At 39.1% G+C, this 109,092-nt stretch overlaps 4 protein-coding genes across 6 annotated transcripts; 2 read left to right on the forward strand and 2 right to left on the reverse strand.

Moving 5' to 3' along the window:
* The first annotated feature begins 233 nt into the window (after positions 1 to 233).
* On the forward strand, positions 234 to 6,826 carry gnat2 (guanine nucleotide binding protein (G protein), alpha transducing activity polypeptide 2). Its single transcript, XM_036579756.1, has 9 exons — positions 234 to 351; positions 3,205 to 3,247; positions 3,935 to 4,076; positions 4,259 to 4,416; positions 4,944 to 5,072; positions 5,453 to 5,582; positions 5,949 to 6,102; positions 6,360 to 6,569; positions 6,720 to 6,826. Exons 1-8 carry the CDS (start codon positions 234 to 236, stop codon positions 6,548 to 6,550), a joined length of 1,065 nt encoding a protein of 354 aa, XP_036435649.1. The 3' UTR covers positions 6,551 to 6,569; positions 6,720 to 6,826.
* Positions 6,827 to 10,639: 3,813 nt separating this feature from the next.
* On the reverse strand, positions 10,640 to 29,674 carry gnai3 (guanine nucleotide binding protein (G protein), alpha inhibiting activity polypeptide 3). Of its 2 annotated transcripts, XM_036579305.1 has the most exons (9): positions 28,987 to 29,674; positions 22,471 to 22,513; positions 22,087 to 22,228; positions 21,814 to 21,971; positions 19,285 to 19,413; positions 19,044 to 19,173; positions 16,377 to 16,530; positions 14,520 to 14,732; positions 10,640 to 11,353 (listed from the first exon to the last, which is right to left on the reverse strand). In XM_036579305.1, the coding sequence occupies exons 1-8, from the start codon at positions 29,102 to 29,104 to the stop codon at positions 14,542 to 14,544; spliced, it is 1,065 nt and encodes a 354-aa protein (XP_036435198.1). In that variant the 5' UTR covers positions 29,105 to 29,674; the 3' UTR covers positions 10,640 to 11,353; positions 14,520 to 14,541. The 2 variants fall into 2 exon arrangements, with proteins under 2 accessions (XP_036435198.1, XP_036435197.1); XM_036579304.1 differs by having other exon boundaries at positions 19,044 to 19,413.
* Positions 29,675 to 31,230: 1,556 nt separating this feature from the next.
* Positions 31,231 to 105,309, forward strand: amigo1 (adhesion molecule with Ig-like domain 1). Of its 2 annotated transcripts, XM_036579307.1 has the most exons (3): positions 31,231 to 31,310; positions 33,991 to 34,092; positions 101,405 to 105,309. In XM_036579307.1, the coding sequence occupies exon 3, from the start codon at positions 101,494 to 101,496 to the stop codon at positions 102,970 to 102,972; it is 1,479 nt and encodes a 492-aa protein (XP_036435200.1). In that variant the 5' UTR covers positions 31,231 to 31,310; positions 33,991 to 34,092; positions 101,405 to 101,493; the 3' UTR covers positions 102,973 to 105,309. The 2 variants fall into 2 exon arrangements, with proteins under 2 accessions (XP_036435200.1, XP_036435199.1); XM_036579306.1 differs by lacking the exons at positions 31,231 to 31,310; positions 33,991 to 34,092 and adding an exon at positions 100,548 to 100,985.
* On the reverse strand, positions 37,322 to 40,524 carry gpr61 (G protein-coupled receptor 61). The gene has a single exon (XM_036579308.1). The coding sequence runs from the start codon at positions 40,518 to 40,520 to the stop codon at positions 39,141 to 39,143; it is 1,380 nt and encodes a 459-aa protein (XP_036435201.1). The 5' UTR covers positions 40,521 to 40,524; the 3' UTR covers positions 37,322 to 39,140.
* Positions 105,310 to 109,092: the final 3,783 nt, after the last annotated feature.

The raw sequence follows: 109,092 nt of genomic DNA on the forward strand, positions 1-109,092 counted from the left end.
GCAGTTCGCTTTTGGCGTTTCAGCACTCTCCATCTGATTGTTCGCCTTGAGGAGAGTCGGGGCACATCAGCCTCACCTAAAGCAAGTTTACGGACACTCTGCAGAACCCTCCCTAGACCAGGTGATCAGGAGCACCGTATTCATTTCCATTTTGCCGCCCGCAAAAGCGCAGGGGAAGCCGGCAAAATTTCTAACCTTCAGGAGTTTGACAGGGAAGGGGAAGAGGAAGAAACATGGGTAGCGGAGCAAGTGCTGAGGATAAAGAAATGGCCAAGAGGTCCAAAGAGCTGGAAAAGCAGCTCCAGGAAGATGCAGATAAGGAAGCAAAGACAGTCAAGCTCCTGCTGCTGGGTAAGCGCTCCAGTCATTAGCAAGACTCTTGTCACTTTGATGTCCATTAGGACTGTGATTAGAGATTCTCTCGTGAAGTCGGAGCTGCAAGAGATCAGAAACAGTCTGAACTTCAGTAGCCGACAGATCTTCTAAAGATCTGCATACCATCTGAACACTTGCAGAAAGGAAAATTAGGCTTTGCAGTCTTTTACACATCTGCTTGATGTTATCTTCTCAGTGAAACATCCTCATCAGCGTGAGCAATGCTTAGATAGATGAACAAAGAACAAAGAGTTTTTGGCTGTTTGGCTTGTGTTCTCTAAACTGATTTTATGAAATGCTAATGGAGGAGAAGTTCTGTAACAATTTGGTCTAGTCTGATTAAGTAAGTTGTACTGAGTTCACTGATACAACACAAATTGAATGGAGATATTTCACTTTAACAAGTATCCATTTTGCACGCACAAAGCCACTAATCTTAGTCCTGGACCTTGTATAATTTTCACTGGACATCCCCCAGGAACAAGCATACTTTACTCTTGGCTTAATCAGTATCTTGAAGCTTCAGCTAAAGATGCACTAGTGGCACAGACTGGGGCTTAAACAATTCGTAAGCAGTGCAATCTGCTTTCAGTAAGGATTTAAAACAACCAGATGTCACCTAATTTTCACATATTATTACTCACATTTGGCATTTTGAGAGAGGATCTGTTACTAGCACGGTTATCTCATGAGTATAACAATGCATAACATTAATTACCATAATGATTCTGTTCCTCCAGCACATGGTGCTACAGATATTGCTGTGAGGAAAAAAAATCACTACAATTAAAAGAGGGCAGGCAGAGGTTTTACTTGCCTGGAATATTTCATAATTCTACCAGAGGATTAGAAGCTTTCAGGGTTTTACAGGAGATAAATATTGTGTAACCAAAGAGGTGCATAGTGGCTCATAAAAAAAAGCTCTTATGGCTCACTATGCATCAACACAATAGTTAAGGTAATTATAGTTGAGCTAATTACCCAAACATATTTTTACACTAAATTATTAAAAAAATGTTTATATCAATTAATATACACTGATTGTATTCACGTAAATGGCAGTGTACTACTTAAGTTTACCAGTGTTCATTATTCATTACTGATTCATTCAACTTAATGTTGTGATTTGTGGATTCACATATGCTTGATAGTTCGACTGAATTGAGGGTCCTGTGCTGTAGTTTTTTTCATTCGTCTTTACAAACACTCCACACTGATGTCTGCTTAAAAGATCGCAACCTGAAGGCCCATGACATTTTGTCAGTGAGAACAGAATCCGATTACTCTGATGATTTAAGCCAAGATCCTCTTAAGCTTCTGTTCAGCCGGTCTCACAGAAGTCCAGTGTTAAACATGGGACCAGTGACCGTTATTACTCCTGTTGTTCATAATTATAACTCGGCCAGTTTATCAACTTATTGGTCAGTTTGCCAACTACAAATGTCTGAAAATACAAAAAGGATGATGCATGTAGAAAGCTGGCCTGAAAAAAGGTGCCTAAAGGGTTCTTTGTGCGATGGCATAGAAGAATCACTTTGGGTTCCCTGAAAAATCTTTCAATAGGTGGTTCATTAGAGAGCCATATTTGTAAAGGAGATGTGGGAGGGGGAATAACCTTTTTAAAGTTAAAGGTTCTAGAAAGAACATTTATATTATGCATATAAAAAGGTTCACAAATCTCTTTTTCAAACATGGTTCTTCAGGAAACTGAAAGTGGTTGTTCTTTGGCAGAATCCCTTCTGGCACCCTTTTATTATTTAGATATTGGTCTACATTAAAATGGCAAAACATTAATTAATGGTCAGTACATAGACTCTTATAAAAGGAAGAGCGTATGCTGGGAAGATAGCCATAAGGTCAGGCTTTACCTGTTTTTCCCTATACGTCCTCTTGCCCTTATAATCCCCTTTGAGCTCCATTTCACTGGCACTGTGCAAATGTGTATAGCGTACCTTATAACTGTGAAAGCCCTTATTGTATAAAAAGTTAAAAAATCTTACAAAGTCTTACAAAAAAGAGGGGGATGGTGCTTGGAATAAATTGGAGAAAAAACATTGTCCAGTAGTTGTACACGTCAATATATGTTCACTAATTAGAAGATGAAATTAAGCCTTGCAGACTAAACACACAACAAAGCTCACATGGGATTTGTGTGGCTGTCTTTGGTTTCAAACTAAGTCTTTCCAATATATGTCGACTTCATAGCACCAATTTCTTTCTCTACTAAGAATCTGTAAAGAGCAGCAGTAACTGGTCTTTGAGTGTGAAAGTCAGGTAGTATGAAGCCGTTCCCCAGCTAATCTGGACAATGAACTAAGCCGATGAGCAATCAGAATGGCACCAGCGATGACGCAGGTCCACTTAGCATATCACCAAGGCTGCCGTTCACTCAAGAAGTCATTTTAGAATGACTGATGCCCGGGAGACGCTGCAGTCCCGCCCCTGACCTGGCCTGACAGCGACACCCAAAAGAATCAGAAAGTCAGTGATCTCTTGAGATGCTTTCAGTACCACAAATCCAATTAGGTCATTTAATAAGCAGGTTACGAGTCTTCCTCCTGACCTAAACATCACTGGCAATCCAAAGGTGCTTCCTTTAAAGGCTTACCGACCAATTAATGCTGACCTTAAAATGGTCATTGTTGTGAACTGAATGTTCATGACGATGGAAGTAAAAGACTGTACATTTAGGTGTACAATCATTTACGCAAAACAGTTCAGACTACATATTAAGAGGTCAGAGGTCAGCCATGACTTGGAAAAAAGAAGATTATTCTGACCTTACACTGTGGTTTGATTCTTCTTCATTATCTGATTTTCTGTACGCAGGTGCTGGTGAGTCAGGGAAGAGCACCATTGTAAAGCAGATGAAGTGAGTACATTTACTGAAGTAGTGCTGAAACGAAAAGATAATAGTATAGACTTGTAAAATAAAATACACTTCTTATATACTTTTATAGGTACATTTATAAGCAAATTCTATTTATTGTATAGTACAGTCCATGCTTTCACATTCTGTTCTGATTTACTATTATTATATCAAAAAACATAACAAAAGCTGAAGCTTTGTAATATTTATCTGCCGCCACCAGACGGCAGTAAATAAGTTTACGCTATGTGATGTGATAAGAAGAATTATTCACACAAGGGAAGTGACAAATATATATATATATAATCAATAATTAGCTTAGAAACATACAGTATACAGATTGTTAAAAAAAAAAAAAGTTACCTGCATTTTTAAAAATGCATTATTTACAGATTTGTCTTCAAACCTTGCTGTGTTGTGGTAATAGAAATGTGGTCACAAAAATTGAAAGATGTTATAAATTAAATCATTCAGGTTTATTTTTTAACTTTTCAACCAGACATCACTGTTTTCATTTCCGAAAAAAGAAAACATTACATTTTAGTCATTTAAATTTTTCCAAGTTGGGTCCCAGTATTTGTCATGTTCACAAGAGTAACCCGTTCATCCATTTTTCTTGTTAATGACTTTTTTGGAGATACAAGGTTTTGTTCCAAGAACACCTTTACACTCTTGTTTGCTCTTCTACAGAATTCTGCATCAAGGTGGTTATACGAAAGAAGAACAAATAGCGTTTAAAGCTATCATCTATGGTAACATCCTGCAGTCAGCTCTGGCCCTCATTAGAGGCATGGAGATGCTGGGCATCAACTACGGATTACCATCAGCACAGGTTTGCATCTCCAGACATTTACAAGCAAACAGCACAATATCACAGCAAGCACAGGGCGCAAAATAGTGCAACACTGACAAAGAGATAAACACATATTGCTAGCACGGCCATAGAATAACATAAAAAATAACAACCTTGCATGCAATGGTTTCATGTCTCCCCCTTTCCCTTTCATTGTGTAGGAAGATGGTCAGAAGCTGCAGAACCTGGCGGACTCCACCGAGGACGGCGCCATGCCCCCTGAACTGGCAGACGTTATCAAGAGGCTGTGGAAGGACTCAGGGGTGCAGGCTGCCTTTGAAAGAGCATCTGAGTACCAGCTTAATGACTCTGCTGGCTAGTGAGTCCAATATGATATTGACTTATACATCCCATTTTTATTCTGTCCTCATTTCAGTCCATTGCTCATACAATTGAAACTTGCCAAATGACCTGTAAAGGGGAAAAATTATTTCTGTGTTTAAAATAACTAGTCTCCTACATCTTAAACAAACACAATCCTACTGGATCGTAGAGCTTTACTCAATATACTACAATGGTTCCCAACCCAGACCTCATGGCCCAGACATACATAATCGCGTCAACCCAACTAACAACATAGAGGAATGAGGAAAAATGAGGGGGGCCCTGAGGACCAGGTTGGGGAACCACTACATTAACATCAGATAATGATGCTTATGCATTTGTCTGCCTCATTGCATATTGCTGGCTAATTGCTAGTCACTTCTAAAGATATCTAAACTGGACATATGAAGCCTGTCATCCTGACCACTGCAGAAAAGAAGCAGCTCATGGACCAATATAATCCTTGAAATAGTGACATCAGTTTAAAGGTTATGTCAGTTAACCCAGATGTATATTTTACAGCTACCTGAGCGACATGGACAGAATCTGCAAACCTGACTACCTCCCCACGGAGCAGGACGTGCTAAGGTCTCGAGTCAAGACCACTGGTATCATTGAGGAGCAGTTCGGCTGCAAAGAGCTGCACTTCAGGTGGGCCACATAAGAATAACTATTGAGGGCACAGATTTCTTGGTGTGACAGCATTTAAAGGGATGTTTCCTAAAAGAATAAAAATGGTAGCGTTGCAAGTATCAAATCAACGCATGAAGGTTTACCACAGTGGTTCCGAAACTTGGTCTTCGAGTAGCCCCTGCCAACACATTTTAGTGTTTCCTTGCTCAGACACAAGCACATTCTTTTAAGAGGGGTTTGTTAATTACCCCATATGTCAGATCTGGTGTGTTAGAGCAAGGAAAGTACCTAAATGTTAAGAAAAGGGGAGTATTCCAACCAGGACTGGGAACCACTGGTTTAACTGGTTCCCATCTCCTTCCAGAAGCAATATTATACTGACCATGCTCTCTTTTCAGGATGTTCGATGTGGGTGGTCAGAGGTCTGAGAGAAAGAAATGGATTCACTGTTTTGAGGGTGTGACCTGCATTATCTTCTGTGGAGCTCTGAGCGCTTATGACATGGTGTTGGTAGAAGACGACGAAGTGGTGAGTACCTTCACTTGCCCCAGAAATTGAGTCCGAGTTCGAGGTTGTAATGAACCGTTTAAAAAAAGCCCGTGCCTCAAATACTGCACACTCTGAACCAAAGAAAGAATAGCTCGGGACCAGCCCAAAGTGGCCTCTTTCTGAGAGATGATTAAGCAGGGCCTGTACAGTCCCTCAACGTAGTTCAAGTAGTTATCACTGTCGCTTCTGTGAAAAATCAATGTTCTCGCGCAGAGGACAATCTATGCCGTTGAAAATGGCTTGAGTCAGAGCCAAAGCCACCTGAACCTGTTTTGACATGTTGTGTCTTTGAGGGTGAAAGGAGGGATTCGCCAACTCATTTCTGTTTCGTCATTCAATTTGCAGAACCGCATGCACGAGAGCCTCCACCTATTCAACAGTATCTGCAACCACAGGTTCTTCGCAACAACCTCCATTGTGCTTTTTCTCAACAAGAAAGATCTCTTTGAGGAAAAGATTAAGAAAGTCCACCTCAGCATCTGCTTCCCTGAATATGATGGCAAGTACAGACTTCTCTTTCTACAACGTTCAGCAGGACTTGGATCCCTGTCTTGTTGAGTTTTATCTGCTTTTTTGTTTTTGAACCATGTGCATTTTAGCTAGCAGGGAATTTCCATCATTGCTGACACTTTTAAAGGAACTTAATATTAGTCAAGTATAAGGACAGTTCCGCAGGGGCAGAAGTATTAGGGTCAAACACATGATCTTTTGAGTCACAGCCAGTAGTTTTTGAAATGACCGTGTCTTCCCACACAGGTCCAAACACGTATGAAGACGCCAGCAACTACATCAAGACCCAGTTTCAGGACCTAAACATGAAGAAAGGCGTAAAAGAAATCTATGCGCACATGACCTGTGCCACCGACACAAAGAATGTTGAAATCGTGTTCAATGCTGTGACAGACATTATCATCAAAGAGAACCTTAAGGACTGCGGTCTGTTCTAAAGGATACCCACTTTTTAAGGCAAGTGGATATAATTAAGAATAAAACTAGCTTCTTGAACAGTTCTGCTTATTTGAAGCAAGAATCTCAATAAACGTACAACAAATGTACAAAAATTTAAATAAATGCACTAAAATTAACTTCTCTCCCATTTCCGACCTATTCTTCTAGAATCCCCCCCACCCTTCCACCCTTGACCTGAATGACTGGTATCGCTCTGGTGATTCTGCCAAGGCGATGACAGAGGACTCACAGATGGCATGACAGTGACCTGTACATTAAGGGGCTCACGGAGGTCAGATGTCCCTCCCAGCTAAATGATATTCTCAGTCTTCCTCCTTCCATTCACCATCATACTGAACCAGCAAGTCATCCTCAATCCAAACAGTCAAGGATCTATCCGGTGTAGAGCTAAATAAATCATCTGTATATGTTTGAACTGCTTTTAAAGTCATTAGGAGGGGCATTTGAAAAGAAAAAGAAGAAAATGACGTTTTGAAGCTGAAGCTGCTGGTACAGACTCCAAGTAGATGCTTTCCTCTGTAATAGTGTCAAACCTGCCAGATATTTTCATTTGTGTGTCAAGGACATAAAATGCTAATTTAACCCCAGTCTAACTGCAGCCATATGGTTGTGAGACATCATTGCATGACAACACTACTTGGACTAGCAATACAGCTTTTTTGTTTTATGTAATGTACAGTTTAGGATTTCAGTTTCTTTTGAGAAAGGTGACAAGTAACTTGCATGTGTGATAACTCAGATTACAAAACCACCCTTGTTTTCAGTGTAATCAGCATGCTAAAGAATGTGAAATATTTTTTTTTCCCAGAATAAAATTACTAGGGGAGTGTATTTTGTAAATAAGAATAGCAGAGTGAATCTCTATTTCAAAGAAGATACCATATAAATATATATGAAGAAACTATGTATTTATGAAAGTCAGTAAGGACAAATACTCTAGTGGCCTGTTACGTTGTTTTGAATCTGAGGAGATGTTCTGGACTATAAATGTAGGAACACGAAATAAAGACTTGCATCCATCCCATGGGCTGTTGGTGTCATCTTATTAAATGAAACAGATTGCACAGATTATTTTTAGTTGACTACTGATACATACATGTAAATAATCAGGAAAAAAATGCATTTTACAAAAACAAAATTCCAACACAAAATATTATCGGTAATTATTATTAACCACCCAAGGTTTTAAAGACCTTCAAAAACGGAGATAGATGCTATTAAATATTTACAGCTGTTTAAATGCTACTGATAATTACAGGTTCAAAGCCATTTTGTTTCTGCCTAATCACCACAAAATGTGAAGTATTTCAAGTTTTTTTTATTATTACATATCAAGTTATTTTTACTGATATGTAAATAATCAGAAAAAAATGCACCAAAGTCACAAAAAAGCACTTTACAAATACAAATTCAATTCAAACACAAAATATTATCAGTAATTATTTTTTACCGCACACGGTTTAAAAGACCTTCAAAACTGAGCAAGATGCTATTAAATATTAACAACTGTGTTAAATGCTACTGATAATACTGGTCTAGTTGTATTTTTTATTGTGTTTGTATTTGTACTTGTATTTTAGATATTATTAATATATCCCCTTTTCTGCTATTGTGTTTATTTGTTGCATTTTTATTATTTGCTTATTTTCTACTGTGAAGCACTTTGAGCTGCATTTTTAATGTATGAAAGGTACTATATAAATGAAGATTACTATTATTATTATTATTATTATTAACAGCAAAATTAAAACATACATGGGTTGAGGTGTATTTCTACCTAGTCTATAGTGTCACCAGTTTTTGCACATGAAGCCCTTTTTTAAACCTAATTTAAATTACTATAAATCATGTTTTGGTTGGCATACAAGGGCACCAAAACATCTTTGAAAATACTTCCGAATTCTCTGTCCAGATACTTACATGTTACAGGTATAACAATAACACAACAACAACATTACCATAGACCAAGCACAATGTAATACCCCATTTTGATGATACCACATCACAGAATGTGTGAACTACAAGTACATGTCTGGTTAGCTCTGACAAGAATCCGACAGAATCTTTCCTAAAACCCCTGTTCATCTAAACGTAACACTCTCAATCATTACCTGCCAAAAAAGCTTGTGACAAACTTTGGATTTTCTAATTCAGTGTTTTAATAGATATTAGTGGCCCATTATAGAAAAAGAAGACAAAAAGCACTGTGTTTAAAACTGTCTTCAAGCAGTACAAAGAAGAACATAAGCACCTGCAGTGTGAAGGAAAATAACTCAAAATCCACCTGTGAAAATGTGACTCATATTTCCAAAGATGGATAATAACACTATTTTATGCACTGCATTATACTAAGTATGTGACTTTGGACAAAAGTAAACCTGTGCGAAGCAGACGGCAAGCTACAGGCTTAATCAAATAACATGATGGAACATGTTCCCCAGTTTAAACACTTACACGTTACAAAACACTCAATCATGTTCAGTCAGTATGTTTTACAGGACAAAAATCCACAGGATTAAACAAAGCACATACAATAAAAGACTTTAAAGGTGAAGTGCACCTTTTCATTTCTGGGCCATTTATAACACTAATCCCATAGAAGTTGGTTCACTTCTCAAATAGTTAATAAAAAACTTCAATGTTTTAAAATTACAGTTTCCAAATATATATTCTAAGCTTTAGCTTTTGCTGTGAAATTCTAGTGTGGCATTGTGCAAGTGTAACTTATTAAGTATTTAGTTTTTGTATTTTATATTTAATATTACTGGTAATAGCACAGAAAACCAGTACAACTGAGTCACTTTAGACCATTTTGCAAAATGAGTATTTCTATAAAAAAAACGATTTATACAAGTTAAACACATCTGAGATACTGACAAACGCTCAGGTAGGTTATAAAGGGCCCAGCAGTTTAAAAAGAGAAGAAATAGAATAAATTACCTTATAAATTTCTCCCTCCATGCAAGTGTCACAATTACTTTCTACAATAATTATTACAATGGTCTCGGTCTGCGCATTAAAGTCCCAGTACCATGCAGTCTTGGATTGATTTAACAATTATCCATACATAATTATTGTGAACACACACCAAATAATAAAATATGCTTGTCATAAAGTGGTCCATTTCTAGCTTGTCAAAGAGAAACAGAACAAAAGTCAAAAATAAGCAAAAGTACTTAGCTACAACTTTCTTTCTAGTGATGAAGCAAATAAGAGTGATCATTAAATCTACGCCAAACTTCAAACCTGAAATACTGAAGCTACAGTCATTAAGAATCAAATGCTCAGCTAAAGTACACAGCTTAATGTGTTTTGGTTCCACTGAAACCTGGTTCGAAAAGATGAAAGGATTAAAAGCTGAATCTTAATATCAATAACTTACATATACAACTGTTGAGAAAAAATAAGACGTGCTCTAGAGCAGGGGTCCCAACCTTTTCACTGACCGAACTGCTGCCCACACCACTTCTGACATACCATTGAGGGTGGGGGGTGGGGGTGTATCTGAGTGCACAGGGGGGATGTTTTGTTTACAAATGATGACGTAAACAATTAGCTCAATAGCCTCATTCAATATATTGAAAAATGTATTATTACTTAAAGGGCCGGTATTACGCAAACTCACTTTTCCTCACTTCACTGAAATGAAACTGGTGTAACATAAAAACAATGTTACTGTTTCAAAATGTACTGTTCACTCCCTCAGTCTATACAGACAATATATAAGAACTAACCTGCAAAATCAGCCTATTTTCAATTAACAGTGTTTGTGATGTTACAGAAAGCAAAACATTTACATAAAATTATCTGTTCTGTCCACAGTGGTTTAGCCTGGCCATTCACACTGAATTTAAAAAGACTGTTTCAGGGAGGACAGCTATTTGAACGAAGCATAACACAGGACAGTCAATCAGAACAGAGATCATTTACACAGATCAGTGTTAAAGGCACAGTAATGAAAACAACCTGCTGTCCAAGGGATAAACAGGTTGGAAAATTGTCATGTAAATTGAATGTCTTGTACTGGTACAAATGTTACAAGTGGACATCAATAGAAAATAAGGAAATACATGTAATAGGTAGGATTTAGGCCCTTAAAAGTTAATTTATGGACATTTTTAATATCAAGACTTAACCATAAATAAAAATACTAACATTAATTACATTAACAATAATGATAATAAATGGTGGAGTTTATCAGTCAGGCTACTAACCTCCCCAGTGCTCACCACGGTACTAAAACAACCCACGGCCCGTTGGTTGGGAACCTCTGCTCTAAAGCTGTGAAATCACAGTTATGTAGCGGATGATACTTAGATATTCCTCTTTTAGAAAAAGAGCTGATGCATCTCAAGGAAAACAAATTTCCAAGGTGGTAACAGTCTAACAGATGTGAACATGTTGTATGTTGATGCCATCTATTGTTTTTGGGATTTTTAATCAATGCGTGCATAGAACTACTTCATTTACCTTGTATACTGTAATACCCAATGGCTGGAGTGAACCTGGTAATTAAAACATGAACAGAAAACACTCACCCATCTTGACCTCACTACGTTGCAACAGGAATTAAAGAAAGACAAATGTAAGGACTGCCGACAGATGTGGGGTTTTAAGAGAGTCTCTCCAAAATGCACAGTAAGAACTACGGTGTATATGCAGCATGGTAGCAGCAGTCTGTATCTAGTCATCGTCCCCCACTGACTGGAGTCCGCTACAGGCAGCACCAGTGATATCCATCCAATCAGGCATGCTTCCATTAGTCCCACTACGTTCAGTGACTATAATGATAAAAGGAAAAGAGAGGCAGTAATTTAAATTCTTTGATTAGGAGCCCTTACATAAGAGGAATATACTACAGCACCTACAACACTGTTACAGTTATCCAACTGTTAACTGGTTTCTAAGACCTCACAGATAAAGCCTCATCTACAGCACTAAACAACTGGGGTGTAATTCATTGTCCTCTAAACATGTGTTGGTATTTGGTCATTTAGTATGCTGAGATATTGAACATGCACAGTAATGTTATTGAGGACAAATGTCATTGTAATATCATGAAACGAGTTGCAGCTTCACCCCGCTGTCACGATCTGATCACATAATAAGGCAGATCAGAGCAGGTAAACATGCATAGCTCGTGCAACCACAGCATGGCAGAGAGAGAAGAGGTCCCAGAACCTTTTTTCCCAGACCCAGAACCTCATTCAAAAAAGATGAACATTCAAGTCAGTCTGGAATGGAGGAGGAAAAATGCAGGATTTTACAAAAACATGTATGTTTGCAGTCACAGATTCTGTGTATATGAAGTAAGATGTCCAAAACCACAGTAAACATACCCTACATAAGTACACGGTTTTGTTTACCAAGCAGCTCGGCAGACAGCTAATCTAGTAATATTCAAAGTGAAGCTTAAAAAAATGTTAACTGAAAGATTCACAGATAGTACAAATACGTTACCTAAATATCTGTTAAAAGCTGTACACGTCCGTGCAAAGGCTGGATCTGTGTTGCATTAAACCATTAGCTTGATGCTAATTTAACATGGGAAATGCCACTAAGACTCTAGTAGAAATCAGCATTATTGCAGCGGTGGCTTATTATCATAACAGTACTTAAAAAGTACAGACTTCCACATTAAGCACTGTCACAACTAAACGCACATTTATGATTATATAATTAAAATTTTTAGAATTATTTTGTGGAACACTTCACAGTTCTCCAAAAGGGCTGCAGTGCAGAGGTTTACAGCACCAGTCCGAATTGTAAAAATCTTGATAATCTGTGATAATTATACTCGCTGTGAGCATCATTATGTGGGAGTTTTTAGTTCATAATTTTTTATTAATGATACTTTGTTGCACATATAATACATGTTAACCACCTACACAGAAAATGAGACTAAGAATGTAATGAATTTAATGTTATTAAGCTTTAAACATGTAGCTTTTTAAATGAATACAACATCACAATAATGTTATAAACTGTGATAAAAGGAAAGGTATTACATGCCTAGTGTCCTCATAACAATTAAATTCGATTACAATGCTTTAGAAAAAGAAAATTCTATTTGATTTGATTATTTTGGTATGATTCCGAATGAATGACGGCTTTTAACTTAGCAAATTAAGCCTTGTGAGCAGCAAAGTTAGTTTTGTTTTTTCACTTGTATGGTTTCTTTCTTCAGTAGTTTTGCAATGATGTATGCAAAATGTTAATATGTGTAAGTTATCATTAGTTCTAATTAAGACGATCAGCTCCCACTTAATTTTTGTGTGAAATTAATGCCTTTTGAACTCAGAAAACATGTTGATTTGTGTAAGCTGCTGAAATTGCTGAGAGCTGATTAGGGAGCGTCTACAAATTACCATCATCACAGTCCGAACACGATGCACCAACATAAAAACCTTATGAACTAATACAGCCTTTTAGCAGATAAAACACACAATGGCCAGTCAGCTGTTTTAAAATGACCTCTATTTATTATTACATTGTTGATGAGGAGTCTCAAAAGAAGATTTCTACCAGATTGATCTTTTCACTCTGGCTTGATAAACATACATACATACATACATACACCATCTAAACCGCTTATCCTTCTGGGTCGCGGTGGGGTGCTGGAGCCTATCCCAGCTGTCATTGGGCGGAAGGCAGGATACACCCTGGACAGGTCGCCAGTCAACCGCAGGGCAGACAGACATACACATTCACACACACACACACCTAGGGGTAATTTTAGCATGTCCAATCAGCCTGACTGCATGTTTTTGGACTGTGGGAGGAAACCCACGCAGACACGGGGAGAACATGCAAACTCCACACAGAAAAGAATCGAACCCAGGCCATTCTTGCTGTGAGGCGACAGCGCTACCCACTGCGCCACTGTGCTGCCCCGCTTGATAAACAACAGATCTTTAATAAAAAAGGGCAAAAATAAGGAAAGGTTCCTCAATAGGACTACAGTTTTTAACTATACTGCCTTTGATTTGTTCCCCTATTTTTACTCTAGGAACTTTTAGTATTAGACTGAAGTTTAGACATGTATATTCAAAGCTTGATTTCTAAACTTCAACAACAAACAAATTGTACTGTTCCACAAATTCATCATCTCTATGTTTTAAATATTTCCATATATTGCTCCACTTAGATCTGGGCGATTGCCTAAATGTGAGACCACTGACTGTTTCTGTGAGGCACAATATTTAAGTCACCTATAATCTATCATTCTCTTTCATAAGACAGTATGTTTTTTTCTGTTTGGTGTGTGTTAAGTTAAAATCTCGTTAAAAAGACTTGCTGAAATAATTTTTCCTCTTTTCTTTATTGAATTATACGTCTTTAATTAAAGACAAATAATCCAAAAGTAACAGAAAGTAATCAGATTACATTAATAACCTAATCCACATTTTTGAGGGGTAGTCAATAATCTGTAACAGAATATATTTTTGAAGTAATCCTTCCAACCCTGTCCATGACATTAGATATCACAGCAGCCTTTGTGTGTTTGACCATACACTGTTGTGTTACTCACAGCAGTGCATTCCAAAACACACAGAGTTCTAACAAATGATTGCAATTACACAGTATCTATGTAGATTTTCAAACTGTAGTTCAATTTAAATGAATATTTAACATTATTTACCCCCTAGGCTTGTTATTCATAAACTACTATTACTTATTCGGTAACTGCCATAAAACAAACAGGTAAGTTATGCAATTATAAGTGTGAGGAAGTGACTTGTGGACCCATTGTCTGTTTTTTTGGTATTTAAGGGGTTGAACATTTAAATATTTAAAAAAGTGCATAACTGTATTAAAGTCTAAGTAGGTGCAAGCTTCCTCTGCTTTTTGGCCGACTGAATGTCTAACACTACTTCTCTCATATTAGTCACTAACCTGCTATAGCTACAACAACAACACTGGGCTACTATGAGCTGTTGAGCATACCTTGGCACTAAAACATGATGCTTCAGTAGAGTCCACACTCGATTAAGTTGTTTTTGATGATGACGTCAGTGACTGCATCAAAGACAAACTGCACATTCTTGGTGTCCGTGGCACAGGTAAAGTGGGTGTAGATCTCCTTGGTGTCCTTCCGCCTGTTCAGATCCTCAAACTGGCACTGAATGTAGGCTGCTGCCTCCTCGTACGTGTTGGAACCTGACCAGAGAAACCCAGGAGATTCGTCATAATCAGAGAAGCGAAGCATGAAGAAAATATAAAGCACCAAAGTATTGCTGGTCCTGGAAAACAATGAGTAATGACAGGGTTAAAACATAGAAAGACAGCTATTTCAGTCTTGGCAAAGAGCCAAAGGAAAGAAACACCTGAAATATCTGCTCCAAGGCATTTCCCACAGCTGAACTGTCATAACATTCATCTAATTACTATTCCGACCATAGCTCCACTGATGAACTAAACATCCAAGTAACCACACAAGAAAGCGGTAGACATCCCTTGCCTGAATTATCTGTGGTTCTTCCTTGTCTTGACAGTGTATTTAAAAGTACACTCAAGACAGGTAAACTGCAATAAATCTTTGATGTTTACAAAGATGGAGTGAAATACTAAACCATCCCCAAGGAGAAACACTGCAAGTACGAGCTTCCATTCTAGGATGAAGGATGATGACTAGCAGACACAAACAGACATTTTTCCACAGCATGAAGCAGCCCCAGGATATGCCTTTTACCGCTACACTGTAAAAACACGACCACGGATATTTATCCCCTATTTTATTAGTTCTAACAAGCAATAATTCTTCATTTTTTCAGGCCTAACAGGCAGGGAATGAGTGGGTCTAAACTGGCTCATAACAGAAACTTATTTGTGACTGAAAGAAGAGGAATTCGGACTGAGGCCAAAGTGTGCTGTCTGAGGTTTGAGTGCATGTCAGAGCTAAACAAGCAGGTTCCAGCACAAACCGTGGGATTTTAATACCATATTTAATCTTTTTATCTAACATTTACTTCTATTACGTTTTTGTTGGAGTTCAGATAGAAAATGGTCTGCTTTCACACTGGCAATAGCAGCCTTGGATTTAAAACAGGAAAACTTTCATTTGAGAGTTACTACTAACCCTGGCTTAGAGAAATAATTCATGTATAAAACGCAAATTGGAACTTGCAAAAAATGTAACATACTGAAACTATATACTTTATGAAAAAATATATTCAGACACTTCTTCTAATTAGTAAATTCACCCACTTTAAGGTTCACCCACTGCTGACAAGGGTAGTTCAATAAGCGCACACACAGCTTGTTCAGTCCCCAAATAAAAGCTTTGCCAATAGATGTGGCCAATGGATCTGGTGTAGCTTCACATGAGCATAAGGTCATCATGCATGATGCTAAGTGTCGGCTAGCTCCTCAGCACTGGACTGTGCAGCAGTGGTACTGCGTTCTCTGGAGTGATGGAGCACCTCTGGAGTGATGGGGAGCAGGGCAAACCCCCTTGTTTTCAGAAGAAACGTTGGATGAGCAGAGGTCTACAAAATCTGGACATACAATGTATTACAGTATATTCTATTTTGAATTCACCGCAATGCATTACAACATAATTTTCATATGCTGAATAAGTAAAAAAAAAAACTTCAGAATTCTACTTATTGACTTCTTAGTTATTTGAAAATTACGCCTGTTCATGTCAGTGTAATTTTCTTTGCAATTCACTGCTCCTTAAATTCTGAGCAAAGCATCGAATCAGAACAAGTAAAACTGGCTGTAACTAGCCAAGGCTTGCCATCATTTTAATTATAGTACTTTCAAAATGGTAATCAAAATGGTAACAAACCCAATACTCACCACAGTACTCAGGGTAGCAGATAGTAAGAGGACTCCTCCTGATCTTCTCTTCAAACAGGTCCTTCTTGTTGAGGAAGAGGATGATGGAAGTGTCAGTAAACCACTTGTTGTTGCAGATGCTGTCGAACAGCTTCATGCTCTCATGCATTCGGTTCTACAGACAGACAAAGACATTTTCATAGAGAAAGGCTGAGTAACGTCTCTAAATTATTCCTGATTGCAAGGGCAATTCACAACAGAGTAACATCACATGTTAACAATGCTTCCTGGTTTTTCTGGCTCTTCGTGGAACATATGTTTTGTTTTTTTTTACATGGAAATAACAAAGTAATTACTAAAAAATACCCAGAAAAGGTGTTTATTAACAGATGGACATGTTTGTTTACACATTTCTTTCTTGAATTTCTGCAGTACCACATCATAGATTCCCAAAAAAAACAGCAAATGTCAGATAGCAATACACAAAATACATGCTTAGCACACATGCACATGTGCATACACGCAGACACATGATGCATACAAACAAATCTATGGTCCATAAATACATTTATGTGCTTACATATGACATCATTTGTATGAAACGCTCTGTAGCTAAATATGTAATGCTTTAAAACGTCACTTTTTTGATTTATCATCATTTATGGTTACCTTCAGAATAAGAATAAAGCAAGATCACACTTTTGTGCCCTGGAATATAATTTGGGTCTGAAAAGGTTAAATTACAAGATTTTACTATATACAAGAAGTACTCAACTGCAGTCTGTAAATAGTACAACCATATTCAACTAGACTTCAGAGAGACTGTAAAACTCCAACAAAGCGAAAAATGTCACTTGAATGTCCATGTTTAATGTTCATTAGCTTGATGCTAATATTACATAGGAATTCCCACTAACGGGCTAATGGAAATTTACTGAAGAAATGTTACTTATTAAGCAAATTAAAATAGTTTTTGGATTAAATATTGGTATTGTATATTAAATTTAGCAAGTTAATAACCCGTGCAGCATCCCATGGTTGCAGCATGGTTTAAACAACATCCCTGGGATGACGGGATACCATTCGTCATAAGCCTTGCAATATGTATGAGTGCGTCTTAGATATACACTGTACTATAGGTGCACTGTAGTTTTAATTCCCACATTTTATCAGGCGTTTGTCAGCTGGTCCACATTCCATTCAGCTACTAAGGCTGCAAACTAACAGACTAAGAACTCTAGATGTGAGTTTGAGCCAAGTGTAGCTGTATGAGGTGTAGGGGTGCGGGAAAAAATCGATTCTTAGATGCATCGCGATGCGGACGTGCACGATTCTGAATCGATTCACAAATGTCAAAAATTGATTTTCTAAATATTTAATTTATAACGTAATGTTGACGGAACACAAAAGGCGGAACTTGGAAGTGCGGAAGTGCAGCGCCCGGACAGTCGCGCTGCAACAGGAGCCGCAACATTTAATGTCCAGTATGTCTCAGTATGTTATAATGTCCTAGTATAGAGTAAACAATATAAACGAAAACGCAGATTTACTTTGCTGTGCTTCAAGCTTCAGCTACAGCCGCTTTCCTCCCATCTCCGCCAGAAAACCTTTCCTAAGAAGTTGATCAGTTAAATGTCTCAAAGTTCAACCGTTTTACGAGGCTGAAGTTGCGTCTTATTCTCCAGCTTCTTGTTCGAATTTACCCGTTCCACCTTAAATTCTGACTGAGGCACCGAATGTGACTGTGGCACCATTTAAGGTGAATTCGAAAGAGATGCTGTCTTCAGCTTCGCCACTTTCTAGTGTGTGACAGTCTCTCGTTGCAGATTTAATGTACCAGGAAACCAACTGCAGTGCTTATAAATGCGAATAACGCATCGCTGCTATGTGACCTGTAGTCTGCACGGCAATTCTCAGTCGTTGTGAAACAGGGCTTTCGCGCTATGTTGCACATGACCCGTCTCAAAGATACTTTACTGACACAGCGACCCCCCCCGTCTCTACAACGAGACCAAAACCGAAGTTATAAAATCACTAAAGAAAACGGGTAGAATAGCTGTAACATGTGCTGCGTGGACATCCATCACCACTGGACCTTATTTCACCATAACTGCACATTTTATCACAGATGAGTAGCAGCAACTTCTCATGCTCCAAACAGGAGCACTGAATGAGAGCCTTCTAGTTCACTTACCACATCACTTCCATTTGTTTCATTAAAAAAGATATTGGAAGTAAATGCATTATGGATCATTACAAATACTTTGCTTTAAAAGTACCAAGTCATTTTAAATAACAATAACACCGAGTCACTTAGTCACTTTAAAATGTATATTATTTCTATATTCTGTGTATATTTTGTGTATATTTAATATTTCAGTTGTTTTTTCTTGTTTTTATTTTTACTTATTTACTTTCTATAGAGTGATTAGCTGAGCCTCACCACAAGCATTTCAATGCATAGATGTCCTGACATGTTGTGCAAGTGACAAATAAACTTGAAACTTGAACTCGAAACCTGAGCTCGCACAGTGAGAAAATATAAATGCTATATAGAAAAAAAAGATGCATCGATAATCGTTTTATAATCGCATCGCAGCCCTCTGAATCGTAATCGAATCGAATCGTGAGGTGCCTAGAGATTCCCACCCCTAATGAGGTGTAACAGTTAGAGGAAGGAGTCAGTACCATCTCCTCATCCTCGGCCAGCACCAGGTCATAATCACTTAGTGCCACGCAGAAGATGATAGCTGTAACACCCTCAAAGCAGTGAATCCACTTCTTTCTCTCAGAGCGCTGGCCACCTACGTCAAACATCCTGTTAACACACACACAGATACACACACGCATATTTATATATAAACATGAGTTCACATTCACAAGCTGCAAAAGGTAAGGCAAAGTTAGGAACAAAGAAGGATTAACTAACTTGAAATAGAGCTCTTTGAAGGTAAAGTGCGTCTCTACGATGCCAGTGGTTTTGACTCGAGTCCTCAGTACATCTTGCTGCGTGGGCATGTAGCCGTGCTGGGATATCCTCTCCAGATCATTTAGATAACTGAGAGATGGGAAATCATTTTTAGTACATTGATCACACTTAGAAACCTTATTAATATACATATTATATAATGTTTTAAAAGGCAAATGATTCAAGTCATTGAAGATGATTAAAATAATTAAAGTTAAGACATCACAATAAGTAATTTGTAACTACTACTCAAAAAGAAATAAATTGTTGCTATCAAAACACTGTTGGCAGAACAGACAGCCAATATGATCCTATGGAAACACTCATTTAACCTTCTCATGGCAAAGGCAGCTTGCTCAGAAGCAAAATAAACATCACATCCCTCACAAATCAAAAAATACACATTAACTACTAAATAAGGGCTGACATTTTGGTGAGATATGAAGAGATCAGGACCAATGGCTTGATATGAGAGAGAGGGAAGAAGGGAAGAGGAGAAAGAGAGACAGAAGAATGAAAGAGTTGTAATTTGTAAGGGTAGTAAATTGAAAAATTAGCTTGGCATAAACCAAGTTAACATATTTTTTCCATTACTGCAAATGTCATCTGTCAACCAAGACATGTTCGGGGTTTAAAGTGTGCTTTTTTGGCACTAGAACTATGAGGTAAAGGTAGCTACCAAGCGGAAGCTTATACCCACCACCAATTAGTATTGTGTAAACATGCCTAAATCAGCACACACTTAGCTCAAAGCATGTTGCCTTGTTAAGTACTTTCAAACACACTTACTTATGTGGTTTCTGACACTGACAAACTATTATCCACAAAATTAGATACAAGTTTTCCACAAGAGGATAGATAAAATTCCAGCTTCAAAATGGCGGCTGATCTAGATCTGATGTGGACTTTTATGAGATAATCGATTTTCATAGAAAACAGTCTGTGATAGTCAGAAACCACAAAAGCGAGTCTACTGCATGTGATGATTTAGTCATGCACAGTACTAACTGGTGGGGTATAAATTTCCATTACATGCTAACCACAACAGCCCCGTTGCTACAGTAAAAAACTGCAGAACCACACTTCAGACATCAAATATATCTTGGATGATTACATTTTGGTCAAGGAGAAAAAATGATATTTTTGCCAAACAATATTTTGTTCTTGAAATATGCACATTACTGCAAATGATCGCACAGGTTAAAACTCCAGCTAGTTCTCTAGTAACTGCAAATACATAAATAAGGGAAAAAAGGAACACAAAGTGAGGAAAAAAGGAAACAGTGAGAGCAAAGGAAGAGGTTAGGCTACTTGTCTTCTCAGCCGATGACATGACTGCTAAACACCTAATCTCACCATTCACCACAGACCAATGCTCTGCTGGAATGCTGCCAAAATAAAGACCTGCTATTCACAATAGGAAAGTTCCTAGCTCCTGCTTCTGCAGCACATCATCTCTCTGAGATGAACTTGGCATGTAAATGTAAAAGAATGTATGAATTCACCCAGTGGTTAGAGCTGTTCTCTCCTGATTATTATTACTGGAAACATTGCCGGCCATTCCAAAGCCAAAAACAGGGCAAGAAGAAACCAAACCAAAGTTGAACTGGAACTTTGGGGAATGAATAGGAAAAGAGAAGAGGTCTGGAATGTAGCTCTGAAAGCTCACTTCCCCTTCTAAAGCAGCTAGCTGGAGACTCCCAAACTGAAATTCTAAAATGCTGCACTTGAGAACAAGACCGATCTTGTCTCAGTCGATCTGAGCAACTCCTTATCATCTGCGGAGATGTCTCAACTTGACGAAAAAAAAATGAAAAATAGAAAAAGATCCCAGCTCTTGTTCAATATTTCAATGCATTTCAATTAACTTTCAAATCTAAACTGTTGTTGTAAGGACGCAGTTAATCAAGACTGTTCAAGACTGGTTAAGCTGCATCACATCAACCAAACTAACCCAAACCACACCATATAGTGTAAGGTTATTTTTTCTCTTACACAGACTTCATATATATCTGTCATCTATTGTTATTGAACAATAAGTAATTCTCAGTTTTATATATAATATTAATATATTCTAACATATTCTCTATTAATAATACTAATGTTAATGCTCAATCAGAATGGTATATTGAACCTAAAGAAATCATAGGTTTATTTCAGTTAAAAAAAAACAAACCCAACCCATTCCACACTACAGATAGCATGTGACTTTTTTTGCCACAACACCCTTTTGTTCTGAGATGTTTTCCTCAAACTCACAGCCTTTTTAATCTCCATAATTTAACACTGAAAATAGCTAGCTAACTCTCCTGTCATGCTGGTTTGTGCCACTACAAGCGAACAGCTAGACTTCAACCTCCCTATCTGGCAAATAAAAAAGGTGCACATCACAACCTGATGTACCAAAATAGCAACCTAGTAAACCACACTATAGCTATTGTTTGACATGAAACCATGCTGGATGTCTTCTGTTTTGGAGCGCGCCCTTACTAGGAGGCCGAGTCATTGAGCTGGTATTCTCTGGACCTGGCAAAGCAGCTCTGGACTCCCCCGTCCTTCCACAGTCTGCGGATGACTCCGGCCAGCTCAGAAGTCATGACCCCTTCCTCTGCTGTACCGGCCAGCACGAATAACTGACGAGCATCATCCTGGAGAACAAATGGAAAGTGTCAGAAAGCAGCATTGTAGCTTGGCTTGCACTAATGGACCACATATACTGAGGAACAACATGGCAGGCTCCTGTTTCAAGGCAAGAAAACTCACTGCTCTCGCAGGGTCGCCAAAGTCAATCTTTAAACGGCCCATGGCCCTGATGATGGCAATGATGGACTGGATTGTATTGCTGTACACCACCACTTTGTACTGCTTACACTCTTCATCTGAATAGCCATCTTCATGGATGATCCTGAGACAAAACCAATTATGTTATGGTTATACGAATATTACCCTTCATGGACGTCCACATCTTATGACTTTTTATTCAATAATTACAAGGAGAACAATGGAAAATGGTTGAAGTATCATTACAGAAATGAGTGATATAGGTCTGGTCTGTCTATGAAGTTTAAAGTATTGGAACCAGTGATGGCAGGTAATATGATTTAAGCCTTATTCTTAGATTCGTCATTAATCGTTTGACAGACTCACTTCATCTGCTTAACTATTGTGCTTTTCCCTGATTCACCAGCACCTGGGGAAAAGAAAACCCAAAAAGAAGCAGTTCATCACACAAAGGATTGGCAATCTAGTTTGATAAATACAATATATCCCTCCGGCCCTGGATCACATGCTCAGGGTAAGGTCTGCCGAGAATGAATAGGATCTTTCAACTCGAGTCTCCGACATCACAAGCCCAGCGTGAGCAGGAGAATGAGGTGGTCTATTTTGGGTTGTGATTGCCATTCGCAGAGATTAAATGCCAGGCAGATGAAAGGTTTGTCTGATGTTGGTATCCTGAACCCCACTGCTCCTGAGGATATGACAGAGATAGGGCACACTGTACATAGATCTTTTATAACCAAGTCTAATGACTGACTCTGAAAGCTAATTTCACATTTAGTCTGGAGGAAAAAAGAGATATTTGACATAAACAAGCTTTTAGTGAATTGGGTGCATAATGCACAGAGATTTTCAACTTCATGCCCTCTCATTCTGTATGCATCTATGATATGGGCAAGTTTACGAAGTAATTATGTGGGAAAACACTGAGGTTTAACAAAAGAAATGGAACATCTAGTGTGACACGGAACTACAAATACTGACGTTTGATTTCATACTGGTTGAGACATATTAAATCAACTTAAAATTATTGTTTATGTTATGTTATGGACCAAACTTCAACTGCCTCTTATGCAAAGTACATGATGGCATGAACCCATTCTGTAATAAAAGTTAATGTACTCACAGCATACTGTACTGAAGTATAAACTAATGTGTATTGAGAATTACACCGCAACATAAAGCCTGTGCGTTTCAGGATGGCCATACAAGGCTACCAGAAAGCATGAATAAATCATATATACAGAGTGACTCTCTTTGCCCCCTCCCACCCCCTTAAAAACCATATGGCATAATTTATTCATAGCAGCATGTGGTCTTACTTGACACATAGCACTTGGTTAACAGGGTAACACATCAGTATACTTCTGCATTGGTGCTAAAACTAAACTGTGTCACAACTTTGCAATGTGGCTGTTTTGTTGCACTATACTTTGTAAAGAATGAGAGATGAACTCTGGATTGAGGAATCATGTGGAAAATTCCTCTGTAAGAGCCCACACCACAAACATGCTGTCCTCTAAGTAAAGCAGCCCGACTCACCGCCATATCTGATGAAGGCTTGGCACAATTCAAAGGCCATGGGTTATTCAGAGCAAAATTAAAACAGAGTACGGGAGGTATGTTACTTCCATTAAAAGAGACATCAATACGAAATAGTAAGAAAAAGAAATGGGACATTGTACGTTCATGAATATTAACTGCTCTGCCACATTAATGAAGTAAGGCATTATGAAGTGAGGCATAACTTTAGCATAACTGATGGAAAATCAGATTTTTTTCTCTCAGCACCACAGTAAAATTGTTCCAAACTTAGGATAAACAGATTATGATAACATACAGTGCTGTGCAAAAGTCAGAGACTACCCTTCTTTTATTTTTCAAAACATACAACATTCATGAGTTCAATTTTGGTGAAAAAAAAAGCATAAAACACATATTTAAATGAAAATTAAACAGAAGCTTTAACGACTAAATTCAATATAAAAACATCAGTAAGTCTGCACTTTGCCTTTATTACAGCTGCCATTCTTTTCAGAAGACTTGCCTTCAGTTTTTCAAAGAAATCTGCAGAGATTTTTTCCACAAGTTCTGTCTTAGACATTGGATGCATAAACAAAAACACCTTTGGATTTTTTCTGATCTGAAGCAAGAGTGGAACTTGATTTTCTCTTTTATCTCAAAGATGAAACCTTCAATACTGTTTATGATGGTGACAGTTATGGTGGTCTACTAGTTCTTGCATGGTTGTTAGGAGTTTGATTTTCTCTGTATCTTTTAGGACTTTGTTGGATCTTCGCTGAAAAAATAAATATTTTGTACTTAATGGCCACTGGAAATTAAATAAATGAAGGGTGGTCTCTGAATTTCACACAGTACTTTATTTTTCCAACAAAAATCTACTGACATATAAATCAATGAAAATGTCAATAAACACACTGTAATATCACTGCAGTATCAATATCTGCTTTGAGATTTACCTTCAAGCCCTAACTCAGACACGACCTTTCTTTAAAACTAAAGATATATAATAGAGCCTTGTAGTCCATGTGTTTTCTCCATTGAGGAACATCCTAAATCCTGCTCAAGTGAGGTCACAATGACAAGTACAGTACACTGCAAAAGTTTTCCATCCCTACTTTATGATGGAATAAGACCTGGGCCTAGAGAATAAGCAAATCATTAGGCACTCCACCTACATTTTTCAGCCACATGAGGATATAACCTGAATCAGAAATAAAATATTATAATATGAACTATATATAGAGTCTTCCCAAGACTCTGATGCGCCACTGCACATACAGTTTCTTTACATATCTGTGGGTCAAAAACGCAATTCCAAGTTCTATTATAGAGTTCTTTTTCGTGTAGCATAAACTTGTGGGAGGAAAATTCCCTTACTGATGACAGAGTGTTTGTGGGACGGTTTAAGAAAACCTCTTTTGTGAATTCCACATCCAAGCTTAACGTTAGTATGTGGGATATGGAGGAAAGTACAGGGACAACAAGCATCTATTCTACAGTAGTAACAGCATCAGAGAGCATCAGGTAAAGTTAGCCATTTTTTTGTAACTGATAGCCAGCATAAATCCTGCTTGAAGCACACAGACACCCATCGGAGGTCCCTTACTGTGAGTGAGCGCAGTGGTCACAGTACATTAATTTCCATAAACATCTGTGAATGGTTTGAATGGGCGTGTGAATAGCCTCATAGCCCCTGTAATTACATGGTGAGTGCCAGTGGCATTTGCATTGTGGTTTAGGCCCCTGTTATTATAGAGATCAGCTGAGGAATTCGGCTCAGTTTGATTTACATTGCGCTATTACAGTGGACAGTTCTACACGGCAGCCCAGAAGTCCCCTAGGGCTGGAGAGAGGTAAGCCTAATATCCTCCTATGAACCATGAGAGAGCAATATCCTCCTACGAACCATGCAGGAAGAGACTTGTCAAAACGTTGATGTTAAATTTATTTTTGTTTGGTTTATAGCACTGCTGACAAAAGCAGACACTGGCTATTTATCAGAGCACAAAGATTTAACATGTTTGTAAGAACATACAGCATTTTTATAAGAACAGGCTACGAGCATCACCAAAGCATGATCTGAAGTCTGTTAAACACCAAAGTCTGAAAGACTTGCTGTGCCACAAAATGAAAGAAAATGAAAATCCAATGCAAAAAAACATACACCCCTGCCCCCCCCCCTATTTTTTGTATAAAATGGCATATATGCACCTCTGTATCTTCTGGTTTAGTAATTAAACACACCTTAAACCAAAGAACATTTCCTAAATCTAGCATCTAAATCTAGCTTGGACATAATGAATTAGCTAAGCAGAATTAGTGGGTTATACTGGGGGAGAAAAAATGATTTGAATTCTTTCGAAAAGCTGGATGGAGCTGCAAACCGCCCCACAAACTGAGCACGGCACATTAATTCCAGTCCAGCGGTAAGACTTCAGCGGCAGCAATGGGCCCGAAACTGCTGATGTCAGGAGAGCGGTGGGGCGCACAAAAGAGGGAAGCACTCCCCAAGAGTTGTGAGAATGAACCCATTCCCACAACCCTGTACTGAAGGCTAGTGAAATCAAATCCTAAACTGATTCATAACAAAGACATAAATCAGTGTCTGTTACAACACAGACATGGTCTTTGCTGCTTTGATTTGTATTACCTTGCTGATGTCAATAGAGATTAACGAGTGCTAACAGTGTTTAAACAACACACCAGAGTTAAACAAAGAATTAGTGTGTAATTGTGATGGCACCCAAAGCCCATTCCTCAGGAGAGCTGATCTCAGGCCAGCTAAACCTCAGTCCTTCAGGATAAACGTTTGGACAGTGCTTTTCGCAAAGGCCTTTATTTACGAATTGCATTCTGGGCTAAACGGAGCGTGCAATATTGGGCTCATTGAAAAGCTCGCCCTGCTTCCAGCACACAGTGGTCTCATGTATTCAGAGCATAAGCCAAGCGCCCTTACATGCTCCAATAAGCTGCACAGTTTAAACAAGAGCCAAGGAGCTGGAAAAAAAGCTCACAATGTTCCTGTTTTTTTGACCAGTGGGTGAATCTGGATCTCTTCAGTGTTACAGGACTGTTCAACTTTGATCCAGAAATGATAACTCTGTATCTAGGGTATTACTGAACAAGTTACAAACATCAAAAGGCACCACAGCAGAGAACGGGACAACGTAGTACTGAGAACAGCTAACACTGTGACAAATACACAGTATCATAAACACAGAGTAGCTCCTGCAGGTTAGGTAATCTTTACATAGTCTGCATACCACAGGAAAGAAGAATGCAGTTCCATGCTGCTCACAACTTGTCTCAGCTGAAGATAAATTTCTGGGGAAAAAAGGGCTGTCCAACAATGAAATGCCACATGAGCACAGACAACAAAATCGCTATGAACATGGTTAACACAGCAGGGGATGCAGCTACCAAACATAACTACCAGATAAGCAGCGTCTATTTTCGAACCTTGTTGCTTGTACTTGTATGTGGGCCTAGTATGCGCTTTCTGCACACTGTTAGAAATAAAGGTTCTGTTCAGGTACATTTTTTGTTCAAGGCACAAACAATGTATATGTACCCTCAAAGGTACAACAGTGTGTACCTTAAGTAGGTTTTTCCCAGTGGAAATGTACATATTTGTATCTTTTCATAACCTAATGTTTTAAAACAGAACAATAAAATAAAAAGCCTGGAGACGAGACGGGCTGTGTGGAGTCAGTAAAAGTTAGAAAATATACTTTCAATGGATTATGGGACAATTATGTTCCCTGACTAAAGGTACTAAGATGTACCCTTGAGGGTACCACCCCAGTGACAAGAGGGGTACTGCCCCAGAGACAGGTTTGTACCTTTTTTCTGAGAGTGCCGTGTTGCAAAAAAGCACTCGAGGTCATTAAAACTTACAAAATCTTCTGTGTGAAATTATTGTTTGCTGAAAAAGTTACCTAGAAAAAAGCAACATATGCTGTCCCAGTCAGGACTTCTAGTTGATCAAAATCATACAATCCTACTGGAAAATGCTGTGAGTCAAGAACAAGCTATCCAAACTCAGGTGATCAGTTTTTAGGTTTTCATGCACTGACTAATGTACATTTTCCCATGCAATACTACACAACATAATACAACTGCAGTATATTTAGGCCTTTTTTGCAGCCCTAGTGCATCAACGTGTACACTATACTTGCCTCTTGGTCAACCTATTGTTCAAAATGTAAGCAGAAATAGAACATTATGAATATTCTCACAGAAAACTGGCCTTGCACCAAAACCTCAAATAAAGAGAGAGAAGTGATTCTAGTCCTGCCCATCTTGTAACCGTCCAGTTAACCAAGCATACAAAGGACTGCTACTTTGTGGTTCTCCAAATTATGGCGTGTGGCCTCACAAGCAGCGCTTTATTGTAATTTAGGCAGAGAAGGCTACTGCTATCGTTGAGAACACTACAGCTATGTTATTTGTGAGCGTTATATATAGCTGAGGTCTGACACTAAAGAAAAACAACAACAGTGATTTATATCAACTCGCCCTGTTCATCACATACACTGCTTGCTCTTGGTCAATGCTGATAGACTGTTAAATTAACAACGGTCCAGTTAACTCCTCTAATAGGTTACTGACCTAGCAGCTTGCCTTTCCCCCATATAGTGGGCCTATTCCACCATCCTCATCTGTAACCACTGAGTCAAATGTATGGCAGAAGTTCAGCAGCCTGCTGTCCAAGAAAGACGAGGTGCTGAGGACATGGTTTGAAACCCCACCAAGATGTGCTCTTTTAAAATGGCCAACTCACTGTGACCTGCGATGAGTTTCCAGGCTTCAAAGATTTCCCCTAAGATTTGCTTTATACAAACAGTAGTCACAATCAGTGGCTTTGTTGATTTGACTTAGAGGTGTACTATATACACAATACGCATCATTATATTTAGTTTTGTTAAGATGTAATAAGTTGGAACAGACAAAATAGACCCTGTAGTGCTACATATAAAAATACTATAATGACAAAAATAAATCTATAACTACAATTATTTTTATTTAGTGTTTTACAAACTACATTGCACTTAATCCAATTAAACAGGCCTAATTCTACTTACTCTGTATGAAACGTATTCAGTCAGTGTTTGCAAGACTGACGATATCCACCATATGCTCAGAAAGGCATACTGTCACATCATTTATCACGATATCGATAAAATATCGTTATATTGCCCACCCCATAATTCGACTCACTGACTGCCAATATGTCTGAACTAAACAGATTCAAGCCACATTTCAGCAGTTTATACCTGACTAGAGCTAACGGTCATTTGGTCGGCATGGCATCCGGCCTCACTGAACCGAAGCACACGAGCATGTTAGCGTCTCACTCACCGAGCAACAGTAGTTTGACTTCTCTGGATGCCTTCTCTCCATCTTCCCTCAGGTTGCGATCAATCTCTTTACTCCTCTCCACCGCCGCTTTGTCCTCTGCGCTTAATGTGCAGCCCATGTTTCGCCGCCAGCCGCCTGCTCGCTGCTCCAACGTAGACGCGAAACGAGAGAGTGAAAAGTGGCCGCAGCACCAACGTTGCCTGCCGTTTTCGCAGAACAGCGAAGCGTGTCACAGTGAAAAAAGGCGTTGGCACGGCTCCTCACATGGGAAGGAGAGCAAGGCGACGAGCTGCCGTGCAGCTGCAGCAGCAGCGAAACACACCAGCAGCTGCCGTTTAAGTGCACCTCAGAACAGAGGCTGAGGAAACACGGAGCTCAGATGTTCACGAAGACGGGCAGCTCCGGGGAAACCGCATGCGTTTGCTCGTTGGAGAAGATCCAGCAGCCCAGCTGGGTGTTCTGCTGAGTGAAAAAAGTGACCAATGATACGGCTCTGCACTTTACAAGCAGCGCGGGGGTCGACAAAAGAGCTGAAAGCCCAACTGAGAACAGTTTAATTCAGTCCAAATAACAGCACGTATATATAAACAAGTTTTGACTGGATGGGTTAAATTGTCAAAGAAAGTTGGCCGTTCGCTTCAGCTCGCCTTCAGATCGCGCGCTCCGTCCACACTCGGCGGCCGCTCGGAAAAATGCAGAAAAGCGTGAGGAAAGGCTTTTTACCGAATGCTGGGAAATGTAGTTTCCTCTGAGATCGAGCGCCACATTTCTACCTGTCTTTTAAGACGATTATATACATATTTATATTTTTATATATAAAATCTAAAATGGCAGAACATTGTTTTAATGTCTTAACCACAAATCAGTAGTCAGTAAATTAGTAAATTAGCAAGAATTAAACAAATAGATTAAACAACTTGGTATGTGATAGATTTTCCCTTTGATTTCTTTAAATGTTTAAGTCTTACAGACAGCGTTTTACAGAAAGAAGAGTCAAAATTTGAATGTTGTACCACTCAACATTGATGGCTTTAAACAGTTGAAAAACACTGCCAAGCTAGTTTGTGGTTAATGTAAGGCCAAATATTCTAATGTTCTCTATAGGGTTTAAATCTGGATTGGATAATAAAAGGCTAAACTTTACGTTTTGAACACTGGATGTTTCTACCTTGACACATTTGCCATGTTTTTTACATTTCACTCTTTTGTGCAACAATTCAAGCTGCTGGTTTTGCTGGGCTTGTAGCTACTGGCAGCCTAATTTCAAAGAAATCACTTGTGGAACTCACAAACAGCAGGTGCTATAAGCATAAAAAGTCCCTTGTTACTGATGCTGGCCTAGTTTCCAACTGTAGTTGGCCAAATGTGCATACAATTTTCTTTGCGCACTTGAAACTATTTCAATGTCAATCTAAGATGGACTTCCTTGTTAGTTCAAGTAACTGGTCATATGAACCACAGTTCAACAAATCATATTAAAACCCTTTATTTCCTGTAATCTTCTCTCAAAATGTGATGACTTTTGCCAAGCTCTGAAATATCTTCTGATTTTTGGTTACATCATCATGCACCAGTGGGCAGGCAAAAATCACATTAACCAATAATATCATGTTTCACCTCCCCTCACTTCCACTTATCATCCAGCAAATTGCTCAGCTAGCTCAGAGACCCACGGCACAGAGGGAATGTGTTATGATTTCGGATTCACATTGACTTCAAACTACTGTAAAAATGTCAGATTGGCACTATACTAAGCAGTACAATTCTGCCCCCCTGTGTTCTGATTGGCTAGTTGAAGTGTTATTCCTGTAATAACATTGTTTTTCTTCTCACAATCTAATAGGCTAGTTCAACGTCCAATCTTGCAATCTGATTGATCAAATGCATGTTCAATAGCGCAATCTAATGGCTAGTTGATTTATAGAGCCGGGAGTCATAGTTGCTATTTGAAGTTTTCTTCCTGCAGTCTAACTGGCTACATGAATACAAATCCTGTTTGAATTATTAATCTTATTGTCTAGTTGAATTTTTTACCCTGTGATCTTATTTACTAGTTGAGTTTTCCATCCTGCATTCGGATTAACGTTCAATTATCCTTCCTGGGGTCTGACTGGCTGGTCAAATTTCGTGGAATTGACTGGGTGATTAAACTTTGCTTCTTTACTCACCTTCCTTCACTAGCCGCTTATCCTGGAGTGGTCAGGTTCAGCTGAAGCTTCGGTTGAACTCACACACTGGGACAGTTTACCACATATGATCAGACTGTGGGAGCTTGGGCGTCACTTTGTGTTTAAAAGTGCTGGGGACAAAAACGGAGTGAGAAGGTAGGAACTGTTGCATGATCAGTGGGAAATAAGCTCACGATGACAACCCTGTCACATACACCGACAGTTCAATTACAGTACTTCATCTCTTTTTAGGTGCTGCGCTGATCACACGTCCAAGAAGCGTCGCGTCCTCTATTAAACTAGCATGTCGTTAGCTCACCAAAGCAAGTGTTTTTGCTCTGTGATTAAAGAAAGGAGACGCGTCATTCATGACTGAAGAGGCTTTAAGATACGGCTGTAATGGTGGATAAACCCACTGGGAGAGGCAAAGTAAACTAGCTGATTTACCTACTGCTGCAAACATCGGGCACAAGCTAACGCTAACGCTAGCATACAACTTTGAGTTAATTGTTAGAGTGACGTTAGGCTAACAGCTAATTTACTAACGTACTAACTTTAGACTAGATTCTTTTGCTTGTACACCACTGTCTTTCAAACACCCAAACGGAGAAAAATAACAATTTACCGTCAGTTTTAATCTACCTCGATAGGGAAGTCTCCTAGGATAACCTTAGCTTAGCTAGGTTAGCTCGCTAACGGTACCTTGGCTGGCTAATGTTACGAGAAACTACCTGTTAACGACAATTTAACGTTAGCTGAAGCTGACTGTCACCTTAATTAATCATAAATAGAATTACTAATTGTTAAGTTAGAGTGTTAATACATCTCTGGACTGTAACTGTGAGAATAACAACTCGAAAAAATAATTTCTTTAGTTGGAAACAGCAGCAGATCCGTTTTTAAATTTTTGAATCCAAAATGAGCGGGTGATCATGGAAATCCGTTCCCGCCACTGGAAAAAAAAAATAGCCATTCAGTAAGTCATTATAATGAGAAACCTTTCCGTAATTATGACTTTGTATCTCATAAATATGACATAGCATCTAATAATAATAATGACTGTATCTCATAATTATGACTTAGGCCTAGTATTTCATATTTTGGACCTAGCATCTCGTAATTATGATCTAATATCTCATAATTATGACTTAGCATGTCATCGTAATGACGGTACCTCATAATTATGGCTTAGTACCTCCTATTTTTGACTTATCATCTCATAATTCTGACTTAACATCTCATAATTATGACTTACTTTCTCATAATAATGGCTTACTATGTGATAATTATGGCTTACATTCTCATAATTGTGAGAAAATATGATTGAGATATTAAGTCATAATTCAGAGAAACTTTCTCATTATTTTGAGATGCTACGTTATTGTTATGAGATACTAACCCTGCTGAAAAAAATCATAGAAACCTTCAAAAGTTTCTGTTGGTTCCTGGTGGTATTTTGTGTTTTCCTGTTGGCTTGACATCACAGTGTAAAGAATCCTAATGGTTTAACATGAGTGTTCTGAGACTGATTCCAGATGCATTTGATGGTTTTCTAATGGGATCTAAAAGTGCCCTACAGGAAACTCTAATGGTAACCATTAAGCCAATTCCCATTAAAAAGCAAAATCATCAAGTTTTAATCCGAATGGTCTATTTTCAGTAGGAAAGTCATTATTATAAGATATAATCTCATTATTATGAGGCAGCAAGTCTTAATTATGAGATACTGAGTCATTATTATGGAAAACTTTCCCATTATTAAGACTTACCAAATGGCTGTATATTTTTCTCCAGTGGTGGACATGGGAAAGGGAAACAGGTGATTATGTGTGCATTCCGTGACACTTAATCACTACTTCACAAACTCATTCAACCACATGAACTTCCCATAAAGGTGCATTTTACCCATGGCAGTCATTTAAAGTGGTTTGGTGTGATATTGGATTTCTTTGGATTTCTTTACAATAGTGTTGATAGGAACCAGGTGTTGCGATGTCAGCAACACAAATATAGCCCTTTTATGTACTGTCAGTGTCAGAAATAATCAGTGAACACATTTTTTCAGTTTTATGTCCCAGTTAATGTTTATAATAGTAAAATAGTGGTAAATAAAGTTTTCTCTGGGAACTATTTTGTGTTAAAACACCCTGCACCTCTACTAAATTTGAATTTGAATTTTGAAAAATGTTTCAGACCAGAAGCTCATTTTAAAGCTGTTGTGATAGAGTGTTTCAGACATCAGTGTTCAGTTATTTAATGAGCTGAGGGCAAGAATGCAAATAAAGAAGGAAATTAGGTTTTGAATAGAATTTTTAAAAATGTATTTTATATCATTGTGCTTTATTTTGTTACTAAAATACTTAAATGTGATTTTAAATGGAAAGTAAGAATTTAATAAGTTATATATAGTATAATATATTTGTTCTCTCACTGAGTGACAAGGTGTGGTTGGCGAGCCAAATAATACATTCTTAGGGGCCAGCTTTAAAGGCTTCGAACGTCTGGTTCATATCACCACCATCGTGAGGAATTCTGTTTCTGTAGTTTTTCTAGTATAGTGTATTTCACCTCTAACCACTCTGAATGACTTTGTTTACATTTTAACCACTTATTTATGCAGGAATTGTGAAAAAATATGTAATTTCGTTTTTTTTAAACAACATTAGGTTAAAACTACCAACTCAAAAAGAATAAAATAGGGCCAGCACTGTAGTAAATGTAGACTATGGATGAATAAGTGAACTATACTTTTCCATGAAACATTACTTTTAGACAGATTTCAAATAAAACAAAGTTTTACCACATTTCATTCATATGTAACATTACTTTCATGCAGAAAGGCCCAGTCAGTGCCTGACTTGTTTCTGCTGGAGGCCTGGCAGACTAGACTGCAGTTGCCAGTAAAACTGTCTGACAAAAGGACTCCACGTCAATCCAGGTAGGCTGAGATTATGTTTTCTATTTTAAGATATTTATACTTGTTTTGAAATAGTATGTTTCTTCAGTGTAGGCCACTGAGATAGACATGTGTATGCTGTAGACCAGGAGTGCACATCTCCTGTCCTGGAGGGCCAGTGTCCAGCATGGTTTGGTGATTTTCCTGCTCAAACTGATTCAGCTCATTTGTTATTTGTCAGGATTAATTGGTTTGAGTAGGGGAGCTACAAAACTGTGCAGGACACCGGCCCTCCAGGACCGGAGTTGTGCACCCCTTGCTGTAGACAATAACATTAAAAATACATGTACCATGATGTACAGTTGAAAGCACAGTGCACATATTTCATTACGTTCATCAAGATGAACTGTACTGGAAGGAGCCTATTGGAAAAGATCTCTACATATACCCTACATGCAAACAGTCCCTCCGCCAGAGAAATGTCGCTGAGGATAAGTTACCATGGAAACACCAAGTTCCTCTATGGTTGGAAATAAATCCATGCTCCACAGCTCAGCTGAGGCTGCATGTGTCTGGCCTGCCTGTACGGCTTGTAGAATGGGATTAAATTTTCAAAAACCTTGAGATTGTTAATATTGAAAAAGGTTTTTCAAAGTTAAGGCAGAGTGAAGGCTTTATCCAAATGCATTATAACCTCAACTAACAAGGCAAACAGGCATTAGACTTGCTATTAGGCCAGAGTAGTTGAACACTTGCATTACAGAGCCAGTATTTTATTGTATTGAATGTAAGCAAACCATATGGAAATATAATGAAGAAAAAAAACCTAAGATTATTTTTAGTGTGTGGATCAGCCTATCAAACTTACATCCAATATAGACATTTCTTAAAATTCGTAATTTGTTAATAGACAGGCTTCAGCTTTTTGAGAGAGACAGCTGTTCTTGCATGTTCTTTCCAGATGTTGTCAAATCAGTAGCGAGGAACAGTTTTAACCAATACTGAAAATGAGTCACAAAGCTTGCCGAACACCTTTATCCCGTCTCAGCTAAAAGGTCAGAGTGTTTGAACTTCACCACTAGGGGCCTCCCTCTCACCTACTCACCTACCAAACATCAAAGCACAGAAATGTGAGTCAGTCTTTGCCAGTATGTGTGTGGAGTGGCAGTCGGGGGATAATAAGAGGAGGCTTACAAACACCACACTCACACTTAACCCCCTGAGTTGTAATCCTAATAATGATCTTAATTTGAACTTTTTAGGTGAAGTCTAAGGCTTTGTTAACCATTGCAGCACTACACTTTAACTGCTTGGGACATAACAATGACACCAAATGGCCTCAATAGCTTTATTGCAATAAAAACATTCAGTAATCAGCATGTAGAAATTGTGCGTCTAGTATAATACAGTAAAAGACTTGCAGAAGGATGCACACGATAACATGACTTGCAGCAGGACAAAATAAATGTTGGCTACTTACTTAGCATAGCATGATTAACTTTGCATTTTCATTGTTATTTTGTTGATGTTTTCCATTGGGCAGATTTATTTTATATTAAAGTATGTTTTCTGTTGTTAGCACCCAAACATAATTGTGTGATAGTATCTTAAAAGCCTGGGTGAGCATTTGAACGCGTTTATTGGAAATGAATAGCCTGCAGTTCAAATTTTGACACGTCCAGTATGTTATCATGGTGGGTGCTTTTCAAGCATTTTTACAAATCATTGACCATATGTTTTTAGTAAATTAAAAATATGTTTATGTTACAGGTTGCTCATACAATACCTTGGTATATTGTAGGCTAAGTTTGCACTGACAGTTAGTGCTATTATGTTTGAAGGGTTGTAAATATTGTCACTTTCTTTCTAGGTTGAATTGATTTGTTAGCCTGTCTACTGACGCTATAGTCCTGCCTTTTTCCAGTGAATAAGACCGTAAAAACAGCCCACCTGCAAAATAACAGAGAGCACTGCTGGCACATCACAGGAAAATTAGGAACCTCATACCTCAAAATGACTTCTCTGAAACCTTCCAATGTGTTTGTATTATCAAAGGGCCCATATTTTGGGGGAAAAGTTAGTTTTCACTTTTTTGAAATAATAGTTTAGAATGTAAACATTGTCAGAATTTCACTGTTCGCTATCAGAACAGAGGTCATTTACATATATCAGTCTTAAAGACAGTAACAGAAACAGTGTGGAGAATTTTATGTTTTTTTTTTTGTTTGTTTTTTTTAAATTCAGCATAATTAAATCATTATGATGTAAACAAGCTCGCTATGTCTGAATTGTTCACAGTGGTGGTGACAGGAACCAGATGTCCAAAGTGTTTAATGCCTCTTCAGGCTCCCTCACAGAAACTACACACTTAAAACTGATGGTTCTTTAAGGGCTTTTTAGTAAAGAAAATTGTTCTATATAGAACTATGAATACTCAGAAAACCCTTTGCATGATTAAAGTGTTCTTAGCATCGTGAAAGGGTTCTTTGATGGAGAATGTGTTGAAAAGGGTCCTATATAGCATAAATTCTTCTGTTATTACAAGCTTGACAATAAAACAATAGAACAATAGAAACAATAGAAAAACCCTTTTTGGTTCTATATAGACCCATTTTCTTTCCTAAAGAACCCTTGAAGAACCAACATTTTCAAGTGTGTATTACACAAAGTGGTTATGAATATATTACCTGGTGCCAGAATCATTGTTTTATGATAGTTTTGGCCTAACATGTATTTTTAAAAAAATATATTAATTAAGGCCATTGTAAGGAAAAGGAGATGCACTTATAAAAACTTATAAACAAACATGGGCTCACTGATCAGTTTGGATGGTAAAAAATGTCTATATTTGTGTTGTGTTCCTGTCACCACCACTGTTGGGAAATCCATGTTGGTAAGTTTCTCAAAAATAAACCATCTCACATCAAACCACTCAGATTTTTTACACTTTAATGACTGAATTAAGTATAAAATTTAGATGATGTATAAAATCAGTGCCAATCCCCTTTAATCGTGAGAAGTAGAGAGACTGAATATGGTCGTGTAAAATTGAGTTACAACTTTTTTTTATTACATAAAACCACACAGATGTCATGTGTGGACCTCAAGGGGAAAAAAAGAAATATGTAGGAAATGGGCCCTTTAAAGAGAAAAGAAAGAAACATATTCTGACTTCTAAGTAGTTTTTCTGTCACTCTTTGAGGTGGTAGAGAGAGGTATAGGTGAGATAGTTTAGTCCGGTTAGCAGTAAAGGAGGGCAAAAGAAACTATGAACATGTATAAGTATTGCTTTTATTGCGTGCTGTAGCCACAACAAGTTGAGACTGCTTATGGCAAAACACAACAGTTCTGTACTGCAGGGAGCAGAGTCAGGTTTACCCCTAAACAACGGCACATTCATGTTGGGCAGTGTCTATTCGCAATCACAAGAACCGCTACCTCTCTAGTGCAAACCAAGCTACAATACTGCTCACCTTATGAGACCATTGGCATTTGATTATCCAGTAGCAGAATTTCTCCAAAGCAAGCTGACGGCAGCCCAGTAAAATATTTATTTGATCTTTTATTTGATTTTTCTTCATGGCACAATACTCTTTAAAAAGGCTAACCACTCAGGAAATAGTACCATACAGTTAGGTTCAGTTAAAATGCTCTTCTTTATTCTTTAGGAGCTGTAATTTGTTTGGAAATTCCCTCCTTTCCTCTCAACAGACATAAACAAACAAATAGTTGTACAAACTTAATTTTAGAGACAGTTAATTTAGGTCTAGAGAGTAAAAATCCTCCGTAAGATTTTGTCCCAACTGCCGGGCTTTTAGTAAACGACGGTGTTGGAACAAAATTTGGGGAAGGATTTTAACTTTCTGGACCTGAACGACCCACCTCAGCTTAATTTTATTAGGCCTCACGTTTCCATTTAATCAAATAAAGTCAGCATACACTGCCTTTGCTACCTCAAATGCATTCAACATATTTTCAGTTTGTTATTTTAGTGTAGTGCCTGCTGAGCACTAGAGAACTCTGTGAATGAACTTTTCCAGAGATTAGGGTAGCGAAGTGACTGGATAATGAATGGAAAAGAAAATGTTTTGGTGCACATTCTATGCTATAAACTCACCCATTCAGATGCGGTAGGAGATCTGGCTAAATACTGCAACTGGTATAAAAGAGATGGCAAGATAATCTTTTTTGCCTATGGGGTAAATCGGCAGCTGCATTGTGTTGTGAGCGTGGGTGGAGAGCCAAAATGAACTGACTCTTTCAGCTCAGTAGTTTGTAAAGCTAAATAAGATCTTAGAGCACATCTGTAGTGACCCATGCTCACAGCTGACCCAACGTGACCCTTTTATCTGATTGTTCTACCATTCTGATCATCAGGTGCTTCATGAAGCTTAAAGCCTGGGGGAGTAAACTGTGCTAACCATGTCACAAGGTGTGGAAAGCGTGACTTAATATGCTGAAGCGATGTTTATTTTTTCTGTTACAAAGTGTGTCCCTCTCTAAATGGCCCAAGATATAAACTCCTTAGATGTTTATCCATCAGAACATTTTGAATTATCCTGCATCCAGTGTTTCTCTAAGAATCAATTTCTGGTTCTTTCTATACATCACACAATCTCTTCTATCCTCTTACCATTCAGTAAAGCCCAGATATTTATTCCTGCACATATTTAGTGCTTCTTTCATTCATACTCCTGTATTAAAATGCAACAGACAAGGATACATCTGGTTACAAGCCTCCTTTGATAGTCACATAGGTCGGCCTACACTCCTAATGCCACAGTTTAATTAAGCTACCAACGGCTGAATCATGTAACAGGCAACCCCTCACACTCTCATAATTGGTGGGCCAATAAATAAAGGATTAGTAACTAGGTGCAAAGATGAGATCATTTGCTGTCAGCCTCACTTGGAACAACTGTTGTTTATCAACTCAGTTCTTCCAGAGAAAATGCTTTCCACAAAATTCTACAAACCGAATAATAGCCTCTTTGACTTACAAATTGTTGGGCAGAGTATCAAAAAGAATTAACAACAAACATGGTAACAATAAAAAGATAAATAAAATATATATTACACATCTTTAAATATTAACCCTGCAGCTCAGGTCTCGTTTTGATACAGTTGTCTGATATTTTGAGATCATTCAGCTGTTGCTGCTCAATGAACTCCGAAGTCTCTTCCATGATCTGTCCGGGGATGTGGAAGTCACCGGAAGGCCTGCGATGAGTCATGAGAGCGTCGTCATCTTCCTGGTGGGGGACTGAGGTGCTGTGCGAGTTCCTGGGCCCAAGGTTGCAGCCAGTGCCCTGGAGGAACTGCAGGAAGTTCTCTTCGATAGAAGCCTCCCTACTGGGCAGCTGTTCCTCTTCGTGTGGCCGCCCCCACTTGAAAACCAGGGCCATGTTCCTCGCCAGTTCCTCCCTGATCTGCCGGTTCAAACAGCCATAAAAAATGGGATTGGAGGTGAAGCAGAAATAGCCAATCCAGGTGACCACATCTTCCAGCTGAGCCAGGGATGCGGGTGAGGAGGATATGATGGCAGAGTAGAGGTGGAAAGAGAAGTAGGGGAGCCAACAGCCTAAGAATTGACCCCCGACGGCCACTAGCACGACTGCAGCCTTGCCTCCACCAAAAGTCCTCTGTGGCGTGTTGCGGGTCCCTCCGAGGCTGGCCGCTGTGCTGGAACGGCTGCTTAGGGATTCGGAGCGTGGCCGTGGAGTTTCAACCCATGTAGGTACGGGACCTTGCTGCATCGCTGCCACCCTGGCCACCTTGAACATGTTACAGTACACCACCAAAATGATAAGGACTGGACACAGGAAGTATATGAGCGTGAAGAAGATCATAAACACTAAGCGGTGGGAACCCCGGTTCATCAAATGCAAAGAGCAGCATCTTGGTTCCAAAACAAGGTTCATTCGGGCTTCGTCCCTCTGCAGCGTCCATCCCAGCAAGGGAAGTGCAGACATGAGCATAGCTTTGATCCATATGCCGACAAGAACTGAAACCACCAGCCCCATGGTCATTTTAACCTCGTAGCGCATTGGATGGACGACATAGTAGTAACGTTCCACGTTGATGGCTGAGATGGTGAGGATAGCAGCGCTAATTAGCCCAACACTCAGACAGAGGTATGCCTGGCAGACGGCTTCATTAAAGAAAGCCTTCTCTGTGAGCATCCCTAGAGGCATCAGCACTAGAGCAGCCAGGAGATCCACCAGGCACAGGTGGAAGACGAAGACAAATTTGTGCAGGCGCGGTGCCCTGGCGATGACTGTCATAATAGCCAAGTTGCCCACCACAGCCAGTATGTCCATCAGGACCATAGAACAGAGGGCCAGCATCTGGAGCAGAGCACCATCACTGGGTAGGATCACTCCTGAGCCATTGGACTGGGTGATGTTGGGCTGCCATTGGCTGGCGTGGGACAGGTTCCACAGAGTGCGGGTGGAAGCAGTGGGATCCATGAGAGGATAGGATAAGGATAATGGGCAGAAATTACATTCATGGGCTTATCACCCATCCTCTCTTACCAACTAGCAGCCCAGCTACAGGGCTTAGTGGGGTCTGTATTATTAGTCTAATGGCGCAGTTACGTAGATACAAGTGTATAGCTTAAACAGTGCCATACACCCAGTCACCTCCTTTCCACACATCCTTCTACTCATCTCCATGCTTGTAGAGGCTCCATCCTACTCAGTGTATTCTGATCAGACAAATGCGAGAAGATGTTTATGTCAGTGTCCAGGACCTGCAACAAAAACAGAGGAAACTTACATGAGCAGTTTACTGTATGTGCATATCATCACTGTCACGACAAAACCTTGTATCTCCAAAATGGCAACGGAAAGAACATTCTTAGCTTTTAAAGTAAAGCTGGGCATTCGCTACATGACTTTTAGCCTGATTTCAACAATCAGAAATGAAGTTTTCTCCAGTTCTGTAGTGTAAGATGGTCAGCGATGTAATTGAATAATAATCAGTTCAGGCAACAGCCAATGATAGAGCTTCAAGAAAAATGACTAAGAGATGTGTATGCACACCACAAGATAGAGGAGCTGCTTGTTGAACACAGGCAATTATAAGCCTTTACAGTGTTCGTAATGTATGGACTCAGATGTCATGTCATCCTCTTTACAATTTCAAAGTCAACTGCCAGTTTTAGTGAAATATTTCTCCAGCTCTCACTGTGACATCTGTGTTTCTCAACCCCATATTCATCACCGGTTTGCATTTTTGCTATGCTTTTTGTGTGTACCGTAAAAGCACAAACAGGTCCTGTCCAGTTTAGCTTTGTTTCTATCACATGATGACAGCAAGAGCTGGATATTTGAGTGCTTTTTTGTTGCTGCACTTTGTTGTAGATGCAATAACCTGTGTTTGCCCCTTGATAAAAATACAAGAAATTCTGTAAAAGACTGTAAAAAGTGAGTAGAGCTGTCTGTTATTGAAACCTGTTAGGATTTTAATAGTCGTGTAGTGTAATTCCATCGTAAGTTATTGTACCAAGATATTATTAGATGCAAAGCACCTTATTTACCCATCATCTACTCACTAACTCATGTTTAGCAGGCAAAAAAAATTCCACAAGGGGGAGCCATAAGCAGTCAAGTAGATATTGTTTTCATAAGTGCATTGGGCCTGATTCACCAACCATTCTGAATAAGAAATTTCCACTTAAAACACACACAGTTTTTTTTTTTACGAAGATTCTGACATTCACCAATGTTTTCTTATTTGGGATTTGTTCATAGGTAAGAACAGTCTATGCACACTCAAGAGCACAAAGGTGTGAACAGTTCTGCAGTTTCAGAACACGTCATGAATCTGACGTAGACTTTTTCTTAGGACCTTTCTCAAGAGCAAGTTTAGTGACTGAGGCCCATTGCTCTTAAGTGACACTTTGTGTCCTTGGTTAGTAATAAGTAATTTTGGATCATTTCTTTTGGTCTGTTTGCCATGAAATTTTAATACAATGTTAAAAAATAGAAAAAAGAAAAAAAGGGATTACAAGGTTTTGATCTGACAGTGATGATGTACACCTTTGCAGTGTGTTCTTACATGAAAACGGATTAAACAATTTGGGATCATTTTTAAAATCCCTCGTTTTTAAATGCGCACAAAATCCCTGAAGATCACAGCTGAAAACCTAAGAACCAAAAAGAACACTAGCATTAATTTAACTGTAAGAAAGCACGCAGTTCAACTCACCGTATTAAACTGATACATGAGCACATGTGACCGACTATTTCAAATGTGTTTATGCTGCAGCTTTTGAACTGGATATTCTGCTGGGAGCTGACAAACTTGCTTCAACTCCCGATACTTCACTGTAGATCTGATTACATCATTACCTGTTGCCTGCATTCTGTCCTGATGTTTACAGTCTCAGACTCTCCATGTGTAACCTTTCAGTACCCTACTGAAATGAGATGAGAGGAAAAAACAACACTTCTCCACTCATTCCCTGTTCACCCACCAAAACTGCCAGTCTCATGGGCAATGTGGTCAACGGCGTGACTAGAGCTCAGGGAGATTTCTAGACTAATCTGGATGTGTTAGGCTTTCTTTGTTTGTAGATATAGGAACTGTATTGCAGCCTGAGGCCAAAGGGCACAATGATCTGGAGATTAATTGATATGACTGTGTGCGTGTGCTCCTTGGAGGTCTTAATAAAAGAGAACCTACTGCAAGAGGAAGAGGATTGTTCTGCTATGGAAAGCTACACGTGCTATTCTGTGCTGTAGACAATTTGCACAAACAATAATATTGATAACTCTGCTTTTCTCTTTGTTTTTGTTTATGAATTATACTTGCACCTTAAATAGAGCTTGGTGATATTTTGTCTGTACTGGTTTAATGGCTATTGGTGCTACACACTGATTTTTAGTTTTAGAGGTACTGATAGATAAAAACTTACTTATCTGCAATTGTCATTGGCTTGGTGTTTCAGATTGCTGTACAAGACCACTTCCAAATACATAAGAACTAAATAAACATTAGTTTCCTGTTATTTGCCTGTCTGGAAATGAGGTATCTGTCTGGTTAACATTTATGATAAATTGTACAGTTTTTTTTGGTGTCATTTAAAGAGAAGTGGACCAGAACAAAAGCAGAGTGATTCACAGTGATGTGAAAATCAGTTTCTCTAGAATGGTGGTGATGGGAACTGGACATCCAAAGCATTTAATACCTCTAAAAGCTATGTCACAGAAAGTTATCACATGAAATTGTTGCAAATACGCTGCCTGATGCCCAAGATGATGTTTTTGAGAAAAGGTTTTGGCTTCAAATGTATTTTTAAAATCCACTCACGGTGGTGAGGTATATGCAGGGTGCTGTAAGGCAAAATAGTAACCAAAGAAAACAGATTTACCACTGTTTTACCATTAACAACATTACATATCAACTCCCAGAAGACGTGTAGTTTTATTGGTCATTTTTGATAGCAGATAAAGTGACTATATTTGTGTTGAAGACCAGGAGTTGCATAGACTAATCGGCTAGTCCACTAATAAATCCTCTAGTCGGCGCTGTAGGCAGAAGTTGACTAGTTGAGGATAGTGCTTGAAATACAGTGGTGCTAAAAATGCAGTGAAGAGGCAGGAGGAGAGAATAGAAATCAGTTTTTCTACTCAAAGTACTTTATTAGTGTGGAAATACTACACAGAATCAAACCTATTCTACTGCAAGCTGCATAAGACTGTTCTGAAATGGGCTTACAAGTCAGGCCTGGTAGGCTTTGAGAACTGTGATAGGAAAGGGCCATTTGACTGACATGTGAAACATCTGGTCACATTTGGGGGGTGTGTGTGTGTATACACACTCTATATGGTCCTATATGGAACCTTTTTTGAAAAGGGTTCTATATAGCGTCAAAAAGCATTCTTCTGTTGTAACAAGTTTGTATAGTAACAATAGCAGAATGCTTTCTGTTGCTATAAAGAGCCGTTTTCAAAAAGGCTCTATATAGATCCATCTACAACACATTCTCTATCAATTTGAAGAACCATTTCACAATGCGAAGAACCCTTTAATTATGCGAAGGGTTGTTTGAGTGTTCACAGTTCTATGGAGAACCATTTTCTGTACTAAAGAATCCTTGAAGAACCTTCATTTTTAAGTGTATATACTTGTATATATTATTACTGCACATTTTATATTATATATACATATATATTTATATTTATATACATATATAATATAGCTGTTGGAAGAAAACCTCGTAACCTCGTTTTCCAGTTTTTGACATAATTTGAAAATACCTGTTGCCCTTTATATTGTGCATATTAAATTACTTGGAAAAAAGTCTGGTTCCTTTGACTTACATTAAAAGTAGAGAATTTTTTTTCCTTCTCTTGTAAAATTCATCATTTTGGAGATACAAGGTTTTCTTCCGACAACAGCAACGTATATTTATATATATATTGTTTATCTGTTTATTTGTCAATAAACAGTTATTTGTTTCCCATTGAACAGTGTACGGACCACAGCCAGTTTATATTCTCTGGGAGAAGTGAGTGAGAGGTGGTGAATGTAGCGTGCTGTTTACATCAGACCATCTGTGCTTTTGTGGTCGACTAGTGAAAATAAGTAGTTTGCAGCCCCTTTTGTAGACATTGTGACCCCTGGTTCCTATCACCACTGCAAAGAAATCTGTCTCCAACAGTTAAATTTTGCAGAACATTAGAAGAACCAATGTAACTCTCTTTTATCTTACTTAATGCTAATTTAATATCCTCATTATAGCTTTTCATCATTAAATATCCATTGTTATGTTGAATTTTATCAATACCACCCAGCAACAGCCTGAAATGTGTGCGAGAAAAGTGGGAGAGCGTTTGCAGCGAAGTGGAGCACCATCTGTAGTTAAGTGGACAACTATTTGAGAAAACTCTGTAGTTCAATCATAGGCTAATGGCAAAAGCACTACACAGTAAGACTGCCATCTTGACCCACTTTGGGCTTGAAAAGATGGGCACTAACCCATTACGTTCACATTTACTGCACAACGACTGGCACTGCACACTCAGACTGTGAGCCCTCAAAGCACTGATTCCTAAAAGGTGATTAAAGTGGACCAGTCTTCCTCGGCTCGAGTCAACCTGCCATAGTGTGTCTTGTGTGACAGAGACGGCACACAGCAGTACATCACAGTTATATAAAATCACTGTTTCGTCTAAATCAAAATAAAAAAGGAACCTCCGTCACTCTCTTTTACCTGAGGCTTTAGTTTTAGAGGCATCATAAAGCAAGAAAGCATGTGCACCACAGCCCGAAGGAAAAAAGCTCGTCACAAGAGTCCCCCGATAATTGGTGCGTAATTGCAGACAATTCTGGAGGCCCTCTTGAGTTAGATTTCTTCAGCCGACTGTAGAGCTCCACACAAAATGCACTCCCACTTATTCACTCATTGTCATCATAGATGTCTTAAATACAGTCTATAAAGCTAACTTTGGAGCTGAACAGACATATTCAGGTAAATCTTGGAATTAGACATTTTGGAAGAATTAGATAATATCAGTGTTCAATGTTAGCATATCAATCAATAACATAATATAATATATAGTTATTTACACAGTACTGTACATAAGACAACCATTTTATTTATTGAATATCCAGTCAAAATGGCCATTAAGTAAAAGATATTCATTTTTCAGCGTCAGAAAAAGCAGAAAACATATTTAACAGAAAATTACACCGATGGCTCAACAACTAAATAGAATTTCCAACTTTTCAGCATTTAGTGTGTCTACCGTTTAACTTTATTCTAGCTTTCATTCTTTTCAGGAGACTTGTTTTCACATTTTTTGACACCTCCAAAGTCTTAGAAGTTGGTTGCAGTCCAAAAAACCTTACTCCATATCTCCACATCCTATTTTCAGTGTTTTTATGCAAATGTTCCTTTTTTTTGTCTATTTCTCCTTTTCTCAGCATTGACTTCTTGACAGCTACACATCCCTTCAGACTCATAGTGTTGAGTTGTCTTCTCACAGTGGAAGGATAGACAGAAACACCTGTGGATTTTTTCAGATCTAAAGTAAGAGTGGAGCTCGATTTTCCTCTCTCTCTCAAAGACGAAAGCTTTAATGACTGTTTATCTGATGGTGGCAGTTTTGGTGGTCTACTAGGTCTTGTGCGATTATTAGGAGTCCCATTTTGAGCTCCAGTTTTGGTAATTTAAAATTTTTCCTTTGACTTTCCCTTCCTTATATGCAAGTGGATTATCTTCCTCGCATGCACAAGAAAGAATTTTGTCAGGCTGCTACGGTGTGTTTGGGTGTAGTTGCTGGTGCGAATGTTAGTGTCTCTTTGAAGGAGGAACAGAATGTCACTGGCTCCTTTGGGAACAGTGTTTTGGGAGGACACTGCTGTAAGTTGTTGGTTTTAAGGTAGGAAGGATGGAAGAGTTAAAGTGGTAGTATGGTGCACGGAATTAAAGATCGGACAAATGAAATGCTGATACATTTGATATTATGCTTAGTGTTGGAGGTGTTTGTGTTGTTTTCTGTTAAAAATATGTTTTCTGCCTTTTTTGACACTAAAGGCCATTTTGAAAGGAAAGTACATAAATGGAAAGTTGGTCTCTGACTCTTGCACAGTACTATATATGTCTTCATATATCATTCTGGCATTTCTGCTTTCAAATGAAAATAATATATGCAAATGCACAATTGATTTGCATCTGTTGGGAAATTAGGAAATAGGATATTTAAGATCACTGTTCGGGTCACAACAGGTAAAATTGCATAAATTTAAGTTATTCTGCTGTAAGGAACACAAATATGTTCCACATGTGTATATATATGCGGAATCAGTTTAGTGAAACAAAATGCTGCTTCAAAACAAAGCTGTGTTTTTCTGAGCTCTGTCTCTCTGAGCGAGTAAGAATGTCCCCGCCTGCCAACTGAGAAACATATGACTCTATAATATGCACATGACTCAGTAGTTACTGCAATGAAAACCGGCCCTGTTGTTCGACAGCTTCTTTACTCCTTTCTTCTTCCTCATTCTCCCCCTAGGAGAGCTGCACAGATCACTGTCAATACAGTACTGTATATATTTTTTGTGGGGCTACAGTCATTATGAACTGGCTGTCATCTATACAGTGGTCACGAGGATCTGAGGCCTGCATTCTTTAATTCACATTGAAATATATTGTTTTGCATCCACTAAGCCAGTGTTCTCTGTCCCTGATCCTGGAGAACCTCCATCCTGCATGTTATATTGTTTTCCTGCTCTGACTGACCCACTTTTACTCAGAATGGCCTTAATAACTTGCTGGTTACTTTAAAAATCAAGGTTCTGAAATGGTTCTTGGCTTGGACGTTCAGTTCTAAGAACTTACTGGCGTAGAACCTTCATTACTTTTAAAAATAGTGCTTCACACTTTCATTTACAATCTCTAAAGAAATAAGCATCTGAGGAATCGTAGAGAGAAAGGTTCTGTCCGGAACCACAAACAGTTCTTCTATGGCATTACTGCAAAAAATGCTTTTCAGCACCTTTATTTATGAAAAAAGTAATTGGATCAGGTGTGCTAGAGCCGAGGGAACACTGAAATGTGCGAGGCTGCTGCTCTAAATGCTTCTGCTGTCCTAACCGCGGCTAAACGGCAAGACAGTTCACTGGAGACTTCCAATAATGATCTACAGACAAGTCATTAAACTCACAAGCCTTGACGGTTTTGTCTGTTTTACTGCACATCCAGACTCGTAGTACTTCAATGCAAATGTGGAACTTAACATGTTTACGTAAATGTGGTCACATGAAGCCTGTTCCACAACTAGACTACGCAAATCTCCCTCCATGACACGCAACTACTGAAAGTATTCCAAAGCAAGTTCAGAGGAGTTTCAGATTACCTTGCTATGACTGTGCAAAAGCTGCCGGAGCGTTCTAGAACAGGTGAGTTTGGGATGACGGTAGTCTGTCCTCGTCGAGCAGAGCAGAGCCACGGCACGTTGATCAAAGAGCGAGGGGAGGGGTGGAGGTGTACCTCCTCAGCCTCCAGAAGGTTGCTATGGTGTAGCGGTCCAAGAGGCAGGATCTCCTTCAAAAGCTCCTAATGCTAGTGGCGCACAACAATGAGAGAGAGAGAGACATAGAGAGAGAATGAGAGAGACAGAGAGAGCGAGAGAGAGTGAGCCCGACTCCTCTTCTCACCTGGCTCTTTCATCTCTCTGCCCTCCCCCTTTCGCTCGCCCGCCCCCACACGCGTGTGCACACACACACACACACACAGGCACACATACACGCGCGCTCACCCTTACATTCCGCCGATCCTCTGCTCTTAGCTGTGCTACAGGCAGGTCCAGGTGGTCAGGTTGCTGCTTGAGCGGATGGAAAGGAACAAGCAGAATGCTCTCTAGCACACACACACTCTCACACACACATGCACACACACATGCACACGCTCGCTCGCTCTCCCTCTCTCTCTCTCTCTCACACACACACACACACACACACACACACATCCACACATAAACATGTGCTCTCACTCACACGCACACAGGGCAACTGCAGTGTGGAGTGGAGACAGGGATGCAGGGAGGCAGGCAGGCGGCTTTTCGCTCAACGCAGGGTCCTAGTGGCCCTTGCTGGTATGCACACAGACCCTGTTCACACTTGGTATTAACATCTCTCTCGAGTGATAGGATCATTGGTGGAGATGCACAGCCATTTATACCTGGCAATTCCATATATCTTGAATGCTATATATATAGCATAGACTGTATATGTGCTATATAGTCTCTATATGATCTATATATGATGATTTTGTGACAGGAGGAAAAGTACTGCACACTAGTGTTGTAGTACTAGTGTCGAGTTCACTCTTTTAAATTAAAAGTCTCAGTCTTATCTCAGTCTCGACATCATTTATGCTGCGTACACATGCTTGCAGTGAACAATGTTGTTCCACGCCTCAAAGTGGTACGTGACCGAGGGCAGCATAAAGCAACACAAATGTTGGCAGCATTTCCGGCTTTAGTGGTGTACATTGTTAATTTAAGGTGGATAAAGGCAGAAGAAAGCTCTGTACCCTTATTTTATGTTGTGTAATGCTAGGTTTGTCAAGAATTCAACAGCGAGGCATTTGGCATCCATGGCTTTATGCTGGTAACTTTTATTACTTGCCCAGTGGTATCTTATTAAGCATTCTCCACACACGTGACACACATCCACATGCCTTTACAAGGCATTGGATTAGTTTAGATATTTCACTCTCAGTTTTTCCCATGCTAGAAAGTCTACGTTCCCATCCACAGTTAGCCCCAGGTTTCTCATGGTTGTCCCCAGATGTTCTTAATATGGGTTCACACTAGGGCTGGGCGATAAAACGATAACGATAATTATCGCGATATAAACTTTTCCTCGATAGAGCGATAAGCCATGTCCGATAAATGTTCGATATAATACACCAGTCTTACACTTCCATGTTCAGCGAAAGCCGTGGTGGCGTTTTCTACTGCAAGGAAAGCAACACTACTCTGCTGTCACCAGGAGAGGGCGTACTTCCGAGTTTTTCGACATGATTAGAGAGGGAGGGGGCCACGAGTAAGAGGAGTCTTTAGCAACGGCCAAAACGCGGAGTTATACATTCTCTGTTTGAGCGGAGCGACCGGCGATTTGCTCTCCTGTCAGTGGTGTAACTATACTGTCCTGCAGTGAACTCACCTCTTTCCGGACATCATAACCAGCTTTAGTAGCGTTAAATCACGTCTGATACTCTCAACTAAGCTGTTACAGCGCTCGGACAGTCATATTTAGTATTAGTGGATTCCCAACAACGAAAGTGAACGAAAGTTCATGTAAATTACAGCCCTGATTTAAACGAAAGTAAACTGAGGAAGCTGTGAGGCAGTGGAGAGCGGGAGAGCGCTAGCTTTCCAGGCTAGCTGTTTTTAGCAGCTGGCTAACTTGAAGCAGCGCTCTGTCACTCCAAAACACGGAGAATTGTTGATACTGTAGATCAAACACGACACAAAAGCACTATTTTCAGTTTAAATGTACCTAAAAGGAGGACTCCGTTTGTCTGGTGTGAGATATACTGCGGTAAACTACTACAATAGTAACCTATAGAGAAATCCAGTCGTCGCTAGGTGGGGTCTGAATACTGTGATGTCATTTGTAACGGGTAGCCGAGCGCTCGTCACCAGACAGATAAAATAATCTGTTTCTTTCTTAAATTATGACTATTACAAAAACTGCTGCTGTGCTTTTCCAGGTGATAAAAACAGCTCACTAGACACTTTCTCCCACTGTCCCATGACAGATTTGTGAAATGTTCCACTGTTTGGTGAGTGTTTGTCATGATCCGACCATAAATGATAGTTTAAAACCACAATTAACCACCCAGGAGCAAAAATCAGCCTTCAAACGTGAAAGAAATAATGATTGACATTTATTGCGATATGTATCGATATTGAACGATATGAATTTTGTTTATCGTGATAACGTTTTTGGCCATATCGCCCAGCTCTAGTTCACACCTGGCTCTGCGAAACTGGATAATAATTTAATAATTTTGACTCAGTCTTGTCTCTGTCTCACGGTAATGTGGAAGTTGTTCTCGAGAGCATCCTAGTGCACTGCCTCCATCTGAGGTAATTGGAAACTGAACCTTTCCGTGATGGCTTAACTGGGTATTATTTCTTCCCCTGAGAGCACATTAGAATGTTTTCGTCTAATAATATTATTTTAGACTATATATTATTTAATGTTACATTTTACAAAATATGTTGTAAAATATAATGTTTATCTTTTAATATACACTAATAAGCCAAAACATTGTGATCATTCACAGATGAAGTGAATAACATAGATTATCTGGTAACAATGGCGCAAGTCAAGTTCTGGTATATATTACGGTAAGCAAACAGTCGGTTCTCATAGTTGAGTAGAAATAGATAGAAATGAGCAGGTATGAAAACCTGAGCAGCTTTGACAAGGGCCAGATATTTATGGCCAGATGACTGGATTAGAGCATTTCAGAAATGGCAAGGCTTGTGGGGTGCTTCTGGTCAGCAGTGGTGAGTATCTGCCGACAGGGACAAACCATGGACCGGCGACATAGTGTTTGGTGCCCAAGTCCCATTGATGTGCAAGGGCAACAAAGGCTATAGGGTCTGCTCCAAACTAACAGGAGGGTTACTGTGGCACAAGTGGGAGGAATGGAGGAATGTGTCACAACACACAGTGCATCATGTGTGGCTGCTTTGCTGGTCAGAGTGCTCATGCTAAACCCTGTCCACCGTCAAAAGCACCCTACAATGGGCATGGGAGTGTCAGAACTGGACCTTGGAGCAATGGAAGAAGGTTGCCTGGTTCAATGAGTCCTGTTTTCTTTTATGTCACATGGATGGCTAGGTACATGTATGCTGTTTCCCTGGGGAAATGATGGCCCCTGGATGCACTTTGAGAAGAAGACAAGCTTATGGAAGGAGTTTGATGCTCTGGCCAATTGTTCTGCTGGGAAATTCTGGGCATTCATTATACATGATATAAATTGGACTAGGTACACCCATTCCTGGCAATGGTATTCACCGATGGCATTGGCCTCTTTCAGCAGGACATTGCACCCTGCCTTACCGCGCACATTGTTCAAGAATGGTTTGAGGAACATGATGTAGAGCTCAAGGTGTTGCCCTGGCCTCTCAATTCTCCAGATATCAGTCTGTTCAAGCATCTCTTTTCCAACTAGAAAATATTTAACTCCCCAAGGTGCTTCCCCCAGATTTGTTTCAGACCTGCACCTGTACTTATTATGGTCCACCTATGATTGAATCACTCAGAACACATTAATGCCAGGACTAAATGGGCCCACATCCTCAAAGGGTCAGTTAGACTCCTCAGAGAAGGGTGCAAAAAGACCAACAGTGGAAATAAACCCACGTTCTTTACAATACGCCACAACACTGAATCAGTCTTTACCCCTATAAATAAGGCCTTGGTAGCTAGGCATCGTCAAATCCTTCAAAAGCCTGTTCACAAGGACTGGCTTATGTGCAGTTCTCTGGACTCTGCCAGAAAAAGGGAGAGAAAAAAGGATATGCTAATAAAGGACATTATTAAACATGAATAGCGAATCAGGCCCTGAACAGCCTTGCAGAGCTGAACAGACGAGCGGCCCTTGTATTTATCCGTATCAATCTGCATTACAGATTTATGAGGCCGTTCAACAGATTTTGTCATGAATGAATGGACACTTATTTCTTGGCTGTAGCTGATATCTGGAATGATAATTATGTTGTGGGATTTGGTGTTAGTAAGGTTAGATTTCCAGATAAAGAAGTCTTTTGATGAAATCGGGTCAGCAGACACAAATCTGACCCTGACGCCAGTGCAGAAAGTAATTAGAGTAATAACTAAACTTACATAAGTACAGTTTGTATGACCTGTCATACGTATCATCTGTATCAGAATCAAAGCAATAATAATCCTTACTTGATATCTGCTTCATTATGAGTCCTTTACCTATTTAAATTTGACCAATCAGGTTGCTCATGTTTGAACAAAAATGCGCTCTCATCCATGTGCCGAAATCAATCTTTTGCAAATTGCCATTTTTTTCATTGCTCTGCCGATATTATCAGCAGCTCATTCTGCAGGAATGATGTGAGCATAAAATGTTAAAACAGGCTGGTTATACAGACAGTACAGCTCTGATCTGAGAAAAGCAAACTCTGAATTCCTTCATTTGATTCACACCGTCATAAAATTGTGTTCCCACCAGCAGCGAACTGAAGCAGGGTTCAAGCAGGCCAAGATTCACGATTTTTGGTGGAATTTGATTCATTTGTTTAGTACGGACCTGAATATGGATGGAGTGTTCACACGTCAAAACAAACCGAACTAAAGGAAAAGTTTGATAGGTCCTTACCAAACAAGGTTGGTGTGAAAGAGCCCTTAGCCAGGAATTGATCAGACAGACATTTAGTTCATTCACACAGTGTAGTAACACAAACTGTGCTCCAGTGCATTAGTTTGTGTATCACAGCTCCTCTCACTACAACTAACAATCTCATCAAGCATTGGTGTTATACGGCACTCTTGGGGATTGTGGAAGCAGCAGTGGACTGATGCAGGCAATTAGAGAGAAAAATTTTAGAGAATTTAGAACTTCAATTAAACGATAAGCGAATTTTCCATGAAATATATTAACAGAAGACATACATGAAGAAAACTGCCAACCTGTAACAATGAGGCACAGTGTGAATTAAGTAAAACAAAAAGTTTTTGCTCTGTGCCATATCAATATTTATTCTAAATATATTCTAAATGTATAACACTATTTGGAGGGGTCCTTTGTAGTTGATTAATAAACTCTTAACAGATTATCAGTAACACATCAACAGCATATCAGTGAGGTAACAGTAGTGAAGCCTCTGAATACATTGAGGTAAATATCTTGTAGATGTTCTGTTGATACATTACTTACATTAAGTAAATGTATTGTTAATGTGTTAAATCCATTACGCAAAACCTAACCTCACCCAACCTTACCCAAAACCTAACCCTAACCCTGGCCCTAATCCTAACTCTAACCTTAACCTTAACCCAGAACCTAATCCTAACCCTCATATGTTTTTGACATGGTACCGAGAGTCCATTGAGTGTTTGTTTCATCTTAAAGGGACTACTCAAAATAAAGTGTCACCTCTAAATATATTCTGAACTTTTTTATATATTTTAATGGAATGCATTACTCAATATATTTATGATGGTGTATTCAACCATCCCTACTTTCTTTTGCCCAGCTCTGCATCTATGTATGTATGTCTATGTATATCTATGGCCTGTGACAAATAAACCAAATCAAATTGCCATTAGAACAGTCATATAAGACATTGTTTTTTCTATTTTCATCATAATAGTTAAAATGTTCCACTGTTGTAAGAGTATTAGTATATGTTAATAGCAAACTGGCCTTGCTGAAAAATCAGTATGATCTTATGAATAATTGATTGATAGTGGTCTAGGATTTCAGGACCTGGTTATATGTGTATTTACTGTACAGTATTTCAATTACATCAAAGCCATTTTAAGCAGGCTGTGTGTTTATCTGTATCAGTCTGCATCACTGATTTATGAGGCAGTATAAAAGATTTTGTCATGGCTGTAGCTGATATCTGGGATGTTTACAGACAATAATTTTGTGGGATTTGGAGCTAGTACGGTCAATTGTCTAGATAAAGAAATCTTTTGAAGAATCAGTGGTCAGCAGACTCAAATCTGACCCTGAAGCCACCAGAGAAAGACAGTAATAACTAAACTTGCATAACTTTAGTACAATAAATGACTTGTCATACTTTGTTCCATTGTTTATATGTATGTTAAAATAAATATGCCTCTTGATTTAATGTTCAGAATCACTTTTATAAAAGCCCTAGATACATCGGCAAGGTGAGGAGAATAACTTGTTAACTACGTTTAACTATTTTCATCACAGTAATTAGCATAAGTCACAATGTTATTTACACTCAGCTAGAAACTGATGGCTTTAACTGTTAATTATGGAAGTGAGAGGCTGTTTGTTTTATTTGAAGGCCGGCTAAATGCTGTGTAAGTGCAGCTTGGTAGTGCTCCTGTGTAAGAGTGGCCAGTTGGAGTGGTTGACATTTGCTCATGAGTGAGTCGTGCCATTGGGCAGAGTAATGTTGCACGCTCCAGCCGGAGGGCGTGAAGAGTGGATCATCTGGCAGTGATACATCTCCTCTCTTCCTCACCACTGCTCTGCTCCTCCAGGGAGAAATTCATTAGCGCTGATCCTCCTCCGCCACGGACAACAAGGACACCATGATGAAGGCCTGCTTACATACGAGGGCAGCATTGATTTATCAGCGGATCGATGCAGAGCTCCATCTAAAGGACCTTGGAACTTTGTGGAGTGACTGTCTTTAAAGGAGTTGTTCAATGGAAATTCTGATTTACGCGTAGTTATCCTTACCTCACACGCAGCTAATCAGACAAAACACATTTGGTGTCTGAAGTTTGCTTTTTTAGTTTTGCACTGGAGCTAGCAGGCTAATGTAGCTAACAAGTAATGGAAGTCTGTGTCACCCGAAGTCGTCTTCTGTTATATTAGCTTTATAGCTTTGGTGAAAAGTGAAAGAAGCAAATTTCAGACACCAGACTTGTCTTTGTAGGGTTGACTATGTTTGGGGTAAGCTAGAAATTTAACAAGTTTGATTAAATCACTCTTTTAAGAGTATTTCAGAGTTTTATGGTAGGAGAAAATGACAGTTGACACAAAATTATAACACCAACACCCGCCACTCCTCCTTGAGTGTGTGTGTGTGTGTGTGCGCTGAAGGTGTTGAATAAAGACAGAAATAGCACATACTTGCTCACCCCAGCAGCGCCAATCATAGAAGAGGCAAAATACAATGGTCTCCATGACAACCCTGGAGACCATAGACTCTAAGCTGCCTCTGAGAAATAACAGTTCAACCATCTCCCCGCGCGACAGCCGCTTATAAACGACTATAAATGTAGCAAGACAAACCCAAAAATAAACACAAACACACATAGACACTGTCAGAGAAATATGACTCATACAGCATGATCCAACTACATCACCGGCTCAGTGCGATAAGCTGTTGCTCCAATAAAGATCTCTATCAGTTTAGCCAGTTTTGATAATTGTCTTTTTTCCTAACAGCTGGTCCGATCTTGATAATGTTGGTCTAACGGATGCACCTGAATTTGCATGCAAATATCATATTACTGTTACTCAGACATCCTTTTAGCCTCGGCCGTTTTGAGAAAAAATAGATAATAAGGAAAATATGTCCTTTTTTAACTTGTTAGTGCGTAACGGTAAATTACATTTACCAGGCTAAGCCACTTAGGTGAAGTGTCTGAATTGCACTTGCCCTTCATCCACTTTTTCTCATTGCATTTCTCTGATTTTATTTGTCAGCTCACTGTCCATATCTTAGCACACCAGACGGGGGCACTCTTACATCAGTACTTAAAGGTGCTAAAGGGAATGACTCCCTTGAGAGCACAGCACAATGACTATGCTTTGGCTAAATGTGATCGTTATGGGCCAGAACACATATCACAGCATGTGTTTTAGAATGTGTAAATGAATCCATTTGAAAGCCCCACGCAAGCATCATGGCTGTTGTGTTATTCTTTATAAGCTCCTCTACTACAGTATTGAAAAGTTGCAACAGTCTCTGTTTGGGCCTTTAATAAAGCAGAGCTAATTAGAGAGATCTGAACTGTGAAAATGTACATGGGTGGGCATTCCCCCTAGCTCATCAAATGACAGACAGAAGGAGGGTCGTAAACTACGGTATTTATTAATTAGCAGATGAGAAGTATCCATAGTTCTAGAGCTGGTCAAAATCTAAAGCTGGCCATTCTTAATATCGGAACATACGTGATAATTATATTATACTATAATACTTTACTATGTGAAAACATAACAGTGAAGACCATTCTCTTATAGGAAACAATCAGAAAGGAGATAAGGCTTAAATTTGTGGGCCTTGACTCTTTGTTCATGTTCATGTCAATAAAAGGGTTACCCATCTTACCCATGAGCCTTTGCTTCTCATAGTGATACCTAGCTCAGTAAAGAGGAGTAGGCCAGGTTAGTGTTGCATGGATGAGTCATTTCTTTGCGTGTATTGGATGTGTAGACAGTTGTGTTGAATTGAAATTTTCTAAAAGGTCAGTCAGTGTTTCCCGAGAAGCAGTAAGGTTGTCCCAATCGATTACATACTAGCAATCAAGTAAACTTCCAGTTATATGGAACTATTAATCAAGTAAATCAAGTATATTTTTCTGGATGTTTATTCGTAATTGACTTTTTGCGATTACCCTTTGTGTTGAAGTCAATAAATAGATTTTGGTCATCATCAGGTCATCAGGTAATTGAGTTTAAGTGTGATTATTTGAGTAATCAGGGTTAACTAAACAAAAACAAATTATACAGTTGTATGCAAAAGTTTAAACATCCCTGGACAAATGACATATTCTGTTGATTTTCTGAGTTGAAAAAAGTTAACACATCCTCTACAGAGAACAAATTTAAACAGGGCATTTTTTTGCACATTTTTGTGCACAATTTCTATTTATTTGCTGAATTTAACATGCTGGACAAGCAATTAAAAGTCACCTGTTATGTTTTTTTTTGTTTGTCCCCCTCCCCCCACCAATATATTAAATCCTGCAAACAAACAGTAATCATGCATTAAATATGCAGAAGTGTGTTTTCTGTAGAGGATGTGTAACTTATTTTCACTTAGAAAATCAACAAAACACCCAAACCTTTGCATGTAGTTTCTGCATATGCTTTCAAAGATTCCAAAATACTTTACTGGGAAAATATGAACCAGAAAGCACTTTCAAAAGACTGCATTAACACTGCAGATAAATGGGTGTGTCCATGGTCCTCTGTCCATCAGAGAGGCAGTAGGCACATAGAATGTATCATCATCCCATGAAGTTCCATATAATAATCACTGCTGATTCATTGTGAAAGAAGATATCATTTTTTTTTTTATTCAGAGAATCAGTAGTTCCTGTCTTACATAAGGGTGTCTTCACGCAGTCTGTTACAAGGCCGCAGGAATCTCTGTTTCCGACATTTTGAGTGCACGACTGTAGGGTTTCTGCGGCTGATGCTAAAGGCTGTTTTCTCCTCTGTAACAGTGAGGAGAGCGGCTCCAGTCTCTGACCCACTTACAGCTTCTGCAGTAGAGAGAGAAGTGACTGAGTCAGTGAACAGCATTTCAACACATACACACACACACACACACACACAGATAGAGCACTCAGCCTGATACTTCTCCCCAGGGCATAAAATCTTGTAAGCTTGTTAGCTGATTACTTGTTATCTTAACTTTTCTCGTATCCTTCTTTCTCCAGCCTCTGGTGTGTGACAATACAAAATTTCATTATCATTTTTATTGTCATATGTCCACCACGATACAATACATAATAATAATAATAATAATAATAATAAAAGTAAGAAGAATATCAGTAAAACAGTGCAAAGATAAAAACATGTCTGTTTAGGTTTATGTACTAAAAGTTATAATTCACATTTACATGACCATTTTTCATTTTCTGTTTATCCCTTAGAATTAAACAGGCTGATTTGTTATTGTGCCTTTAAGATATGTAAATGACCTCTGTTTTGATCAGATATATTCAGTTGTCCACAGTGAAACACTCCTTATAACTTCTATGATGGGGCAAAACTTCTGTAGGGCTGAAGGGGTGTTTATGTAAATATGCTGGTTTTGTGATCTCACGTAACAAATTCATTCAAAACACTGTTTTTATAGTTTGGTGTCCATATAATGGACCATATGGCCTGGATAGTGAATAGGACATTTTAGTTACAAAATCACAGGAATAAAAGTTAAACATTAGAAAGACTTATTACACTTGAACTGAACTACACAATTACAAATAACAAGCAACAATGCCTGATATTCTCTGGAATGCTGTTTCAGAGTTTAAGAGTGATATGAGAACAGGATCTTTCACCAACTGAGCTGTTAGAGATCCTGTGAGTTTGCAGTACACCTGCCTCAGCTGAGTGACGTGATCTGGATGATCTGGATCTATAATGCTTCAGCAGATCAGGAAGATATGCCAGGGCTGGGCCATTAAGAGCTTTAAATGTAAATGGGAAGCCAGCATAAGACCTGCATAATATCCTCAAACTTGCTTTTCCCTGTAAGGACACTCTCCTTTTTTGTTAAAAAAAAACTTTTGACAAGCAAGACCACAGCACCTAGTGCGGGGGTCGGCAACACAAATGTTAAGAAGAGCCGTTTTGTCCTTTCAACAAAGTCAAACCACCTTGGGAGCCACAACATGTCAGTTTTTCCATCTTGGCTGTAAATATGTCTCAGTATGTGCTACTAACATAGGCTAAAAAATATAAACGAGTAAGCAGACTTACTTTACTCTGCTTTAACCTTTAGGTCAGCTATATTTTCTCGCATCGCCGGCAGGAAACTTTTTCGCAAAACTAGAATGGTTTCTTGTAAAATGTCCCTCAACAATCGACCTTTTATGAGGCTGAAGTCGCTTCTCATTCTCCAGCTTCTCGTTAGAATTTTCCCGTTCCACCTTAAATGGTGCTTCAGGTGGCAGAATGTAACTGCTGCACCATTTAAGATGGAACGGGACAATTCCAACTAGAATTCAGCCTCATGACTTTTTAGTGTTTGACAGTTTCTTATTACAGATTAAATGTATCAGGAAACCAGCTGGAGCGCTTACAAATGCAAGTCCATTCGTGTCCAAATTATGTTTGTCTTAAATCTTTCTCTTTACCCTGTCATTAGCTGCTAGCTAAGTGAGATTGTAATCTGCATTGCTGTGGTGATCAGCAGTCTGCGTGCCAACCTTCAGGGTCAAATGTTGGTGAATAGCAGTTATGAGCTACATAAATTCCAGCGTTTAAGACCATTTATTGTTAAAACTCTGTTAGAACAATCAACAGAACTTTATTTTAATGCAAAGAAGGATTATGTTATTTTTGCCTAAAAACTCTAATTCTGCTGTGGAGCCGCAACAGGGCATTAAAAGAGTCGCATGTTGCTGAGCCCTGACCTAGTGAAAGCATAATTAACACAAACAAGCAATATTTTAGAAGAAAAATAAATGTAAATGCAATGTGGTAAATATTTTGGGATGCAGTGCTGGAGAAAAACACAAAACTGAACTGTGTTTAACCCCTTAACAAGTTTTATTACACATTTCTATAACCTATAATAGCTCCTTTAGTTTGCATAGAAGTCCCTGTGGTCCCTGAATAATAAGCCTTTGTATGAAATAAAAATGGAATGTTGAGGGTTCACAGTGTGTATCTCCATAGAAAAAAAGGAATATTAATATGCGAAACACTCAACTTTGTGATTCATCACCTCTTCAAAACAGAAACAATGATATTCTCTTACAAGCCAATAGCACAGCAAAGCCTTTCTTTAAGAAGTCTTTAAAAAGTGAGCATTTATCTCAGCACAGATTTTCTCTTTATAGAATTAGTGTGAGATTGCAGACTAGCAATTAAAAAAAACTGCAGTAACTCATCATGTAAGAATTAATAGTTGCTTTTAGTAAACTTCGTCTCATCTAGCCTGGGTGAAGTATTCTACAAACAGCCAGGCAAAGAAATGGGAAGAAGAGGGTGTAAATAGGTCCATTCCCACAGAGGAGAAAGCTCAAAACTATAGGATTCAGCAACTTGTAGATGAAGAGCATCCAGAGGCCCTAATAGATCTGATCAAAATATAAGTATGTACTGACTCCAGACACTATTCAATCCCATAATTCCAGGAGGGCAGGGTTTCTGACGCAGGCTGTCAACTATGAGTTAAGAACTAAGATGCTGAATACTCTTAAAGGGTATTCCAGCCTAAAACTAGCATTTAATATCTTATTTGCCATGTAATATTCTGTACTACAGCTTCGGATCCCTCAGCCTCACGGGTTTAAAAGTGTTCACTATTTTGTACCATTTTCATGTTTTTCGTCCATCAGTGTTCTTTCAGTACACACTTAAAAAGATGGTTCTTTAATGGTTCTTTAGTAAAGGCAGTCGTTCTATTGCATGCTTAAATGGTTCTTTGCATGGTGGAATTGTTCTTTAGATTGATGAAGAATGTGTTGCATATTGTTTTAAAAAGGTTCTATATAGCACCAGAAAGGGTTCTTCTATTGTTAAGCTTGACATTGTAACAATAGAAGAACCATTTTTGGTGCTATACATTTCCAAAAGGCTTCTATATAGAACCATATAAAACACAATCTGAAGAACCATTTCACCATGCAAAGAACCAATTAAGCATGTAAATGGTTCTATATAGATCTGTATTACTAAAGAACCCTTGAAGAACCATCTTTATTAAGCATTTTACCCAGCATGTATTTTACCCAACACGGATTACTCAGATACGTCACACAATCTTTATCAATCCCTGCAGCACAACAGATCCTGACAGGTGGCCACTGATCTAAAGGCTAATAAATACATATATGGTGTTAGCTAGGCTTAATGATATAGCACTAACCTCACGTGGCCCTCAAGCTCTTCAGCCTCCCCATACGTACCCATGCCAAAGCACTTCCACCTTCAAGATACATCACTACAGTCTTACTCTAGAGACTACTGAAGTGCAGATGGGTTGGCACCTTTACAACAGTTTTTCATTTTGGCTGTAGTGTCCCGTTAATAACAAAGCGGACATGATTATTATTTCATTTAACTCAAAAATGTATCAAAAATGTAATAATGTTTTTGCATGATATGACAAAATACGAGACAGCACAACAACAGCAAAAGTTCACACTTTAGAGGAACTGTGGGGCAAATAATATGACATTGCAGGCCCTCTACCAGTACTCTCCGAGCCCTAAGGTCTGCCTTCAGAGCCACGCTTTGAGGACATGACAACTTAAGGTATGAAGGTGTGCAAAGGTATGTGGGTTTAAAAGGAAAGAACTGAGACACACAGCATGACATCACTGGTTTTAGCTCCAAACGCGGTCAGGTGATCTGCTGTTTTTTCCGTGCTGCTGTTTAAATGGCTAAGTGCTTTGCTCTCTGCTCCCAGCTTGATGAAACTGGACGTCGTTTTGTCCGCCCACAGAGATAATGATCTCAGATTAGTGACAAAGGAGCAAACATAAACCTAATGTGAAGCCTATGATGCTTCTGCTTTCTGCTTAAAGCTAGCTAGCTTCCTAGTGAACTATATACTTCTGCTGTCTGACGACGGGCACATAGCAACTAGTTAAAATATTGGGATAGAGAGATTGATAGATATACAAACCTGCCAAAGCTTTCTTCTTCTCTTTGAAAAATTACAGCAACAATTTCAGTTCTCTGTCATCGGTCAGCTTTTTAAATGGCATGATTGGGTCTTCAGGGGTCCTCCCAAAAGGTCTGCTCTGATACAGATTTGCTGTGGCATGGCATGCTAATGGACACAGTCTCCATAATGGCTCGCGAGCATCATTACACAATGAAAAACTTAATCAGTGGCAAAAGAGCATCTTGACAAAAAGGAAAAGAGAAATAGGACACCCCCAACCTATGGGGCCCTGCTGCTGGCATCCCGTATAAAAAATAATGCGTGGCTACGACATATTAACACATGGGAACGAGATACTAATGCCACAACTTAGTAAGGCATGGCAAGATCATGACTTTGATTAAGCTGTGGTCAAGGCTTAATCATCTCATTCCCATGCCTTACTAAGTCATGGCCACGACTTAATTATCTCATTTTTCACACATTATCTTTATTTATACGGGATGTCACCGGCAGGGCGCTGCAAAACTGGACAAGATTTGATGTTTAGTGTCCAAAGTTGGGACACTAGGCTAATGTAGCTGGTGTTTTGTTTCATTTATTCTATTTTGTCTCAGTCTATTTAGTGTCATAGCTGTGTATTTAGTCTCATTCTATGTCTCATAGATTCACCATAAACCTAAAGAAGTAAAGTTTGGAGACCAATTTGAGGGATTGATTTAGCGTAGGAATTGGGACAGGGCCGTAGAATGTCCAAAAAGTCTCACATTCCAAAAAAAGTTGGGACACTGTGTAAAATGTAAATAAATGTAATAAAACAGAATAAAAAAACAGAATACAATGATTTGCAAATCTCATAGACCCATATTTTCTTCACAATAGAACATAGAACACATTTTGAAAGTGAGACATTTTACCATTTCATGAAAACATGAATTCGTTTAAAACCTGATGGCAGCAACACATCTCAAAAAATTTGGGACAGGCAAAATAGGCTGGAAAAGTAAGTGGTACTAAAAAAAAAAACAGCTGAAGAAGCAATTTGCAACTGACTCACATGACTGGGTATAAAAAGAGCATTTTAGAGAGGCAGAGTCTCTCAGAAGCAAAGATGGGCAGAGCTTCACCAATCAGCGAAAAACTGCGTCTAAAAATTGTGGAACAATTTCAGAAAAATATTCAACGTAAAATTGTGAAGACTTTGGATATCCCACCATCTACAGTACATAATATCATCAAAAGATTCAGAGAACCTGGAGAAATCCATGTACGCAAGGGACAAGGCCGATGGTCACTACTGGACGCTCATTATCTTTGGGCCCTCAGGCGGCACTGCTTTGAAAACATGATTTTGTATGATTCTGTATTGGAAATCACTGCATGCGCTCAGAAACACTTCCAGAAATCACTGGCTGTGAACACAGATCGCTGTGCAATCCACAAATGCAAGTTAAAGCTGTATCATGCAAAGAAGAAGCCATATATAAACAGAATCCAGAAACTTCTCTGGGCCCAAGCTCATTTAAGATGGACTGAGGTGAAGTGGAAAAGTGTCCTGTGGTCCAATGAATCAAAATTTGACATTCTTTTTGGAAATAATGGACACTGCATCCTCCAGACTAAAGACCTCCCAGCTTGTTATTAGCATACAGTTCAAAAGCCAGCTTTCATGATGGTATGGAGGAGCATTGGTGCACATGGCATAGGTGTCTTGCACATCTGTGAAGGCACCATTAATGCTGAACAAAATATACAGGTTTCGGCAACATATGCTCCCATCCAGACAGCATCTCTTTCAGGGAAGGCTTTGCATATTTCAGCAAGACAATGCTAAACCACATACTGCATACATCACAACAGCATGGCTTTGCAGGAGAAGAGTCCAGGTGCTGAAGTGACCAGCCTGCAGTCCAGAACTTTCACCAATAGAAAACATTTGGTGCATCATGAAACGAAAAATCCAGCAAAGAAGACCCAGGACTGTTGAGCAGCTAGAATCCTACATCAGACAAGAATGGGACAAGATTCCTCTTCCCAGATGTTTTCAGACTGTTGTTAAAAGAAGAGGGGGTGCTACACAATGGTAGACATGGCCCTGTCCCAACTTTTGTGACATGTGTTGCTGCCATCGAGTTGTAAATGAGTTAATATTTGTCATGTCATCTAATATGTGTTCTAGGTTCTATTGTGAATAAAATATGGGTCTATGAGATTTGCAAATCATTGCATTCTGTTTTTATTACATTTATTTACATTTTACACAGCCTCCCAACTTTTTTGGAATTGGGGTTGTATATGCTGTAATATGTATAATAAGTATGCAGAACAGTTGTATGGTCTAGCATTGTATATAGTAAGTATCTAGTACTGGATTTGGCAGTGTGAGTGGTTGAAGCATCTGGGTTTTGATTACAAGTACAGACAGAATATGAACAACACGGTTGTTCTCGTCATTCTTTTACACGTTTACTTGGCTGTGGAAAGAGAGCGAAAAAAAGACAGGCAGAATGAGCAAAACACTTTAAATAGAGCACCAGTCCAAAACAAGGGGGTGGGTGGATTTACACTCGAAAACCACGGCAGATTCCACCATTCAAATGGAAAATCCGACAGTTATCAATGAAAGCGCAGGCGAAGCGCGTGCGCGGGAGAGCAGCGGGCGCGCGCGAGTGGGCGTGCTGTGTATGTGGTTTGTTTACTGGCCTCGAGCTCTCCGAGACCGCGTACCTCTCAGGAGAGTTAAAATGGCGCCATTCGGCGAAAAAAAAAAGATGTTAGTAGTCCGTGTTTGAGAGCACGGCAGTGAGAAAACGAGCTCATCTCTCTTTTTACCCGATGACAGTAATGGAGAGAAAATAAGAGGCTCGGCCATTAGTCCTCCCGGGCGCCGGGCCTGCGTTTCTGCGGCTCCAATCCAAAACCAAAAGCCTTGAAAGCATGATGAGAACATTTGCTGTGATCCACAGGAGAGATGACAGACGGCCTGTGCCGGACAAAGACGCTTCCCAGCTCATGTTGTCTCTGCTGAGGTGTGATGCTGCACCGGGTGCTTTTCGTTTGGAATGAAACGAATGAACCCGTAGAAAAAACGTACTTAGGACCTGGCAGTACAAAAAGTGATTTTCAAGCGGCATATGTGAAAACACTGACAGCACAGTTTCGTTCTGAGAGAAAATGTGTTTATAACTCCAGCTCTTCCGACATTACAGCAAGCACTTCCACCCAGGGGGCGCCAGTGTTCACAGCTTGCTAATAGACACAGCTACTGCAGCCAGAATTTTAAAAATGCTCCCCTTTTAGTTTGATAGAAAGTTATCTGTTAGAAAAGTCGCCTCTGTTTGAGGTCCCTTAGTGCAATTGTCCATTAGTAACATACTATAATGCCAAAATAGTATATTACTAATGTGCAATCCCCACTAATTAATGAGTTCAGATGTTTCAGCTGCACCCATTGCTAACAGGTGTATAAAATCAAGCACATAGCTATGCACTCCTCATAGACAAACACTAGCAGTAGAATGGTTTGTACTGAAGAGCTAAGTGACTTTAAATGTGACACTGTTATGGGATGCCTCTTTTGCCACAAATTATTTTGTAAATTGTTATTTTTGTGCCCTGCTAGATCTGCCCCGGTCAACTGTAAGTGCTATTGTTGTGAAATTGAAGCTTCTAGGAGCAACACAGTGGTCAACACAGACCACGCAAACTCACAGAGCGGGGCTGCTGAGTGCTGAAGCTCATAAAAATCATGTAATCTCTGTTACATCACTCACTACACAGTTCCAACTTGCCTCTGGAAGTATCATCAGCCCAGGAAGTGTGCATTGTGTGCTTTATGAAATGGTTTTCCATGGCTGGGCAGCTGCACATGACTTAAGATTACAATTTGAATGGCAAGCATTAGTTGGAGTGGTGTAAAGCACCAAGCCATATAGTGTATAGGCCAGGGGTCAGCAACCCAAATGAAAATAAGAGCCATTTTGTCCTTTCAAAAAAAATCAACCACCTTGGAAATCACAACATTATATGTTAATTTTATTGAAGGTACATTTTACCTTCTTGGCTCAGTATGTGCTAATGTCCTAGTCTAGTATAGGCTAAAAAAATATAAACGAAAACACAGACTTACTTTGCTCTGCTTTAAGCTTTAGCTCAGCTATAGCCGTTTTTCTCACATCTCCAGCACAAAAGTAGAATAGTTTCTTGTAAAAGGTCTCAACATTCAACTTTTTTCAAGGCTGAAGTCATCTTCTCATTTGCCAGCTTCTTGTTCAGATTTTCCTGTTCCATCTTAAAAGATGCCAAAATATAACTGCTGCACCATTTAAGGTGGAACGGGAAAATTTGAGCAAGAAGCTGACAAATGAGAAGATGATTTCAGCTTTCCGACGTCTTAGTGTTTCACAGTTAGTCACTACAGATTATAAACGTGTCAGGAAACTAGCTGAGTGCTTATAAATTCCAATAAGTTCATTCATCTCCATATTATGTTTATCTTAAATCTTTCTCTTTGTCTTTTGTTAGCTACTAGCTAGGCGAGACTGTTGTCTGTGTTGCTATATGACCAGCAGTCTGCGCACCAACCTTCAGGGTTAAAGGGTGAATTAACATACACCAACATATTAATAAACATAGATAAATATACAGTTCTATGTACCTGTTTCTGTTAAATAACCTAAAGAAGCAATATGTAAGATGATGCAAACCAGTGGTGGCACCACACCTCCAAAAGTAATGGGGCAAAACTTGTTGTTTCCAAAAGAAAACAATAAACAAACAAACCAAAAACCTCTGACTGGCTGAGTGACAAAATCCAAGTAGGCCACTGGCTAAAACTACCTTTCATGTCATCATAGTTGCATGTCTCCATAAATCTACTCATGAATAGAGTCAGTGTTTGTTTTGTCCCTGCACTTCACTGTGTTCAGCCTCAGGTAGTAAACTGTGCTAGCTGACATCTCTGTAGGACATCAGGCTGTTTTCTTACCCAGTTCATTTTCTAAAGTATGCACCAATTTAGCAGGGAAGCAAGCACACTGTTACTCTATTTGCCACCATAAAAATAGAAAAAATACAAAAAAGTGTACCCCAGCCATAGGAATAGTAATAAATCATACTTGATATCTTCTGCTTAATGATTAGTTTGTAAATTTAAATGTGGCCTATCAGGTCACTGATGAAATATACTCTGATATCCATGCGCCAAATTCAAACATATATCTCTGCTATTGTTTTATTGCTCTTCTGATATCATTAACAACAGCTCGAACTGTAGGATTGATATGAACATCTGTAAAGAGTAAACTGTTAAAGCGGACAGATTGTGCAGACCGTACAGCGCCGATGTACACTGAAGAAAACGTGCTCTGGTGTTGAATTGCCTTGTGAATTAGTTCTTCAGTGCAGAACTGAATACAGGTGGAGTGTTTACTGAACTAAAGAAAAAGTTCAGTAGGTCCACAACAACCATGTTAGACCTGAAAGCAATCTTAGTTTAGCAATGTAGCAGTAAAAAAAAACAAAAACTGACATTTAATAAATTCACATAGTGTAGTAACATAAACTGTGACTGTGCATTAGTTTGTGTATCACAGTAATAATAATAAAAATAACATTTCATAAAATTTATATAGCACTTTTCAAAGACCCTAAGATGCTTACAGATTACAATTTGGATGAATATCAAACTAACCATACAGATGACGAAACAAATAACAGAAATACATAAATCTCAACACAGAGGAAGAAATGATGAGTTATAATAGATTGAAGACAGAGGAGGTTAGTATGCATGAGAAAATAGATGTGTTTTAAGGTTAGATTTAAACAAATACAGAGAGACTGTTGAATATGTGAAGGGAGAGAGTTTGAATCATGAGAGAGGAATGAATCAAGTCTGGAAAAAACTCAGTCACCAAAGCTTTGAAGGTAAAAACACTTTTACCATCAGTGAGCTGCTCCTCTTGCTGAACACAAACTCACGAAGGCTTTACTGTTGAAGAAATGTTCCGGCCCCCGGCTGAAATGGAGATTGGTTCTGATTGGTTCTGCCAAACAGTTGACTCTCTCTCTGTTTGTGTTTGTTGGTCAGGGATCTGTGTAGTTTAATTTCTTGATGATGTAGGCAATCTGAACTCAATCAGAATGTGGTGGGTTAAATGCCCTCTAATCCCTGTGGTTCCAGCAGCCCTCATGCAACCTGTCGAATTCATATTCCCTCAGTCCCTCCCCCTCCCTCTTCACTTTCCCCCCTTGTTTACTTACCAGTCTAGAAGACGTGTTGCGAGTTCAGCATCAAACTTCATCCCTTTACTCTCCAAAAGCTAACTCTTGTTTTGGTTCTATTTATGTCACTTTATTTCTTTGTGTTTTCTTGCTGGGAGCAGGCATGCTACTTATTCATCCTCTCATGTTGGACTGATGGTAGACAGGACACTATGGCAGACCCAGTGCTGCCATCATGAGACAGGACAGGCCAGGCTAGCCGGTAAGCATGCTAACTTCAGTAGATGTCTCTGCAACATGGTACATAGAAGTCTTTAACATAACATCGAAACTGTTTCTTCATATTCTGTTCATGATACACACACACACACACACACACACAAATTATCTAAGCCCCTTATCCATCTGGGTCGCAGGGGGTGCTGGAGCCTATCTCAGCAGTCATTGGGCAGAAGTCAGGAAACACCCTGGACAGGTTCTCTTGATGATAATTTTAGTTAATTTTTTAATGTTTTAAACAAAAATCTTAAATGTTGCTCCTTTAAAACATTAATAAAATCTATATAAAGCATTTGAGACATTTGTTATACGTTATGAAATGTGTACGTTTTAGTTGTGGCTCTCAACATTGACTCAACTCTGCCTGAACACATTCACCCCTGTGAAAGATCTGGAATATCTGAAGGTTTCACTTTAAATGGGAATTAGTTTCACCTTGTGTCATGGGAACGTCCTATATATTCAATGATATTGGCTCACATCAAGACACCACCCAATGCCTCTGTTACCAAAGCGAGGAGAAAACATGAGTCAAGGCGGCTACTTCTCCACACAGGATTCAAGCAGCTGCAAGGGCCAATTTTGAACAGGTGAAAACAAAAGACTCAGCAGGGATGCTTATAGCTTCTGATTTGCACCTCTAATTGGTTGTAGAGAGTCCTGGATTGCCCAGTTTGCTGGGAGTGAGTGACCCATGTTAGAAAATCTCCTCTTGCACTCATTTCAGCCAGAAGGTAAGAGCCAAACTTTATATAGTAACAGTCCAAATGTACTCTGAATGCTCAGAGCTGTAATAACACACATGTGCAACTTGTAATATCTATCCTGTACTTTTGTTAATACTATTTTTATTTATGTATTCTCAGAAAATGACTTGTATCAGTTAGCCCTTCACCAAGCACTGTTGTTTTATTGTGAAAGCAAAATACCAAGGAAGAAATCAATCTGTAAATGAATGAATGAGTGTTAAAGACAATATCAAATAATGATAAAAATCCTTTGCCTGCCAGATGGAGATGAGGTAGAGGTTGTGCCTGCTGTGAAAATGTTGTGAGAACCACTGGTGTTGAGCACAGCTAATCGAGGTCAGAGGTTCAGGTACTTGTGTCTTTTCTCAGAGTCATTGCAGCCTTGCAGTTGCTGTGTCCTTCTGTGATGAAGATCTGCATGAGATGTGACATTGCACTGCGGCAAAGCATCGCCCTTCAGATGGGACAGCATAGTACATGGGCTTTTATTCACTAGAGTCGCTGTGACTAATGAGCAGGTGAGGAGAGGCAAAAACATGCCCTCTGGCCACTGGAGCATCAATAGCCAGTCACAGCAGCTCCACAAAGCAGAAACACAGCACATTCACCTGACAGAAGGCAGCAGCTAGACTGTTAAGTGTCACCCTAAAGAGATCATTTAAAAAGCAGTAAGGTAGTGAGGAAAGTCACCATTTTTACAAGCATTTAAAACATGCATTCCATTATAATATAGTAACATAAGCGGTATATAAGGAACCTCCATAGGGCACAGATGTATAAACTGAAGTCAGAAGACTATAATCTAACACAATCGTCACAAATAAGCTCAGACTGAGGTTAGACAAGAGGGCATATTTCAAAGGGAGCGAAACAGCATATGGATGTTCCCTGGATCGAAGCATAAATCTGGAAAATGAACGAGGGCAAAGCTTGGCTGCAGACCTGATAAACTGAGCCCTCATCACAAAGACTCAAGGCCACTGGCAGCCTTTGAAAGGTCTGGAACATGTCATCACCTGAACGGTGGAGCTGCTTTATTGTACAGCAGAAACTGAAGTTGCCTCATGCATGTAGGTTTTAAAAGACGTAGGCAGTCATGTATGAAGTTGGACATAACAAAATACAAGATAAATGTGAAGTATGTTACGTAGGTAATATCGATGCAGTTTTAATATTTAGTCAGTTTGTTTTAGTGAAACATGTAGTGACTGTTTATTTTGGTTATTCAAGCAATAGAACATGAGAGGTATAGTGATAGTAATTGCTTTTTGTTACAGACCGAGCCATTTGAACTATCACAGTATCAGGTTCTGCTCAGCTTTTTTAATAAGCAAAAATTTTGTCCCCTTGCGTGTTTAAGGTGGTAACTTCAGGCTCCTGCAGATGGCGTTGCATGAGGATGATCGGGTTATAAATAGCTGTGGGGTGTGCGATGGGATTCATAGATTGAGAAGAGGTGGTACAGTGCAGTGAATGTCTCATTCAATGTGTGGAAAATGGGTCACAAAGCAGATGTTAATGATTGACAAAAAGGAGTGATTGCATTTGGGCGTGCCAAAGGCCACCGTGTAAAGGAAGTAGCTGATTTTGCGGGTGTATTGAAGTGTATGGTCATACGGGTCTACCAGCAGTGGCAAAAATCCCAGTCTACAGGAAATTCTCGTCAGAATTGTGGCTGAAAGACAAAACGGATGGACAGGGACCGCTGGAGTGTGTCACGGCTTGTGAATAAAAATTGCTTCACTTCCAGGCAAGAATTGCTTCTAGAAGTTAATGCAGGTCCTTCACAACCAATTTCTGAAAGAACACTCCGCAAGGAACTGCCTATGATGGACGTATGGAGCAGAGTGGCATGCAAGAGGCTTTTGCTCACTTCTGCTCACAAAGTTGCCCAGTGAGCGAAGAAACACAAAAATTGGACTGTTCATGACTGGAAACGTGTTATCTGGTCAGATGTTCATCATTGACCTCAGGAAGCCTTTAATGAGGACTGCATGCAAGGTGTGCTTCAAGCTGGAGGAGGCTCTGTGATGTTCTGGGGGTGTTTTAACTATGCAGAAATGGGTCCTTTGGTTGAGGTGACAGTAAATTTGAACCAGAGTGCCCACATTGAGCTGCTGAACAACTAGGTTTTGTCTTTTGCTCATCATCTTACAGAGGAACATAACATTCCTATCCCTGTATTCCAAGATGACTATTCTCACGTTCACAGGGCTGCAAATGTGACTAGTTGGCATGATGAACATTCAGGAGCATTCACAAATCTGGACTGACTCGCAAAATCCCCAGATTTGAATCCTCTTGAAAATCTGTGGGACTACCTGGAACAACGATTAAGACCCCAGGGAAGGCATCTACGAAATCTGGCCAAACTATGCAAGTCATTGATGCATAAGTGGCTTAATACTGATGTTGCCCACATCCAGAAACTTGTCCAGTCCATGCCAAATCGAATCGCAGCTGTTGTTCATGCTCGTGGAGGTGTCACACGCTATTAGGTATGTTTCAGTTACAGGTGACTAATTTTTTGTCTGGTGAGCTTATCTTGCCAGATGCACCTGAATGTTGTTTTATTTCAGCCAGTCTGTAAAGCACTTCAGTTTCTGGCTAGTTTCAGTTTGTTTAGCTGTTCCACTATCATAGCTGCTGACAGAATGTGATGTAGGCCTGCGGTCATACTCTTCTTCAGACTCAGACCAAATAGGCTGCAGGTCAAAAGAAAAACGTAGTTTATTTCCAATATAGTAACTTTACAGGAGAAGGCAAAACCATTCTTAACTTATAATGTAAGTTACTATAAAAGAGATTTTATTACAAGTGATTTTGGAGCATCTATTGGTCCATTTATCATGAAATTTTCACATGTTGTAAAGGAAAGACACCATGTTTAAATGATATAGAAAAAGAAAAATCTACAAAAAAATCTACATCTTTTTTCAAACAGTGATGAAATGTTACCTAATGTTTTCTGTTTTGTATGTAAAAAATTAGAAAATGATGCTTTTGTATGTAGAATAGTGGTAACAGCTGCAGCGTAAAGCGAGCCATTACTTGGCAACCAATGCTCAGTGGAATGATAGTTATTGTACCTTCAGAACTAATTGTTCTATATTGTTTACTGTATAGTGTTTATTTGGGTCTGTCTCAGTAATCAGCAAACATGTATTTAGTGAACATTTTTTAACAAATGATAAAATAGAGCAACCAAAGGTGATCTGTTGTGTGTTTGTATGGTTCTGTTGCATCACTCAGCAAACAGTAACTAGTGAAAATTCAAAAAGGATTCCAGAACAATTGTATTCCAGCTTCTTTCATTGAACAGACTATGAAAAAATTGAAACTTACTATGTAGTGCTGTCACAACAGAGCTAACATGGATTCATCATTTGCATTTTCAGTGCATTGCATGTAATTCTTCAGTTGGTTTAGAGCAGGGGTTCTTAAGCTTTTTCACATTGCTTTTTTTTTGCAACCCCTTCTACGGTAACTTACCCCCCACACACCAATGTACACGTTAAAAAATTGACAGAAAAATAATCAAACAGTAGGTCTGCTTTCTTACTGGGCCTGCTTTCCTTCCATCATTTTGCCTAGTGCTGAAAAAATGCTTCACGTTCAGCAGTCAGTCAGGACCCTCACCCAAAAGAAATTCAGAATCAACAACAGCTTGTCCTCTATGGTCTGAATGTAGAGTCATTTAGTAAAGCTTGTATGTTTGTACTTGACAAAATTAAGATCTGTTTCGAAGGAGGTATATGTCTTGTAGCACAACTCTTTTGGTCTTTTAGGACCACTCCTGGGTCCCCCAGGTTGAGAACCCTTGGTTTAGAGATATGTGAAACATATTTCATAATATTATAAAAACAATTATCTGGGTTTTGGTGTGAATATGAACTTAGCCCTACTGGAAATTCACAAGCAGTTTCAATAGTGAAGTAGCTCTTCAGTGAACTGCTGTACAGCACAGCTCTTAACCATAGTGGCCCTTTACACTGTTAAAGAAATTAAATAATCAGGATAAACAAAGCAGTAAGCAAAGATTTGCTGTGCCTTACAGTGATTTTATCACTATTAAGGGGTGTTATTAAATATTGCACAATGGCTTTATACAGATTATAGAACCAGAACTGTCCATTTTAGACAATTATTTGTGGTTCTGACCAAACAATCTGACTGGTTAAAAACATTCTAACCATGTTATTATATCTGATAACAACACGTGTTTTGACTTATTGCGAAGTAACAACTATAGTCTATTCTAAGCTGATGGAACTACTTTGTTGACAGAAGAAAAGGCCAGTATTAAAAACATATATTTGAAAAACTTTTTGGGAACATGCTCAACCTTTTACAAACTATTATACAAAGGCAGTGGAACACCCAAGGTTGTGTGTTATCGTAAATAACATCACGGCACTCACAGAACCAAATCACAGCCATGATGTTGTTTGCAGTAACACAATCACTTATGTGTTCTGTTGCTGAAATGATCTATAAATGTGTAGTAGTTTTAGTGCAAGCTTTTTGTTCCCTGTTAGTCTTTGTATATGCCTCCGCATGTCAGACAGGAACAACACTATCATCCTGTGTGTGTGAACAAGCTGACGCCACATAATAAAGAAGGAAGGTTGAAGATGAACATGTGATACTTCTTGTGTTAACAATTTGACATTTGCAGGGCTGCACAGTGTATTCAGGTGGAGCGAGAGCTGCTTTCTCTATAGCACGTACACACTCTCACAGCCTCTCTTATGAGAAGGTTGCTATGAGGTCAACACCGCTATGTTATGAAACTGTGTCCTTTGATGACATTGCTTATTGTGATTTTATGAGTCTTTAGTCTCGGTTACGTTCACATGGCTCTCAAAGGCAAAATATAATGAAGGACATTTCAATGATGCTTGTACAATAAGTACTGTGCAAAAGTCAGGGACCACCCTTTATTTATAGAATTTGCAGATAAAATGGCCGTTAACTACAGGTTTATTTTTCAGAACGACACTACTACAGGTAATCTGAGTAGAGCAACATACACTCACTGGATAATTTTTTAGATACATCTTGTATCTGCGCTCACTGTCCATTTCATCAGGTCCATTTACCATATACAGTACTGTGCAGAAGTCAGAGACCACCCTTATTTTATTTAATTTCCAATCAAATTGGCCATTGATTAAAAATTCTTCATTTTCAGGAGATATTTCTAGGGATATTAGATGTGAGATAATCCAAGGACAGGGAGAATCAAAGGAAAATAAGGGAGAAAAAGAAAAATCTGTCCATCCTTCCACTGTGAGAAGACAACACTATGAGTCTGAAAGGATGTGTAGCTGTCAAGTAGCTGTTACTGAGAAAATGGCAAGGACTAACATGAAGACAGTTTGCTTTAGAACACTGAAACTGGACATCTGAAATACAGAGTATGGTTTCATGGCCTGATGAGTCTAAATATGTTATTAGGATTATTTAGATTGTGAGAAGCAGGAAATGCAACCAACTTTGAAGACTGAACTTCAGAAGTTTAACAAAATATCTCTGCAGATTTCTATAAAAAAAATAGGGGTGGAAGCTGTAATAAAGTCTTCCATTAATGGACACTAAATACAGAAAAATATATATTATATTTACTTGTTGAGGCTTTTGTTAATTATGTTTTGTACTTGTTTTTCTGACGCTGAAAATTTAATAACTTGTAATTAACCATAACCGTAACCATTTTACCATAAAATAAATAAACGAAAGGTGCTCTCTGACTTTTGCAGAGTACAGGTCACACTGTGTCATTATACACTGATAAAATGTATGACATTGCTTTACAGTTAGTATAAAACAACACTGCTTTTCTCACACTCTCCACACACTTTGTATTGCCCTCCTAATCCTGTGTGCATATGCTGGCGCATGGGTACACGTATGTGGGAGCGGAGAGTGGTGGTCCAGAGCAGGGCAGTGGTTTTAACCTCAGACAGATGCTGGCAGGTTAATAATAACACTGAGGCTACTGGAGGTTAGAACAAACCAGCTGTCTCCTCTCAGAGCACTGTGGACACACTGCAGACACCTGAACACTCACACTCTCCACACTCACAGAGGCTTCAATCCCAAACAGCAGCAGAGAATGTACCGCATACAGAATGATTCGATGTATACAGATCTATGAATGGTATTTCAATGATGATCTGCATTGCCCACTACATACATCATGTAATCTGAATGGGAATTGATTTGTAAATTGTGATTAGAGGACTTAAAGTAAGCTTGTTTTCTGTACTACTGTGAAGTATAAAAAGAGGATTTGACTATGCAATATTCCTGATTGCTTACAGTCAGTACAGCAGACTACAGACATTACAATATTCCCAGAATTATTTATATATTTTATTAACATAACATTACAATATTTCTAATCTAGCGATTTCATAATCAGTGTATTTGGTAAAAAATCCCCATATCTCCTCTGTAAAGTTCATGTAGCATGTATACATTTTTTTAAAGAGCCCATAGCATGGAAAACCAAATTTTCTGCATTTTTTTTAAATTAAGAGCGTTTGACATTGTATATATTGTTAAGGTTTCAGTCCATATGGTCCATTGAGAGAAACTAAGCTAAAGGGCCCATATCAAGGAAAAAACTCCCTCACTTTTTAAATCAAAGAGTTTGGTGTAGTATATAGACAATGTTAAAGTTTCAAAACATACCATTCACTCCCCAGTTCATACGGTCCATAAATGATCACTAAGCTGCAAAACAGTTTTTTGTTTTTGTGATGTCATGAAATTCATTTTACATACATCCACATATTCAGCCTACAGCAGTTTAGTCCCACCCATTCACATAGAAAAGGAGTGATTCAACCTGCACTACTTTAGGACAGCCGATCATAATAAATGTCATTAACATATATCTTTATTCAATGCAACTGAAACTGCATGTTTAATTATGTTGTAAAATTGTCATGTAAAAATGAATTACTGCTATTTTTGGGAATCAAGGTGTCAGGAAATAAACCATTCAAGAAATATGTCACAAGCAAAGTTTAGATTAGCCCATTTAAATCTGTTCAGCCCCTTCAGTCCAGTCTGTTTCTGGAAGGCACATCATAAGTGGAAAGTGAAAAAATAACTTTAGGATATGGTGCCTTTGAATATGATAAAAATAATTATACAGCAGTGTAAGAGCCACTGTCTATCCAGCAGTGACAGACAGTGGGTGACAGAGGTTGAAAAGTGAATGAGCCGTGTGTTTACATCCATAAACTTCCTCTTGCACAGAAAGTCTAAGTAGTCCAGTGTGGTAGGTGAGATTAATGGAGAGGCTCTGTCTGCAGAGGATGCCGCTAAATCCTTTAAATCACACCACAAGGCCCTGTGGCTGAGCACAAGATTACTGCAGATGACTCTGCTCTCTCACCAGCGCCCTGAAACAAATCTGTTTAATTTATTTATTCTTTATAGCATTAGGACCAGTGAGAGCGGATATGAGGGTATTGCTGCCAGTGTTCTGCTTATCTTCCTCTGAGATTTTGAAAAAAATAGTGCTTCATACACATTATTGTTATTATTATTACTATTAGTAGTAGCAGTAGTAGTAGTGGTATTGTGGAGGGCACTGCTGGTAGAGTACAGTGATTTATCTATACAATTATACAATTGCAGATGAAGTTTCCACTTTTAGATATAAAAATATAAACAAACAAATAAAGTCTTGAAAGATTGAAAGCAACTGTTTCCTACGTAAGTATGTGCCCAAAATCCTAAAATCCGCCCATGATTATGTGAAGGTACTACCTAGAAGCACAACATTCTCCCTAAACAATCTGTGTCCAGATTATGTAAGCTCTGCTGGCGAGTCGGGGACAGACGGTGTCCTTCTCTTGAGCTCTGAGCGGATTCTTTTGGGAATGGATTTTTAAGGACACTGAGGAATATTGTTATTAAACTTAGGAGTGCAGCTTAGTGGCAGAAGCCCAGCATGTGAACATGGAATATACATTTAGACTGAATGCTGAATGTTATGTAGAAATTAATGCCTCAAAAATGCAACACAGTAATGCTAATGTTAAAACTTCATTTAATTAACAGCATGATGGAAGACAGTACAGTGAAATATACTGTTTAATGATTTGCATTCCATTACTATAGTTCACTAATGAACTCTCCTTTTTAATGAGAACAAGAACCCACATCAAATTCAGTAGGCTTCTGAAAGACCTATAAAATATGTCCAGGGGTTATGGCTTTATTATTTATTAAGTCGGAGGTTTATGTACGACCACAATCATATCAGCAACACTCACGCTCATTGTTCAACTATCATCTCCACATGAATAAAATATATACCATCAACACAATTGCTGCTAAAAGTAAGTGAAAGGTAAGTGAAACTGAAAGACAAAACTTCATATATTTGTTTATTTGTAATTCATGAATTTATTGATGTGTAAATGATGTGCACTTTTTCGTCAACTAAATTTAATGCGTTTCTTTCCTCAGTGAAAGTTAGTGCTAGTGTGCATGTCATAGCTGTCAGAACAAAACCTTTCATCTTCATTCTTGTGATTTTTTGACAGAATTTGAAAACACCAGTTGACCTTTTAAAGATGTTAGAATTTCATGATAAAAGAACTAATAGAAATAGTCCAAAGTGTGCAGAGGTGATTTAAGTTTGTACCTTGTAGAGGATGTGTTAACATATTTTCACTTACAATCCTGTTATCAAAAAAGTTGAGACACTTTGCAAAATGTAAATAAAAGCAGAATGCAATGATGTGCAGATCATTTAAATCCTTTATTTAATTGACAATAGTAGAAGACAACAAATCAAATGTTAAAACTGACAAATTTGGTTTTTTTTACTAAAATATATGCCCATTTTGAATTTCATGCCAGCAACACGTTTCAAAAAAGTTGGAACAGGGGAACTGTGTTGCATCACCTCTTCTTTTAACAAAACTTTTTTGTGTGTTTGGAAACTGAGGTGTTTGGAAACTTAGAATACAAATTGCTGTAGTTTTGACAGTGAAATGTTTTCTCCCTCTTGCAACATATTTTGCTCCAAAACCTGTATACATTTTTCAGCATCAGCATTCACAGATTTGCACATCACCCATGCACTAATGCACCCCCATACCATCATGGATGCTGACTTTTGAACTGTATGCTAATAACAAGCTGGTGGTCCCTCTCCTCCTTAGCACAGAGAAGAGAATCCAAAAAGAATTTCACAGATTCATCAGACCACAAGACACTTTTCCACTTTGCCTCAGTCCATCTTAAATTAGCTCGGGCCCAGAAAAGGAGGCAGCGTTTCTGGATCCTGTTTATTTATGGTTTCTTCTTTGCATAGTAGAGTTTTAACTTGCATTTGTGAATGCAGCGATGAACTGTGCTCATAGACAGTGGTTTTCAGAAGTGTTCCTGAGCCCATTCAGTGATTTCCAGTACAGAATCATGTCTGTTTTTAATGCAGTGCCACCTGAGGGCCCAAAGATCATGGCCTTGCAGTATTGGTTTTCGGCCTTGTCCCTTGCATACAGAGATTTTTCTGGATCCTCTGAATCTTTTAATGATATTATGTACTGTAGATGATGAAATCAATCTCCAGGTTCTTTGCATTTTTATGTTGAAAAACGTTATCCTTGAATTGTCACACAATTTGCCAGTACAGTCTTTCACAGTGGTGAAACCCTCCCCATCTTTACTTCTGAAAGACTCAGCCTCTCTGAGATGCTCTTTTTATACCCAATCATGTTACTGACCCGTTGCCAATTAACCTAATTAGTTGTTAAATGTTCCACCAGTTGTTTTTTCAGCATTATACAACTTTACCAGTCTTTTTTGCTCATGTCCCAACTTTTTTTTTAAATGTGTTGCTGTCATTTTTTGCTTTTTTAAAAAGTGATAAAATTTTTTATTTTAAACATTAGATATTTTGTCTTTGTACTATTTTCAATTAAATATAGGTATAAATGATATAAATGATTTGCACATCATTGCATTCAGTTTTTCTTTACTTTTTTGGGAGTGGGGTTGTACAAAATCAATGAAATGTCAGTTGACCAGGGGGGTTTCAAACTTTTGCATACAACTAAATATCAAACAATAATGAGATCTGGTTTCGGAGATGATCATAATTAAAATTTTAAAAAGACTGTAATCCATATATGTCTAACTGTTAGACTAACCTGCCCTGAATCAATGAACCACACTTTTTTGGGGCTTCGCAAAAGTGGCTTATTGTGCGCTTTAGAGAGCACTTAGGCCTACTTGTACAATTATCTTGCAAATCCACAGTACAAATTACTGTTAATGAGAACATTTAAGTGGTTTGTCATTAGGCTATATGTAAGAATCAATAATGCCTTGGCTGTGAGAGAGTTTGCTTTATCAGCTTTGCAGCTGCCCAGACTGGCAGCCAGCAAGGCATCATTTACAGCAGTTACGTATGCTGTGAGAGAAGTGAGAGACACAGCCATGATCTCTCCTGCTATTGAATAAGATTTCTTATTAGTATTATCACTTATAATAAATTATAATATTTTAATTTAGGCTAGAAAATCTCAAATAGCTGTATATAGAGAGATGAGATAAACATTGGACACTCTGACCTATCAGTAATTCTCTTTAGTATCTTTCGTTCATTTACACACTTTTTCACTTAAGCTCCACTCTTGCTTCAGATCTAAAAAAAAAGGTGTTTCTGTCCATCCTTCCACTGTGAGAGGTCAACTCAATACTATGAGTCCGAGAGGATGTGTAGCTGTCAAGAAACTTACTGAGAAAAGGAGATACCCAAAAAAAAGAACAAAATGCGCAAATGAAACAAAGAAGCGCAGAACAATGAGTGTGTTTACGTGCACTTTATAATACAATAACTGCAGAAAATCAGTCAGTAATCCAATTAACATGTTTATGTGCACTTCAGTAATCAGATAATGGGAAACTCAAGGTCTACATGAATCAGGCAGTAATTGGATTTCTAATTTGCAACCAGCCAATAAACTCACAGAAGAGTATGTGACGTAAACGTAACGTAAAACTCAACCTTCATGTCGCAGCTTTTGTTTTTTTAAAACATCATGACACTTTACCTAAAAATATGGACATGCATCATCTAGAAGATGAAGAATATTTAAATCCTTTATTTCGTCAAGCATGTAGTTGGTTTCAGTGGCGCTCCAAAAATTTTTTGCTGTCGCGGCAACACTGCTTGCTTTTTTCCAGTACTGCAGTCTGTTTTTGCACATGCGCAGACCGAGAAATCCGAAAGAAATCTGAGTACAAATTTACATGCGCTGAGCTAAAATCCACCTCTCTTAATCAAATTTCTTGATCGGATTTCTAGACCTTACTCCGATCTAAGATATCAGAATATGCTGTTACATGACCATTTGAATAATCAAAAAATGATCAGATTGTTAAGTGCATGTGAACGCAGTCAATGGTCTGACCACCCCAGAGTCCAGACCTCAGCATCACTGAATGTGTTTGGGATTACATGGATGAAAAGGCAACCAACTTTGAATGTGTGGAAAAATATCTCTGATGATTTCTGAAACTGAAAGCAAGTCTCTTGAAAAGAATAGAAGGTGTAATAAGGGCAAAGAGTGGACACACTAAATACTGAATAAATAAAAATAATAAAAAATAAATAACTGGTGATTTATACTAATACTCTCACTAATATTTGCAAGTGTGATGTTTTCTTAAGAATAAACCTGGTTAGTCTTTAAAAGAGTTAAGTTTAATAATGTTTAATAGCTTTAATAATGTTGTTTTTGTGAACCAACAAAGTAAACATGCCCATTCATATTAAAACGAGCTTTTGAAAAGCTCAGTGCCTGTACACTCTTGATGGGCTGTTTCTTTGTCAGCAGCAGGCAGAGAGGAACAAGACTCATTACATAACTGAATTTGCCAAGTCATTAGCTGAAGGAGTGAGGCAGAAGAGTGCAGGCTTGAATAACATTACGAGGAAAGCATCTGGAGGTTCTGCGAATGGACGCTGGCGAGCGTCTGCTAAACTCCAGGCCAGGGTCCATCTGTTTTGGCCTGTGTGTGGCAGCTGGGGTAGAGTGAGAGTGCAGATTACAGAAAGAGAACAGCAAGTGAAGGAATGAGAGGACAGAGAGAAGAAGATAACACACATGATCCTCTCTGCTTTGTTTTCTAATGATGTGCACATGAAAGTCGCCTCAAGTAGTGTTTTGGAAGTGCTATGATGGGACTACATGTCTGGTTTGTGTGAGGAGGGGCTGGTCTGGGATTCACCATGATGCATGGTTCATTACCTTAAAATGATCAAAAACATGATTTTGAACTCTTTTAGATGGCTTATTAATACATCATATTTTTGATTAAAGCCCAACTTTGTATAAAATTAGTTAACAACATGCTAACCAGAAATGTTTAGTTACAGAACATGCTCACGCTAACTTAGCTTGTGTTAGTTATGTTTGGACAGGACCTCAGAAGTGGAGGTCATAACAATTGCTTAATATGTATAAAAAAAAGGTTTGGTCTGAAACACGATAGATGTGCTGGACATAATGTTTTCAGTTTACTTTTGTTTTTCGGCCAGTATGGAGAGTACGTTTATTTTGCCTTACTGCAACAAAATGAAGAGCAGAGGATGCTTGTGAGATGAGTAATGTTTTTATCCAGTTCACATATCCATATTCTTATCATATATGATATGTCCAGTGCTTATATTTGTATTTTTTGCATGTGGATGATTTTAGTCTGTGGTGTTGGTGTGTGGCTGCTGAATAACTGAAATACAACCAGTTGATCAGTGGCTACTATTGCCATTGCATTTTTTGTTGACCACAACTCGAAAACTCGGCTTCCTGTTTCCTATTAGTAAATATGACATTGTTTTGGCGATCATGTGTGCTCATCCCTGTGAAATACAATATAACTTAAAGGCAGCAAAAACAGATCGACTCAAGTACTGAAATCCCTCTCATGTCAACCTGTGACAAATGCATGATAGCAGTTATCTAGCTAGATGGCTAGCTGGCTAGATACAATACACGCAATACTGTACATGCAGTTGCACAGGAGCAGCAAGAACTGTCAACAAACACAGGTCAATAGCTTAATAAACTAGTAGAAGGGCATTTCCTCTATGCACAATCATGTGTATCATCACTGTCCAAAAACCCCCAAAAAACTGAGTTAAGTTTAATAATGCTATGTTTTAATAATATATCCATTTTTTCAATTTTTAAATTTTTTATACATCATTGGAGCACAGCAGCTGTTTTTTATACTGTGTCGAAGTTCCATGATGAATGGGCCAAAAAAATGCTCCAAAATTACTTAGTACACTCTCAGAAAAAAAGCTATGAAACTATCACTGGGGCAGTTCCCCTCTTGTCACTGGGGTGGTCCCCTCAAGGGTACATCTCAGTACTTTTAGTCAGGGAACATAATTGTACTATAATTCACTGAAATTATATTTTCTAAGTTGTACTGACTCCACACAGCCCGTCTCGTCTCCAGGCTTTTTATTTTATTGTTCTGTTTTAAAATATCAAGTTATGAAAAGATACAAATACGCACTTTTCTCCTGGAAAATCCTTATTCAAGGTGCACAGTTGGACCCTAAAACCACTGTTGTACCGTTGATGGAACATTTACATTGTTTATACCCTGATGAGCAAAAAATGTACTTGTATAGAACTTTTATTTCTAACAGTGTATTCATATCCCTGTGCAACCTTTATGGTAGTAAAAGTGAAGAGATATCCCTTTGTCATTTTCAGTAGTTTCTTGGCCTAAATACATAAGAATGTAACACATCGTTAAACATAGATTATTAATAATGGCTTAACTGACAATATATGGTGTACCATATAATGTAAATATAGTGACAGGTTCTGCATGGTCGTTAGCAACTTTAAGTTTATTGTTATTTATGAGAGCTAGCGTTGGGTTGATTGTCTGGGCCAATATATGTCCCAAATTCTATATGTGTTTATTGATACCATCAATGGGACACCGGCGGCCTTAGATAACCCCTGCCGGTTTCCGCTAGCCAGCAAGCGCATGCTAAAGTGCTGTCAGTGCTTCTGCTCATGCATCTTCTGTGGCAACTCTACAATGCACAGTTTCTTAGAATTACACAGAAAAAGCTTCCATTAATAACTCACAAACACACTTTACTCTAGACCACATAGACACCATAGACACAGCCTGCAGGTCTGTAATCGCTACCAGAAACCTTCAGTCTCACTAACTCAGCTCAGCCCTATTTACCAATACTGCAAGAAACTCCTGAGTTGAGAAGACATGGTGGAGAATCACTGGACCTTGTTTTAGGTTCCTCCATGTGCATCTTAAGCAGACTGACTCCTCATCTATCCTTTCACGTCACATGGATAAATAAATGAACACCGAAGTTGATTCACTGAAGGGAAGTCCAGGAACGCAATGAGACACTGAACCTCCGGTGACTCAAACAGTTGAGACCTGGCCTCTCTCGGTAAATCCGTTACTGAATGAAATACAGTACCAGTCAAAAGATTGTACATGTGCGAATAGTGAATACATTCAAATTATGAAATACACTGGTACTTTATACTTGAGATTCTTTAAAGTAGTCATCCTTGGTATTCTTTCAAACAGCTTCATTAGGAGACAACTGGGATGCTTTCCCAACAGGCTTGATAAGTTCCACACATGCTGAGAGCTTGTTGGCTACTGAAGACTATTTTGGGTCATTTTAAATTATTTTTTTAAATGTAAAACTTTTTGAAAATAAACTCATACTTTACTGTGCAAAAGGCAGAAACTACCCTTCAATTTCCAGTCATAAGAACCAGTAAGTACAAGTTATTTATTTTTCCTCCAAAGTTCAGTGTTTTCTGCTTCTCACAATCCAAGTCAATTCGAAACGCATTCGGTGATCTTGAGGTCTGGACTCTGGTGTGGTCAGTCCATTGTTCTGAGAACACCAGCAGCTTCTTGGCTTGATTTGCAAATTTTCTCCCTTTTTGTCTGTTTTCTTTTCTCTGTAAAGGCTTTTTTTCCAGCTACACATCCTTACAGACCCATAGCGATGAGCTGTCTTCTCACAATTGAAGGATGGACAGAAACACCTGTGGATTTTTTTCAGATCTGAATCAAGAATGGAGCTTGATTTTTTCCTCTCTTTCAAAGATGAAAGCTTTACGTACAGTTTTGGTGGTCACAGGGTTCACAACCACCAAATATACCCAAATAGAATATTTAGACTCCAAATGTACCCCCCCAGACATCTCAATTGTCCAACTGTGACAATAAATAAACACAAAACATTGTATTGTAGAAACATTCTGCTCAATTTTGCACTATTCTGTTGTTGAACATAGCTGTGATGAATTTCCCCAAAATTACATTTTTAAGCATAAAAATTCATGCTTTCATGCTTTCCAGTGATAAATAGGTGGGCCTTGAGGTGGAAAAGGTTGAGAACCCCTTGTCTTCCAGGCCTTGCTTGATTGTTAGGATTAGGAGTTTTCTCTATATCTTTTAATACCTTTTTGACCTCCATATTTGCAAACTCCTGTTTTGCTTATTTTCCCGGTACTGTATATGCACACCAACTTGGAAACAAATTTAAAGCATTTAGTCCGAAGCCTTTAGATCAAAATGTTTTTATGATGATTATATAAACATTTAGACCTGTGGGTCCAAACATTTGACCGGTACTGTAGGTGTGACAGGCTTTCTCTGATGCCTCCATAAGATAAGACACATGACATTCACACGTGAAATGTCCATATGAAGATTGTATATGTTATTTGGTTTCCTGACATTTAATCGTACACCTTAAATTCTCACATACCCTGTAATGAGTAAAATCTAAACTGATTACGTCAAAATTTACATCTGTGTGTTTTGTGCTCATGCACTGCCATGTGTGAGTTGTCCACACGTGAGTTCATAGCATTCACATGAGGAACACGTGGTCATATTTCTCACCGTTGACGTGTGGTTAAAGAGTTGACAGCCCTCGGTGGGTGGAGGGGAGGGAGGTTGAGGGGACTTCATTAAGCTGATGGACTGCTAAGGCTCTGACATGAGCGATGTGATCCTCCGTCTCTCCATGATCATATATCTCCACTCGCTGACGGCTGCTTCCTTATTAAACATCCCCAGCTCAGGTCAGATGACTGAGCCTTTTTTCATCTTCCACCACGCTGAGGTTCATGCAATGTCTTTTTGCACAATAAAAGTGAAACTTCTTATTAGCAAGCTAGCAAGAGATGCTGTCATAAAATGCTGCCTCAGTGGAGACGTCAGATGTGATTAGAGTCTTATTTTACACAGCAGGTGCTGCAGAGTTAACCTTTTTCCACATTAGCCATTAAATGCATTCCAGTCTGTTTTGGAGGTCCTCAAGGTCTTGCACTGTACATTTTTTTCTTCAATGATGTGGATGGAATACAGTCTTTTGAATACCCCCAGTACATTTTTTGTTCATTTTAAATGGAAATAAGTACATATTCTCTGCTGGGAACACATTTAAATTTGTTGTTTTTTCACAAACAACAAATAACATGTGGCAGAACTTTGGCACAAGCCAGATTAAATTAGCTAATAAACAGTAACTGTGCATTAAAATATGCAGAAGTTTGTTCCTATAGAGGATATTGCTGCTGTCGGTACAAAACCTTGTATCTCCATTTTTGGCGTTTTTCAGTTTTTGACATAAGTTGAAAATGCCTGTTGCCCTTTACATTGTCTATAAATTTCATGATGAATGGACCAAAGGAAATGGCCCAAAATGACTTGGAAAAAATTCTGGTTCCATTGACATACATTAAGAGTAAAGAGGGTTTTTTCCTTCTCCTGTAATTTTGGAGATACAAGGTTTTGTTCCGACAATAGCGATATGTTAATGTATTTTCACTTATTTTCACACATTGCTCGCCAGCAGCTCAACACAGAGTCACAACATTTCACACATACACACACACACAGAGCCAAGTTAATCTGATAACAGAGTTACAGGAAAACACATTTTATTTGATTATTTAAAAATATCAGAGTCAGTTTCCATTCTGCAGGTAATATGGCCACTAGGGGGCCTGCAGAAAGAGGCTGCATGATTCTCCTCTTTGGCTTCATAAAAATATCACAAGCCCATTACATTGACATTTATGCTACATGGCTATGACATTCACATGTTAACATATTCATAGAACATCCTTTCCAGATGACAGTCATAGAAGGAACACTCAAAAATGCATGAGGTCCAATTCTTAATGGGTTCCTACAGCAGACACTGCAGCATATTAGAAAGCTTCCAAGAAACCTCATAAATTCTCATCCCAGCCAACAGCAGCAGTGCTACAAAGCTTGGCATAATGTCTCTGATCTTTCACAGCCACTCTTTACCATAAGCACCGGAAAACACAGCCGCTTAATGTCAAGAACATCCTCTCTAAAGGGACAGACGACCAGGTCATTAGGCAGCTATCAAGAGAAATATCTTTCATATAGTCTACCAGTGGCAATTGACCTCGCCTGTGCTGCGGTCAGAGAAAAAAGTGGCTTCTGCCTAACAGAAAGCAGCTTTTAGTAAATACACGCTACCATGGTGTCTTTGAAGCTGGATGATGAGACAAAAGACTGCCCTTTACCTGCGATCACAGGCTAAGAATCAGAGCAGTTGCCAAGCTTTGCTCACCCAGACAATTTCCAGCCATCAGCAAGAGAAGAGGGTGACTAGGTGACCAGCAGAGCGGACAAGGCCGCTGGTTTCTGCCCTCACTAATGGGCAGAGATGGGGCTGTTCATCCGGAAGGGAAAACAGTGCACAAAATGTGTAATGGAGAGTGAGCACGTGGAGAGCAGAGGCCTAGCTCAAGCTGCTACATCTGGAACAATCTGTAGCAGCACAGTGCTGTTACTCTAGCTTGGATGTTTATGATGTGAAGTTATCTAATACCCATCTGACAGAGTGGAAGATGGAAGTGATGATGAACGCAAATGCAGAGATCAACATTTCAGGCCTCTAAGGGACCTAGTACAAAGGCCTGAGATGTCTGGTATGGAGGACTAAATTCTGTTGCTTAGCAATGAATGTTGAGGGTCATAAACAGAGAGTTGCAGATGTTAGCATAGATACGTTGACCGTTAGTTGTTACTACAGTCTTAAATATTAGGCTTTTTAAGTGAGTCTTGGCTTGAATATTCAGTTCTAGGAAAAAAAAGCTATAATTGGTAGAAACCTTTACATTTTGTGGACGTTCTTTAAACTTTTAAAAGGTTCTTCACACTTGCAACGTGTCATTTCCAAGCTGTAGCAAAGGCAGAAATACATTTCAACCAGAATGCTGGATTCACATAAACCCAACCAATACTTCCCATCACTAACCAACAGCACCCTTCAGTATAAAGCATGCATGCGCTCACCACAGGTGCAGCTTTTGCTCTCAGCTGAGATGTACACAGACAAGGAAAAACACAGCAAATGTAAAAACCTAACCCTAACCATTCTACACTAAAGCATATTGCCACAGCAGGCATGAAAAGACGTTTTCTGAAAATGCATATTGAAACCTATACTAAATCAGGCAATAGTTTTACATTGAGTTTATTTCATTTACCTCTGAATGTCTCTCTGCTTGTCTCTTTTTCTCTCAGTCTTATTATCAGTCAGTCTGATTACTGTAAAAGCATACATTAAAAATTTATAGAAGGCAGTCTCTACCAAACCCCAGCTAACAGGAAGGAACACAGTTCATACAGATAACAAGATATGATGTACCTGTTGAGTTCTGAACTACAAAACACAATGTTATGCCATCTATATGCTAGTTAACCTCCATTCAGGCTTATTACATACTTAGAGTTATTATTCATTAACTACAGGGACTTCAGTGCAAACTAATTGAGCTTTTCTTAGGTTATAGACTTGGGTAATATAACTTTGGGCCTGCCGGCAGGCCCATGGCTTAGTAAGAGGTTAACAATGACCATGCTTGTGGTAGTGTTGGTAACACAATACAACAACTTTGAACTACCATTATTTTCTCATTTGATCGCTAATATAGCCAGCTAAGCAGTCACGTTAGCCTAAACTGAGTCCCTATTTACAAGAATGGTTCTTTAACCATCCATTGAAAAGATCTGTATATGGAATAGAGTTGATACCCTGTAAAATTAAAGGGCTGGACTGCTATGCTTATGATGCACTCTAAAGTAGATGTCAGTTCAGCTATAGAGCCTAATCTTCTCAGTTATCATGGTACAGTGCAGCCTAGCATCTAAACCTATCACCAACAGTGCACCTTTACCAAATAACTGTCCCTGCATTGAGGGTAATCTGAACCAATCAAACCCATTTTTTCTGTATGCTGCTTGTTGTGATAATAACATTTTACTGCCTAACTATGTCCAGTCTGGATGCAGCATAGGATTTGAACCCACAACCTGCTTGTTGCTAGATGAGCTCCCCTACCACCAGGTTACAGGCTTAAAAAAGAATCCATGTAAACTTCATAAGCATTACATTTTAAATATATTTGGTTAATTTGGCAACATATTCTAAAATACATTTTAGTGTTTGGAATGAATTTCAGCATGTATTGCAATGCATTTGAAATGTATTTGAAATATATAAAAATACATATCCATGTATTTTCTCTCAGTCATTTCAGCTGCATGTGAAACACAAGATCTCTGCATCTCCCTGATAAAGTTACAGATAATTCCAGATCATATTACCAGTAGTTCATGCGTTCTCCTCTCTCAGTTGCAGCTGTCTCTGAGAGAGCCCTGATCAAATGCAAGTGAACACTAAGAGAAGCTGCTTCCATGAACAAAACACCTGCCATGTTATTGTTCCCTGATGCAGTCTAATTATGCTATAAAGCTCCATTTGTCTTATGTATTTAGAAGCAGTGTATTATTCACATTACCTTGACTGTAGGTGTAGTGGGATATGCTCATTTAACAGCAATCTGTCCAGCTCAATACTCAGTGTTTGGAAAGCACACAAAGACATAGACATGTATTGTGATGAGGGAAATATATAAGATATTCTACAATCATAACCACAATGTAGGCAAATGCAGCTGGAGCCAGCAAGCCTTGCCATACCATTTTCCCCCACACTGCTGAAGGTGCTGCAGCAATTTTAGAAAGTAGCAATGAAGATAACAGAGCATTTTCATATAAAACATATGGTATTATGTTATATGCAAGTGCTTTTGAAGACAAATTTCAAGAAGATATGCAAACATTGAGAGAATGCCCTCAGACCTGTTAGTATCTTGTTGCAAAGCAGTTGTCACAGCTTTAAGACATCTATGGTAAGAGGTCATTAGCTTTTTGCAGCATTGTGGTTCTATTTTGGCCTGTTCCTCTTGGCAACCTGTCTTTAATTCCAAGGTTACAAAGGTCCCTCTAATATGTCCCGTTACATCGCCCTACCATTCGTGTTTACTTCAATGACACGTAATGCCCCAGTACCGCTTGCAGAAAAGCAGCCATAGCATGATGATCCCACCTCCGTGCTTCACTGTGGGTATGGCGTTCTTGGGATCATATGCGCAACACTCCAAACATGACGTCTGGATTATTGAGTCTGACCGGAGTACATTGTAACAGGAGTTCTGATTTGTCTAAATGGTCATGTGCAAATTTTAGACATGCATCTATTTGCTTCTTTTTTAGCAGAGGAGTTTTGTGTGGGGTGTAGGAACGGAGATGATTGCAGTGCAGAGCATTGCTTATTGTTCTCTGTGTAACTGCTGTTCCTGCCGCTTTCAGGTCGTCTTGCAACTTTTCATGAGTGACTGCTGGCGTCTCTCCTACCTTCTTTATCATAAGTTTAAGAACCTGTCCGGGGACGATAAGCTGTGTTTCCATGAACTTTAAACGTACATATTATAGAACCAGTTATAGTGACAGTGATATTTAACATTTTTGCTATGGTTCTGTAGCTTTTTCCATCAGTGTTGTTTAATAATGTTGTCCCCAGTGTGCTAAATACCTCTTGGTATTTGAGGGGTCCCAAGTTGGCCGGCTACTCCAGTGTTGGCTGGCTGCTAACTCATTTGCCAGCACTGATGCTTGCTTTGATGGCAACAAAATGTTTGGTTTTACGGTTCTTTTTCTGGAAATGCTTTTTTCTAGTTTGGTAATGTGGTCTTCCTCACATTAACTGAGAACTTACACATCTCCTTCTTTGGTTTGAGAAATAAGTAACAATTTCCAACAGACTCTTGAGCAATTGGGCAAGTTTTTAGATTTACAAATATCCTGCAACACATATATAACACATAATATATATATAGGACCTCCTGTCCCCAGGACCTCCTGTATTTTGCACCTTGGTTGTCCCTTTAGGAACTTTAGGAAGCTCATTCCATGAAATCTTTCTGACTAATGGCAGTGTCTTTTATAATGACAGCAGGTGCAATTTGCAAAAGAGCATTTTTGCAGCATTAATATTTAGACATTTAGAAGGTTTATTGTTATTTAACATTTATACTTATACATTTTTAAAGTAGCACTAAATATTTTTACTTTTATTTTTTAAATTAATTAATACACTGCCAGTTGCAAAATAGATAAAGCACTAAATACATAAAATGCACACTACAAATGAACATTCAGCAGTATAAAGCAGCAACTGAGCAGTGAAAGCATAGACTAATTAGTATGTAAAAGTTAAACTGGGAGTTAAAAAGCCACGACCATAACTATATATAAGACCCAAATAACGTGTAGAACAAAAGACTTTTTTAAATACCTTATGTTCCTACTGTCTCTTGGGACCTCAAAATGCTGGGCAAATAGGAGCAGCTCAGACTTCAAATAAAAATAGTGAGAAAGGTCTTCAGTTACACAACTGTTCTTGAGCACATTGCTATTGAGTCTATATATTTCGTTGAATGATACAGCCCCAGAAACATTACATACAGCTATTACTGTGGAAATCTTCTTAGACATTTGAGCAGTACATATTTTAAAGGGTCCATCTCCTGCATTTTTCATGTACTTTTCCACTTGAAGCCCACTTAAGATGACAAAGATCATTCATTTTCTCCTGACTCTTTTTCAGTCTCTCCTTATCCCCTAGATAGCATGGTTTTGCTACTGTGCTTAAATATGTAAATTACGTCGGTTCTGATTGGCTGGCCTGTATTAGCAATCCAGGCTAAAACACTTCTGATAACTTGGGCAATCCAAACTGCTGTAAGCTGAATAGACAGACACAGATATGTGCAAAAGTTTAGGCACGCCTGGTCAAATGGCATGTTTTGTTAATTTTCTGAGTGAACGTAAGTAACACATCCTCTACAGAGAACACATTTCCACACAATCCAATACAGAATTAACCTCTTAATAAGCCATAGGGCTGCCGACGAGCCCTTAATGTTCATTTACTGCATTTAACATATTGGAAAAAAAGATAAATGTGACCTGTGCAAAAGTTATGCCGCATTGTAGATTTTATGCTTAATTTTTTTCCACAGTGATCAAGTCAGTAAATAAATTGTGATTGTGCACGAAATTGTGCAGAAAAATGTCATATTTAAATTTGTTCCATGTAGAACAACTTATTTCCACTTAGAAAATTGTCCAAACATGTAACTTCAGGGGGTGACCAAACATTTTAAAATAACTGTTTACATAAATGCCTTTCCTTTGTGACATCACAAAACAAATTCATTCAGTTTGAGCTTTTTGTGGCTTAATTTTTTAAATTTAACAATATTTATATAATGCATCCAATTCCTCACAAAACAAAAAAACCAAAAATGACAAAATGAGGAGAAAAAAACAAGAAAAAATGATATGGGCCCTATAAGTAAATGCAAGCTGAGTAAGAACCTCCTTAAGGCCATAATGATGTGTTGAGCACCCTGCCTCTTAAGCCATCAGGGCCTGGTGCTTTATTAGGCTTAATTTTTGACTAATGCTATTGCTAGCACAATCTCAGTTAGCTGTACAGGCTCATAAGCAGAAATGTGATTACAGTTGTTATTGCAGCCCCCCTCTGAATCTCTCAATCACACTCTCAATAAAAATGTATTAAGGCTGATAACAAAATTACCAGACTCTACAATGTTTCCCAACGGTCTCTTCCTCCTCCTCCTTCTCTCTGTCATTAGTGCTTTAAATCTCTTTTATGAATGTTGAGCATTAGCAGTGCAAAACCTTTGCTTGAACTTGTTCTGTCTGTGACATTAAACCTGTTTCTCAGTGTGTTCTCTCTCTGCTTTACTGCAGGGTTTTAAACAAACTCTTTTTCCTCTTTAAGTCTATATGTTGGAAGAAGATACACTGTAATCTGACCTTCCACTCAACTTGCATACCACGAGTAGGAGTTGTCACATACCGGTGTAAATTAGGTAAATAGCTTGACATGTCACATGTATTAAGGTCCCCTAAAATAAACTCCGGCTGGTTGTTTCATGGAATGAGACGGTGCAGAATAAAAGCTGACAAGAATGGAATCAGCTTTGTTCCAGAGCTGCATTTGTCTGAACACATCATGATTCCTACAGACATGAAGAATCACTTCAGTCACTGCAGAAGCAAAAGTTTTCTCATGTTCATGATAATCGTGCAGGAGACGCACTGCACTGTTGTAAATATTTAAACACTGCAATGCATAATGAAGTATGTGAAGTCTATTTTAGAAACAACAAGGCCTTGTGCCCACGAACAGATGTTAAAAACAACACATAGCACATCTCTATATTTACACATAGGACCCTTACATAGGACCCTTCTCACACCCCTCTGCTTTAAACTACTGCGCATGAACTTCATTACACACAAACATAACTGCTGTATATACTATGCTATAATCATTCTGAATCACCGCCTCTCCCATTTTCGTCTACTGTAGTCAGTACACATGTACACTGTACTTTAACTTGTCACAATATTCATATTTTATAAATGTTTAAATTTATTTTCATTTGTATTTCCTTTATATTGCCTTTAGCTGTACCTATTGTATATATGTACCTCAGTACTTAAGCCTTTAACAGTATATAATTCTAGAGGACGACTGTTGATATTTAAACTCAACAGCAAATCATAGACGCACATTAGCAAGGTGAACAGCACTGTGCTAGCAAACTTGTTTTTAGATCTTTGTGGCCATAAAACCCTTCACAAACGTATGGACTAATACCATGATATATAGTTGAAGCGAACAATGACACAGCAAGTAATGTAACTAACGTTAGCTGGGTTGTGGGTTAGCAACCTGTCACTACAATTGCTGCTGCAAAGCTAACCAGTTACTATCACAAACATTGGCAAACAAGACAAAACAATACTGACATATTGGTTCTGTGAAACAGCAAAAATAAGTTAATATTACCCACCTGTCAAGCAGAAACAGAGCAACCTTCATATCCCTTTTCATGCCTTCAGCTTCTTTTTCCCCAACTTCTTGTTTGAATTTTCCCATTCCACCTTAAGTGGTGTAGCAGTTACATTCCGGCACCTCAGCTTCTTGTTCAAATTTTCCCGTTCCACCTTAAATGGTCCAGCAGTTACATTCAGGTGCCTCAGAAAATGCGAATGGGAAGCCAACTTAAGCCTCTTTGACTCTCCACCGCTGAAACGCCCTTACCTGATCTAAGAACTTCTTTCTAAATCTTTATTTTTCAGATCTTCTCCTCTTTGGTTGTTTCTCAGCCATCTCTCATACTTGACGACACATAGAGTTCAGCGCGCCCCCATCATTGGTTGGCTGAAATAGCATTGTATCACGGCCTGAGAGACTTTGTGTATTTCCCACTTACAGAGCCAGGGCTGTGTACAAACATCAGATGTTTATCCAGTGCACACACAGAACGGACAGCTAACGGAGTGTGAGGAGGTATCCACTGATTTTGACAAAAGGGTACTGGATTGAAATCATGTACTGCACCTTTAAGTCCTTGATTGTAGCTGTACTTGTCTCCCACTGCACATCCCTTTACAGATTGTTTGTGTATTGTTTATTTTATGTTTCTATGCAGTATATCTTTTTCTATATATTTATTTTCTAGGATTTAATTTTATGATGGCCCCTGCACAAAGAGAAATTCCTTGTACACTTGGTGAATAGTGTTTCCAGTGTAAACTGCTACAGGACTGAGCTAAACTATTTTGTAACTAGTCAAAACTAGGCAGGTTGGAAACAATAACAAATCTGGCACTATGCTAACATGAGCTCAATTACACAATAAAACTGCATCTGATCTAGTGATAGCATTCACACACATATAACATCATTTATCATCTAAGTGTTGGCCGTATCACTGGGAGATTGCAAGTTTGAACATTAATGACATCAAACATTATGACATACAGAGAAGAACCCTGGGCACAAAAAATACAGGTCTGTAATTTTTTGTTATTTTTTTATTCAACAGAATCACGCTTGTATTTCAACTCTGTAATTACATTGCTACTCATGTTTCGTTGATAGGTTTTGGATGGAAAATCCTTGAAATGCCCAATGGAAAACTGGCCTATCAGGAGTTGTTTTTCTCTGTAGTCTATAAGTAGATAGCTAAGTGGGTTCTTCTATTGGCTAGGACTTCAGCAGCTGAAGAGAAGGCCTAACATGTTAGATTAACAGAGAAATCAAAGAATTATGTTTTGATTTCCAAAACCCGAGACAGGGTCACTCTAGGCCAGGGGATGCACAGCACCGGTCCTGGAAGGCCAGTGTCCAGCACAGTTTGGACATTATCCTATTTAATCATGCCCACTAAACCTGTAATTAACAGATAACTGTAATCAGGTGTGTTGGAGTAAATAAATCACCAAACTGTGCTGGACACCGGCCCTCCAGGACCGGAGTTGTGCACCCCTGCTCTAGGCCTTCTGAAACTCCTACATGCGTCACTGACTGTAAATACCTACGGCAGCCTCATCAGTGAGTTGTTAGAAATGAAAAACAACAGCAGCAGCAGCTCTTTATCAGGCCTCTCTACTGAGTCACAGTGAACCTGCTACAAGGTAAAATATATGATAATATGTCTGCCATAAGCTGTTCAAAATAAACTTAGAACCTTTTATAGAAGCTTCGGTTGGGTTTTTTACTCATGTTTTGGCTGAGTTTTGGCATTTATGGTCTGATTTGAAGGCCTAGCTTTACTAATCATGGTTCGCCATTGATGACTTATGTTATGACAGGTACCAGTAGTGGTGACATTGAAATATTACTGCACACGGTCTGTTCATGACAACTAATGACAGCATCTTCCATAACATGCTTCTGGCATGGACATATCAAAGTTATGTAGTACAGTTTAAGTGTTACCGATATAGATATATACTTTTTTTGTAGCAGTGTCACTGGTCATTCCTGCAACAGTTACGGATTATATAATTTTGTGACATGACAATTTTCCAACTTTACAAGCTGACGAAGGGGAATGCACCATCATTCAAGTATTCAAATAAGCCAGAGAACAGCAGAGAATGCACGTATGTTTACAAAGCCCCAAAACCATACTAAACACACTGTACCTCTGTTTATTAGACGTTCTTCACCCCCCAGCTGACTCTAACCATGCAGACACCCCATCAACAATCAGAGGCAACACTACCCAACCATTGCTGCACATGTGAGACCACAACAGTTGCCAGGCAACACTACCCCAGCAGGAGTCGGAGTCGGAGTCAAACAGGACATTAATCATTTTGAGCACAAACGTGTTGGATTGGCAGGATCTGGTTGACAGGGAATTCTACTAGTTAGATTACATAAGAAGTGTGATTGAAAACAAACAAAACAAACCATGGTGATTCATCTCGAGTTCACGCAGAGGCCAAGGAACAATCATGAAGCAGATGTGTTCATTAAGGGGGCTTGAGAAGACAACTGCTGCTGGCATGGTATATTCTTCTCTTGCTTCTTTTCCCCTCCCTTTGAGGCCCAACCACCATCTGACACCAGCTGTGGTTTATGACCCTGGCTACCATGACAACAAGCTTTGCATTAAAACCTGCCTCTCTAAGGTCTCCTATGATTATCTGTACCTAATAACAGTGATATTGTGACTGGCCTTCTTCCTAAGAAGGGTTATGAGTATGCATGTGCAGAACCTTCTGATGAGAAACCACTCTGATGGAGGCAAGAATGTCATGAATAAATAAATACATGTGAATCAATGTGCATGAGAGAGAGGGAGAATTGAGATTTCTTTCACCCTTAAAAGGGTTCTTCAAGGGTTCTTTAGAAAAAGAAAATATATGTGTAATATATGTACACTATATGGACAAAAGTATTGGGACACCCTAATTCAGGTGTTTCAGCCACACTCATTGCTAACAGGTGCATCAAATTAAACATATAGCCTTGCAGTCTCGATAGACAAACACTGGCAGTAGAATGGGTTGTACTGATAAGCTCAGTAAATTTAGACGTGGCACTGTCTATGAAATTTCTGTCCTGCTAGATCTGCCCCTGTCAACTGTAAGTGCTGTTACTTACTCACACAGACTCACAGAGTGGGGCCGCTGAGTGCTGAAGTGCAAAGTGATTTGTTTTTGCATGCATGTTATTTTCCTTGTTTTATTTCTATAGCACTTTGGCCAATGTGCTATAGAAATAAAAGTGACGTATGCATTAAAATGGCTCTTTGAGTGTGTATGGTTGTATATAGAATCATTAGCTCCACCAAAGAATCATTTTTAAGAGCGGACAAGTCAAATGACCACTTTCGGTACTATATAGAACCCTTTTTTGCTGAATACAGTATACATACATACATACATCATCTAAACCGCTTATCCTTCTGGGTCGCGGGGGGTGCTGGAGCCTATCCCAGCTGTCATTGGGCGGAAGGCAGGATACACCCTGGACAGGTTACAGTATACATTTATTTTCAAAAGTTTAGAATCACTTGTCATACAACAACAACGTATATACTTTAGATTCAAATCAGAATAGAAATTACACATCAAATGGCATTTTTAAATGTTTTATTCAATATTTCAATTATTTTGGGAACAAGAAGTTATCTAGAATGTGTTTATTATTAATAAATACTACACTGTAATTTTCTATTTACATAAAATTATCAGTCTTGAGATCGAATCACTATTACAATACGAGACAATCTGAATATTTTTTTATTATAAACTCAATTAGCAGTGCTGCAGAGCTTTCTCAGGCGTTTGAGACAATGGGCACATCTAAAGTGCATTAGTTTTTTACAGCTTCCAACAAATTATTTAAAACCTACAAACTTACAGAGTAACATCAGCATTTTATACATGTATATGCAAAAAAATTGGTACTTAAATTATTGAAAACGTTGATTTGAAACAGCAGTTAACTAAACATCTCAGCACAATAATGCTGATCTAGGATCAGATTGTTTCCTCTTCATTCAGGTCACAAGAGACCAAAGATGCTAAGGAAGCTTCAGGAACACCTGCCAGGCCTCTGAACATTTGTGTCGGCCCTGGCTCAGCACTAGCAACTTGACACTCAATTAACTCTCATCCCAACAAGCACACTGGACCCTTCAATCATCCAGGGGAATCCCACTCTTCATTTCCACTAATTAATGCATATTTACTCTACACCTAATGAGCCAGCGCATGAAGAAGAGGTGTGTTAAGGGACCTCGCTGGTTAATAAACAGCTAAATGACAAGTGTTGTCAATGGCCCTCCCAAAAATGACATAATGCGTCTCACTGGTCTCTTCAATTTCTGTTTAGCGCCATTCATCTGATGGTCAAGTAAAGGATGTGACTCTACAGCATGTCCACTGATCTTATTATTGAATTAATATTGACTAATATGAATGCTGTAGTATCACAGTGACAGTACAGATGTTTATATATACTCTTGCTGCCCTAAAAGAAACACAAATTGGTGACTTTACAAGAAAACACAAAAATGGTCTTAACTTTCAATGTAAATTAATGTGAAAGAGTATTATTTTAAGTGATTTTGGAGCATTTCTATTGGTCCATTCACCATGAAATTTTTGCACAATGTAAAGGACAGCTGCTTTGTTCAGATGGTGTAGAAAAATAACAATTGACAAATATAGATTTGTTTTTTGACCAGCGACTATCCTAGACTTTACAGTCTAACACAGGATATGATTGATACTGCTGGGCTTCTGTCATTATGCGCTTTTAATTGTTGTGCCATCGCTATGCTGATAAACACACTAACATTGTAGAAATAAAGGGGAGAATGCACTCGACAAAGACCACGGCCATATTTAGACTAATGTAATGCTGTCCACCAGGGTGTAATTACAAACCGCCATGAGAGTCAGGCAGTGTAAGCAAGCTGTGGGAACTCCTCTCCTCTCCTCTCCTCTCTAATGTGAAAGTAAGAGGACTTCAGCACCAAACTCTCGACCCAGCTAAATGCTTATAAATATTTAAAAGCTTCCTGTGCTTGTACCTGTATCAGAATGGGTGACAGTGGGTGTGTCTCAAATCACCGCCTTGTTCCCTATGTAGGGAATCTTCTATGACGTAAAGAGAGAGTGACCTGATTAGGTCATAGAAGGCATTTCCATGGCTTTGTGTGACTTAACCATTGTGACATCACACATAAATAAGCTATGTTCTTAAAAAACTGCTGACTGTTATCTGACTGGTAACTGTAGGCCTGCAGCAGATGTACTTCAAACATTCTTTTATTAGGTCATAAAGGTCCCTTAGTTTAGTGGTTTGTTGGAGCACAACCTTTGTGACATCACAAACACTTGACATCACATATGACACTTGATAGAATAGTAATAATCCATACTATCTAATACTTTTATCTGTTAATTGACTGGCAAACGTAGGATCAGTGCAGATGACCTATCAGCTAACAAAAGGAAGACATCATATTACATATTTAACATTTAAAAACACAAAATGTAGTATTTTAAACATAATGTGGCATCAGAGCACGTGTTTCTTTTCCGTTCAAGTGAAGCAGTAGTGTAGTGAGTTCAAGACATGTTTTCATGCTTATTTTAGGTTATTCAGTGCATTAGAAATGTTTAGGCTTGTTTTTGCAGGGACTCATCACTGTAGCAGGAGAGCTGGGGAGGTCGAGAGCCAGCTACCAGGACCACTTCCCTTGTTGTATTCTCTTTGCTGTGTCCAGTTCTAAGTAAAGCCACATTATGGACAAGAACTTCAAGTTGCCTGAAGTTTATTCTGAGAAGCCTCTGTGTTACAGTCCTATGAAATGAGAGAGACCTGATTATGTCATAAAGGGCACTAGGTTTACTGGGTTATTGGAGCACAGCCATTGTGACATCACTAACAAAAAACACTTGCATTTGACAGAACTGTAATAATTGATAACAATCTAACCTGCTAACAGTCTGACAAAAATAGACGTAGAGTGCACAACCTAACAGCCACACATACACTTCAACGTTGAGAAAAAACTAAATTTAGATTATAGTTTGATTAAATGTTGAAGTATTAGTGAGAAATAACAGGCGCTGGATGTGACCAATTCAACCACGAACTTGAACTGATTTTTTAATGTTAGTTGCTTTAAGTTTGATGCATTATGGGATCCATCAGATCAGTGTTTTCCCTCCCTACACACTTAAAAAGGGTTCTTCAACGGTGATATAGAACCATTTCATGCTTAAATGGTTCTTCAGATTGATGGAGAACGTATGGTTCTATATAGAACCTTTGTGGAAAAAGGTTCTATATAGCACCAAAAAGGGCTCTGCTATTGTTACAATATCAAGCTTGCAACAATAGCAGAGCCCTTTTTGGTGCTATATAGAACCATTTTAACAAAGGTTCTATAGAAGAAGAACCATTTCACCATGCAAAGAACCATTTAAGCATGAAATGATTCTACACAGAACTCATGGTTCAAAATAGAACCATTCTCTTTACTAAAGAACCCTTAAAGAGCCATCTTTTTGAAGAGTGTACGTTATTGTGGGGGTGACTGTATTAGGGGACGAACGGTCAAGTGCACTAGGTTCTGTTTCTTCATTAGGTCACCTCAGAAAATGGATGGGTCCCCGGATAGTGCACTAGTCTGTACAGGGAACAGTCTAAAACACACCCAGCGCTTCTAAATCGAAACAATCACACGTGTTGGCGATGGTTCAGCCTTCTACCTCAGGCAAACAAGCAAAAACAGTCAGAGTGTTCGGCCAGGGTGGGCTTCGTTACAGTACTGCATTTCTAAAGTGCATTTCTTCGTTATGTTCGCTCGAGCTCACGTGCACATCGCTGTCTGACCCGCGCGCAGTGAGCACTGCACTGCTCTTCGATACATTAAGAGGAGGTGAATGAGCCTCTGTCTGCTGAGAAACAGCGCAGGGTTCGGTGGGCTTTTGGAACAGGATGGCACGTTTGCAGTGCTGGGTGCAGCTCGGAGTGGTTTCTTCTGTCTGAGAAGGGACCACCGAGAATCCCCCCTCCCCACCCGCCCCGTGCGCCACTGCTCATGCGCTTTAAGTGATGGACCATGGAGAGATGCTGATCACACCGCCGTGCTGCGTCTCTCCAGGAGCTTGTTTCGTCCTGCTTCGCCTCGCTCTGCACCATGTCCGAGCCTGATGGACCTCTCTGCGAAATGGCCATTGCGGGAGGCTCGCAGTGTCTCGAGGATTGTACTAAGACTGGCGTCGTTTTCTTTACGTAATCTTACAGCCACTACTTGCGCGTTTTGTCCTCGGTCGCTTCGTCTGCGATAGTGCTTCGCTGTGGGAGCGTTTTTCTTTTTTTCTCTCTCCCTCCCTCTCAGAAGAATACAACATCCCCCCCTCGGCGTTCCTGCTTGGCTTTTGTTTCTGTATTGGAAAGGCATGCCACGTTACTGTGATGTGCAGTGGATAAACAGAGCTCAGCCTGGGAATTGCTCTCTGGCAAACCTTGACATATCCTGATCTGAAGCTAAACACTGTTAAGGTAATGTAGGCCTACCTATGTAATCAGCTGCTTTACAACGCTGTGTTTACATGGGCGCATTAAAAGATGGGACAGTGCATACGGGAAATGGTGCAATGCAACACTACTGCCTTGGGGCACTAGAGGCCATAACATCTCACCTTTACAATGAGTTCATACTTAGCAAAACTGTTGCTGATGTTCAACCGTGGAATTGTTTTTAAAGGATTTATCTGCCATGTGTGCCTTAATCTGTCTGAATGAATGCCTTGTTTGTAAACCTGTTATTATGCATGCATGAGCGAGACGCTTGCCAGTCTTTTCACTAGCAATGTCATAAATGACTCATGCTCATTTTTATGACCGTACTACGCTCTATTGATGAACTCCCTTAGTTTCAGCAATACTTGAGCTGTCTTGTTTTTGCTTTTCTGTTTCAGCTCCGTTCAGCCGATCCTGCGTGAAGAGGGAGTTAAAAAGCAGATCCCAAATTTTCAAGGTTTTAAAACCACTTAAGAGAGTGGAAGGTATGTCATCCTCTATGGGACTGTGCATCAGGTGGACTGTCTGTATGTCCCTGGTCCTTCTACAGACGCCAGGGAGTGCTGGCTCAATAGTGAATTTCCACAAAACGTGCATATGTGCCAGTAACATTGTGAGCTGCTCCAAGATGAACTTAACCACCGTTCCGACGGACCTGCCCAAGTACATGGCGGTGCTCGACCTGAGCTACAACGACATCACCCGGCTGCGGGCGGAATGGACCACGTACAAACTCCCCAAACTCCACAACCTTTTACTGAGCCACAACGGCTTGAACTTCATCTCCACGGAAGCGTTCGTTTATGTCAGGCAGCTGCGCTACCTTGACCTTTCCTCCAACAACCTGCGCCAACTGGACGAGTACATCTTCGAACAGCTGGGGCAGCTGGAGGTGCTTCTGCTGTACAACAACCAGATCTCTCAGATCGACCGCACCGCCTTCTCGGGCCTCAGCAACCTGCAGAAGCTCTACCTGAGCCAGAACCAGGTGTCCCGCTTCCCTCTGGAGCTGGTCAAGGACAAGACGCGGCTGGAGAAGCTGAGCTTGTTGGACTTGTCTTCCAACCGGATCAAGGTCCTCCCTGTGCAAGATCTGCAGGGCCTGCCAGCCTGGATCAAGAACGGACTCTACTTCCACAACAACACTCTTATCTGTGACTGCGAGCTGTACAAGTTGATGGCTCACTGGTACATGCGACGGCTGAACTCAGCCGTGGACTTCAAAGATGACTACACCTGCATACCACCGGGGTCTGAAAAGAAGCGCATTTTCGAGCTAAATATGCACATGAACTGCAGCACGTTTAACGAGTCAGTGGAGGAGGCTTTTTTGGAGCAAAACCTGGTCCTCAGTTGTGACACCCGGCATCGGTACATGTCCAAGACGTGGATGCTGCCTGGCAACATAGTAGTGTCCCCTGGCAACAACAACCAGAGTGCATCAGTTCTCCCAGATGGAAACCTGGAGGTCCGCTCGATTAAACTTGAGGATTCTGGTCAATACACGTGCTTTGCTGTGAGCGAATACCTTAACGAAACCCTGTACGTCTGGGTGAAGGTGCATAACTTTACTCTGAGTGGACATGGCGATACCCTCAACACAGCGTACACGACTCTAGTGGCCTGCTTGGCCAGCGTGGTCCTGGTGCTTATCTACCTGTACCTGACCCCTTGCCGCTGCTTCTGCTGTCCAGGGCAAGGCAAGTCTAAGAACAATCATGAGGACAGCATCCACTCCTCCATGCTCAGTGCCACGCCAACGCATGAGGATCTGGCAACCAAAGCTGAGCTCAGTAGGCATGTCGCCTTCATAGACCCCAAGGACCTGCAGGGCCAGAATGGGAAAGTGAACCCCAATGGGGAAGAGGAGCTGGATGAGGAAGCTAGGCAGGGGAAAGGCAAACGGAAGAAATCAGTGGCGGACTCCATTAGTTCAGTCTTCTCCGACACACCCATTGTGGTTTGAGCGGATAGTGTCCAGTGTTCTGGACTGGGAGAGGCCTTCTGTTGTGGATGTATGTCATAAGACCTTTATCCAGAGACACTGAGCCGTTGTGACTTCCCTGGATAAAGAAAGTGACAGTTCTCACTCTTCGGCATTTGGCTGATGAAATATACAGTGTTATATCACTTTCCTTTGTGAGTTTGACAAGGACAAGGTAGAAAAAATAACCTTTCCAGCATTTTAATCTGTAGCATTTAAGTATATACTGTGAAAAGGTCTTGCCATGTACGGTAAGTGGACTTGATCGTTGAGAAGTGGGGAAGCAGATGGGGGAAAAAAAAGATTAGTTTCTCCATGAATAGCAACTGGAAAGCCTTATTATTCAATAAGAGATGTTTAAAGATAGATACATCCACTATATAATCAAGTCATAAGCATGATTCCTACAGACTGCTGATGTTAAGAATATAAATTGGTGCCCTATAGCCATTAGTATAGACAGTATTTATTCTCCCCTTCCCCAAATGCTAACTTACCAGCATCACCACGTTATATATAGACTTCAGTCATGAGTCATTGCTACAGGAGTGGCATGCCATTACGTTGAAACAGCATTACGTTGAATGCTGAATAGTGTTGGAGGGATGTAGCAAGATTTGCATCTGCTTTTAGAAATTCAACACCTTCAAGCTTAAAGGGAAACTATGTGGAATCTTAGTAGAAACGCATCCTGTTGAAAAACTTCAGCCTGGGTCAGTTTTAAGTATAGTAAAAGTAGAAAAGGAGGAATTATAACTGCCACTTGTCCTTTAGAGGAACAGAATGATCCCTATTATTTTGGTTATTGTTCATACAGTGAAGAATCATGTGTACCAGAATTTAGTTAGCTGTTTAAAATTAAGCCAAAGTTTATTTCATTGCATTGCAATTGCAGACACTTGCAATAAAAGCCCGGTCAGGAACTGTTGAAACAGGGTTACAGCTCCTGAGCTTTCTAACAAAAAGCTCAGTAACCATATGTTTTAGTTGTATGCCGGCCTGTAACGTGCAGTCCAATGCTGTTGTTGAAAGTACGGTTTGTTGTAGCATCAAAAACTGGAACTGAGCTGCCAGCACCCCGTTTGGGCTTTAAACATCACTTCAAATTGATGTCAGATTAACAATAGCGTTGCTTTTCATCCGCCGCTTAAGAGTAAATTAAATGGCTGTGTTGTGCGCACTGAAAATTTTAATCTTTAAACAATGGCACCTAATTACGTTACGACTGCCATTCTTTCTTAGGATATCAATCATATGCACAGCATCATTTGCATGAGGCTGTCTGTCATGACAACCGGAGAGGGATACATTACCTGAATGCTAATGACCTTTTTAAATAGATTAAGGCATCGCTGTTGCTTGTCTGTAGTAAAGAAAGAGACGTTCCAGGATTCAGAAGCCAAAAAAATGTTTTTCAGACATCTGGTTCTCAAGCCTTTTCTCGAGTTCAGATTTGCATATTTTGGTGGCTTTTAGTCATAGCTGAGTCATCCATTGTCGGAATGTTTTCTAAATGATTGGGCCAGTCTCTAATTACATCTCAGACCCCTAGGGCTCTTTGTAATCTTGATGAGAAAACAAAGGCCAGAGACGGAGGGGGGGAACAGGCGTTTGTTTCGATCCAGAATCAGTGGTAATAATCTGAACAAATTTTTCCTGGTGAATTAAGATGCAGTTGTTGGAATTGTTTTAAAGTGGTTTGTTCAAGTCCAAGGTAGTGGTGAACACTAGGGGTGCACAATGATATCGGTGTCATATCAGTAGATATTTGCTTAAAAATGTCACCATTGGACAGATGTTTCAATTTAAGTGGCATTTCACAACGATAGTTGAAGATGTTTTTATTGTGCTGAGCTAAAATGTCTGCTTTCTATTCATTTTACTGCATTTGTAACCATCTACAAAAAGCTAGATTTCTCTGTAATGTTTATCCATACATTTTGTAGATGTTTATGTATCAGCATGAGCAGATAGATACATGAAAAACATTGGACATCTGCATTGGCCTACATTTCCCATATCAGTGCATCTCTAGTGTATACCATTTCACTGAAGTCGTATGGTTTTTATTAGTGATTACTTTGTTGACTATTTAAAGGGACTAAAATAATAGTAATAAACAGCACTAAGAGTGTTCTAGATAGTTTCTGAAGCTGCAGTAATTTACTTAGGTGTAACCTATGTGCATATATGCCTATATATGCATATGCATCAATTACATTACAATCCACTGACAGTATTCTATATATATCTATATATACATATTGATGCTATTGGACTAAAATCTTGTACCTTCAAAATGCTGACTTTATAGGAGAAGGAAAAAAAACACACTTTACTTTTAATGTATGTCAATGGAACCAGATTTTTTTCCAAGTCATTTTGGGCCATTTCTGTTAGTCCACTCATCATGAAATTTATACACAATGTAAAGGGCATCTTTACATTTCTAATATATGTCAAAAACTGAAAAACTGACAAAAATGGAGATACAAGGTTTTGTTCTGACAGCAGCGATATGAATATTGATGCTATTGGACAAAATCTTGCACCTTCAAAATGGTAACTTTACAGGAGAAAGAAAAACATTCTTTTGATGGACATTAATGCAAAACATTTTATTCCAAGTTATTTTGGAGCATTTCTATTGATCGATTCTTCATAAACTTTTGAAACCCAGTACTCTTCAGCAATCAAATAGCAAGTGGACTTGACTCGAATCTTTAGACTAAGATTCAACAAACCCAATGTACAAGCATGAGCATGAGAGAAGATGTCCTGACAGTCCAAAACAAATCAGAGAACGTTTGAGAACATTGCTTTGGCATGCCCTGGTTTTCAGTGTACTTGTGCATAGCACACACAGTCCATGTAGCACTCAGGCGTGACACACTATAGCTCTATCCCAACACCATTAATAATTAGGGTTCTCCGGTTTCTTATTTGCTCAGACGGACAGGAGACAGAGCAGATTAGAGTGGCATGGCAGCCAGATCAAGCTCACTTTCACCCTGCTTGTCTTTTAGGACTCTTCAGATAGAAAGTAAAGGCAGGAGACGCATCTCTGTGGTAATAATATGCAGAGGACAATATCAGTTGGCAGCAGAGGAATCATTTTTGGTACAGTTCGTGTAACATGACACTACCAATACAATGTTTCATATTGAACATTCTAATTCTGATGTATTTTATGATCCAATTTTCCCAGCAAACGGTGAGCATGTCTGGTTGCACAGTATTATCTCAGGGAAGAAGTAATGGAAAACGAGAGCAGCTGTGATGGACAGTGACAGGCAGTGGGCAGTTTTAGGCCTTTTTAAATGCCTCTTCAGCTGAAGCCAAAATTCTGTGACGAGTTGGTGTCCTCACCATCATGATCTCCATGGGAAGAGTGCCAGTGTCTCAAAAACGCGCTTCACCTGGGCGAGAGACATTGACAGCCAAGTGCTTTCCCAAGCAAGATCTAGTGGCCCTTCGGCCATTGTCATGTGTTTTCTTGGAGTATCAGTCCTTGGGTATTCTTAGGTGGCAGCAGTATTCTATTATTACTCTCTGTTCATCATTCGGCATTTTATGGACAGTACATCTGTGCTTTTGTGTGTCGTCGTGCTGTTCGTTTACAGTGTTTGAGACAGTGTTTTCTTAACCAGCGAATCATCTTGTCCATGACGTCTCAAAAGGCTGAATTCCTTGTTCTTCTATCAGCAGTGCCCCAAGCCTGCTCCTGGAGATCTTGCAGCAGCAGTAGTGATTGAGCAAAGCTGGCTCTAATGTGCAGATACTCCTGAAGAGCCCGATTAGGTGGATCAAGCGGGTTAAGACTAGAATTAAACTGTTTCGGAAGGCAGATCACCAGGAGTTTATCTGGCATCCTTCTTCTTTATATATTGTGTTCTTAATGCTGTCGTCTGGATTCCAGTTGTGACACAAGATGTTGATTTTATAATAACATTATCTGTAAAGGCTGTTTCTGTCATATGATATTGAAGATATGTTTACAGTACGTCTTGTCACTTTAGGTCTGTAAACTAGATTAAGAAATTAGTAAATAAATCAACCTTCACTAAGCCATCACAAACTGTACCTACGGAGGCAACAAAGCACTGTATTACAGAGTAGTTGGATAATAAAACATGCTCTTCTTCAGGAATACACTGTTATATTTAAAGAGACAATTTTAACAGAACCTTAGAGAATTGCCTTGGCTCTGCTTTACATTACTAGCCTCTAATACCTTTGCTAGGGTGATGTACAAAATGTAAGCACACTGACACTTGTGTATCAGCATACCTCTTTCTTACCTACTACTTTAATATTGTGTGTCCTTTTCTTTCGGCAGGTGCAATGTATGTATGTAACAAGTATGCACTCTTTCACAGCCTTCTCTGTATGTCCATGTTATTTTATCTTGTTTAGTTCTGAGTCTTTGGGTATTAGAGACTATTAATTGAAAGTAGCCGTGCCTGTCCATTGTCTACAAAGGTTGGAACTTCAGTACAGGACTGTGCTATATTTAGAGACCACCCTTCACTTATTTAATTTCCAGTCAAATCTGCCATTAATTGCAAGTTATTCATTTTTCAGTTCTTCCATTTTTTTGGGAGATCTGTTTTGAAAGAAATCTGCATTTTTCCAAAGTTCAGTCTTAGAAGTTGGTTGCAATTTCTGCTTCTCACAATCCAGATAATCCCAAACACATTCAGTGATGCTGAGGTCTGGGCTCTGGGGTGGTCAGTCCATTGTTCTGAGAACACCAGTAGCTTCTTTGTTTGATTTCTTCTTTTTCGTCTACTTCCTTTTCTCGGTAAGGGCATCTTGACAGCTACACATCGTTTCAGACCCCCAGTGTTGAGATGTCTTCACACAGTGGAAGGATGGACAGAATTCCTTCAGATCTGAAGCAAGAGTGGAGCTTGATTTTCTCCTCTCTCTCAAAGATGAAAGCTTTGATGATGGCAGTTTTGGTGGTCTACCAGGTTTTGCACAGTTGTTTGGAGTCCCACTTTCTCAAGATCTGTTAATCATTTTTTGAAATAGTTTTGGAAAATCCTGTCTTTTGACTTTCTTCTTGCTTATGCAAGTGTATTATCTTACATCTAATAGTCTAAGAAATATCCGTCTCCTGAAACATGAATAACTTGTACTTAATAGCTCTTTTGACTGGAAATGAAATAAATGAAGGGTAGTCTCTGACTTTGGCACAGTACTGTGTGTTTAGTAGATTCCAAACACACTGACCGCATTTAGATCAGTTTGACAAAAGCCTTTGCCTTTAGTTGTGGGAAAGAGAGAAGAAAAAAGAAAGAAATATATCCACTTACTGGAACTCTCATCAATACAAAGTGAATGTTATGAGGGTTGTAGTAGCCTCATAGTACAGACATGGCCTATGTCTCAGTAAGCATATTACGAGTGCAATATCTAGTAGATGCTGCATAATGTTGGTCCTGTATTAGAGCTAGAGAGGTCTTGCTGTAATAAGTCTGTATGCTAGATTGTCTGCAGAGGGAGAGTTTGGTAACCGCTTATGCCAGACCTGTAGAGGTTTTAATGTAGACAAATTATTAGAATGACAAATTTTGAAAATGAATAAAAAGGTGACAGCTTCATTTTTGCAGTCAGCTTGCTTTTATGGTTTATGTTTGTATGGGTAAAAAATCTTAATACTTGGCTTGTGTATCCATATAATATCACAACTGTACTGCATAATACAGGAAAATGAATCCTAAGTGACCTAACCAGGCTCCACCCACAAAAGCATTACTTCAATTCATTCACAGCAACTGCTTTACAAAATGATGACACAAAGAAATAAACTACCCTAACAATCTACAACCTATCTTGACAGTGTGACCTATCACATGCATGCAAAATTATCATTAGAAAGTCAAGTATATAGAGAAAAACTGCAGTGCTTCAATTTCTCATTAGTTTAAATAGGTTTTTTTTGTACATATTAAATTAAGCCAATTATAAAAGTAGCTATGAAGGAAAGCGTATGTGGGCAGAACATGGATAAGGCAAGTTATTCTCAATTGAATTCCAAGTTCAAGGTCACCTCCAGTCACATCCAAACCAGCGGAACACTCAAAAGGGCATTTG

The sequence above is a fragment of the Colossoma macropomum genome, unplaced genomic scaffold (genome assembly GCF_904425465.1).
Source record: "Colossoma macropomum unplaced genomic scaffold, Colossoma_macropomum, whole genome shotgun sequence".
Taxonomy (NCBI): domain Eukaryota; kingdom Metazoa; phylum Chordata; class Actinopteri; order Characiformes; family Serrasalmidae; genus Colossoma; species Colossoma macropomum.

Excerpts from the sequence above, each read along its gene's own strand:
- gnat2 (XM_036579756.1), top strand. The coding sequence starts at position 234 with ATGGGTAGCGGAGCAAGTGCTGAGGATAAAGAAATGGCCAAGAGGTCC. Across the intron at positions 4,417-4,943 it reads CTTAATGACTCTGCTGGCTA|CTACCTGAGCGACATGGACA; the intron begins GTGAGTCCAATA and ends TATATTTTACAG. Across the intron at positions 6,103-6,359 it reads CTGCTTCCCTGAATATGATG|GTCCAAACACGTATGAAGAC; the intron begins GCAAGTACAGAC and ends CTTCCCACACAG.
- gnai3 (XM_036579304.1), bottom strand. The coding sequence starts at position 29,104 with ATGGGCTGCACATTAAGCGCAGAGGACAAAGCGGCGGTGGAGAGGAGT. Across the intron at positions 22,229-22,470 it reads ACAATAGTTAAGCAGATGAA|GATCATCCATGAAGATGGCT; the intron begins GTGAGTCTGTCA and ends GTTTTGTCTCAG. Across the intron at positions 21,972-22,086 it reads TTGGCGACCCTGCGAGAGCA|GATGATGCTCGTCAGTTATT; the intron begins GTGAGTTTTCTT and ends TTTGTTCTCCAG.
- gpr61 (XM_036579308.1), bottom strand. The coding sequence starts at position 40,520 with ATGGATCCCACTGCTTCCACCCGCACTCTGTGGAACCTGTCCCACGCC.
- amigo1 (XM_036579307.1), top strand. The coding sequence starts at position 101,494 with ATGTCATCCTCTATGGGACTGTGCATCAGGTGGACTGTCTGTATGTCC.